Source organism: Chiloscyllium plagiosum, unplaced genomic scaffold (assembly GCF_037043375.1).
Source record: "Chiloscyllium plagiosum isolate Xiang-an unplaced genomic scaffold, Cpla_swu_hap1 HiC_scaffold_46, whole genome shotgun sequence".
Taxonomy (NCBI): domain Eukaryota; kingdom Metazoa; phylum Chordata; class Chondrichthyes; order Orectolobiformes; family Hemiscylliidae; genus Chiloscyllium; species Chiloscyllium plagiosum.
The window spans coordinates 43,548,994-43,693,172 of NW_028270184.1; positions in this window are offsets into that span (position 1 = coordinate 43,548,994).

The window sequence follows — 144,179 nt, forward strand, 5'->3', positions numbered from 1 at the left end:
GGAAGAGACACACTCACACAGCGAGGGAGGAACACACACACACAGCGAGGGAGGAACACACACACACAGCGAGGAAGGAGCACACACACACAGCGAGGGAGGGACACACACACACAGCGAGGGAGGGACACGCACACACAGCGAGGGATGGACACACACACAGAGCGAGGAAGGGACACACACACAGAGCGAGGGAGGGACACACACACACAGCGAGGGAAGGACACGCACACACAGCGAGGGAGGGACACACACACACAGCGAGGGAGGGACACACACACACAGCGAGGGAGGGACACACACACACACAGCGAGGGAGGGACACACACACACACAGCGAGGGAGGGACACACACACACAGCGAGGGAAGGACACGCACACACAGCGAGGGAGGAACACACGCACACAGCGAGGGAGGGACACACACACACACAGCAAGGGAGGAACACACACACACAACGAGGGAGGGACACGCACACACAGCGAGGGAGGGTCACGCGCACACACAGCGAGGGAAGGACACACGCACACACAGCGAGGGAGGGACACACGCACACACAGCGATGGAGGGACACATTCACACACAGCGAGGGAGGAACACGCTCACACAGCGAGGGAGGGACACACACACACAGCGAGGGAGGGACACGCACACACAGCGAGGGAGGGACACACACACACAGCGAGGGAGGGACAAGCACACACAGCGTGGGAGGGACACGCACACACAGCGAGGGAGGGACAAGCACACACACAGCAAGGGAGGGACACACACAGCGAGGGAGAGACACACACACACAGCGAGGGAGGGACACACACACACACACACACAGCGAGGGAGGGACACGTTCACACACAGCGAGGGAGGGAGGGAGGCGCACACACAGAGCGAGGGAGGGACATGCGCACACACAGCGGGGGAGGGACACGCACACACACAGCGAGGGAGGGACACACACACAGCGAGGGAGGGACACGAACACACACAGCGAGGGAGGGACACATTCACACACAGCGAGGGAGGGAGGGAGGCGTACACACCGATCGAGGGAGGGACATGCGCACACACAGCGAGTTAGGGACACACACACACAGCGAGGGACGGACACACACACACAGCGAGGGAGGGACACACACACACACAGCGAGGGAGGAACACACACACACAGCAAGGGAGGAACACACACACACAGCGAGGGAGGAACACACACAGCGAGGGAGGAACACACACACACATCGAGGGAGGGACACACACACACAGCGAGGGAGGGACACACACACACACAGCGAGGGAAGGACACGCACACACAGCGAGGGAGAGACACACACACACAGCAAGGGAGGAACACACACACACAGCGATGGAGGAACACACACACACAGCGAGGGAGGGACACACACACAGCAACGGAGGAACACACACACACAGCGAGGGAGGAACACACACACACAGCTAGGAAGAGACACACTCACACAGCGAGGGAGGAACAGACACACACAGCGAGGGAGGAACACACACACACAGCGAGGGAGGAACACACACACACAGCGAGGGAGGGACACACACACACAGCGAGGGAGGGACACGCACACACAGCGAGGGATGGACACACACACAGAGCGAGGAAGGGACACACACACACAGCGAGGGAGGGACACAAACACACAGCGAGGGAAGGACTCGCACACACAGCGAGGGAGGGACACACACACACAGCGAGGGAGGGACACACACACACAGCGAGGGAGGGACACATTCACACACAGCGAGGGAGGGACACACACATACACAGCGAGGGAGGGACACACACACACACAGCGAGGGAGGGACACACACACACAGCGAGGGAAGGACACGCACACACAGCGAGGGAGGAACACACGCACACAGCGAGGGAGGGACACACACACACACAGCAAGGGAGGAACACACACACACAGCGAGGGAGGGACACACACACACAGCGAAGGAGGAACAAACACACACAGCGATGGAGGAACACACACACACAGCGAGGGAGGGACACACACACACAGCGATGGAGGAACACACATACACAGCGAGGGAGGGACACACACACACAGCGAGGGAGGGACACACACACACACACACAGCGAGGGAGGGACACACACACACAGCGATGGAGGAACACACACCCACACAGCGTGGGAGGGACACACACACACAGCTAGGGAGGGACACACACACACACAGCAAGGGAGGGTCACGCACGCACACAGCAAGGGCTGAACATGCTCACACAGCGAGGGAGCGACACGCTCACACACAGTGAGGGGGATACACACACATTGCAAGAGTGAGAGACATGCACTCACACAACGAGGGAGGGACACACACAGCCACAACGATGGAGGGACACATACACACAGCGAGGGAGGAACACACACACACAGCGAGGGAGGGACACACACACACAGCGAGGGAGGGACACACACACACAGCGAGGGAGGGACACATTCACACACAGCGAGGGAGGGAGGCACACACACAGAGCGAGGGAGGGACACAATCACACACAGCGAGGGAGGGAGGCACACACACAGAGCGAGGGAGGGACATGCACACACACAGCGAGGGAGGGACACGCACACACAGCGAGGGAGGGACACGCACACACAGCGAGGGACGGACAGGCGCACACACAGCGAGGGAGGGACACACGCACACACAGCGAGGGAGGGTCACACACACACAGCGAGGGAGGGACACATTCACACAAAGCGAGGGAGGGACACGCACACACAACGAGGGAGAGACACGCACACACAGCGAGGGAGGGACACGCACACACAGCGAGGGAGGGACACACACACACACACAGCGAGGGAGGGACACATTCACACACAGCGAGGGAGGGAGGGAGGCGCACACACAGAGCGAGGGAGGGACATGCGCACACACAGCGGGGGAGGGACACGCACACACACAGCGAGGGAGGGACACACACACAGCGAGGGAGGGACACGAACACACACAGCGAGGGAGGGACACATTCACACACAGCGAGGGAGGGAGGGAGGCATACACACGGATCGAGGGAGGGACATGCGCACACACAGCGAGGGAGGGACACACACACACACAGCGAGGGACGGACACACACACACAGCGAGGGAGGGACACACACACACACAGCGAGGGAGGAACACACACACACAGCAAGGGAGGAACACACACACACAGCGAGGGAGGAACACACACAGCTAGGGAGGAACACACACACACAGCGAGGGAGGGACACACACACACAGCGAGGGAGGGACACACACACACACAGCGAGGGAAGGACACGCACACACAGCGAGGGAGAGACACGCACACACAGCAAGGGAGGAACACACACACACAGCGATGGAGGAACACACACACACAGCGAGGGAGGGACACACACACACAGCGAGGGACGGACACACACACACAGCTAGGAAGAGACACACTCACACAGCGAGGGAGGAACACACACACACAGCGAGGGAGGAAGACACACACACAGCGAGGGAGGGACACACGCACACAGCGAGGGAGGGACACGCACACACAGCGAGGGATGGACACACACACAGAGCGAGGAAGGGACACACACACAGAGCGAGGGAGGGACACACACACACAGCGAGGGAAGGACACGCACACACAGCGAGGGAGGGACACACACACACAGCGAGGGAGGGACACACACACACAGCGAGGGAGGGACATACACACACAGCGAGGGAGGGACACACACACACACAGCGAGGGAGGGACACACACACACACAGCGAGGGAGGGACACACACACACAGCGAGGGAGGGACACACACACACAGCGAGGGAGGGACATACACACACAGCGAGGGAGGGACACACACACACACAGCGAGGGAGGGACACACACACACACAGCGAGGGAGGGACACACACACACAGCGAGGGAAGGACACGCACACACAGCGAGGGAGGAACACACGCACACAGCGAGGGAGGGACACACACACAAACAGCGATGGAGGAACACACACCCACACAGCGTGGGAGGGACACACACACGCAGCTAGGGAGGGACACACACACACACACAGCAAGGGAGGGTCACGCACGCACACAGCAAGGGCTGAACATGCTCACACAGCGAGGGAGGGACACGCTCACACACAGTGAGGGGGATACACACACATTGCAAGAGTGAGAGACATGTACTCACACAACGAGGGAGGGACACACACAGCCACAACGATGGAGGGACACACACACACAGCGAGGGCGGGACACATTCACACACAGCGAGGGAGGGAGGCACACACACAGAGCGAGGGAGGGACACAATCACACACAGCGAGGGAGGGAGGCACACACACAGAGCGAGGGAGGGACATGCGCACACACAGCGAGGGAGGGACACGCACACACAGCGAGGGAGGGACACGCACACACAGCGAGGGAGGGACACGCGCACACACAGCGAGGGAGGGACACACGCACACACAGCGAGGGAGGGTCACACACACACAGCGAGGGAGGGACACATTCACACACAGCGAGGGAAGGACACGCACACACAACGAGGGAGAGACACGCACACACAGCGAGGGAGGGACACGCACACACAGCGAGGGAGGGACACGCACACACAGCGATGGAGGGACACACACACACACAGCGAGGGAGGGACACATTCACACACAGCGAGGGAGGGACACGCACACACAGCGTGGGAGGGACAAGCACACACAGCTAGCGAGGGACACGCACACACCGCGAGAGAGGGACACGCACAGCGAGGGAGGGACACACACACAGAGCGAGGGAGGGAAACACACACACACAGCGAGGGAGGGACACACACACACACACAGACTGCGAGGGAGGGACACGCACACACACAGCGTGGGAGGGAGGGAGGCGCACACACACAGCGAGGGAGGGACAAGCACTCACACAGCGAGGGAGGGACACGCACAGCGAGGGAGGGACACACACAGCGAGGGAGGGACAAGCACACACACAGCGAGGGAGGGACACAAACAGCGAGGGAGGGACACACACAGAGCGAGGGAGGGACACACACACAGAGCGAAGGAGGGACACACACACACACACACACACAGCGAGGGAGGGACACATTCACACACAGCGAGAGAGGGAGGGAGGCACACAAACAGAGCGAGGGGGGAGACATTCACACACAGCGAGGGAGGGAGGGAGGCACACACACAGAGCGAGGGAGGGACACACACACACAGCAAGGGAGGGAGGCACACACACACAGCGAGGGAGGGACACATTCAGACACAGCGAGGGAGGGAGGCACACACACAGAGCGAGGGAGGGACATGCGCAAACACAGCGAGGGAGGGACACACACACACACAGCGAGGGAGGGAGGCAGACACACAGAGCGAGGGAGGGACACATTCACACACAGCGAGGGAGGGAGGGAGGCACACACACAGAGCGAGGGAGGAACATGCGCACACACAGCGAGGGAGGGACACGCACACACACAGCGAGGGAGGGACATATTCACACACAGCGAGGGAGGGGCACATTCACCCACAGCGAGGGAGGGAGGCACACACACAGAGCGAGGGAGGTACACGCGCACACACAGCGAGGGTGGGACAAGCACACACAGCGAGGGAGGGACATGCATACACACAGCGAGGGAGGGACACGCGCGCACACAGTGAGGGAGGGACACACACACACACAATGAGGGAGGGACGCGCGCACACACAGCGAGGGAGGGACACGCACACACACAGCGAGGGAGAGACACGCGCACACACAGCGAGGCAGGGACACGCGCACACACAGCGAGGGAGGGACACGCGCACACACAGCGAGGGAGAGACTCGCGCACACACAGCGAGGGAGGGAATCGCGCGCACACAGCGAGGGAGGGACACGCGCACACACAGCGACGGAGGGACACGCGCACACACAGTGAGGGAGGGACACGCGCACACACAGCGACGGAGGGACACACGCACACACAGTGAGGGAGGGACACGCACACACACAGCGAGGGAGGGACACGCGCACACGCAGCGAGGGAGAGACACGCGCACACACAGCGAGGGAGGGACACGCGCACACACAGCGAAGGAGAGACACGTGCACACACAGCGAGGGAGGGACACGCGCGCACTCAGCGAGGGAGGGACACGCGCACACACAGCGACGGAGGGACACGCGCACACACAGCGAGGGAGGGACACGCGCAAACACAGCGACGGAGGGACACGCGCACACACAGCGAGGGAGGGACACGCACACACACAGCGAGGGAGGGACACGCGCACACACAGCGAAGGAGAGACACGCACACACACAGCGAGGGAGGAACACGCGCACACACAGCGAGGGAGGAACACGCGCACACATAGCTAGGGAGGGACACGCGCACAAACAGCGAGGGAGGAACACACACACACACAACGAGGGAGGAACACACACACACACAGCGAGGGAGGGACACGCGCACACACAGCGAGGGAGGGACATGCACACACACAACGAGGGAGGGACACGCACACACACAGCGAGGGAGGGACACGCGCACACACAGCGAGGGAGAGACACGCACACACACAGCGAGGGACGAACACGCGCACACACAGCGAGGGAGGAACACGCGCACACATAGCGAGGGAGGGACACGCGCACACACAGCGAGGGAGGAACACACACACACACAACGAGGGAGGGACACGCGCACACACAGCGAGGGAGGAACACACACACACACAACGAGGGAGGAACACACACACATACAGCGAGGGAGGGACATGCGCACACACAGCGAGGGAGGGACACGCGCACACACAGCGAGGGAGGGACATGCGCACACACAGCGATGGAGGCACACGCGCACACACAGCGATGGAGGGACACGCGCACACAGCGAAGGTTGGACATGCACACACAGCGAGGGAGGGACACGCACACACCGCAAGGGAGGGACACGCACAGCGAGGGAGGGACACACACACACAGCGAGGGAGGGACACACACACACACACACACACACACACACACACTGCGAGGGAGGGACACGCACACACACAGCGAGGGAGGGAGGGAGGCGCACACACACAGTGAGGGAGGGACAAGCACACACACAGCGAGGGAGGGACACGCACAGCGAGGGAGGGACACACACATACAGAGCGCGGGAGGGACACACACAGCGAGGTAGGGACAAGCACACACACAGCGAGGGAGGGACACGCACACTCTTAGCGAGGGAGGGACATGCGCACACACAGCGAGGGAGGGACACGCGCACACACAGCGAGGGTGGGACACACGCACACACAGCGACGGAGGCACACGCGCACACACAGCGAGGGAGGTACACGCGCACACACAGCGAGGGAGGGACACGCGCACACACAGCGAGGGAGGGACACGCGCACACACAGCGAGGGAGGGACACGCGCACACACAGCGAGGGAGGGACACACCCACACACAGCGAGGGAGGGACACGCACACACACACACACACAGCGAGGGAGGGACACACACACACACAGCGAGGGAGGGACACACACACACAGCGAGCGCGGGACACATTCACACACAGCGAGGGAGGGAGGCACACACACAGAGCGAGGGAGGGACACAATCACACACAGCGAGGGAGGGAGGCACACACACAGAGCGAGGGAGGGACATGCGCACACACAGCGAGGGAGGGACACGCACACACAGCGAGCGAGGGACACGCACACACAGCGAGGGAGGGACACGAGCACACACTGTAAGGGAGGGACACACGCACACAAAGCGAGGGAGGGTCACACACACACAGCGAGGGAGGGACACATTCACACACGGCGAGGGAGGGACACGCACACACAACGACGGAGGGACACGCACACACAGCGAGGGAGGGACACGCACACACAGCGAGGGAGGGGGACACACACACACACACAGCGAGGGAGGGACACATTCACACACTGCGAGGGAGGGACACGCACACACAGCGAGGGATGGACATGCACACACAGCGAGCGAGGGACACGCACACACCGCGAGGGAGGGACACGCACAGCGAGGGAGGGACACACACACAGAGCGAGGGACGGACACACACACACACACACACACACACACACACACACACTGCGAGGGAGGGACACGCACACACACAGCGAGGGAGGGAGGGAGGCGCGCACACACAGTGAGGGAGGGACAAGCACACACACAGCGAGGGAGGGACACGCACAGCGAGGGAGGGACACACACACACTGAGCGCGGGAGGGACACACACAGCGAGGGAGGGACATGCATACACACAGCGAGGGAGGGACACGCACGCACACAGTGAGGGAGGGACACACACACACACAATGAGGGAGGGACGCGCGCACACACAGCGAGGGAGGGACACGCACACACACAGCGAGGGAGAGACACGCGCACACACAGCGAGGGAGGGACACGCGCACACACAGCGAGGGAGGGACACGCGCACACACAGCGAGGGAGAGACTCGCGCACACACAGCGAGGGAGGGACACGCGCGCACACAGCGAGGGAGGGACACGCGCACACACAGCGACGGAGGGACACGCGCACACACAGCGAGGGAGGGACACGCGCACACACAGCGACGGAGGGACACGCGCACACACAGTGAGGGAGGGACACGCACACACACAGCGAGGGAGGGACACGCGCACACACAGCGAGGGAGAGACACGCGCACACACAGCGAGGGAGGGACACGCGCACACACAGCGAAGGAGAGACACGTGCACACACAGCGAGGGAGGGACACGCGCGCACTCAGCGAGGGAGGGACACGCGCACACACAGCGACGGAGGGACACGCGCACACACAGAGAGGGAGGGACACGCGCAAACACAGCGACGGAGGGACACGCGCACACACAGCGAGGGAGGGACACGCACACACACAGCGAGGGAGGGACACGCGCACACACAGCGAGGGAGAGACACGCACACACACAGTGAGGGAGGAACACGCGCACACACAGCGAGGGAGGAACACGCGCACACATAGCGAGGGAGGGACACGCGCACACACAGCGAGGGAGGAACACACACACACACAACGAGGGAGGAACACACACACACACAGCGAGGGAGGGACACGCGCACACACAGCGAGGGAGGGACATGCACACACTTAGCGAGGGAAGGACATGCGCACACACAGCAAGGGAGGGACACGCGCACACACAGCGACGGAGGCACACGCGCACACACAGCGAAGGAGGGACACGCGCACACAGCGAAGGTTGGACATGCACACACAGCGAGGGAGGGACACGCACACACCGCGAGGGAGGGACACGCACAGCGAGGGAGGGACACACACACAGAGCGAGGGAGGGACACACACACACACACACACACACACACACTGCGAGGGAGGGACACGCACACACACAGCGAGGGAGGAGGGAGGCGCACACACACAGTGAGGGAGGGACAAGCACACACACAGCGAGGGAGGGACACGCACAGCGAGGGAGGGACACACACATACAGAGCGCGGGAGGGACACACACAGCGAGGGAGGGACAAGCACACACACAGCGAGGGAGGGACACGCACACACTTAGCGAGGGAGGGACATGCGCACACACAGCGAGGGAGGGACACGCGCACACACAGCGAGGGAGGGACACGCGCACACACAGCGAGGGAGGGACACGCGCACACACAGAGAGGGAGGGACACACCCACACACAGCGAGGGAGGGACACGCACACACACACACACAGCGTGGGAGGGACACACACAGCGAGGGAGGGACACACACACACAGCGAGGGCGGGACACATTCACACACAGCGAGGGAGGGAGGCACACACACAGAGCGAGGGAGGGACACAATCACACACAGCGAGGGAGGGAGGCACACACACAGTGCGAGGGAGGGACATGCGCACACACAGCGAGGGAGGGACACGCACACACAGCGAGCGAGGGACACGCACACACAGCGAGGGAGGGACACGAGCACACACAGGGAGGGAGGGACACACGCACACACAGCGAGGGAGGGTCACACACACACAGCGAGGGAGGGACACATTTACACACGGCGAGGGAGGGACACGCACACACAACGACGGAGGGACACGCACACACAGCGAGGGAGGGACACGCACACACAGAGAGGGAGGGACACACACACGCACACACACAGCGAGGGAGGGACACATTCACACACTGCGAGGGAGGGACACGCACACACAGCGAGGGATGGACATGCACACACAGCGAGCGAGGGACACGCACACACCGCGAGGGAGGGACACGCACAGCGAGGGAGGGACACACACACACAGAGCGAGGGAGGGACACACACACACACACACACACACACACTGCGAGGGAGGGACACGCACACACACAGCGAGGGAGGGACACGCGCACACACAGCGACGGAGGCACACGCGCACACACAGCGAGGGAGGGACACGCGCACACAGCGAGAGATGGACATGCACACACAGCGAGGGAGGCGCACACACACAGTGAGGGAGGGACAAGCACACACACAGCGAGGGAGGGACACGCACAGCGAGGGAGGGACACACACACACTGAGCGCGGGAGGGACACACACAGCGAGGGAGGGACAAGCACACACACAGCGAGAGAGGGACACACACAGCGAGGGAGGGACACACACACAGAGCGAGGGAGGGACACCACACAGAGCGAAGGAGGGACACACACACACACACACACACACAGCGAGGGAGGGACAAGCACACACACAGCGAGGGAGGGACACAAACAGCGAGGGAGGGACACACACACAGAGCGAGGGAGGGACACACACACAGAGCGAAGGAGGGACACACACACACACACAGCGAGGGAGGAACACGCGCACACATAGCGAGGGAGGGACACGCGCACACACAGCGAGGGATGGACACACACACACACAACGAGGGATGAACACACACACACACACACAGCGAGGGAGGGACACGCGCACACACAGCGTGGGAGGGACATGCACACACTTAGCGAGGGAGGGACATGCGCACACACAGCGAGGTAGGGACAGGCGCACACACAGCGAGGGAGGGACACGCGCACACACAGCGACGGAGGCACACGCGTAAACACAGCGAGGGAGGGACACGCGCAAACAGCGAGGGATGGACATGCACACACAGCGAGGGAGGGACACGCACACACCGCGAGGGAGGGACACGCACAGCGAGGGAGGGACACACACACAGAGCGAGGGAGGGACACACACACACACACACACACACACACACACACACACACACTGCGAGGGAGGGACACGCACACACACAGCGAGGGAGGTAGGGAGGCGCACACACACAGTGTGGGAGGGACAAGCACACACACAGCGAGGGAGGGACACGCACAGCGAGGGAGGGTCACACACACACTGAGCGCGGGAGGGACACACACAGCGTGGGAGGGACGAGCACACACACAGCGAGGGAGGGACACACACAGCGAGGGAGGGACACACACACAGAGCGAGGGAGGGACACACACACAGAGCGAAGGAGGGACACACACACACACACACAGCGAGGGAGGGACACGCACACACACAGCGAGGGAGGGAGGGAGACGCACACACACAGCGAGGGAGGGACACATTCACACACAGCGAGCGAGGGAGGGAGGCACACACAGAGCGAGGGAGGGACACATTCACACACGGCGAGGGAGGGAGCGAGGCACACACACAGAGAGCGAGGGAGGGACATGCGCACACACAGCGATGGAGGGACACATTCACACACAGCGAGGGAGGGACACATTCAGACACAGCGAGGGAGGGAGGCACACACACAGAGCGAGGGAGGGACACAATCACACACAGCGAGGGAGGGAGCGAGGCACAAACACAGAGCGAGGGAGGGACATGCGCACACACAGCGATGGAGGGACACATTCACACACAGCGAGGGAGGGATACATTCACACACCGCGAGGGAGGGACACGCACAGCGAGGGAGGGACACACACACAGAGCGAGGGAGGGACACACACACACACACACACACACACACTGCGAGGGAGGGACACGCACACACACAGCGAGGGAGGGAGGGAGGCGCACACACACAGTGAGGGAGGGACAAGCACACACACAGTGAGGGAGGGACACGCACAGCGAGGAAGGGACACAGACACACAGAGCGCGGGAGGGACACACACAGCGAGGGAGGGACAAGCACACACACAGCGAGGGAGGGACACACACAGCGAGGGAGGGACACACACACAGAGCGAGGGAGGGACACACACACAGAGCGAAGGAGGGACACACACACACACACACACACAGCGAGGGAGGGACAAGCACACACACAGCGAGGGAGGGACACAAACAGCGAGGGAGGGACACACACACAGAGCGAGGGAGGGACACACACATAGAGCGAAGGAGGGACACACACACACACACACAGCGAGGGAGGGACAAGCACACACACAGCGAGGGAGGGACACAAACAGCGAGGGAGGGAGGCACACACAGAGCGAGGGAGGGACACATTCACACACGGCGAGGGAGGGAGCGAGGCACACACACAGAGCGAGGGAGGGACATGCGCACACACAGCGAGTGAGGGACACATTCACACACAGCGAGGGAGGGACACATTCAGACACAGCGAGGGAGGGAGGCACACACACAGAGCGAGGGAGGGACACAATCACACACAGCGAGGGAGGGAGCGAGGCACAAACACAGAGCGAGGGAGGGACAAGCGCACACACAGCGAGGGAGGGACACATTCACACACAGCGAGGGAGGGACACATTCACACACAGCGAGGGAGGGAGGGAGGCACACACACAGAGCGAGGGAGGGACATGCGCATACACACCGAGGGAGGGACACGCACACACAGCGAGGGAGGGACACGCACACACAACGAGGGAGGGACACGCACACACAGCGAGGGAGGGTCACGCGCACACTCAGCGAGGGAGGGACACACGAACACACAGCGAGGGAGGGACACACGCACACACAGCGAGGGAGGGACACATTCACACACAGCGAGGGAGGGACACGCTCACACAGCGAGGGAGGGACTCGCACACACACAGCGACGGAGGCACACGCGCACACACAGCGAGGGAGGGACACGCGCACACAGCGAGAGATGGACATGCACACACAGCGAGGGAGGGACACGCACACACCGCGAGGGAGGGACACGCACAGCGAGGGAGGGACGCACACACAGAGCGAGGGAGGGACACACACACACACACACACACACACACACACTGCGAGGGAGGGACACGCACACACACAGCGGGGGAGGGAGGGAGGCGCACACACACTGTGAGGGAGGGACAAACACACACACAGCGAGGGAGGGACACGCACAGCGAGGGAGGGATACACACACAGAGCGAGGGAGGGACACACACACAGAGCGAAGGAGGGACACACACACACACACACAGCGAGGGAGGAACACGCGCACACATAGCGAGTGAGGGACATGCGCACACACAGCGAGGGAGGGACACACACACACACAACGAGGGAGGAACACACACACACACACAGCGAGGGAGGGACACGCGCACCCACAGCGTGGGAGGGACATGCACACACTTAGCGAGGGAGGGTCTTGCGCACACACAGCGAGGTAGGGACAGGCGCACACACAGCGAGGGAGGGACACGCGCACACACAGCGACGGAGGCACACGCGCACACACAGCGAGGGAGGGACACGCGCACACAGCGAGGGATGGACATGCACACACAGCGAGGGAGGGACACGCACACACCGCGAGGGAGGGACACGCACAGCGAGGGAGGGACACACACACAGAGCGAGGGAGGGACACACACACACACACACACTGCGAGGGAGGGACACGCACACACACAGCGAGGGAGGTAGGGAGGCGCACACACACAGTGAGGGAGGGACAAGCACACACACAGCGAGGGAGGGACACGCACAGCGAGGGAGGGACACACACACACTGAGCGCGGGAGGGACACACACAGCGAGGGAGGGACAAGCACACACACAGCGAGGGAGGGACACACACAGCGAGGGAGGGACACACACACAGAGCGAGGGAGGGACACACACACAGAGCGAAGGAGGGACACACACACACACACACAGCGAGGGAGGGACACGCACACACACAGCGAGGGAGGGAGGGAGACGCACACACACAGCGAGGGAGGGACACATTCACACACAGCGAGAGAGGGAGGGAGGCACACACAGAGCGAGGGAGGGACACATTCACACACGGCGAGGGAGGAAATGAGGCACACACACAGAGCGAGGGAGGGACATGCGCACACACAGCGATGGAGGGACACATTCACACACAGCGAGGGAGGGACACATTCAGACACAGCGAGGGAGGGAGGCACACACACAGAGCGAGGGAGGGACACAATCACACACAGCGAGGGAGGGAGCGAGGCACAAACACAGAGCGAGGGACGGACATGCGCACACACAGCGAGGGAGGGACACATTCACACACAGCGAGGGAGGGACACATTCACACACCGCGAGGGAGAGACACGCACAGCGAGGGAGGGACACACACACAGAGCGAGGGAGGGACACACACACACACACACACTCTGCGAGGGAGGGACACGCACACACACAGCGAGGGAGGGAGGGAGGCGCACACACACAGTGAGGGAGGGACAAGCACACAAACAGCGAGGGAGGGACACGCACAGCGAGGAAGGGACACAGACACACAGAGCGCGGGAGGGACACACACAGCGAGGGAGGGACAAGCACACACACAGCGAGGGAGGGACACACACAGCGAGGGAGGGACACACACATAGAGCGAAGGAGGGACACACACACACACACAGCGAGGGAGGAACACGCGCACACATAGCGAGGGAGGGACACGCGCACACACAGCGAGGGAGGGACACACACACACACAACGAGTGAGGAACACACACGCACACAGCGAGGGAGGGACACGCGCACACACAGCGAGGGAGGGACACAAACAGCGAGGGAGGGACACACACATAGAGCGAAGGAGGGACACACACACACACACAGCGAGGGAGGAACACGCGCACACATAGCGAGGGAGAGACACGCGCACACACAGCGAGGGAGGGACACACACACACACAACGAGTGAGGAACACACACACGCACACAGCGAGGGAGGGACACGCGCACACACAGCGAGGGAGGGACACGCGCACACACAGCGACGGAGGCACACGCGCACACACAGCGAGGGAGGGACACGCGCACACACAGCGAGGGAGGGACACGCACACACAGCGAGAGATGGACATGCACACACAGCGAGGGAGGGACACGCACACACCGTGAGGGAGGGACACGCACAGCGAGGGAGGGACACACACACAGAGCGAGGGAGGGGGACACACACACACACACACACACACACACACACACTGCGAGGGAGGGACACGCACACACACAGCGGGGGAGGGAGGGAGGCGCACACACACTGTGAGGGAGGGACAAACACACACACAGCGAGGGAGGGACACGCACAGCGAGGGAGGGACACACACACACTGAGCGCGGGAGGGACACACACAGCGAGGGAGGGACAAGCACACACACAGCGAGGGAGGGACACACACAGCGAGGGAGGGATACACACACAGAGCGAGGGAGGGACACACACACAGAGCGAAGGAGGGACACACACACACACACAGCGAGGGAGGGACACGCACACACACAGCGAGGGAGGGAGGGAGACGCACACACACAGCGAGGGAGGGACACATTCACACACAGCAAGAGAGGGAGGGAGGCACACACAGAGTGAGGGAGGGACACATTCACACACGGCGAGGGAGGGAGCGAGGCACACACACAGAGCGAGGGAGGGACATGCGCACACACAGCGAGGGAGGGACACATTCACACACAGCGAGGGAGGGACACATTCAGACACAGCGAGGGAGGGAGGCACACACACAGAGCGAGGGAGGGACACAATCACACACAGCGAGGGAGGGAGCGAGGCACAAACACAGAGCGAGGGAGGGACAAGCGCACACACAGCGAGGGAGGGACACATTCACACACAGCGAGGGAGGGACACATTCACACACAGCGAGGGAGGGAGGGAGGCACACACACAGAGCGAGGGAGGGACATGCGCATACACACCGTGGGAGGGACAAGCACACACAGCGAGGGAGGGACACGCACACACAACGTGGGAGGGACACGCACACACAGCGAGGGAGGGTCACGCGCACACTCAGCGAGGTAGGGACACACGCACACACAGCGAGGGAGGGACACACGCACACACAGCGAGGGAGGGACACATTCACACACAGCGAGGGAGGGACACGCTCACACAGCGAGGGAGGGACTCGCACACACAGCGAGGGAGGGACACGCACACACAGCGAGGGAGGGACACACACACACACACAGCGAGGGAGGGACACGCGCACACACAGCGAGGGAGGGACACGCGCACACACAGCGACGGAGGCACACGCGCACACACAGCGAGGGAGGGACACGCGCACACAGCGAGAGATGGACATGCACACACAGCGAGGGAGGGACACGCGCACAGAGCGAGGGAGGGACACACACACACACACACACACTGCGAGGGAGGGACACGCACTCACACAGCGAGGGAGGGACACACGCACACACAGCGAGGGAGGGACACATTCACACACAGCGAGGGAGGGACACGCTCACACAGCGAGGGAGGGACTCGCACACACAGCGAGGGAGGGACACGCACACACAGCGAGGGAGGGACACACACACACACAGCGAGGGAGGGACACATTCACACACAGCGAGGGAGGGACATGCGCACACAAAGCGGGGGAGGGACACGCACACACACAGCGAGGGAGGGACACACACACAGCGAGGGAGGGACACGAACACACACAGCGAGGGAGGGACACATTCACACACAGCGAGGGAGGTAGGGAGGCGCACACACCGAGCGAGGGAGGGACATGCGCACACACAGCGAGGGAGGGACACACACACACACAGCGAGGGACGGGCACACACACACAGCGAGGGAGGGACACACACACACACAGCGAGGGAGGAACACACACACACAGCAAGGGAGGAACACACACACACAGCGAGGGAGGAACACACACACACAGCAAGGGAGGAACACACACACACAGCGAGGGAGGGACACACACACACAGCGAGGGAGGGACACACACACACAGCGAGGGAGGGACACGCACACACAGCGAGGGAGAGACACACACACACAGCAAGGGAGGAACACACACACACAGCGATGGAGGAACACACACACACAGCGAGGGAGGGACACACACACACAGCGAGGGAGGGACACAAACTCACACAGCGAGGGAGGAACACACACACACAGCGAGGGAGGAACACACATACACAGCGAGGGAGGAACACACACACACAGCGAGGGAGGAACACACAGACACAGCGAGGGAGGAACACACACACACAGCGAGGGAGGAACACACACACACAGCGAGGGAGGGACATATTCACACACAGCGAGGGAGGGACATATTCACACACAGCGAGGGAGGGACATATTCACACACAGCGAGGGAGGGGCACATTCACACACAGCGAGGGAGGGAGGGAGGCGCACACACACTGTGAGGGAGGGACAAACACACACACAGCGAGGGAGGGACACGCACAGCGAGGGAGGGACACACACACACTGAGCGCGGGAGGGACACACACAGCGAGGGAGGGACAAGCACACACACAGCGAGGGAGGGACACACACAGCGAGGGAGGGATACACACACAGAGCGAGCGAGGGACACACACACAGAGCGAAGGAGGGACACACACACACACACACAGCGAGGGAGGGACACGCACACACACAGCGAGGGAGGGAGGGAGACGCACACACACAGCGAGGGAGGGACACATTCACACACAGCGAGAGAGGGAGGGAGGCACACACAGAGTGAGGGAGGGACACATTCACACACGGCGAGGGAGGGAGCGAGGCACACACACAGAGCGAGGGAGGGACATGCGCACACACAGCGAGGGAGGGACACATTCACACACAGCGAGGGAGGGACACATTCAGACACAGCGAGGGAGGGAGGCACACACACAGAGCGAGGGAGGGACACAATCACACACAGCGAGGGAGGGAGCGAGGCACAAACACAGAGCGAGGGAGGGACAAGCGCACACACAGCGAGGGAGGGACACATTCACACACAGCGAGGGAGGGACACATTCACACACAGCGAGGGAGGGAGGGAGGCACACACACAGAGCGAGGGAGGGACATGCGCATACACACCGAGGGAGGGACAAGCACACACAGCGAGGGAGGGACACGCACACACAACGAGGGAGGGACACGCACACTCAGCGAGGGAGGGTCACGCGCACACTCAGCGAGGTAGGGACACACGCACACACAGCGAGGGAGGGACACACGCACACACAGCGAGGGAGGGACACATTCACACACAGCGAGGGAGGGACACGCTCACACAGCGAGGGAGGGACTCGCACACACAGCGAGGGAGGGACACGCACACACAGCGAGGGAGGGACACGCGCACACAGCGAGAGATGGACATGCACACACAGCGAGGGAGGGACACGCACACACCGCGAGGGAGGGACACGCACAGCGAGGGAGGGACACACACACAGAGCGAGGGAGGGACACACACACACACACACACACACTGCGAGGGAGGGACACGCACTCACACAGCGAGGGAGGGACACACGCACACACAGCGAGGGAGGGACACATTCACACACAGCGAGGGAGGGACACGCTCACACAGCGAGGGAGGGACTCGCACACACAGCGAGGGAGGGACACGCACACACAGCGAGGGAGGGACACACACACACACAGCGAGGGAGGGACACATTCACACACAGCGAGGGAGGGACATGCGCACACAAAGCGGGGGAGGGACAAGCACACACACAGCGAGGGAGGGACACACACACAGCGAGGGAGGGACACGAACACACACAGCGAGGGAGGGACACATTCACACACAGCGAGGGAGGTAGGGAGGCGCACACACCGAGCGATGGAGGGACATGGGCACACACAGCGAGGGAGGGACACACACACACACAGCGAGGGACGGGCACACACACACAGCGAGGGAGGGACACACACACACACACAGCGAGGGAGGAACACACACACACAGCAAGGGAGGAACACACACACACAGCGAGGGAGGAACACACACACAGCAAGGGAGGAACACACACACACAGCGAGGGAGGGACACACACACACAGCGAGGGAGGGACACACACACACAGCGAGGGAGGGACACGCACACACAGCGAGGGAGAGACACACACACACAGCAAGGGAGGAACACACACACACAGCGATGGAGGAACACACACACACAGCGAGGGAGGGACACACACACACAGCGAGGGAGGGACACAAACTCACACAGCGAGGGAGGAACACACACACACAGCGAGGGAGGAACACACATACACAGCGAGGGAGGAACACACACACACAGCGAGGGAGGAACACACAGACACAGCGAGGGAGGAACACACACACACAGCGAGGGAGGAACACACACACACAGCGAGGGAGGGACATATTCACACACAGCGAGGGAGGGACATATTCACACACAGCGAGGGAGGGACATATTCACACACAGCGAGGGAGGGGCACATTCACACACAGCGAGGGAGGGAGGCACACACACAGAGCGAGGGAGGGACAGGCGCACACACAGCGAGGGAGTGATAAGCACACACAGCGAGGGAGGGACACGCATACACACAGTGAGGGAGGGACATGCGCACACAGCGAGGGAGGGACACGCGCGCACACAGCGAGGGAGGGACACACACACACACAGCGAGGGATGGACGCGCGCACACACAGCGAGGGACGGACACGCACACACACAGCGAGGGAGAGACACACGCACACACAGCGACGGAGGGACACGCGCACACACAGCGAGGGAGGGACACGCGCACCCACAGCGAGGGAGGGACACGCACACACACAGCGAGGGAGAGACACGCGCACACACAGCGAGGGAGGGACACGCGCGCCCACAGCGAGGGAGGGACACGCGCACACACAGCGACGGAGGGACACGCGCATACACAGCGAGGGAGGGACACGCGCACACACAGCGACGGAGGGACACGCGCACACACAGCGAGGGAGAGACACGCGCACACACAGCGAGGGAGGGACACGCGCACAGACAGCGAGGGAGGGACACGCGCACACACAGCGAGGGAGGGACACGCGCACACACAGCGAGGGAGAGACACGAGCACACACAGCGAGGGAGGGACACGCGCACACACAGCGAGGGAGGGACACGCGCACACACAGCGAGGGAGGGACACACACACACACAACGAGGGAGGAACACACACACACACACACAGCGAGGGAGGGACACACACACAGCGAGGGAGGGACATGCACACACTTAGCGAGGGAGGGACACGCGCACACACAGCGAGAGAGGGACACGCGCACACACAGCGACGGAGGGACACGCGCACACACAGCGAGGGAGGGACACGCGCACACACAGCGAGGGAGGGACACGCGCACACACAGCGACGGAGGGACACGCGCAAACACAGCGAGGGAGGGACACGCGCACACACAGCGAGGGAGGGACATGCGCACACACAGCGACGGAGGGACACGTGCAAACACAGCGAGGGAGGGACACGCGCCCACACAGCGACGGAGGGACACGCGCACACACAGCGACGGAGGGACACGCGCACACACAGCGAGGGAGGGACACGCACACACACACACACAGCAAGGGAGGGACACGCGCGCAAACAGCGAGAGAGGGACACGCACACACACAGCGAGGGAGGGACACGCGCACACACAGCGAGGGAGGGACACACACACACACACAGCGAGGGAGGGACGCGCACACACACACACACAGCGAGGGAGGGACACACACGCACACAGCGAGGGAGGGACACACACACACAGCGAGGGCGGGACACATTCACACATAGCGAGAGAGGGAGGCACACACACAGAGAGCGGAGGGACACAATCACACACAGCGAGGCAGGGAGGCACACACACAGAGCGAGGGAGGGACATACGCACACACAGCGAGGGAGGGACACGCACACACAGCGAGCGAGGGACACGCACACACAGCGAGGGAGGGACACGAGCACACACAGTGAGGGAGGGACACACGCACACACAGCGAGGGAGGGTCACACACACACAGCGAGGGAGGGACACATTCACACACGGCGAGGGAGGGACACGCACACACAACGAGGGAGGGACACGCACACACAGCGAGGGAGGGACACGCACACACAGCGAGGGAGGGACATGCACACACAGCGAGGAAGGGACACACACACACACACACAGCGAGGGAGGGACACGCACAGCGAGGGTGGGACACACACACAGAGCGAGGGAGGGACACACACACACACACACACACACACACACTACGAGGGAGGGACATGCACACACACAGCGAGGGAGGGAGGGAGGCGCACACACACAGTGAGGGAGGGACAAGCACACACACAGCGAGGGAGGGACACGCACAGCAAGGGAGGGACACACACACACACAGAGCGCGGGAGGGACACACACAGCGAGGGAGGGACAAGCACACACACCGCGAGGGAGGAACACACACACACAGCGAGGGAGGAACACACACACACAGCGAGGGAGTAATACACACACACAGCGAGGGAGGAACACACACACACAGCGAGGGAGGAACACACACACACAGTGAGGGAGGAACACACACACACAGCGAGGGAGGGACACACACACACAGCCAGGGAGGGACACGCACACACAGCGAGGGAGGGACATATTCACACACAGCGAGGGAGGGACATAATCACACACAGCGAGGGCGGGGCACATTCACACACAGCGAGGGAGGGAGGCACACACACAGAGCGAGGGAGGGACACGCGCACACACAGCGAGGGAGGGACAAGCACACACAGCGAGGGAGGGACACGCATACACACAGCGAGGCAGGGACATGCGCACACAGCGAGGGAGGGACACGCACGCACACAGCGAGGGAGGGACACGCGCACACACAGCAACGGAGGGACACGCGCACACACAGCGAGGGAGGGACACGCGCACACACAGCGACGGAGGGACACGCGCACACAGAGCGACGGAGGTACACGCGCAAACACAGCGAGGGAGGGACACGCGCACACACAGCGACGGAGGGACACGCGCACACACAGCGAGGGAGGGACACGCATACACACAGCGAGGGAGGGACACGCACAAACACACACACAGCGAGGGAGGGACACGAGCACACACAGCGAGGGAGGGACACGCGCACACACAGCGAGTGAGGGACACACACACACACAGCGAGGGAGGGACACACACACATAGCGAGGGCGGGACACATTCACACACAGCGAGGGAGGGAGGCACACACACAGAGCGAGGGAGGGACACAATCACACACAGCGAGGGAGGGAGGCACACACACAGAGCGAGGGAGGGACATGCGCACACACAGCGAGGGAGGGACACGCACACACAGCGAGCGAGGGACACGCACACACAGCGAGGGAGGGACACGAGCACACACAGTGAGGGAGGGACACACGCACATACAGCGAGGGAGGGTCACACACACACAGCGAGGGAGGGACACATTCACACACGGCGAGGGAGAGACACGCACACACAACGAGGGAGGTACACGCACACACAGCGAGGGAGGGACACGCACACACAGCGAGGGAGGGACACACACACACACACACACAGCGAGGGAGGGACACATTCACACACTGCGAGGGAGGGACACGCACACACAGCGAGGGAGGGACAAGCACACACAGCGAGGGAGGGACACGCACACACCGCGAGGGAGGGACACGCACAGCGAGGGAGGGACACACACACAGAGCGAGGGAGGGACACACACACACACACACTGCGAGGGAGGGACACACACAGCGAGGGAGGGAGGGAGGCGCACACACACAGTGAGGGAGGGACAAGCACACACACAGCGAGGGAGGGACAAGCACATCAAGGGAGGGACACACACACACAGGGCGCGGGAGGGACACACACAGCGAGGGAGGGACAAGCACACACACAGCGAGGGAGGGACACACACAGCGAGGGAGGGACACACACAGCGAGGGAGGGACACACACACACAGAGCGAGGGAGGGACACACACACAGACAAAGGAGGGACTCACACACACACACACAGCGAGGGAGGGACACGCACACACAAAGCGAGAGAGGGAGGGAGGCACACACACAGAGCGAGGGAGGGACACATTCACACACGGCGAGGCAGGGAGCGAGGCACACACACAGAGCGAGGGAGGGACATGCGCACACACAGCGAGGGAGGGACACATTCACACACAGCGAGGGAGGGACACATTCACAAACAGCGAGGGAGGGAGGCGCACAAACAGAGGGAGGGAGGGACACAATCACACACAGCGAGGGAGGGAGCGAGGCACACACACAGAGCGAGGGAGGGACATGCGCACACACAGCGAGGGAGGGACACATTCACACACAGCGAGGGAGGGACACATTCACACACAGCGAAGGAGGGAGGGAGGCACACACACAGAGCGAGGGAGGGACACATTCACACACGGCGAGGGAGGGAGCGAGGCACACACACAGAGCGAGGGAGGGACATGCGCACACACAGCGAGGGAGGGACACATTCACACACAGCGAGGGAGGGACACATTCACAAACAGCGAGGGAGGGAGGCGCACAAACAGAGCGAGGGAGGGACACAATCACACACAGCGAGGGAGGGAGCGAGGCACACACACAGAGCGAGGGAGGGACATGCGCACACACAGCGCGGGAGGGACACATTCACACACAGCGAGGGAGGGACACATTCACACACAGCGAAGGAGGGAGGGAGGCACACACACAGAGCGAGGGAGGGACATGCGCACACACACCGAGGGAGGGACACGCACACACAGCGAGGGAGGGACACGCACACACAACGAGGCAGGGACACGCACACACAGCGAGGGAGGGTCACGCGCACACACAGCGAGGGAGGGACACACGCACACACAGCGAGGGAGGGACACACGCACACACAGCGAGGGAGGGACACATTCACAAACAGCGAGGGAGGGACACGCTCACACAGCGAGGGAGGGACACACACACACAGCGAGGGAGGGACACGCACACACAGCGAGGGAGGGACACACACACACAGCGAGGGAGGGACACATTCACACACAGCGAGGGAGGGACACGCACACACAGCGAGGGAGGGACAAGCACACACAGCGAGGGAGGGACACGCACACACAGCGAGGGAGGGACAAGCACACACAGCGTGGGAGGGACACGCACACACAGCGAGGGAGGGACAAGCACACACACAGCAAGGGAGGGACACACACAGCGAGGGAGAGACACACACACACAGCGAGGGAGGGACACACACACACACACACAGCGAGGGAGGGACACGCACACACACAGCGAGGGAGGGAGGGAGGCGCACACACAGAGCGAGGGAGGGACATGCGCACACACAGCGGGGGAGGGACACGCACACACACAGCGAGGGAGGGACACACACACACACAGCGAGGGACGGACACACACACACAGCGAGGGAGGGACACACACACACACAGCGAGGGAGGAAAACACACACACAGCAAGGGAGGAACACACACACAGCGAGGGAGGAACACACACACACAGCGAGGGAGGAACACACACACACAGCGAGGGAGGAACACACACACACAGCGAGGGAGGGACACACACACACAGCGAGGGAGGGACACATTCACACACAGCGAGGGAGGGAGGGAGGCGTACACACCGACCGAGGGAGGGACATGCGCACACACAGCGAGGGAGGGACACACACACACACAGCGAGGGACGGGCACACACACACAGCGAGGGAGGGACACACACACACACAGCGAGGGAGGAACACACACACACAGCAAGGGAGGAACACACACACACAGCGAGGGAGGAACACACACACACAGAGAGGGAGGAACACACACACACAGCGAGGGAGGGACACACACACACAGCGAGGGAGGGACACACACACACAGCGAGGGAAGTACACGCACACACAGCGAGGGAGAGACACACACACACAGCAAGGGAGGAACACACACACACAGCGATGGAGGAACACACACACACAGCGAGGGAGGGACACACACACACAGCGAGGGAGGGACACACACACACAGCGACGGAGGAACACACACATACAGCGAGGGAGGAACACACACACACAGCTTGGGAGAGACACACTTACACAGCGAGGGAGGAACACACACACACAGCGAGGGAGGAACACACACACACAGCGAGGGAGGAACACACACACACACAGCGAGGGAGGGACACACACACACAGCGAGGGAGGGACACGCACACACAGCGAGGGATGGACACACACACAGAGCGAGGAAGGGATACACACACACAGCGAGGGAGGTACACACACACAGCGAGAGAAGGACACGCACACACAGCGAGGGAGGGACACACACACACACAGCGAGGGAGGGACACACACACACAGCGAGGGAGGGACACACACACACAGCGAGGGAGGGACACACACACACAGCGAGGGAGGGACAAACACACACACAGCGAGGGAGGGACGCACACACACAGCGAGGGAAGGACACGCACACACAGCGAGGGAGGAACACACGCACACAGCGAGGGAGGGACACACACACGCACAGCGAGGGAGGAACACACACACACAGCGAGGGAGGGACACACACACACAGCGAGGGAGGAACAAACACACACAGCGATGGAGGAACACACACACACAGCGAGGGAGGGACACACACATACACAGCGAGGGAGGGACACACACACACAGCGAGGGAGGGACACACACACACACACACACACACACACAGCGAGGGAGGGACACACACACACAGCGATGGAGGAACACACACCCACACAGCGTGGGAGGGACTCACACACACACAGCAAGGGAGGGTCAGGCACGCACACAGCAAGGGCTGAACATGCTCACACAGCGAGGGAGGGACACGCTCACACACAGTGAGGGGGATACACACACATTGCAAGAGTGAGAGACATGCACTCACACAACGAGGGAGGGACACACACAGCCACAACGATGGAGGGACACGCACACACAACGAGGGAGGGACACGCACACAGCGAGGGAGGGACACGCACACACACTGCGTGGGAGGGACACACAAACACAGCGAGGGAGGGACACACACACACACAGTGCGAGGGAGGGACACACACACATAGAGCGAGGGAGGGACACACACACACACAGCGAGGGAGGAACACACACACACACACAGCGAGGGAGGAACACACACACACACACAGCGAGGGAGGGACACACACACACACACACAGAGCGAGGGAGGGACACACACACACACAGAGCGAGGGAGGGACACACACACACACACACAGCGAGGGAGGGACACACACACACACACAGCGAGGGAGGGACACACACACACACACACAGAGCGAGGGAGGGACACACACACACACAGAGCGAGGGAGGGACACACACACACACACACAGCGAGGGAGGGACACACACACAGCGAGGGAGGGACACGCACACACACTGCGAGGGAGGGACACACAAACACAGCGAGGGAGGGACACACACACACACAGTGCGAGGGAGGGACACACACACACAGAGCGAGGGAGGGACACACACACACACAGCGAGGGAGGAACACACACACACACACAGCGAGGGAGGAACACACACACACACACAGCGATGGAGGGACACACACACACACACACAGAGCGAGGGAGGGACACACACACACACAGAGCGAGGGAGGGACACACACACACACACACAGCGAGGGAGGGACACACACACACACACAGAGCGAGGGAGGGACACACGCACACACACACACACAGCGAGGGAGGAACACACACTCACAGCGAGGGAGGGACACACACACACACAGCAAGGAAGGGTCACGCACGCACACAGCAAGGGCTGAACATGCTCACACAGCGAGGGAGGGACACGCTCACACACAGTGAGGGGGACACGCACACATTGCAAGAGTGAGAGACATGCTCTCACACAACGAGGGAGGGACACACACAGCGAGGGAGGGAGGGAGGCGCACACACACAGTGAGGGAGGGACAAGCACACACACAGCGAGGGAGGGACAAGCACATCAAGGGAGGGACACACACACACAGGGCGCGGGAGGGACACACACAGCGAGGGAGGGACAAGCACACACACAGCGAGGGCAGACACACACAGCGAGGGAGGGACACACACACACAGAGCGAGGGAGGGACACACACACAGACAAAGGAGGGACTCACACACACACACACAGCGAGGGAGGGACACGCACACACAAAGCGAGAGAGGGAGGGAGGCACACACACAGAGCGAGGGAGGGACACATTCACACACGGCGAGGGAGGGAGCGAGGCACACACACAGAGCGAGGGAGGGACATGCGCACACACAGCGAGGGACGGACACATTCACACACAGCGAGGGAGGGACACATTCACAAACAGCGAGGGAGGGAGGCGCACAAACAGAGCGAGGGAGGGACACAATCACACACAGCGAGGGAGGGAGCGAGGCACACACACAGAGCGAGGGAGGGACATGCGCACACACAGCGAGGGAGGGACACATTCACACACAGCGAGGGAGGGACACATTCACACACAGCGAAGGAGGGAGGGAGGCACACACACAGAGCGAGGGAGGGACATGCGCACACACACCGAGGGAGGGACACGCACACACAGCGAGGGAGGGACACGCACACACAACGAGGGAGGGACACGCACACACAGCGAGGGAGGGTCACGCGCACACACAGCGAGGGAGGGACACACGCACACACAGCGAGGGAGGGACACACGCACACACAGCGAGGGAGGGACACATTCACACACAGCGAGGGAGGGACACGCTCACACAGCGAGGGAGGGACACACACACACAGCGAGGGAGGGACACGCACACACAGCGAGGGAGGGACACACACACACAGCGAGGGAGGGACACATTCACACACAGCGAGGGAGGGACACGCACACACAGCGAGGGAGGGACAAGCACACACAGCGAGGGAGGGACACGCACACACAGCGAGGGAGGGACAAGCACACACAGCGTGGGAGGGACACGCACACACAGCGAGGGAGGGACAAGCACACACACAGCAAGGGAGGGACACACACAGCGAGGGAGAGACACACACACACAGCGAGAGGGGGACACACACACACACACACAGCGAGGGAGGGACACGCACACACACAGCGAGGGAGGGAGGGAGGCGCACACACAGAGCGAGGGAGGGACATGCGCACACACAGCGGGGGAGGGACACGCACACACACAGCGAGGGAGGGACACACACACACACAGCGAGGGACGGACACACACACACAGCGAGGGAGGGACACACACACACACAGCGAGGGAGGAAAACACACACACAGCAAGGGAGGAACACACACACACACACAGCGAGGGAGGGACACACACACACACACAGAGCGAGGGAGGGACACACACACACACAGAGCGAGGGAGGGACACACACACACACACACAGCGAGGGAGGGACACACACACACACACAGAGCGAGGGAGGGACACACGCACACACACACACACAGCGAGGGAGGAACACACACTCACAGCGAGGGAGGGACACACACACACACAGCAAGGAAGGGTCACGCACGCACACAGCAAGGGCTGAACATGCTCACACAGCGAGGGAGGGACACGCTCACACACAGTGAGGGGGACACGCACACATTGCAAGAGTGAGAGACATGCTCTCACACAACGAGGGAGGGACACACACAGCGAGGGAGGGAGGGAGGCGCACACACACAGTGAGGGAGGGACAAGCACACACACAGCGAGGGAGGGACAAGCACATCAAGGGAGGGACACACACACACAGGGCGCGGGAGGGACACACACAGCGAGGGAGGGACAAGCACACACACAGCGAGGGACAGACACACACAGCGAGGGAGGGACACACACACACAGAGCGAGGGAGGGACACACACACAGACAAAGGAGGGACTCACACACACACACACAGCGAGGGAGGGACACGCACACACAAAGCGAGAGAGGGAGGGAGGCACACACACAGAGCGAGGGAGGGACACATTCACACACGGCGAGGGAGGGAGCGAGGCACACACACAGAGCGAGGGAGGGACATGCGCACACACAGCGAGGGACGGACACATTCACACACAGCGAGGGAGGGACACATTCACAAACAGCGAGGGAGGGAGGCGCACAAACAGAGCGAGGGAGGGACACAATCACACACAGCGAGGGAGGGAGCTAGGCACACACACAGAGCGAGGGAGGGACATGCGCACACACAGCGAGGGAGGGACACATTCACACACAGCGAGGGAGGGACACATTCACACACAGCGAAGGAGGGAGGGAGGCACACACAAAGAGCGAGGGAGGGACACATTCACACACGGCGAGGGAGGGAGCGAGGCACACACACAGAGCGAGGGAGGGACATGCGCACACACAGCGAGGGACGGACACATTCACACACAGCGAGGGAGGGACACATTCACAAACAGCGAGGGAGGGAGGCGCACAAACAGAGCGAGGGAGGGACACAATCACACACAGCGAGGGAGGGAGCGAGGCACACACACAGAGGGAGGGAGGGACATGCGCACACACAGCGAGGGAGGGACACATTCACACACAGCGAGGGAGGGACACATTCACACACAGCGAAGGAGGGAGGGAGGCACACACACAGAGCGAGGGAGGGACATGCGCACACACACCGAGGGAGGGACACGCACACACAGCGAGGGAGGGACACGCACACACAACGAGGGAGGGACACGCACACACAGCGAGGGAGGGTCACGCGCACACACAGCGAGGGAGGGACACACGCACACACAGCGAGGGAGGGACACACGCACACACAGCGAGGGAGGGACACATTCACACACAGCGAGGGAGGGACACGCTCACACAGCGAGGGAGGGACACACACACACAGCGAGGGAGGGACACGCACACACAGCGAGGGAGGGACACACACACACAGCGAGGGAGGGACACATTCACACACAGCGAGGGAGGGACACGCACACACAGCGAGGGAGGGACAAGCACACACAGCGAGGGAGGGACACGCACACACAGCGAGGGAGGGACAAGCACACACAGCGTGGGAGGGACACGCACACACAGCGAGGGAGGGACAAGCACACACACAGCAAGGGAGGGACACACACAGCGAGGGAGAGACACACACACACAGCGAGAGGGGGACACACACACACACACACAGCGAGGGAGGGACACGCACACACACAGCGAGGGAGGGAGGCGCACACACAGAGCGAGGGAGGGACATGCGCACACACAGCGGGGGAGGGACACGCACACACACAGCGAGGGAGGGACACACACACACACAGCGAGGGACGGACACACACACACAGCGAGGGAGGGACACACACACACACAGCGAGGGAGGAAAACACACACACAGCAAGGGAGGAACACACACACACAGCGAGGGAGGAACACACACACACAGCGAGGGAGGAACACACACACACAGCGAGGGAGGAACACACACACACAGCGAGGGAGGGACACACACACACAGCGAGGGAGGGACACATTCACACACAGCGAGGGAGGGAGGGAGGCGTACACACCGACCGAGGGAGGGACATGCGCACACACAGCGAGGGAGGGACACACACACACACAGCGAGGGACGGGCACACACACACAGCGAGGGAGGGACACACACACACACAGCGAGGGAGGAACACACACACACTGCAAGGGAGGAACACACACACAGAGAGGGAGGAACACACACACACAGAGAGGGAGGAACACACACACACAGCGAGGGAGTGACACACACACACAGCGAGGGAGGGACACACACACACAGCGATGGAGGGACACACACACACAGCGAGGGAGGGACACACACACACAGCGACGGAGGAACACACACACACAGCGAGGGAGGAACACACACACACAGCTAGGGAGAGACACACTTACACAGCGAGGGAGGAACACACACACACAGCGAGGGAGGAACACACACACACAGCGAGGGAGGAACACACACACAGACAGCGAGGGAGGGACACACACACACAGCGAGGGAGGGACACGCACACACAGCGAGGGATGGACACACACACAGAGCGAGGAAGGGACACACACACACAGCGAGGGAGGTACACACACACAGCGAGAGAAGGACACGCACACACAGCGAGGGAGGGACACACACACACACAGCGAGGGAGGGACACACACACACAGCGAGGGAGGGACACACACACACAGCGAGGGAGGGACACACACACACAGCGAGGGAGGGACAAACACACACACAGCGAGGGAGGGACGCACACACACAGCGAGGGAAGGACACGCACACACAGCGAGGGAGGAACACACGCACACAGCGAGGGAGGGACACACACACGCACAGCGAGGGAGGAACACACACACACAGCGAGGGAGGGACACACACACACAGCGAGGGAGGAACAAACACACACAGCGATGGAGGAACACACACACACAGCGAGGGAGGGACACACACATACACAGCGAGGGAGGGACACACACACACAGCGAGGGAGGGACACACACACACACACACACACACACACAGCCAGGGAGGGACACACACACACAGCGATGGAGGAACACACACCCACACAGCGTGGGAGGGACACACACACACACAGCAAGGGAGGGTCAGGCACGCACACAGCAAGGGCTGAACATGCTCACACAGCGAGGGAGGGACACGCTCACACACAGTGAGGGGGATACACACACATTGCAAGAGTGAGAGACATGCACTCACACAACGAGGGAGGGACACACACAGCCACAACGATGGAGGGACACGCACACACAACGAGGGAGGGACACGCACACAGCGAGGGAGGGACACGCACACACACTGCGAGGGAGGGACACACAAACACAGCGAGGGAGGGACACACACACACACAGTGCGAGGGAGGGACACACACACACAGAGCGAGGGAGGGACACACACACACACACAGCGAGGGAGGAACACACACACACACACAGCGAGGGAGGGACACACACACACACACACAGAGCGAGGGAGGGACACACACACACACAGAGCGAGGGAGGGACACACACACACACACACAGCGAGGGAGGGACACACACACACACACAGAGCGAGGGAGGGACACACGCACACACACACACACAGCGAGGGAGGAACACACACTCACAGCGAGGGAGGGACACACACACACAGCAAGGAAGGGTCACGCACGCACACAGCAAGGGCTGAACATGCTCACACAGCGAGGGAGGGACACGCTCACACACAGTGAGGGGGACACGCACACATTGCAAGAGTGAGAGACATGCTCTCGCACAACGAGGGAGGGACACACACAGCCACAACGATGGAGGGACACGCACACACACACACACAGCAAGGGAGGGACACACACACACACACAGCAAGGGAGGGACACACACACACACACAACGAGGGAGGGACACACACACACACAGCGAGGGAGAGACACGCACACACACACAGCGAGGGAGGGACACGCACACACACACACAGAACCGAGGGATGGACACACACACAGCGCGGGAGAGACACACACACACACACACAGCGAGGGAGGGGCATACACACACACAGCAAGGGAGGGACACACACACACACAGCGAGGGAGGGACACACACACACAGCGAGTGAGGGACACACACACACACGCACACACAGCGAGGGAGGGACACACACACACACGCAATGCGAGGGAGGGACACACACACACACAGAGCGAGGGAGGGACACACACACACACACACACACAGCGAGGGAGGGACACACACACACACACACAGCGAGGGAGGGACACACACACACAGAGCGAGGGAGGGACACACACACACACACAGCGAGGGTGGGACACACACACAGAGCGAGGGAGGGACACACACACACTCACAGAGCGAGGGAGGGACACACACACACACAGAGCGAGGAGGGACACACACACACACACAGCGAGGGAGGGACACACACAAAGAGCGAGGGAGGGACACACACACACAGCGAGGGAGGAACACACACCCACAGCGAGGGAGGGACACACACACATACAGCAATGGAGGGTCACGCATGCACACAGCAAGGGCTGAACACGCACACACAACAAGGGTGGGAAAAGCACACAGCGAGGGAGGGACACCCACACACACAGCGAGGGAGGGACACGCACACACAGCGAGGGAGGGACACACAGACTCACAGCGAGGGAGGGACACGCACACACTCACTGCGAGGGAGAGACACACACACACACATAGCGAGGGAGGGACACACGCACACACAGACAGAGCGAGGGAGGGACACACACACACACAGAGCGAGGGAGGAACACACACACACACACAGCGAGGGAGGGACACACACACACACACACACAGAGAGCGAGGGAGGGGGACACACACACATAGAGCGAGGGAGGGACACACACACACACACAGCGAGGGAGGGACACGCACACACACACACACACACACATAGCGAGGGAGGGACACACGCACACACAGACAGAGCGAGGGAGGGACACACACACACACAGAGCGAGGGAGGGACACACACACACACAGAGCGAGGGAGGGACACACACACACACAGATCGAGGGAGGGACACACGCACACACACAGAGCGAGGGAGGGACACACACACACAGAGCGAGGGAGGGACACGCACACACACACACACACAGCGAGGGAGGGACACACACACACACACACACACAGCAAGGGAGGGACACACACACACACACAGCAAGGGAGGGACACACACACACACACACAGCGAGGGAGGGACACACACACGCACAGCGAGGGAGGGACACGCACACACAGCGAGGGAGGGACACACACACACAGCGAGGGAGGGACACACACGCACACACACAGCGAGGGAGGGACACGCACACACAGCGAGGGAGCGACACGCACACACACACACACACACGCACACAGACACACACACAGCGAGGGAGGGACACGCACACACACAGCGCGGGAGGGACACGCACGCACACACACAGTGAGGGAGGGATACCCACACACAGCGAGGGAGGGACACGCACACACTCACAGCGAGGGAGGGACACACACACACACACACACACAGCGAGGGAGGGACACACACACACACACACACACACAGCGAGGGAGGGACACACACACACAGAGCGAGGGAGGGACACACACACACACACAGCGAGGGTGGGACACACACACAGAGCGAGGGAGGGACACACACACACTCCAGAGCGAGGGAGGGACACACACACACAGAGAGCGAGGAGGGACACACACACACACACAGCGAGGGAGGGACACACACAAAGAGCGAGGGAGGGACACACACACACAGCGAGGGAGGAACACACACCCACAGCGAGGGAGGGACACACACACATACAGCAATGGAGGGTCACGCATGCACACAGCAAGGGCTGAACACGCACACACAACAAGGGTGGGACACGCACACAGCGAGGGAGGGACACGCACACACACAGCGAGGGAGGGACACGCACACACAGCGAGGGAGGGACACACAGACTCACAGCGAGGGAGGGACACGCACACACTCACTGCGAGGGAGAGACACACACACACACATAGCGAGGGAGGGACACACGCACACACAGACAGAGCGAGGGAGGGACACACACACACAGAGCGAGGGAGGGACACACACACACACACAGCGAGGGAGGGACACACACACACACACACAGAGCGAGGGAGGGGGACACACACACATAGAGCGAGGGAGGGACACACACACACACACAGCGAGGGAGGGACACGCACACACACACACACACATAGCGAGGGAGGGACACACGCACACACAGACAGAGCGAGGGAGGGACACACACACACACAGAGCGAGGGAGGGACACACACACACACAGAGCGAGGGAGGGACACACACACACACAGATCGAGGGAGGGACACACGCACACACACAGAGCGAGGGAGGGACACACACACACACAGAGCGAGGGAGGGACACGCACACACACACACACACAGCGAGGGAGGGACACACACACACACACACACACAGCAAGGGAGGGACACACACACACACACAGCAAGGGAGGGACACACACACACACACACAGCGAGGGAGGGACACACACACGCACAGCGATGGAGGGACACGCACACACAGCGAGGGAGGGACACACACACACAGCGAGGGAGGGACACACACGCACACACACAGCGAGGGAGGGACACGCACACACAGCGAGGGAGCGACACGCACACACACACACACACGCACACAGACACACACACAGCGAGGGAGGGACACGCACACACACAGCGCGGGAGGGACACGCACGCACACACACAGTGAGGGAGGGATACCCACACACAGCGAGGGAGGGACACGCACACACTCACAGCGAGGGAGGGACACGCACACACTCACAGCGAGGGAGGGACACGCACACACTCACAACGAGGGAGGGACACGCACGCACACAGCGAGGGAGGGACACGCACGCACACACACACACAGCGAGGGAGGAACACGCACACACACAGTGAGGGGGACACGCACACACAGCGAGGGACGGACACGCACACACACACACAGTGAGGGACGGATACCCACACACAGCGAGGGAGGGACACGCACACACTCACAGCGAGGGAGGGACACGCACACAAACACAGCGAGGGAGGGACACGCACACACTCACAACGAGGGAGGGACACACACACACACAGCGAGGGAGAGACACACACACACACACACACATAGCGAGGGAGAGACACACACACACACACATAGCGAGGGAGGGACACACACACAGAGCGAGGGAGGGACACACACACACACACTCAGTGCGAGGGAGGGACACACACACACACACAGACGGAGGGAGCGACACACACACACACACAGCGAGGGAGGGACACGCACACACACACACACACACACACAGCGAGGGAGGGACACACACACAGCGCGGGAGGGACACACACACACAGCGAGGGAGTGACACACATACACACAGCGAGGGAGGGACACACACACACAGCGAGGGAGGGACACACACACACACACACAGCGAGGGAGGGGCACACACTCACACGCAGTGCGAGGGAGGGACACACACACACAGAGAGCGAGGGAGGGACACACACACACACAGAGCGAGGGAGGGACACACAATCACACAGAGCGAGGGAGGGACACACACACACACACAGAGCGAGGGAGGGACACACACACACAGAGCGAGGGAGGGACACACACACACACACACACACAGCGAGGGAGGGACACACACACACACAGCAAGGGAGGGACACACACACACACACACAGCAAGGGAGGGACACACACACACAGAGCGAGGGAGGGACACACACACACAGCGAGGGAGGGACACACACACACACACACACAGCGAGGGAGGGACACGCACACACAGCGAGGGAGCGACACGCACACACACACACGCACACGCACACAGACACACACACAGCGAGGGAGGGACACGCACACACACAGCGCGGGAGGGACACGCACGCACACAGCGCGGGAGGGACACGCACGCACACAGCGAGGGAGGGACACGCAGACACAGCGAGGGAGGGACACGCACACACCGCGAGGGTGGGACATGCACACACACACACACACACACACACACAGCGAGGGAGGGACACGCACACACACAGTGAGGGGGACACGCGCACACAGGAGGGAGGGACACGCACACACACAGTGCGGGAGGGACACGCACGCACACAGCGAGGGAGGGACACGTACGCACACAGCGAGGGAGGGACACGCACGCACACACACACAGCGAGGGAGGGACATGCACACACACACACACACACACACACACAGCGAGGGAGGGACACGCACACACACAGTGAGGGAGGGACACGCACACACAGCGAGGGAGGGACACGCACACACACACACACAGCGAGGGAGGGACACACACACACAGCGAGGGAGGGACACGCACACACACAGTGAGGGAGGGACACGCACACACAGCGAGGGAGGGACACGCACACACACACACACAGCGAGGGAGGGACACACACACACACGCAGTGCGTGGGAGGGACACACACACACAGAGAGCGAGGGAGGGACACACACACACAGAGAGCGAGGGAGGGACACACAATCACACAGAGCGAGGGAGGGACACACACACACAGAGCGAGGGAGGGACACACACACACAGAGCGAGGGAAAGACACACACACACACACACAGCGAGGGAGGGACACACACACACACACAGCAAGGGAGGGACACACACACACACACACACAGCGAGGGAGGGACACACACACACACGCAGTGCGAGGGAGGGACACAAACACACACAGAGCGAGGGAGGGACACACACACACACAGAGCGAGGGAGGGACACACAATCACACAGAGCGAGGGAGGGACACACACACACACACAGAGCGAGGGAGGGACACACACACACAGAGCGAGGGAGGGACACACACACACACACACACAGCGAAGGAGGGACACACACACACACACAGCAAGGGAGGGACACACACACGCACACACACAGTAAGGGAGGGACACACACACACACACACAGCGAGGGAGGGACACACACACGCACAGCGAGGGAGGGACAAGCACACACAGCGAGGGAGGGACACACACACACAGCGAGGGAGGGACACACACACACACACACACAGCGAGGGAGGGACACGCACACACAGCGAGGGAGCGACACGCACACACACACACACACACACACGCACACAGACACACACACAGCGAGGGAGGGACACGCACACACACAGCGAGGGAGGGACACGCACGCACACAGCGAGGGAGGGACACACACACACAGCAAGAGCGACGCGCACACAGTGAGAGGGGAACATGCATACACACATATTCACACGCGAGGGAGGGACACACAGACACACTGTAAGTGAGTAATACGCATACACGCACATACAGAGCGAGGGGAGGACACACTCACACACTGCAAGAGGGGCACACACACTCACAGCAAGAGGGGCACACACACTCACACACACAGCGAGGGTGGGACACGCACACACACAGCGAGGTTGAGACACACAGACACAGCGAGGGTGGGACATGTGCTCAGAAAGCGAGAGGGGACACACACACACCCACACACACACACACAGCGAGGGGACACACACAGTGAGGGAGGGAGACACGCAGACATACGCACACACAAACACACAGTGAGGAGAGTTACACACACAGCGAGGGAAGGGGACACACACAGATACACACACACAAACACAGAACAATTGAGGGACACGTGCACACACTGTGATGTGTCTCCTCGGACGTGTAATTGTCCAGCTCTCACTCCAGTCTGCTCGCTCACAGGGACACCTTCTCTGTGACTCCCAGGTACAACTAGGCCTCGATCCTCAGTGCTGATTTATATTCTCCCAGGTGTGAGTCAGCCTCAAGCTCCTGCTCCAAGTTGCTCCCTCACACGGTCACTCCCTCTGTGACTCGGTGCTGATTTCGAGCCTCCTGCTCTGCTTTTTATCCAAATCCAGGTCCCAGTCGGCCTTTAACCTCGCTGCTGATGTATATTCTCCCGCTTTGTGCTGCACTCGCTCAGGGTCTCTCCCCTTGTGACTCCCAGGTAATGGTCGGCATCAAGCCTCAGCTGAGATTTATAACATCCCATTCCGCACTGCTCTCTTACAGGATCGCCGTTGTGCCTGGAAGACAATGGGAAAGAGGAGGGTTTGACAGAGCAGAGGGTGTTACAGTGATTGAGGGAGCTGTAGGGGAGGAAACAGGTAATCTGGAGAGCTAGGCAGACCTGCAGTAACTAAAGAACGTTCCTGGAAGATGCAGCGAGAGTTGCAGACACTGAAGAAGACAAAGGAAAGAGAGAGACGGTGGCTTGTTCATGACGGAGCTATGTAGAATCTAAAGGGCTTCAAAGTTTGTGAGAAGAATTGTAGCACGGGTGCTCGTTTTTGTGATTCTGTTCGCCGAGCTGGGAATTTTTGTTGCAGATGTTTTGTCCCCTGTCGAGGTGACATCCTCAGGGAGCCTCCTGTGAAGCGCTTCTATGATGTTTCCTCCGGCATTTTTAGTGGTTTGAATCTGCCGCTTCCGGTTGTCAGTTCCAGCTGTCCGCTGCAGTGGCCGGTATATTGGGTCCAGGTCGATGTGCTTATTGATTGAATCTGTGGATGAGTGCCAAGCCTCTAGGAATTCCCTGGCTGTTCTCTGTTTGGCTTGTCCTATAATAGTAGTGTTGTCCCAGTCGAATTCATGTTGCTTGTCATCTGCTTGTGTGGCTACTAAGGATAGCTGGTCGTGTCGTTTCGTGGCTAGGTGGTGTTCATAGATGCGGATCGTGAGCTGTCTTCCTGTTTGTCCTATATAGTGTTTTGTGCAGTCCTTGCATGGGATTTTGTACACTACATTGGTTTTGCTCATGCTGGGTATCGGGTCCTTCGTCCTGGTGAGTTGTTGTCTGAGAGTGGCTGTTGGTTTGTGTGCTGTTATAAGTCCTAGTGGTCGCAGTAGTCTGGCTGTCAGTTCCGAAATGTTCTTGATGTATGGGAGTGTGGCTAGTCCTTTGGGCTGTGGCATGTCTTCATTCTGTTGTCTTTCCCTGAGGCATCTGTGGATGAAATTATGTGGAGGTTGACCCCACCCCACAGTTCACCAAAAGGATCAACAACACACTGAGAAACCTACAAAACAAAAACGGACAGATAACCAGGTCTGACCTACAGAGAATGAAACCTGAAAGCAACAACACCCCCAGATTCTATGGACTACCTAAAGTGCACAAATCCGACATCCCACTCAGACCCATAGTATCACTACCAGGGACACCATCACACAAACTGGCTAAAGAACTACAGCAGAAACTGAAACACCTGATCAGCGGATCCAGACACTCTATACAGTCAACACAGGAATTCTTGGACATCATCAGAAATACACACATAGACAAGGAAGAAACTATGGTCTTATTCGATGTAACAGCACTGTTCACCTCTATCGACAAAACCCGAACCAGAGAAACAATAGCCAACCTGCTGGACATACAGAACAGAAAACAGGATGGTGAATCTATCAACAAAGACGGTATACTCAAACTACTGGACTTGTGCCTCACAACACACTTCACATTCAACAACCAAATATATGAACATTTCAACAGCACACCCATGGGCTCACCCATCTCTGGACTCAGAGCAGAATCAGTAATACAAAGATTAGAACAAACAGTCTTACCGCAAATTCAACCCAAACTCTGGGTCAGATATGTGGTTGACACCTTTGTAATCATGAAACACACAGAAATAGAGAACACACACCGGGTCATCAACGCCACACTCACAGGAATCCGATTCACGAGAGAGGAAGAAAAGGGCAACCAACTCCCATTCCTAGACGTGATGGTACAGAGAACACCAAACGGAGAATTCACCACAAAGGTATACAGGAAAGCCACACACACAGACCAAGTCCTAAACTACGAAAGCAACCACCCAACACACACAAAAGAAGTTGCATCAAGACACTGTTCAAAAGGGCCACAACACACTGCAGTACACCAGAACTGCAAAAAGAGGAAGAGGAACACCTATACAATGTATTCGTCAAAAATGGATACCCCCGCAATTTCATTCGGGATTGTCTGTATGGGTCTGCGAGACGACTGTCCTCTGATATTGATGAGGGCAGTGCAGATGATGTGGTTTATATGGAGTTCATTAAGGTCTTTAACAAGGTCCCACACGGAAGGCTGGTCCAAAAGGGAAGAGCCCATGGGATCCAAGGCAAGTTGGCAAATTGGGTCCTCAATTGATGGAGGGTTGTTTTTGTGATAGAAAGCCATTGTCCAGCGTGTGTACCACAGTGATCTGTGCTGGAACCATTGCTGGCTGTTACGTACATTAATAACTTGGATATCAAAGCAGAAGGAATCATTAGTTGGTTTGCAGATAACATGAAAGGTGAGGGTGTTGTCCACAGTGAGGGGGATGGACTCAGGCTGCAGTCTGCTATCGATCAGATGATAAACTGAGCAGAGTAATGGCAGACAGAGTTTACTTCTGATCCCTGTGAGGTAGTGCACTGTGGCATGTCTAATACACGAATGATATACATCATGAATGGTAGGACCTCCTGGAATACTGAGGAACACAGGGACCTTGGTGGGCAAGTCCCTGGATGTCTGGAGGTGTCAGCACAGATAGACAGGGTGGGGAATACACCTGAACTGGGAGCAGGAGGGGGACCCACATTCTAGTTGGGAACGTTGCTGGAGCTGCTCGAGAGGATTCAAACTCATCTGGCAGGGCTGTGTGACCCCAAAGAGTCTTAAGGCCAGAAAGAAAGTTGAGGCTGGTACAAATGTTCAAGAGAGCAATATAAGTAGACAAGGCAGGCAGGAAAATAGCAGACAATGAGGGAAAACTGGTGGATTACCCTGCAGTTATTTCAATGCAAAGAGCCAGACAGATAAAGCAGATGAACCCAGAGCATGGATGGGAACATGGGATTGGGATACCATAGGTATTACAGAAACACAGCTGAGGGAGCAACAGGACCAGCAGCTCAATGTTCCGGAGACAGATGCTACAGGAAGGATAGAACAGGAGGCAAAACAGGAGGAGAGCTGGTGGCTTTTTTGGGGGGGAAACATCCCAGCAGTACCTAGAGGGAGTATTCATGTAGGATCGCCCGGTTAAGCGATATTAGTGGAACCGAGAAATAAAAATTGGCCATTAGTTTTCTACGGTCGGACTACAGCGATAGGCAATGGGAGATGAAGGAGCAAATACGTCAGGAGATTTCAGATGACTCTTAGAATAATAGGGTTGTAATGATAGGGGATCTTAACCGTTCCAAACCTGGACTGGGATTGCTACTAAGCTAAGCATTTGGATGGAAGGAATTTGTTAAGTTCCGAAAACTCCCAGTCATTATGTAAGTGGCCCAACTGGAGAATGGGGCTAAACCTGACCTCCCCTTGGGAAACAAGGTAAGGAACGGGACTGAGATGTTAGTGGGGGTGCACTTGGGAAAGTTACCACAATTGTATTAGTTTGAAAATAGCGATGGAAAAGGACGGCCTGGTCCACAAGTTAAAGTTATTTAATGGAGCAAGATAGTATTAGACATGAATTTTTAAAGTAGATCTGGGGAGACTATTTGCAGATAAAGGGAAGTCTGGCAAGTAGGAATATTTTAAAACAAAGATAAAAGGAGCGTTCAGCGCCAGCGTGTTCCTGTTGGTGTGCAGCTCAATGCTGACTGAATTAGGAAACACTGGCTGAGTTTCGAGGCTGTGGTCAAGGAAAAAGGGGTCACATGTCAGATTTAACTGGCTGACTCAAGGGAATCCCTTCAGGAGCATCAGGACTGTAGAAATATACTTAGGATGGAAATCAGGAATGTAAAAAGTGGACACGAGATAGCTTTGGAAGATAAAGTTAAGGAGAATCCAAAGAGACTCTACAAGTGTATTAAGAGCAAACGAAGAGCTCGGGACAAACCCGGTATCCTTAATGATCAATGAAGTCAACGATGTGTGAAACTACAAGATCCGAAACAAATATTTCACTTTGGAACTTACTGTGGATAAAGACTGGGGCGCTCAGGGGACTAAACAGTGTTTGGCCTGACTACTATTGGAATACTGTGTGCAATTCTGGACTCAATGCCATCAGAAGGATGTCGTGGAACATGAAAGGGTTCAGAAGAAATGACCAAAGATGTTGCCAGGGTTGGAGGGTTTGCGCTTCAGGGAAAAGCCTGAATAGGCTGGGGCTGTTTTCACTTGAACCTGGGAAGCTGAGGAGTTAACCGATAAAAGGTGTTTAAAATCATGATGGTCATCGACAGGGTCAATAGACAAGGTCATTTCCCCAGGCGAGGGAAACTTTTCAAAGGGGTCGAAAGGACAACTGGCTCCCGCAGAGTGGATGGAATAAGCTGCCAGAGCAAATAGTGGAGGCTGATAGAAATACATCTAAAAGGCATGTGGATGGGTGTATGAATAGCAAGGGTTCAGAGGGATATTGGCAAAATTGTGGCAAATGTGACGAGAAACGCCATGCAGGAGTTGTTCCGAAGGGCCTGCTTCCGTGCTGTACATCTCTATGACTCAATGTCTTGAAATGAGTCCACACTATAGAAAAGGAGGTGCTGGAGGTTTTAAAACACAAAGGTAGATAAATCCCCAGGATCTGATCAAATGTATCTCAGGACATTGTGGGAAGCTGGTGAAGAAATTGTAGGGCTCCTAGCAGAGATATTTGTACCATAGAGTGCTATGTGTGATAGGCTGTTAGACTGGAGGGTGGCATTGTGGACAGTGAAGAAGGTTTTCTGAGATTACAAAGGGATCCTGATGAAATGTGTGAATGGCTGAGAAACTGTAGATGGAGTTCAATCTGAATAAATGCGAGATAATGCATTTGGTACAACAAACACGGGCAGGACTTATACAATTAATGGCAAGACCTTCGGTAGTGTTGTAGAACAGAGGGACCTCAGGGTTCAGCTACATAATTCTTTGAAGTTTGCAACATGGAGAGACAGGATAGTTTAAAAAAAGGTGCTTGCCTCACTTGCTTTCATTGCTCAGTCCTATGGATATAGGAGTTGGGAAGTCATATTGAGATTGTACAGGCCATTGGTGAGTCCTCTTCTGGAATACTGTGTCCAGTTCTAGTCGCCCAGTTATAGGAAGGATATTATTAAGCTGGAAAGGGTTCAGAGGAGATTTACTGGGATGTGGCTGGGTACGAAAGGCTTCAGTATAAAGAAAGGCTGAATAGGTTGGTATTTTTCACTGAAACCTGAATGTTGACAGATGACCTCATAGAAGTTTATAAAATCATGAGGAGAATAGATAGAGTTAATGGGAGTTGTCTTTTCCCATGGACAGGGGAGTTTCAGGACAGGGCACTACATTTTTAAGTTTAGAGGAGTGACATTTAAAAAAAAAGACACGAGAGGCACATTGTTCCACAGAGGGTGGGTTGTGTGTGGAATGAACTTCCCAAGGAAGGGGTGAACATGGGGACAATTACAATGTTTAAAAGACATTTGGATTAGTACAGGAATAGGAAAGGTTTGAAGGGATATGATCCAGGAACAGGCAGGTGGGATGAGATCCGTTTTAGAGTATGGTTAGCGTTAACCGAGCAGTGCGGTCTGACTCGCTGACTATGATCATAACGTTGTGTCATTAATTAAGAAAGGCTGCAAGAGAAAGCCAGGGAACTACAGACTGATGAGCGAGACATCAGGATGGGCCAGTTGTTGGAGGTCATTCTGAGAGGTAAGCCTTACATGCATTTGGAAAGATAAGGCCTGATTACGGACAGCCAGTATGGCTTTGTGCGTGGGAAAACATGTCCCACAAACTTGACTGGAGTTTGCTCAAGATGTGACCAAAAAGATAGATGAAGGCAGAGCAACAGACGTTGTTTCTGGCTTCTGCAAACCCTTGTTCAGGATGTAGCATGATACATTGGTTAGTAAGGGTAGATCACAAGTGATCAGGGAGAGCTAGCCAACTGGATACTAAATGGGATAACAGTGGGAGACAGAGGGCGGTGGGAGAGGGTTGTTGTTCAGACTGGGGCCTCTGACCAGCAGTGTGCTGTAAGGATTGGGGCTGGGACCACTGTTGTGCACCATTTACATAAACAATCTGAGTGAAAAGATAGCACTCCCTGTTAGTATGTTTGTGGATACCAAGATGAGTGGAAGAGTGGGCAGGGAATATAGTTATCTAAGGGGATGTTAATCAACTGGGCCAGTGGGCCAAGGAATGAAAGATGGAGTTTAATTCAGGAGTTGGATCTAGTTCAGACAAACCAGGGAGGACTAACACAGGTAATGGTTGTGCCCTGGACAGTGTTGTAGAAAAGGGAGAGACCAAGGGGTGCAGTTACATTGTTCCTTGGACTGGCATCACAGGGTGACAGGGTGTTGAAAGCGGCAATTGGCACACTTGTCTTCATTGGTCAGAGCATTCAGTACATGAGTTGGAGATATTGGTAACATTGTCGTCTATATTTCTCCTGGGCAGAGGAGGCCATGGGGTGACGTTATAAAGGTTTATGAAACCATGCAGGGCCGAAGTAAGGTGAATTGCCAAGAGTAGGTGAGTCCATAGCCGGAGGCATAAACGTGAGGTGAGAGAGCAAGGATTTAAAGAGGGAGCTGAGGGGCAACATTTTCCACAGAGGATGGTGCATAGACGGAATGGACTGCCAGAGGAAATGGTAAAAACAAGTACAACATGAAAAAGACACTTGGGCAGGTACATGGAGAGGAAAAGATTTGAAGGGATATGGGCCAAACATCGGCAACGCAACTCATTCCATTTTGGGAACCTTGGCCGAAGAGTCATGCCGCACAGAAACAGACCCTATGTCTCCAGTTATTGGAGGAGGAGACTACTGAGACAAGGCATGTTGTAGAGACTGAAGCAAGGTACAGTGATAAGGATGGTCATCTGGACTGGAGGTTTCAAATATGTGAAATAATTGGTGAGAGGGGAGGAAATGGCAGAGATAGGAACTGTTATAGGAGTTAGAATGATTGAAGACACTGGTCCTCAATACAAGCCATAGATACAGTGTTGGAGAGGGAATAGGGAACAGAAAGATCATAGGCAGCATTACCACCCTCTCGTGGGCGGCCTGCTTTCCCCTCAGTTGTTCTGATGCTCCCTAAGAAAGCACAGGCCTGGACTGATAACTGGGAACTCCCGATGCTGTCTCATTACAACAAAACTTGCAGCAGGCGTGGTGATTGAGCCTGGGGTGTATCTGTACTGTGCTCCCCCTCCAGCACTTTCTCTATGTCATGTCTTGTTAGCTGATGTTTGGATCACCCTTATTACTTTCTGCTCTGTGCACTGGAATGATCTTACCTGGCAGCAGGATTTATTGAAGACTCCCGACCTCCCTGACTTTGTCTCTCTGGCTAACCAACCATCGTCCCAACCAGCAGTTGGCAAGTCTATTGAGTCAGGAACTCCATGAGTACCTGCAGAAGACACAGAAATAGGCAGAATGGGAAATTAGACTAATGCTTTGAGGGTTACACATATAGAATGGCACTGAGCCCACAGAGATCTGGAAAATCCCAGTGTACATTCCTGACCTGTGCTGCCTAATCTCTCTGGAGTGGAGAATTCTGTTGGCTCATGATCTGGAGTAGCTTCAAAAGTGAGAGACGCTGACAGAGGCAGCAATTAGACCCACACAGTGAGGGATACCACATGGAGAGGTACTGAGTCACATCACCAGAGTGCCGGGTCAAACAATTGTGCAGGAAGAAAGAGTTTTGATTCATGTTGCACTGGGATACACAAACTGTGAGCAGGGGAAGTGATGGCCTCGTGGCATTATTGTGTGACAATTTATCCAGAAACTCAGCAAGTGTTCTCTGGACACAGGTCCAAATTCCACCATTGCTAATGATTGAATGTGAAGTAAATGCTACAAAAACGATGTAATTAAAACCTGTAAGTGAATATTAAACAATTGCTGATGTTAAGAAAAAATCCATCGTGTGCATTCCTGTCTTTAGTGAAGTAATCTAAGATGGGACTGGGATATCACAGGTATTACAGAACAACAGCTAAGGGAGAGACAGGACAGGCAGCTCAATGCTCCAGGGGACAGATGCTGCAGGAAGGACAGAAGGGGAGCTGAGAGAGGAGGAGAGTTGCTGGTTCTGACTGGGTGAACCATCCCAGCAGGACTGAGAGAGGATATTCCTGCGGGACCGCCCAGTGACGCTGTGTTCGTGGGATTAATCAGTAACAATGGGTCTTCCCTTTCCTCTGATTGTTCTACAGACCCCGAGAGCCCCGCCCTCCTGCACCTTGACCTTCTCAAGATAGCGGCCCTGAGCGCTTCCTCTTCCCTCAAACAAATGGCGGCCGTGACCCTGGGCCGTTTCCCCGATCAGAGACCGCCACATTCTTACAGGGGCCTGGAGGGTCTTTTCCGAGTTATTTTTAACCTCTATCCGGGACTTGTGAATTCTCTCCGCTCCTTTCTCCCAGCGAGGCTCCCACACACCGGCTCTGAGTGCCGCTCTCTGAATACGATCGCAGCCGCTGCCGGAGAAAGCACCTCCATGTCTCTCTCTCTCTCTCTCTGTGTCCTGACCAATGTGACACTGCGCATGCTCTGCATAGAAACAAAACTGCGCGTGCGTCTGAGGTGATCAGAGCGTTTATAGAGAATATTTATATCAGCACAGACTGATGGGTAAAATATTAGTCATTAACAATTGCTTTGTCGAGTTATAGTCATAGAGATGTCTAACATGCAAATTGTCCGGTCGAAATCAACCATACCGGCCACGTAGGTAAATTAGCAATCGTTTTGGGAGTTTGAAAAGAAGTTTCTTACTCGAGTAGTGTAAATCGATTGGAAATATGTACGTTATCAGATTTACATTTCAACTACAGTATATTTTAAAAATCTCACATTGATTTATGAGAGACGTTTAATGCTCCACTATGTAATGAGAATGATCAATCCTGCAAAATAGTTTGCTCTCTGACCAATCTTGAAGCGTTCACTCCCGAGAATGCTTTGGCCCCTCTCCTCATTCACTCTGGTTAGAGGACCGGCCGCGACTCGGTCCTCCTGTTCCGCCCCTTCCTCCCAATTGCAGAGTTGATTCAGGCGTGACTTAACAGGCAAGGGACAAAGGAAATTCGAGTCGATGTTTTGTGACGCTGTGAAAATATCCCGAATCTTGGACCGAGAGGCCTGGGTTCAATTCACAGCTTGTGCAGATATGTGTAATAACAACTTTTAGCAGGTTCATTAGGAAAACCAAAGGAAGTCAGGAACAGAGTGAAAACAAAAGAAAATGCATGCAATGTGGTGGGGCTCTCAATGCTCAGATGATTTGACTCTTTACCAAACGTTTCAGGGTCCCAGTACAGACTGTTGCACTTCTTTTATTGCACAGCCAGATACTACGATTGTGGGGCAAAGTGGTGGGATATAGAGGTGCTTTTCTGGAAGGCGCTCGGTTTTTGTGGTGAAAACAGTTGAGAAGGAGTCGGGTTTTGTATGGAGCTACCTGTCCCCCCCTGTTGCAGCCTCTTGTTATTGCCCTGACTCTACCTCGTACATGGAGAAAGTGAGGACTACAGATGTTGGAGATCAGAGCTGAAAAATGTGTTGCTGGAAAAGCGCAGCAGGTCAGGCAGCATTCTCTACCTCGTACATGTTTGGTAGAGATCAGTGATACTTCGTAAGCCCACAATACAAGATCCATCACTGTTTCAGACAGTCAAAATCTCTTGTAGCACAATAGTCAGAGAACAATACAGCGCAAAACAGTCCCTTCGATCCTTGATGTTACGCCAACCTGTGAACTATTCTTAGCTTGTCCCCCTACACTATCCTGAAATCACCCATGTGCTTCTCTAGAGGATTGTTTAAATCTCACTAATGTGGCTGAGATAACTACATTAGTAGGTAGTGGATTCCATGCCCTAACCACTCTGAGTAAAGAACCTGCCTCTGACATTTGTCTTAAATCTATCACCCCTCAATTTGTAGATATGCCGCCTCATACACACTAATGTCATCATCCTAGGAAAAAGACTTTCACTGTCTACCCTATCTAAGCCTCTGATCATCTTGTATGTCTCTATCAAATCCTCTCTTAGCCTTCTTCTTGCCAATGAGAACACGTTCAAGTCTCTCAACCTTTCCTCATAAGACCTTCCCTCCAGACCACACAACATCCTAGTAAAAATCTTCTGCGCCTTTTCCCATGCTTCCACATCCTTCCAGAAATATGGGCACCAGAACTTCACACAATATTCCAAATATGGCCGCACCAGTGGTTTGTATATTGCAGCATGACATTGCGGCTCCAGAACTCAATCCATCTACGAATGAAACCTAACACACTGTATGCCGCCTTAACAGGACTGTACACCTGGATGGCAACTTTCAGGCATCCATGTACATGGCCTCCAACATCCTTCTGCACATCTACACTGCCAATAATCTTTCCATTGACCCAGTACTCTGCCTTCCTGTTATTCTTCACAAAGTGCATCACCTTACATTTAGCTGCATTGAACTCCATTTGCCACCATTCAGCCCAATTCTGCAGTTTATCCAAGTCCCCCTGCAACCTGTAACATTCTTCCACACTCTCCACTACTCCACGGACTTTCGTGTCGTCTGCAAATTTACGAATCCATCCACTTATGCCTGCGTCTAAGACTTTTATAAAAATGACAAACAGCAGTGATCCCAAAACAGGTCCTTGTGGCACACCACTAATAACTGCACTGGAGGCTGATTATTTTCCATCATCCACCACTCGCTGCCTTCTTTCAGAAAGCCAGTTTCTAATCCAAACTGCTAAATCACACTCAATTCCATGTTGCTGCATTTTCTCTAACAGCCATGTGGAACCTTATCAAAGGCTTTACTGAAGTCCATGTATACCACGTCAACTGCCCTACCCTCATCTATATGCTTGGTCACCATCTCAAAAAACTCAATGAGGTTTGTGAGACACGACCTGCCCTTGACGAAACCATATTGACGATCTGAAATCATATTGTTGTTTGGCAGATGATTACAAATAGTGTCTCTTATAATCCTTTCCAAAACCTTTCCTACAACAGAAGTAAGGGTCACTGGTATATAATTACCTGGGTCATCTCTACTGCCCTTCTTGATCAAGGGCATAACATTTACAATCATCCAGTCATCTGGTACTTAACTTGTAGGCAATGACAACTCAATATCAAAGCCGAAGTCTTTGCTATCTTCTCCCTAGCTTCCCAGACAATCTACAGATAAATCCCATCCAGGCAAGGGGACTTGTCTACTTTCAATCCTTCTAGAATTGATAACATCTGTTCGTAACTAACCTCGATCCTTTCTAGTCTAACATCTTCTACCTCATTATTATCTACAATATTCTAATTTTCCTGAGTGAAAACCAATGAGAAATGTTCGTTTCGCACCTCTCCGATTTCCACAGTGTCCACACTCAACTTCCCACTTCTGTCTTTGATTGGCCCTCTTCCTACCCTATCCTTTATTCCTCACGTACCGAAAGAAAGCTTCAGGGTTCTCCTTTATTCTATTCGCTAAAGACTGCTCGTGTCCTCTCTTTGCTCTTCTTAACTCTCTTTAAATCCTTCCTAGCTGATCTGTAAGTCTCCATCGCCTCATCTGTACCATTTGTCTCATCAACACATAAGCCTCCGACTTCTTCTTAACAAGAGATGCAATTTCTGTGATAAACCACGGTTCCCTGACCTTATCACTTCCTCCCTGCCTGACAGGGACATACCTATCAAGGACATGCAATATCTGTTCCTTAAACCAGCTCCACATTTCCATTGTCTGCATCCACTGCATTTCGCTACCCCATCCTATGCATCCTAATTCTTGCTGAATCGCATTATAATTGCCACTGCCCCATCGATAAGTCTTCACCTGTGACATGTACTTCACCCTTTTCATTAATAAACTAAACATAACTGAATTATGATCACTCTCTCCAAAGTGCTCACCTACAACTAAATCAAACACCTAGTCCGGTTCATGACCAAGCACCAGATCCAATGTGGCCTCTCTTGTCGGCCCTTCAACATACTGTGTCAGGAAACCCTCCTGTACACATTGGACAAAAACTGATCCATCCCACGTACTAGAGTTATAGCATTTCCAGTCAATGTTGGGGAAGTTAAAGTCCCCCATAATGACCACCATGTTACTTTCATTCCTACCCACAGTAATTTTGCTAATCCTCTCTTCCCCCTCCCTGGAACTCTGTGGTGGCCTATAAAAAATCCAAGCAGTGTGACCTCCCCTCTCCTGTTTCTAACCTCAGCCCACACTACTTCAGTAGACAAGTCCTCATCAAATGTTCTCTCAGCCACCGTTATACTATCCTTAACTAACATGACATGCATGGGCCCATTGCGGTGCTTCAAACTCCATGAGGCAGCCATACTGTCTATGACAGACAGACTCAGTCTGGAACCTCCTCTATCCTTAAGACCTTATGCACTGCCTACACTCCTCCATTTCCCCTTTGCATGTTCCCTTTTCAACCCAACCCACTTGCATCACTTCTCAATTGGAGCTGTCAAGGGCAGAAGGTTGTGGAAAACGCTAGCTAACCTTCTCTATCCTCTTTTAAGATGTATTTTAAAATCATTCTCCTTAATCAATGTTTTGATCATCCATGAAGCACCTTAGGAGATTTGCCATTGTGAAAGATTCCATACAAAGCAAGTAGTTGTTGTTATTGCTGTACATTAGGAGAAACAGGAATGATGCATTCAAAATTCTAACAAGAAAGTCACTGATAGGCACAGTGTGTAGGCCACCAAGTAATAACATCACATTGGGTGGGCAATAAACAAAGAAATAACTAATGCCTGTAAAAATGGCATGTCTATTAGCATGGGTGTTTTAATCTACATGGAGATTGGGCGAACCAGCTCAGTCAGGGTAGCCTTGAGTTTATTAAGTGTATCCATGATAGTTTTCTTGAACAGTATGAAATGTAACCGACAAAGAGCAAGCTATCCAAGATCTGGCTCCTGTGCAATGAGACAGGAATAATTAGTGACCTCAGACTTAGGGATCCTCTTGGAAGAAGTGATCACTGTATGGTTGAAGTTAGAATACATATGGAGAGTGTGAAGATAAAAGCTAATACCTTGGTCCTGTGCTTGAACACGGGGAACTAAAATAGAATGAGGGAGCACCTGGGTAAAGTAGACTGGAAACAAAGATTTTATGGTGGGACAGTTGATGAGCAGTGAAAGATTTTCAAAGACATTTTAGGAAGTGCTCAGCAAAGGCATATTCCAGTGAAAAGGAAGGACTGTAAGAAGAGGCGGTGGACAAAAGAGAGGGAATTCTACACCAGTTAGTTTATTCTCTGTAGTTGGAAAGATGCTTGGGTCTATTATCAAGGAAGAAATAGCAGGGAATCTCGATAGAAATTGTCCCATTGGGCAGACAGAGCATGGATTCATGAAGGGCAGGTCATGCTTGACAAATCGTTTGGAATTCTATGAAGACATTTCGAGCAAGGTGGACAACAGGGACCCAGTGGATGCAGTGTACCTGGATTCCAAAAGGCCTTCACCAAGGTGCCACGCAAGTGGCTGTTGCATTATATAAGGGTGCATGGGATAGAGTATTAGCATGGATAGAAGGTTGGTTGACTAACATGAAGCAAAGAGTGGGGATAAATAAGCCTTATTCTGGCTGGCAATCAGGAACTAGTAGTGTGCCTCTAGGATCAGTGTTGGGACTGCAATTATTTAGAATTGATACAGATGATTTGGAGTTGGGGACCACATGTAGGGTGTCAAAGTTTGCATATGAGACTAAGATGAGTAGCAGGACAAAGTGTGCGGAGGACTGGGAAACTTTGCAGAGGAACATAGATACATTGAGTGAGTGGGAAATGGTTTGGCAAGTGGCATATTATGTTCATAAATGTAAAGTCATACTCTTTGGTTGGAGTAACATTAATAAAAAGATTATTACTTGACTTTTTAAAAAAGTTACATTATTTGCTATGCCGAGGCACCTGAACATCCTTCTGCAGGAGGGTTGGTCACCAGGTATCAATTCAGAAGGCAAATGGAATTTTGTCCTTCATTGCTGAAGGGATTGTGTTGAAAAGCAGAGGTTAATGTTCTAGCTATAGTGGGTGCTGGTGAGGCCACACCTGGAGTACTGCATGCAGTTTTTATCTCCTTACATGCTCAGGGATGTACTGGCACTAGAGGGTGTGCAGAGGAGGTTAACTATGTTGATTCTGGAGGTGAGGGGTTTGGCTTAACAGAGACTGGGTAGATTGGGATTATATTCATTGGAATTCAGAAGAATGGAAAGATATAAAATAATGAATGGAATGGATAAAATAGAAGTAGAGAGGATGTTTCCATTGGCAGGTGAAGCCAGGACAAGAGGGCATCACCACAAGGTTAGAGGCAGCAAATTTAGGAGTGAATTGAGAAGGAACGTCTTGACATCGATGGAGTGCATTGCCCAGGGAAGTAGTTGATGCTAGTTCAATGAACATTTTTAAAGCTGTTAGTTTTTTTTTAAAAAGCAATAATTAATGAAGGAATACGGTGAGAACGTGGGTAAATGGTTCTGCATCTACAAAATGATCAGCCATGATCTTATTGAATGGTAGAGCAGGCTCGAAGGGCAGGACGGCCTTCTCCTGTTCCAAGATCTTTTGTTCTTATGTTGTGCATTCCTCCCTCACTCGTGACTTGTAGGTACTGGTGTTGGATTAGGATGGACAAAATTAAAATTCACAGAACACCAGGTTATAGTCCAACAGGTTTACTTGGAAGCACTACTTTGCTGGTCCTTCATCAGGTGGTTGTGTAATTTGTTACTTTGTCCCTCACGCTTGTAACTGAGAAACAGCAACAAAAGCCACGAAGCAGTGCGCATGCTCCAGCCAACAGTTGGTATTGTGGACAATCTCAGAATACAATGGGATATTGATCAGATGGGCCAATGGGCTGAGGAGTGGCAGATAGGATTTAATTTCGATAGATTAGGTTAAGATATCTGGTTGGCATAGGTTGGACCGAAGAAGTCTGTTTCTGTGCTAGACATCTTTGACTGTGGGATCATAAAAGTGAACTTTGCTCTGGTTCACCTCTGGGTTCTCTGATGTCCACCTGTTCATTATCTGGCTTCCTCAGTCTCTCATGGGTGTATTTTTGCTCTGTATAGTATTTTACCATTACTTTCACAGCTGTTTTGTAAATGAATTGAAAAATGTAGAGCTGGAAAAACACAGCAGGCCAGGCAGCATCCGTGGACCAGGAGAATCAACGTTTCGGACATAAGCCCTTCTTCAGGAATGTAAATGAATTGTCCACTGCTGCCTGGCTCCTGACGATATGCTCTTCCATTATCAGGTTATTTTTTCCACAATATCTTTGACAGTCAAGAATTCTTTTTTCCAATAAGCGAGTGCATTTTCCTTCAATGTCTGACCGTCAAAGTCTGCACCATTTTCATTCCCTGTAATTCATATAGCACTCCCTCAAACATCAACTGCAATATGACTTCTCCTTCCACAGAAACCTGTGATCAATGCCACATCCTTGTTGCCTGTGGAGAGGGTGATGTTTGACTTCATTGTACGGCTGCAGTTTGTGTGGTGAAGGTGCTCCTACAACGTGGTTGGCTAAGAGACATTACAGATTATTCACTCAGCGATATCGAAGAGTAGAAGATATCTGTACAAATCATCATGGTTTTAATTTCACAAAAATATTATTGAGAACTTTTGACATAAGGCTACAGATGGAGAATATTGTGTCCAGTGACCAAAACCACTGCCAAATAAGCAGTTTTTCAAGAATGCCTTAAAGGAAGAAAGTAGATCTTAGAGGGTTAGAGTGGGGATTCCAGACCATGTTCCCTTGGAGTCTATAGAAACAGTCACACAGGTGAACTCAAAAATAAACACATCATTGAGAGTCTGAACTAAAATGAGTTATTGTGATATGAAAGGGTGTGTGGTGCAGGGAGATAGGAATGAGTACAGCCAGGAATTAATTCAAAGGTGCGAAAGTAAATTGTTGTTGCTTATAAATGGGAGTCTTTTGATTGATCAGCAAGTTTTGGTACAAGTGAGCACTTCAGCAGTAGAGTTTTCAATAGTCTTGAGATTATCGGGAGGGCGAAAGTGGGATGCTGGCCAGGAGTGGGTTTAGATTATGAAATCTAGAGTAAAAAAAAGGAATGACTGAGTTTCAGCAAATGAGCTGAGACTGTGGTAAGGTCAGATGATATCACTGAAGTCGAAATAGTGGTCTTGGAGGGGGTCTGGCCTGTCATCCTCACCTCGTTTAGCTGTTTGTCAGTTTGTGATCAAGTCTGTAACAAGCTCAGGAGCTGAGTGGCCCTGGCAGAACCCAAACTGGGCATCGCTGAGCAGGTTATTGCTGAGCAGGTGCTTGACAGCACTGTTGGTGACACCTCCCATCTCTTCACTGCTGAGCGAGTGTGGACTGATGGAGGGGAATTGGCTGGGTTGGATCTGCTCTGTGTTTTTGTGATGGAACATCCCTGAGCAATGTTCCACAAAGTCAGTAGGTGCCAGTGCTGGAGCAGTAATTGCCTTGGTGGGCAGCAGGTTCTGGAGCACAGCCAACAGTATTATTGCCAGAATATTGGCAGGGCCCATACCTTTACACTGCTTATCGATTTCTTGATCTGATTTGAAATGAGTTTTCAACCAAATCGATTCATATCTGTGATGTCAGGGACCAGTGGAGAAGGCTCATCCACTTGGCACTGCTAGCTGAAAATCGCTGCTAATGCTGTCCTCTTATCTGTTGCATGAATGTGTGAGACCTCTCCATCGGTAAGGGTGGGGATATCCATGATACTTCCTCCAGTGAGTTGTTTAATTGTCCATCACTATTCTTGACTCGGTGTGGCAGAACTCAGATCTAATCTATTGGTTATGGGATCACTTAGTTCTATTTGGTGTTGCTTGTGCTGTTCGGCATGCAGGTTTGGTAGCACTTCATTTTTAGGTATGCCTGGTACTGCTCCTGGCATGCCCTCCTGCATTCACCATTGAACCATGGTTGATTCCCCGGCTTGATGTTAATGGTTGAGTGGGGGTATCAGGCCATGAGTTTCAGATTGGGTTGGAGTACAGTTCTGCTGCTGTTGTTGGCCCACAGTGAGGCGGAAGTTGCAGGGTCAAGAGGGCTGATTGTGTGGTTGTTTCTGCTAGTGCATTGGTAGATGTAATGTGGTCCATCCAGTTTCATTCCTTTGTTGAGACTGTGCAGTGATTATTACAGTGCGTGATTTGATGGGCCACTGTCTGGTTTCTTTCCCTCAAGGACATTGTCAACGGCAGAAAAACATCTCCAGTGGTTCCATGGCAAACAGTAGATTCTTCATTCCAGTTATTTTTTTCTTGACTTCAGAGCCACCCTCAACCAATTTGGGATTCAAAACTGAACTTCAGTTATATATTTTAATATTCTTGATAAATGATAAATACGACAGGTTTGATCACTTATTTTCAGAATCACTGTCACAGGTTTTGTTTATTGTTTTGGAAATAAATAAATGTCCATTATCCTGTCTCCTCCATCCTCCCTTCCAACAACAAGAGTGAGGAGCACCTGGAGTTTCTCTGTCAATAGCATTGAGACAATCCGATCAGCTGCCTCTGCTTCTTCGCTCCTTCTCCACTAGCCCACCGAGCCAAACTGCCTCACAAGGGTGCTCCTCACTTTAGTCCTAAACTTGCATTTCCTAGAGTCTCTTGTCAAGCCTTATTAGAGGTCATCTTGAACATTTACCCTAGTGTAACTAAATCATGGACATTCCAAATCTCTGTCTCATCCCCCTGCTTGTCACCGCCCCCCCCCTTGCAATTCACAGATATTGTTCCATGATCTGTCTGTCTGTCTTTTCTCGTTATGTCCTTCTCTCCCATTTTGCTAAAACCTAATATTTGACCTCACTATCATTGGAAAGTCCTGCTCCATCTCCACTCTCCCTTTCCTTTCTGAATTCATAGTATTTGGTGTCCCTCCAGGATCTATCCTTGGTCCGTCCTGTTTCTCACCTACATACTGCCAGGAGGTAACATCGCCCAAAAGCACTGTGTTAGGTTTCACATGTACACTGACAATGTCCAGCTCTCCCTCCCCATCATCCGTCTCCATTACTCCACTATTACTCAGTTATCAAACTGCTTACCACGCTTTGAATAGCTGCAATTCACTCCAATGAAACACTGTAATTATTAAACCCATTGCCTTCAGTTGATACTCCAAATTCATTTCCCTTACTGCTGTGTCCCTCCCTCTCACTGGGAAGTGTCTGAGGCAGAACTGCATTCTTCACAATATTGCTTTCATATCTGACCCCAAGGTGACCTTCTGATCAGACATCTACACAATCACAAACAACAGGAATTCCAATCGCTAAAACGTTGCTTGTCTCCTTCTTACCCCAGCTCCATTGCTACTGAAACCCTAACCTCTGTCGGTGTTGTTTTTAACTTGACAAATCTGAAACAGAACCCTTGATTCCGCGACTGACCCAGAATCTGGTTCAAGACTCACCCGTAATGTGACACATCCTCTCCATATTTACACCGTCAAACCTCGCTAGAATCCTTTATGTTTCAAAGAGATCACCTCTCATTCTTCCAAAGTCCAGTGAGTAGATTCCCAACTTATTCAGCCTTTGCTTACAGGATAAACCCTTCAAAACAGGGATCATCCCAATGGATCTTCTTTGAAATGCCTCCAAAAAACTGCTCTATTTCATTAACTAAAGCGACCAAATCTGTTCACGTTACTCCAGATGTGGTCTCACTCGCCATTTGTTTAGTTATCCTAAGGTATATACTCCAAACTCTTATATGGCAAACTCTTTGAAATAAGGGACAGCATTATATTTCCCTTCCTGATTCAATGTTGTAACTGTGCTAGCTTTCTGTGTTTCCTGCTCATTTTCCCCCAGTCTCTTTGTGGTGCAACTTTCTACAGTTTATCCCAAGTTATACTCTATTTGCCAACTTGTTGTCCACGTTTCCTGTGAATGTCTCTCTGTAAGCTGTTTATAATCCTTTTGGAACTTTCCTGTTATGCCTTTTCTAGGAGATTTCCCCCCTCATTATTCGAAACATGGACTGTGAGCACTGGGCAGTGGGAAGCATGCGCAGTTGCTATCTTTCAGGGATACTCTGTTTCATGACTGGGAGGAACTTGCTGCCCATTGATCAGAATGGAGACATCTTGCCCATCAAGCTGCATGAGCCTTTCACACCCCATATCTTATTGACGAGGCACAGTGGCAGAACGGAAGGAATGAAAAGGAAGCAAATCCTGCTCTCCATATCTCACTGACTCTTGGGACATTCTGTCCCATGTTCAGTCACATGAAGTCCCAAGGTGGAAACTCAAAGAAACCCACATAGATTTGCCCTGCTAACCTCCACCAGGGGTAATGCGTACAGTCATCCTGGGCCAGGAGGAGGAGATTGTATGAGTTTCAAACTTGAACTGACAGTGACGGATTTTATAAACTTGTATTACAGGCAGATATTCAGATGATAATCTCAGTCATTGTAATGCCAAACTCTGACAGAATTACTCCATTCATCAGGACCTGGATATTCATATTGTGTGAGAGTATTGTGTTCCAGATCAATACCATTTGCTGAATAAAAGTTCTCCTTTGAATCAAACCATCCTCTCAATAGATCTTCCCAAATCTTCAACATGTGTCCTGTAATCCTTGTATAATGAGCTGATGGGTGTAAGGTTTATTATTATAACGTGTAACCTTTGTAAACCGCTTTGTCACAGCTCCCCAAATTTCCTTTGCTACAAGGAGAACAATCTCAGTTTTTCCAAACCGCCGATTCCCCAATGTCGGTTTGCTCTCTATAAGGTACACATCAGGATTATGTTGGAACATTCTCCACTTGCCTGCATCAGTGCACACCGCCCGCCCGCCCCCCCCCCGCCCCCTCAGCAATATTAAAGAAAGTGAACATCCTCAGCATAAAGCACTGTACCTGAGTGGTTTCCCATCCACCACCTTCAGCATTTCCTCTCCCCACCCCGATGTACAGTGGCATCACTGTGTAAAAGATGAAGTCAGCATTGTCCTACCCGACCATAGGACTGCTCTCTCATTAGAGAGAGATGTCTGGTAGTGGTTAACCTGAATATTACTACAGCGCAGGCAAGGGGAGAGGTTGAAAAGGAGAGTCCATTAATTGTGGATGGTTATTCTAAATGTGTATTAGCAACACACATGTCACGTGAACGATTAATGTTAAAAAAGCCCCACAAATTCTGCAACTAAAATCCCCCTTTCCTTGAACCAACCTGGTAAATCTCCAGTGCCCCCCTCTCAGGGACCCTGCCATCCTTCACAATGAGTGGGCGACCTGTGGTTCGCACAGACCCAGCTGCTCTGAACCCTGTGGGTGATAGCATAGAGCAACAGTTGCACTAAACCTCACTATCTGGAAGAGAATGAGAGACAGAAATCACGATGGCGTTTAAAATCTATTTAGGAACACACTTGCAAGCTCAAGGCTGACAGGTCTATGGGCTCTGTGCTGGAAAATGGGATTAAAATAGTTAGCTGGGAGATTTCTTTACAGCATAAACCCAATGGACCACAAAACCGTTTTCTGTCATGTAGACCACAGACGCGTAATATAGGAATATGACAAGCCACAATAGAAACTGAGGTCAGAGAAGGTGATGTTAGAATAGATGATACGTGATTGATTAATGTTTTTTGGAGGAAAATGTGACAGAGGTTAAGCGGGACATTGTGGAGCTCTGGGTGCAGGAATCAGAAATAAAAATGGGTTATCCTGAAGGCTGGAATTAAAGAAAGGCACATCATAGAGATTTGTGAGGGTGGACAAGATTAAAGATAGGGTGTTGAGACTGGAGGAGATTAGAGATTGGAGGATGTTGCAGAGATTGAGATGTTTTTGATGCAGAGATAGTGATAGTTCTGAGGCTAGAGAGGAATTATAGAGATAAGGATGAGTTGTTAGTTTTCCCAACACTACCTCTTTACTGATAAATGATTGTTTCTCTGTCCTCATCTGCCATTGCCTCCATAGGCTTGCGACAATGAGAGTACACAGACAGTATGTTCCTGTTAAGGCCAAGACTGGGAGGCGTCGAGAATGCTGCATGACCTGCGAAATTGAGGCTCTGGTCAAGAAAATGAAGGAAGGATATGGCAGGTACAGACCACTGTTTGTGTGAATCCCTAGAGGACTATAAGGGCAGTAGGAATATACTCGCGGGAAACCAGGAGGCAAAAAATGGGACATGAGATAGTTTTGGGAAATAGGTTTAAGGAGAATCCAAAGAGATTCTACAAATACACTAAAGACAAAAGAATAACTAGGCAGAGAATAGCGACCCTCAAAGATCAACAAGACTGTCTATGGAACAGCAGGAGGTGGGAGAGATTCTGTAAGTATTTCATGTCAGTTTTTACTGAAAGGGGATATGGAAGTTAGAGAAGTTGGAGAAATAAACAGTGATAACTTGGCAAGTGTACATATTCCAGAGGAGGAGGTACTGGATGTCTTAAAACGCATAAAGGCTGATAAATCCCTGGAATCTGATCAGGTATATCCCAGAACTTTGTGGGTAATTAGGGAAGTATTTGCTGGGTCCCTCGCTGCTATATTTGTATCATCGATCGCCACAGGTGAAGTGCTGGAAGACTGGTGCCATTATTTGAGAAAAGTGGTAAGGAAAAGCCAGGGAACTATAGACCGGTGAGCCTGAAGTCAGTGGCAGTGAAGTTGTTGGAAGGGATTCTCAGGGACAGGATTTACATGTCATTAGAAAAGCAAGAAATGATTAGGGAGAGTCAGCATGGCTTTGTGCATTGAAATCATTAACTTGGACTTGAGAAAGACACAAGGTTTCACATAACACACTGGTTAGCAGGTTCAACACCATAGAATTCTGGCGGAACTCGCTGTTTGGATACGGAATTGGCTGGAAGGTCAAAGAGTCATAGATGGACAGCACAGAAACAGAGACCCGTCGGTCCAACCAGTACATGCTGATCAGATATCCGAATGCAATCTAGTCTCACCTGTCAGCACCCGGCCCATATCCTTCCCATTCAAATACACATGAAGATACCTTTTAAATGCTGCAATCGTAATGGCCTCCACCACTTCATCTGGCTGCTCATTCCATGCACGTACCACCCTCTGTGTGAAAACGTTGCCTCTCAAGTCTCTTTAAAGTCTTTCCCGTCATACCACAAACCTATGCCCTCTAGTGCTGGGATCCTCCACGCCAGGGAAAATACTTTGTCTATTTATCCTATCCATGCACCTCGTGTTTTTATATACATAGATAAGATCACCTCTCAGCCTCCGACGCTGCAGGGAAAACAGCCCCAGTCTATTCAACCTCTATTCAACCCCCAGCTTGGCTCAAATCCTCCAACGCTGGCAACGTTCTTGTAAATCTTTTCTGAATTGTTTCATGTTTCACAACATCCTTCCAATAGAAGGGAGACCAGATTTATACGCAACGTTCCAAAAGTGGCCTAACCAAAGTCCTGTACAGCCGCAACATGATCTCATAACTCCTGTACTCAAAACTTCGTCCGATAAAGGAAAGCATACCAAATGCCGCCTTCACTATCCTATCCACCTGCACTCCAAGGTCTCTTTGTTCAGTAACACTCCTCAGGACCTTACCATTATGTGTATAAATCCTGCTAAGATTTGCTTTCCCAAATTGCCACTCCTCAGCCCATTCACCCATTTGATCAAGATCCCATTGTACTCTGAGGTAATCTTTTTCACTGTCCACTACACCTCCAGTTTTGGTGTCATCTCACTAACTATACCTCCTATGTTCACATCCAAGTCATTGATATAAATGACGAAAGGTAGTGGATCCAGCACTGATCCTAGTAACACTCCACTAGTCACAGGCCTCCAGTCTGAAAAGCAACCCTCCATCACCACCCTCTGTCTTCTGCCTTTGAGCCAGTTCTGTATCCAAATGGTTAGTTCTCCCTGTATGCCATGAGCTCGAACCTTGCTGAGCAGTCAGTGTCATAGTGGAAGATGCTTTTTGGACTGGAAGCCTGTGATGAGCAATATGCTGTCAGGCTGGATCCACTGCTTTTTGCCATTTATGTAAATGATTTCTATGTGAATATAGGAGCTATGGTTAGTAGGTTTACAATAGACACCAAAATTGGAGGTGCAATGGACAGCAAAGTTACCTGAGAGTACAATGAGACACCGATCAAATGGGCTGAGGAGTGGCAGATGAAGTTTAATTTCAAAACATGTGAGGTTCTGCATTTTGGAAACGCAAATCAGGGTGGGACTTATACACTTAATGGGAATGTCCTGGGGAGTGTTGCTGAACAAAGACACCTTGGAGTGCAGTTTCATAGTTCCTTGAAAGTGGAATCATAGATTGGTGTGGTAGTGAAGAAAGTGCTTGCCTTTATTGGTCTGTGCATTGAGTACAGGAGTTGTGATGTCATTTTGGGGCTGTACAGGACATTCATTCAGCCACTTCTGGAATTCTGCTTTCAGTCCTGGTCTCCCCGCTATTGGAATGATATTGTGAAACTTGAAAGGATTCAGAAAAGATGCAAAGATGTTGCCAGGGTTGAGGGTTTGAGCTATAGGGAGAGGCTGAATAGACTGAGGCTGTTTTCACTGGAGAATCGGATGCTGAGAGGTGACCATAGAGGTTGATAAAATCGTTAGGGGCATGGATAAGGTAAACAGCCAGGGTCTTATTCCTGTTTAGGTGAGTCCAAAACTAGAAAGCACAGGCGTGAGGGAAAAGATTGAAAAGGGATATTAGGGGCAAAATTTCAAGCTGAACGTGGTACGTGTATGGAATGAGTTGCCAGAGAAAGTGTGGAGGCTGGTACAGTTACAACATTTAAAAGGCATCTCATTGGATATGTGATTGGGAAAGGTTTAGAAGGCTATGAGCCATGTGCTGGCATATGGGACGAGATTAATTTAGGATATCTGGTCGGCATGGACAAGTTGGACTGAAGGGTCTGTTTCTGTGCTGTACATCTCTATGGCACTAATAAAGTAAAATTAAGATAGGTTTCTCTTTTATGGAGAGTTAGCAGAAGGTCAGACAATTCTCCTTGGAGCTGAGAAGGTTAAGCAGTCATTTTGATCAGGAGTTGATTTGTTTCCAGGGTATTTCATTTATAGAGAGACAGAGTGAGAAATCTTTAACGTCACAATTTGTAGTTACTATTTTCAGGTAACTGGCAAATAATGCAAAGAAAAATGTGAAGATTATTTTACTCATTAAGTTCTGAGCATCTGAAACAGTTTGAAAGACAGCTGGATGCAGATTCAATAGTTATTGTCAAAACAAATTTGAAATTTAAGGAAGGATTTGGAGGGCTATGTCCAAATGGGAGGTGAGTTGGGACTGACTGGCACCATCTCCAGAGGGAGAGAGTACAGCCCAATGGGCAGAATAGCCCCCAGCCCCTGTGCTCTGTGATACTGCCTCATTCACTGTGAATAATGAAGCTCATCCCAGGGCAGAGCCATAGAGACGTACAGCATGAAAATAAACCCTTTGGTTAAACTGGTCTATGCTGACCAGATATCCCAACCTAATCGAGATCCATTTGCCAACACTTGGCACATATCACTCTGCACCCTTCCTATTCATATACCCATCCAGATGCCAAATGGCATAATTGTACCAACATCCTCCACTTCCTGACAGAAGATTCCATACACGCACCAACCTCAGTGGGGAAAAAAAAATGCCCATCAGATCCATTTTAAATTCTTCCCCTCCCATCTTAAACCTATGCCCTCTCATTCTGGACTCCCCCACCCCAGGGAAACGACCTTGTCTATTTATCCTATCCATGCCCCTCCTGATTTTATAAACCTCTATGAGGTCACCCCTCAGCCTCTGATGCACCTGGGAGGATCCCACCACTCAGGTCACAATGGGGCCTGGCTGATTGACACAGCTTCAGACCGATAGGGGAGTTGGCGTGATCCTCCAGCCAATGGGAGTGAATGAGGGGGTGGGTCCAGCAGGCCAACACATGACCATCAGCTTTGCAGGCGCAGTGTCACTGTGAGGGGGGACTCAGTGAGTGTGAAGGAAGTGGGAGAGACAGCAGAGACTGGGAGAGAGATGGAGTTAGTGTGGACTGGGAGGGTTGATAAACACTGTTTCAGTCTGCTAGACCTGAATTAGATACTACGGGTAAATTGAAAGAATTGTGGATGCTGTAAATCATACACAACAACCGGAAGTACTGGAAAAGCTCAGCAGATCTGGCAGCATCTGTGAAGTGAAATCGGTTCGCATTTTGGATTCGGTGACCCATCCTCAGGAACTGATGCTACTGAGAAAAGAATGTCGGTTTTTATGCAGAAGGTAGGGTTTAGGAGTAAATGATAGGGGGTATAGAGTCCAAAGAGAGAGATAGGAGCAGTTGGACAAAGGAATGGATAACGATTTGGCTGGGGGGGGTGGGGGGGGGGAGGTGAATAGCTGTTTATGGGGATTGTTCGTGGTTATCCATAGGTAGTGTGTAATAGCAGGGTATGAAATAACAAGGCCTGGTATGTGGGGTAGGGGGCAAAGAAACTAGAACGTGGGAGAGTTCAGGACCTAAAATTATTGAATTCGATGTTGAAGCCAGAGGATTGCAGGGTCCCCAACTGGGAGATGAGGTGTTGTTCTTCCAGCTTGTGTTAAAGTGTGGCGCTGGAAAAACACAGCAGGTCAGACAGCATCCAAGGAGCAGGAGAATTGGCGTATTGGGCATGTAAGCACTTCATCAGAAATGCGGGAGGTGGGGGAAAAGGGCTGAGAGATAAATAGGGAGGGGTGTTTGGGGTTGGGGAAGAGAGCTAGGGAGACAATAGGTGGTTGTAGATGGAGCGTAGTGGTGAGAGGCTGGAATGGACAATTGGGAAGGAAGATGGACAGGTGGGATAGTTCAGGAGGCCAGTGCCGAGTTGGAGGGTTGAATCTGTGATAAGGTTGGGAAGAGGAGATGAGGAAACCTTGATGCAGTGTGGTTGAAAGGTTCCAAGGTAGAAGATGAGGTGTTCTTCCTCCAGGCGTCGGGTGGCTTGGATTTGGGGGTGGAGGACACCCAGGACTTGCATGTCCTTGGCAGCGTGGCGGCGGAGGGGATGTAGCTGAAGTGGTCGGCCACAGGGTGATGGGGTTGGTTGGTGCATGTGTCCCAGAAATATTCCCTGAAATATTCCACAAGTTGGCGTCCTCACTCCTCAGTGTAGAGGAGACCACATTGAGAGCAAAGGACACAATAGTTGAGGTGTTTTGGGTGGGCAAGGAATTCTCTGCTGGATGTGGGAGGATCCTTTGTTGCCTTGGACGGAGGTGAGGGGAAGGTGTGGGCACAGGTTTTACACCTCTTGCAGTGGCAAGCGAAGGTGCTGGGAGTGGAGGATGGGTTGGTGGGGAGCGTGGACCTAATGAGCAAGTCACAGAGGGAATAGACTCTGTGGAATGCTCAAAGGGGAGGGGAGGGAAACATATCTCTGACGGTGGGGTCTGATTGTAGGTGGTGGAAATGGCAGAGGACGAGGTGTTATATCTGGGTAGAAGGTGAGGAGTGGGGGGATGCCATCCTTGTTGGCGTTGGAAGGGTTGGGTTCAAGGGCAGTAGTGTGGGAAGGGGAGGAGATACACTGGAGGGCATTGTTGACCACATGGTAGGGGAAATTGCAGTCCTTGAAATAGGAGACCATTTGGCATGTTCTGGAGTGTTCTGCCAGCTTGTATCAAGCTTCACTGGAACACTGCAGTAAGCATGAGACAGAGATGTTGGACAGGGAACAGTCTTGTGTGTTAAAGTGACGGTCAACTTGAAGGTCCGGGATTTTTTTGCAGCCACAATGTAACTCATCAGTCACCATTTCCACCACTGCCACTGAGATGCGACCAGGTTCCTGTCTTCTCCACTAACAGCTTTCCACCCTCCCACCAGATCGTTATTCACTCCTTTGTCTTTCCAAATGTTCCTGTCTCTCTTTGCACTCTGTCCCCACCTATTATTTACTCTTTAACCCTTATCTCCTGTAGTCCAAAGATGTGCAGGTTCGGTGAATTGGCCCAGCTAAATTTCCCGTAGTGTTCAGGGATGTGCATTAGTCCGGGGAAATGGAGAGTAATAGGGTGGGGAATGGGTCTGGGTGGGATGAACTTCGGAGGGTGGGTGTGGAATTGTTGGGCCGAAGAGCCCGTTTCCACGCTGTAGGGATTCTACTTTTCCCAGCTGTCATTGCTTCCGAGGAAGGGTCACGGAACCCGTCATGACCCTTGGTGTTTGCAGGAGGCGGAAAGGGGAGAGTGGCAGCAGATTCCGGATGAGATGTATCAGTGTAGACAGGGAGGATTTAGTCTTACTCTGTGCAGGTCGTAAATCTGAATTAGAAAATCTTGGTCCCACGTTTGCAGCAAAGGGAAAAACAGCTGTGGGCCTCAGGCAGTGAGAGGTCCTGGGTTATGGCCGCCATCTTTATTTGGGGCAAGGTACAGCAAGGCGCATGCACATGTCCGCTTTTGGGGAGGGCGGGGCAATTTGAAGATGAGCGTTCACACATCAAACACATACCAAGAGAAGTGTTCGCCTTCACTATTCACCTTGCACTGATTGTGAGCTTTGTTTTGTGAATTCATTTTATAGGATATTAATTGAGAATAATTGAGACTGGGATCTCAAAAATAAGTTTCTACAGTCAGCGGAGTCATCAGGATCTGAATATCATTGGCATTTAACTGTGGAACGAAAAAGGTTTGTCTGTTCAGTCTGGGAAAATATCACCAATAGTTTTGTCAAGCAAAAATCAGAAAGATGTTCAAGTTCATGTTCGAATCAGCCTTTGGGTTTGTGTTCATTTCTTGGCCTTGCAGCTGTGGAAGGAGGTATTGGCCTGAGAGAGAGCACAGATTTATCCAAATGCCAGATTTAGTCCCAATCACCCACTTCATGATGTTAACCTGTAAACTCCCTACTTCCAATTCCCTGCAAGCTTCTCATTGAAATTCCTTGTGGACTCAAATTCCAGCACCATTTCAGGTGAAATGTTCCAGATTCTGTTCATCCAGAAACTGCTGAAGTCCATTTTGACTCTGGGGTTGCAAAGGGCTGAACTGAAAGGTGAGATGCTGTTCCTGAGCTCCCATTGAGATGCATTGGAACAGTACAGGAGGTTGAGGGCAATGTAGATGTGAGCAAACAATGAAAATGACAAGGCTGTACTGAGAGTGCTGCTTGGCTCAATGAGAGTGTTTTGGAGTTGCGTGTAAACAGAGGGAGGTGAGACCGGGAGAAGGTGAAGCTGAAACTCAGGTTTAGTTCAGGCCATTCAGTAATTCACGTGGTCCCAATGGGAACAGCCAATTTGTCAGTGATACCTGCGGAGTATTTAAGGTTTTAAAGTATGACATATCTCCTGAAGTAAAGATTTTTTTTATTATAATGTACATGTTTGAAGTGAAGGAAGGTTGCTCACTCATTTAAATTTTCTTAATGGGAGTAACGAGATGAATGCAGAGAGATGTTGTGATAGGAGCCCTCAGACCCGTCGTGTGGTCCTCTTGTACAATGTGGGAAATAAGGGACGCTTCCAGTGTGCCTGACGGCTATGTGTGCTGCAAGTGTGTCCATCTGCAGTTACTGGGATACTGCTTTTCAGACCTGGAGCTGTGAGTGGACTCACTGTGGAGCATCTGAGAATGTTATGGACAGCACGTTTAGTGAGTTAGTCATACTTCAGGTGAGGGCTACACAGGCAGAAAGGGAATGGGTGACCATCAGATCAAGGAAAAGGCTCAGGAAGGGAGTGCAGGAGTCCCCAGTGGTCATCCCCTTCTCATACAGATACTGTATCCCGCTTGGGATTCTGTAAGGGCGGGAATGGGTGGGGTAGCTTCTCGGGAAATCAGCACCAGCTGCACAAAGTGGGAGGAAAGAGAGGAAACACGGCTATAGTGACAGGGGAGTCAATGCTCAGGGTTAGGCCGGGCATTGCTGTGACCACAGACGTGAATCCAGGATGGTATGTTACCTCCATAAAGCTAGGATCCGCGATATCATGGAGCGGCTGCAGGACTTTCAGGAGCTGGAGGTTAAACAGCCCGTGGTGGTGGAACACACAGATACCAACGACATCGCTAAACAGAGGGATGAGGGCCTGAAAGCTAGATATAGGGAGAGCAGAAATGCATTAGAATGTAGCTCCTGAAATGTAATAATGTCAGACTTACTCCCAGTGCCATGTACGAGTGAGAGCAGGAATAAAAGGGTAGATCAGCTGGATGTGTGGTTGGTGAATAGGTGTACCAGAGAAGGGTTTAGATTCTTCAGGCACTGGGACTGTTTCGGATTTGGTGGGACCTATACCAGCCTGACTAGTTATCCTTGGACAGAGATGAGACAAATCTGATGGGGGCTTTTGCAGTTCCATTGGTGAGGTTTTAACTCGTCTAGCAGGGGGTTGGGAACTAAAGTGTCGGCTTAGATGGGTACGATTCAGGTCAGGGAATGGGAGGTAGTATATAAGTGATGTAGTCAGCAGCTCAGAATGCCAAAGAAAAGGAGGATTAAACGAGGATTGAGTCCCTCTTCAGCCATCAGTCCTGCCATCTCAGAAATGTGAGTCAACAAAATATGGAGCTGTGTACATATCTATGACTCTATGTGCTTCAGCAAAATGGTGGAAATCTGCAATAAGAACATAAATTGCTGGACATCCTCAGCAAATCTGTCAGCATCTGAAATGGTGACAGATGCTGGAAACATTGCAGCCTTGCAGAAGTGTCAATATGATCACACCAAACACTACAATATTGGTTACACGCTGAGTGCCAGAACGTGGGACTAGAATAAATAGGCGCTTGATGACCAGCATGAATACGATGGAGCTGGAAAGTTGATGTTTCGGGTCAGGACTATTCATCGGGACTGACAAACTGTCCTGACCCAAAACATCAACTTTCCTGCCCCTCTGATGCTGCCTGACCTGCTGCATTTCCCCAGATCAACATTGTATAAACTCTGACTTCCAGCATCTGCAGCCCTTAACAATCTCCACATCCCAGGACTCAGGCTGGTGACCCTCCTTTACTCTCTCTCAATAACCAGGATAGCTCTCATTGGGAAAGGGGAACAAAGGTACACGCAGTACTCCAGGTGTGTTCTCAGAAAGGGATCCCTGCTCCGGTACTCGAATCCTGTCACTAGGAAGGTCACACATCATTTACATTCTCCACTGCTTCCCACAAGAGGGAATCTTAGAGAAACACGGAATAAAATGGGGTCATAATCTCTGGTATAAAACTGTTGAACTCAATGCCTCCATCTTCTCCATACGGTCATCAAGCGCGCGTACCTGGTGTAATCATCTGAACACGTCTTCAAAGCTGCAATGTTTCCTGCATCTGTCACCATTTCAGATGCTACCAGACCTGCTGAGGATCTCCAGCACTTTCTGTTTTCTCTGTTGTGGAGTACTGAAAGGGGGGATTTGCAGTTGAGAAATTCAAATTGAACTTCCTGTTACTGGATCCGTGCCAATCTGAATATCATTGGCCTTTTCATCTGGATGGAAAGGTGTGCATTCTGTCCGTGGACGAATATTTCAAATGTCAGTGTGGCTGGAAAAAGTACTGAGACAGCAAAGTCCGTCTTAGTGTGATGACTGTAGAGAGAGATTTTATTGGTTTTTGAAAGTCTAAAAAATCATGGCACATTTCCCAGGAACAGTTAAGCCACAGATTGGTTTTGTATGAGGGCAATTTACCATGAAACCAGAAAGACAAAAGGATTCCTGCATCATGGAAAAAGCTGTGAAAATGGGATTGTTGTAACGGAGTGCATTATCGATCATGGATTGTAATCCATTGGCGTTGTCACGTCGATTCCAGCACCGTGGGGAAACACGGGAAATGTGATGAGTGCAGTGTATGTTTCAGTTATTAAACTGGAAAAGTGCAGAAGAAATTTACAAGGATGATGCCAGGTCTCAAGGGTCTGAGTTACAGGGAGAGGTTGGACAAGCGAGGACTTTTTTGTTTAGAGCAGAGGAAACCGAGGGGGAATATATTAAAGAAGTGTATAAGATCATGAGAGGCCTGGGTAAGGTGAATGCACTCAGTCTTTTTCCCAGGGAACTAAGGACTGGAGGGTATCAGTTTAAGGTTAGAGGAGAAAGAATAAAAGGGAAGCTGAGGGGCAACTGTTCTACACAGAGTGTGGTATGTGTACAGACTGAGCTGCCAGTGGAAGTGGTTGAGGCAGGTCTGTTAACAACATGTAAAAGACATTTGGACAAATACATGGATAGGAATGTTTCAGAAGCAGATGAGCCAAGTGCATGGAAATGGAGTTAGCGTGGATGGACATTCTGGTCGGCATGGGCCAGTTTGGGCCAAAGGGCCTGTCTCTGCTGTAGGATTCTATGACTAAGTGCATTTGCTATTTCTCCCCCTAACTCTGTTGGTATCTTGGGATGTATTCCATCAGGGCAAGGAGACTTGTCTACCTTTAGTTCCATTAGCTTGCCCAGCTCTAACTCTTTCATGATAATGGTCTTTCGAAGGTCCTCACCTTCCTCAGTCTCCTTATCAATTAGTGGCATGGTCTTCGTATCCTCCACTGTGAAGACTGACTGCTGTGTCCTCATATTCCTGAACCCTGCTGGGTAGTAATAACTAGGCACGGAACTCTGAGAGGTCTTCATTGAGTCTTTATTGATGAGACATTGTAGTTACCTGGATATTTTACGTGCAAAATGCCTTCAGGCAGCATCAGGTAACTCCCCGCCTGTCCGGTGTACGGCTCCCATTCTTCTACCTTTGTGGTTTGTGACTTTGAATAGAGACTATCTCTCAGGATTATCTCCATGGCAACAGCAGTTTAAAAAGTCTAGTTCAGTTCAGCACTTCGTGGTTAAACCACACACCCCTCCCCCCACGCCCCTTTGGCTCCCTCAAGTATCTGGCAGGCGCTTCAGTTTCAGTGGGGCTGTCTATCGGGATTCTGATGTGGAGGAGCCGGGGTTGGGGTGGGATGGACAAAGTTAAAAACCACACAACACCAGGTTATAGTCCAACAGGTTTATTTGGAAATACAAGTTTTTGGAGTGTGCTGTGATTTTTAACTTGATCAGGATTATCCCGATGGTAACAGTTAAATGCTTCAACAATTATAGAAGCCATATGTTCCCCACACAATAGGTTCCCCTCCAGCAGTGTAAACTGCTATTCTGGCCACGGAGATAGCTACTCATTACATTTTATCCCGAATCCCATCAAGCTTTCTGTTGATCTTTGAAGTTTTTCTGATCTCCCATTTTCTCCTTGGTCTTTACCAATTTTTGTGCCTTCTATTTTAATTTGATAGACTCCCTTATTTCCTTAGCCACCCAAGGCAGATTACTCCTTTTCCGACAGTCCTTCCTTTTCACTGATATATGTTTTTACTGAGCACTTTGAAAAATTGCTTTGATATTCCTCCACTGTCTGTCAACTGTCCCACCGTAAAGTCTTTGCTTCCAGTCTACATTAGCCAACTCCTGCCTCATCCTATTGTAGTCTCCTTTGTTTAAGCACAGGATCTTGGGATTGGATTTAATCTTCCCGCTTTCCATTTGTGTTCTAAATTCATCCAGACTTATCAGAAGTCTTTTATCAGATTACGAGGTGAGGCGATGTTACCTGGGTGTTTTGGTTTTCATTGTCAGAGACCTTGGCTTTGTAATAAAGTACAGGATAGATATTCCCAACAGAATATTCTGGACGCTGTGAATGTCCTACACAGTCGAACACCATAAATCACTGTCTCCCCTCTGTTTAAAATTGCAAAATCATTATCTCCTCCTCGCTTCTTCACTATCTAAGTTTGGAACGCTAATCCATCTGAGTATCCTGCATTTTCTGAAGGTGGTGAGTTTTGGGTTCAGCTTTCCAGTTATTACCGTAAGAAGATAAGCACTGGGCACAGGAGAGGTAATGCAGCCCTTCGAACCAGTTCCACCATTTAATACGATGATGACTGAGCTCACCTCGCTCTCAGCTGGATTTTCCCGCCTGCGCTCTCTCACCCTTCAACTCATTGCAAATGAAACATCTGTATCTTTTCATTAAGTTTGCTCATTGCCCTGGCATCCACTGCATTTTGAATAGGGAATTACACAGATTCAGAACACATTGAGATAGGTGCATTCTTCTTCATGAGAATAGAAAAGAGTCCCTTTCGTGCAGAAACAGGGTGTTCATCCATAGAGTCCACACCAACCCTATAGTGAGCATCCCATTCAGACCCATCCATTCCCTGTAACCCTGCATTTCCTGTTGTTAATTGTCTAACTGGCACATGCGTGGACCCTGTGGGCAATTTAGCATGGCCAATCCATCAAACCTGCACATCTTTGGACTTTGGAAAGAAACCGGAGCACCCAGAGGAAACCCACGCAGACAGAGGGAGGATGCGTAAACTCCACACAGTCGCTTAAGGCTGGAATCAAACCCGGCTCTCTGACGCTGTGAGGCAGCAGTGCTAGCCACTGAGCCATCTCTCTTAAAATTTGCTGCCCCTTATTAACCTCCCCACCCCGCAATTGGCTGAATGTATATTCCTTACGTCAGAACTCGGGTTGTCTAAGCAGATGTTTCAGTAAAACCCAGTGACAGCCCACATGTCCTGTGTGTCTGAATGGGGATCCAACACCCTCCAGCCCACAATTTTCATTCACTTTCCAGAGGCTTCATGGGGACAACAACTCCCACAATCCCTGAGGCAGGGACCACACGTGTGGGGAAACCCGGCACTGTACATGTACAGAATGTGGGCGTGTTTTGGAGCATTTGTTTTGGGTAACTGGCGGAAAGCATTTCACACTGATTGGATGGAGAAGGGACGCATCTACTTATAGTATTGATCGGTTGGGGGGGGTGTGGTCAATGTGCCATCACACCCACGTGGAACTAAGTTCCATCCCCAACTTGTTGTAATGCTGGGAATCGACCTATGGGAAACGAGGAAGGATCTGACACCCCCCAGACTGAAGGTTCCTCTTCTGTCCAGGATCTGCCACCTTCCTTTCTGTTCCTTTTTGTTTCATTCTGCTGTTACATTATTGACTTGCAGCAACTGAAGGGAAAGGAAGTGAACCCAGAAAGTGTGCAGAGTCGAACCAGGGACGGGAAGTGGTGGCATGGATCTGTTTATCAGTTACTCCATGAGAATGTGGAGGGTGTACATTAGGGGTAGCAGAGGCAGAACAGTGGGAGAGAGTAAGTGGGCTGGAGGGTTACAGCTTTGGGGGAAGAAAGGGGAAAAATAATCCAGAGAAATTAGAATTGTCTGTTCTGAATTTCTAATCTGTACATATTCCTTTATACAGGGTGCTAGATGGTGAAGATTTGCAGACTGAAATCTAAAAATTATGTGCAGATCGTGATTAAGTTACCCAGCGTTTGAAGAACCAAAGACTGAGACTCACTCGGCCAAAATCCTGAACACGCTCCCTCCCAGCATTGTCGGTCTATCTGCACCAAATGGACTGTGAATGGTTCAAGACAGCAGCTCACTACCATCTTCTCAAGGGTAACTAGAGATGGGGTATAAATGCTGGCTGAGCCAGTGATGCCCATATCCTGGAAATGGGTTCTCTCTCTCGTTGCTGAACCTCGGTTGATGTTCCTGCAGAATGAAGAGGGATGCTGAGTGCATCCTCCAGGAGGCAGCACCATCACATTACCCCTGCCTACACCCACACAGTAACACAGCAACGTCACTGAAACAGAAGGTGGTGAAGCCAAAGGAGCACTTCGATGAATTTACCTCGAAGAACTATATCTAAGGGGATTGGGACACAGCAGGAACAGGAGACTGAGCTGGATGGTCAGCTGGTTCCCATTGGTTGGTGGAGCAGGATTGAAAAGCGGAATAGCTGCTTCCTGCTATCTCCCAGGTATGTCTCTCGCCGTGGAGCCCGAGTAGGAAGAAGTAGGCAGGGCAGGGATTCTCCAGGAGATTGCACCTACACATCAGTTTTCAGTGAGGGAAAGTTTGATGGATTTTATTTAATATTTATCTTTTACATTTAAAAAAAATGCAAACCTTGTGTTCACGTTTAAAAGTAAAAGAATTGAAACGATCTGAATATAACAGTTTTTAAAATTTCAAATGCCCTGTAAAACAAAATCCTGTCTATTCCCGGATACCATCACTTCCCAGTTGCTCAAACTCCAGGGAAATATTCCCTCCCTGTCTGAACCTTTGGTTTGATTTAACTGCTTTTCAGTTCTGTGAGCTGTGAAGCGTTCTTTTCCCCCCATTTCTCCTCCCCAGAAATGTTATCTCACACAGCTGTGCAACCTTCCCACCATCAACATCATCATTACGCCATTTTGCTTTTTGTTACCAGCAGTAAGCCACCCATGTAACCAATTGAATATTTCCAAACAAGACCCCTTACAGGCAAAGCAAACCATTACAAGTGACAAAGTGAGAAGGGACTAAATCAAGGTAGAGTTGTAGGGAGAGGGCAGCGACAGAGATAAAGCACGTATTCCCTGCGGTGCCCACCTCTATCTAAAGGCATTGAGAGCATTGATACACACCACATGCTTCTTCTCTAGGGACACCCTGCTGTGTAGCGTTTATCCTCAATCATAGAATAAAATCCCGCCAGTGTGGAAGGAGAGCATTGGCCCATCAAATCCCACTGACCATCTGAAGAACATCCCACCCACTGCATTCCATCCCTGTAACGTTGCATTTCGCATGGCTGATCCACCTAGTCTGCACATTCCTGGACACCATGGGCAATGTAGCACGACTGATCCACATAACCTGCACATCTTTTGATTGTGGGAGGAAACCAGAGGACCTACACAATCGTGGGGAGAATGTGGAAACTCCACACAGGCCGTGGACCAAGGCTGGCCTCCGACCTTGTACCTGGTGCTTTGAAGCAGAGTTGCTTCAATCCCAATATATTAATCAGAACAGATGATCCCTGCTCATTGTCACATTGCTGTTTGTGTAGCCGTGTGCTCAGAGAGACATCCTGAGGTTCAGAAAGTGGCAATATAAATTCAGTCAACTCCAGCCCAGTTAATGTGGTTAACACCAACAACAACATCAATATTCCAACAGTGTCATCATGTACAAGGTCCAGTCCTGACTCTGATTAACAGTAACTGCAGAATCAGAGTCCTGCAGTGATGTGTGAACTCTACCCCACACGGAGCAGAGGGATGACCACTTCCCTGTGTGCACTCACTGTTCTCTCAGTCATGTTGAAGATGCAGCAAATCCCTTATCACACTGAGGTAAACAACTCCTACCCAGTGTGAACCCTCTGGTGTATCAGCAGGAGGGATGAATCACTGAAACCCTTTTCACACGCTGAGCATCTGAATGGCCTTTCCCCAGAGTGGGGTCTCAGCAGATCAGAAGACTGGGTGAATCCTTTCCCACACATGGAGCAGGTGAATGGCCTCTCCCCGGTGGGAACGCACTGATGTCTCTGCAGGAGAGAGATTTGAATGAATCCTTTCTAACACATGGAGCAGGTGAAGGGTCTATATCCTCTGTGCCCTCTCTGGTGCCTCAGCAGATTGCAAGAGTGAGTAAATCCCTTCCCATACATGGGGCAGGTGACCAGCCTCTTCCCAGTGTGACTGTGTCAGTGAGTGTCCCACTGGGAGGGGTAAGTGAATTCCTTCCCACAGTCCTCACGTTTACACAACCTCATCCTGGTCCCGTCATAATGGTGTCTTCCCAGATCACATGACCAGTTAAATCCTCAACCACATGCACAATAGGAATGGTTTCTCTGGGCTGGGAATGCTGCTTTCCCCTTCCATATTATGTATAATGTTCGGGACATGTGGAATTGGCTCCGTTAAATGTGATGTTAAAGCTGAGTTTCCCATCTGTGAACTCTCTCTGTAAAACAAATTTATCTCCGTCATTACTACAGCTCCCAACACCAACTCTCCCTTTAGTTGTCCTGAAATTCTAAATTTGGACTAATGCAATAATGTGGCTTTCTCTCACTTGTTTCTGAAAGTAAATTAGGATGATTTTGAATAACTGGACTTTACGAGCCAAACTCGTTCCTACTCTATCATATACGACTTTTAACCCATGGGAAATGTGTTACCAGCTTCGATGACCGTTATAATGCTCTGACCACTTCTATGGAGTCGGTATAAGTTGATTCTAACAATTATCAATAGATTGTATCTAAACAGGATGCCCACGCAACAGTAGGCGCTCTGACACTCAAAGCCCGTAAGTTAAGTTCTTTTTCTTAAAGCCCCACATGTGTCTGGCAATCTGGCAATACAATTGAAGATAGTTTATACAGTAACCTTACAGTCTTAGTTGCCAATTCAAATCCATGAGGCAGTCAGTAACATTCCCCAGTGAATTGAATTCTATTAGCAGATTTGTCCTGTCAGGAGAGATTGAGGAGCATGAAGCTGTCTTCTCTGGAGGACTGAAATATGAAACACTTGAAATGAACAAAATTCTTCAAGAGCTCAAAAGGATAGATATAGGACGATGTGCACCCTGGCTGATATGTCTTGAATGAAATAAGCACTAACTGCGGTGTCTTTACCCTTCAGCTGCATAAATGTTCAAGATTTATTTGCTGCTCTAGTTCCACTCTCTTATTGAATCCCATTTGTAACTGCTGTAATGTTGGTTGCCGTGCAAATTGGTAACATTTGATTCAATCTATCCTGAAACCTCTCTGTATCTGTGTCTCGCTTTTGTTCACCAAGACCCTCATTCAATTTGACCTTTTTACAAACCCTGCCCTGATATTTCCCTAGAGGACCCAGAACTAAATGTCCACAGAATTGTTACTGCACAAAAGGAGGCTGATTGGCTCATCAGCTCTCCAAAGGATTACCTCATCGAATGCTATTCTACCTTTACTCCATAAACCTTCCCATTCGTCCTCTTCCAATAACTGTTCTGTTCAATTCTATTCTCTTCATTATACCTGGCTCACATTGTACTCTTTGGCAGTGCATTCCTGACCATAAACTTCCTCTGCATGAAAACACTTTGTATCATGTTACATGTGCTTCTTTTGTCAATCCCTTGACATCGGTGCCTCCTCATTATTGATTCTTTCATTAAAGAGAGCAGTTTCTCCTCTGTGTTCCTATAAGATTTGTGACTGAACCTTTATTTTCCTGTTCCTGGTGAGTGATGCCAGCAGCAGAAAAAGTTCCTGACCTGTGCGGGTTTCGATTGGAGTATTTGTATTTAAAAATTCATTCTCACCCTCACGTACAGTGTGAAATTGATGTAAAACAGAAGGAAAGGATTGAGTGAGAACTCACAGAAACACAAAGGCAGCGTGTGTACCGAAGCTGAATGAACCTGGCATGAGGAAAACGTGACGACAATCACAACTAGTTATAATCACAGAATCCCGTAGTTGCAGAAACAGGCTATTCGGTCCACCAGCCTGCAATGAACTGCTCTCACACCCTATCCCCTTAACCCCACATTTACCATGGCTAACCCAACCGGCTAAACCTGCACACTACAGGCCATGTTAGCACAGCCAATAGAGCAAACCTGCACAATCTGTGGCAGGGTCACAGATTACATCCAAATGCTCGGAATTGTGGATGATGTCTCACGAATATTTGACTCTGATACAAATGCTCTGTTTTTAAAAATAGAATCTAGGGCAAACTGCAACCAGACAGATTTCCAATTATCTCTGGAGGAAGAGAATTCAAAACTCGGGCCATTGACCCAGGGAACACAGTGATAGTTACAGAGGTCTGGGAACCATCAGAAATGTAACAGGTTGTGAGCAAGGTGGAGGTGAGACAAGAACAAAAAGACAGTCTGTCACACAGGGGAAGGCAGGAGAGATTAAACAGTAGAAATGGTAGTCCCTCAAGGCCACAGGGAATAGAGTTCGGGCTGGGATTGAAACTAGGAAACAAGGTGTGCAGCTGTCAAAGAAATACATTGAAAAACAGATAATAAGAACATAGAGGGCAGCGTTCACAGTCTGAAATTGTTGCTGTCAATGGTGAGTACAGAATTCTGTAAAGCCTGGATAGTTCTATTATAGCCAACACATACAGGATCGGCCAAGTGGCCGCGATCTGTGCTGCAACTTTCTGATAAATTTATTCCGACATTTGGATATCAAGTCTGATGAAGCTCATAAATTCTCAAATTCTACTTGAGTTTAATATGCCGGAGTAATGTCAAATAAATCACATTGATCTCATTCTGCAGACTTTAGTCCGCAGCCCTGCATGTTCCAGCATCTCAGTTACATCCATAACCTTTTGTCCCAATGTGATCCTGGTTACTGCCTCTGCCACCCCATCAGTGAGTTCCTGCTCCTCACCATCTCCGAGTGAAATTAAGTCACAGACTTCTGAGAAATAGTTTCAATCTAAAACCTTCCGTTTCTGACCTCTCTGTTACTGAATAGCTCCTCCCTATCCAATCGATCTGGATTCCTCAGCATTTTATCACTTCAATTAAATCTCAGCTCATCCTACTCGGAAATCATCCCCAGCCTATCCAACGTTTCCTCAGAGCAGAAATTTCCAATTGGAGAAACATTCTTATCAATCTCCTCTGTACCCTCTCTGGTGTGATCACATCAACCCTGGAATGTGGGGATCAGAAATGTGTGCAGTACTTTAACTGTGGTCAAACGAGTGTTCCTGACATTTCCCGTGTCACCTCCGTGTTCTTGTGGTTGTCGCTCAGACAAGAAGTGTCCTGGATTTCCCACATGGAACTGGATGTACACTCCACGAGGCTGGGATTCTGTACCATGTGTTTATTTGTTAACTAATCCTAAATTAACTTCAGATTAAAACAAGATTATCAGCTACCCACCAATCAACTTCTTCCATTATACTCAAGTCACCCTACTTTTTAAAAATATCTTTAAAACTATTACTATCTAAACACAACAGGCTTTAATTTGCTGATCAAGTATTCAGATGTCTCCACTGTTAAATCACTTGAAGATTATCTTTACCTTCAGCTACATTTGGTGAATTGAACACTGATTGTAAATATATGAATATCAAAAGTACTTGAGTTTTATGATAATTAATCCAGTCTGACATTCTTGTTGGTTAATATCTTGAAAAGAATAGTCCTCAGAACTCCAGCTGTGCTCTGACTTCATTGACAACAGTCCATGGCTGGACTGCAGATCTTCGATCTGTTCTGTTGTTTCCCGGATTGCTTCACTCTGTCTATCACTTGCTGCTTCTGCTGTTAGGCACACAAGTAGTCCTCTTTGGTAACTTCATCTGGTTGACACCTCATTTTTAGGTATTCATGCTGCTTTTACTGTAAGTTTTGTTGGAGTACAATTTTACTGCTGTTGGTGGAAGGAAAGAGCTAAACTCTTACACTTTCGGCCCCATACACAAGAAGCTACATGCAGTATCATGAACACTGAAAGGCTAAGACATGAAATATGAGCAACTCTGCACATTGATGCAGGATCACAATTGCAGCAAGGGGAGTTTAAGATCCAACCCGACATAGGAGTATGGAAAGAGGCAGCTGATCAGATTGTCTCATTCAGAGTCACAAAGAGACTCGGTGAGATTATTGTACTGTTGGGGGTGAGGATGGAGGAGGTTGGGGAGATGGAGAGCCCTTCAAAAGAAACTAATCTGCCTGAGAGTTATGGGATTGACTTGATTGCCATGCATTTAACAGAAAGCTAATTGAAACTGTTTTTATCCCCAAATGATAACAAGACATTAGAAACAAACCCCAGAATACATGGTTCAGAGATGGATGTCAATAGCCCATCGACATCCAACTCTTGCAATGAATAAAGGAAAATAAAAGTCTCCACCCAGTGTGAATCTGCATGTTCAATGATGTTGTGAACATTTCCAAAACTAAGTTCACTATATGCAAAACTTTATGAACTGCCAAAACCATTGTTCATTACTTGGTGTGAACAAGAGAAAAAAAATCCTTCAACTTGTGGTTATGAGTAAATTGACTGGTGTCTCAGCAGGATGGATGCCTGAGTGAATCCCTTCCCACCGCCCACCCCACACACACACACACACACACACACACACACACACACACATACACACACACACACACACACACACACACACACACACACACACACACACACACACACACACACACACACACACACACACACACACACACACAGCAGGTGAACAGCTTCTCCCCAGTCTGACTGGTTTGGCCAGTTTCCAGGTGGGATGGGTAAAGAATTCCCTTCTGGCATTCCCCACATTTCCAGAGTCGGTCCCTAGTGTGGCTGCACTGGTGTTTTGCCATTTCAGTGCTGGCAGACTGTTATTCACAAACTGTTACACCCCCCTCCCCTCCCCCACACCCGAACCCAGTATAAAACTATAAACATTATCTCTTGCTGTGGAAGGACAGACTGTATTAGTCTGTGTAGGAACATTGAGCAGATTTACCTAAATGACAATGTAATCGGTGACCAGAGCACGTTAAGCAAGTCCAGATAAAATGCATTATCGCACAGAAAGAAGCCCATCAAATCCAAACTGGCTCTCTGTAGCAGAATCCCATATTCTCACTCCCTATACGTCCCCCAAACTCTGCATGTTTACTTCCCTCAGATCTGATATAATTGTTTTTATCAATTATTCATCTTCTCCTCTGCCTGCACCACCAGAAAAGGCAGTATGTTCTGCATATTTCCAGCCAATACAGACAGCAGAAACAATGGCTCATCTCCCACTGTCTCAAAGTCGGGGTGGCGTTTTTGCCGGTTTGATGGTGAGGTTGGGGAGGCGCAGTGGTAGTTTGGCGCACTGATCTTTACACCGCTGAGGCTAAACTCCAGCTCACAGACACCTCCTCCTACTGCCCCCCTGACCATGACCCCACCATCTCCCACCAACAAACCATCATCTCCCAGATCATCCATAATCTCATCACCTCAGGAGATCTCCCATCCACCGCCTCCAACCTCATAGTCCCACAACCTCGCACCGCCCGTTTCTACCTCCTGCCCAATATCCACAAATGTGACTGCCCCGGCCGACCCATTGTCTCAGCCTGCTCCTGCCCCACTGAACTCATCTCTGCATACCTCGACACGGTCCTGTCCCCCTTAGTCCAAGAACTCCCCACCTACATTTGGGACACCACCCAAGCCCTCCACCTCCTCCATGATTTTCGCTTCTCCGGCCCCCAACGCCTTATCTTCACCATGGACATCCAGTTGCTATACACCTCCATCCCCCATCACGAAGGCCTTCAAGCCCTCCACTTCTTCCTTTCCCGCTGACCCAACCAGCACACTTGCACTGATACCCTCCTTCGACTGACTGAACTGGTCCTCACTCTTAACAACTTCTCCTTCCAATCCTCCCACTTCCTCCAAACCAAAGGAGTAGCCATGGGCACCCGCATGGGCCCCAGCTATACCTGCCTCTTCATCAGAAATGTGGAACAGTCCATCTTCCGCAGCTACACTGCACCACCCCACCACCTTTTCCTCTGCTACATCGATGATTGTATTGGTGCTACCTCCTGCTCCCACGAGGAGGTTGAACAGTTCATCCACTTTACTGACACCTTCCACACCGACCTCAAATTCACCTGGACCATCTCAGACTCCTCCCTCCCCTTCCTAGACCTCTCCAAATCTATCTTGGGCAACTGACTCAACACGGACATTTACTATAAACCGACCGACTCCCACAGCTACCTAAATTACTCCACCTCCCACTCTGTCCCCTGTAAAAACGCCATCACATATTTCCAATTCCTTCATCTCTGCCACATCTGCTCCCAGGAGGACTAATTCGAATACCGAACAACTCAAATTGCCTCCTTCTTCAAAGACCACAATTTCCTCTCCGACGTGGTCGACGATGCTCTCCACCGCATCTCCTCCACTTCCCGCTCCTCCGCCCTTGAACCCCACCCCTCCAATCGTCACCAGGACAGAACCCCTCTGGTCCTCACCTTACCCACTGTGGTGTAAAATTCCAAGCAGTGGAATGTGGTGAAACGGTTAAAAAATTATGTCCCAATACATGTGTGAATCTAACCGGAATGGAGGTGTTGCTTAGTCCCGTGTGAATCTTATTACACACCTCCCCGTGTGAATCTTCTTATCTGTATGTAACCAGAATGGAATGTGTTTTTTAGCCTTGCTCTGCTGTTCACATGAATGTTTATATCTGGAAAAGAGTATATCAGCTGGAGAAGTCTCCAGTTCGGTGAGTCTGCTCCGGGGTTACGTTTAACCGCCGAGCGTGGGTTGTTGGCAACCGCTCTACGAGAACTGACGGCTCCCAGTTTTGGTAACATGTAGAGTGAGTATAAGCCAGACCCGTTCTGGCGACGCTGCGGGGAATAAAATGCCCATATTCTAGCAGACTCGCCTCTTGGTCGTTTGTTCTGTGTCAGACTACTCTCCTACGAACCTGACCTTGAGAATTTTTTAAAACATTTGGCGTAGTCGAGCAGGGTCAATCGCAATTGAGGAGAGATTTTGATACAGAACAATGTTTTGGAAAAAGACTAAGAAACCAGAAGAACAAACTGTGGAGGTCCCGACCGTCCCGGGATGGCATGGATGTGGGCATGTACGTGGCAGTTTGTTTGAGAGAGGATCCCAGTCCTGCCGAAGAACCCCTTGCCTGGGGTACAGCGGAGGATGTGGGCATGTAAGCGGAGTTAACAGAATTGAATGGGATTGAACTGAACTGAACTGAGTGGAACTGAAGTGAATCAAATTGAATGGAACAAAATGGAACTGAGCTAAATTGAATTGAAATGGACGGAACTGAATTGAACACAATTAAATTGAACTGAACAGACCTGAACTGAGCTGAATTGAACTACACTGAATTGACTGAACTGAAATTAACTGAAACGAATTGAACTGAATTAAGCATAATGTAACACATGTATTGGGCCAAGCAGTGGAATGTGGTGTAAAGTTCCAAGCAGTTGAATGTGGTGAAACGGTTAAAAAATTATGTCCCAATACATGTGTGAATCTAACCAGAATGGAGGTGTTGCTTAGTCCCGTGTGAATCTTATTACACACCTCCCCGTGTGAATCTTCTTATCTGTATGTAACCAGAATGGAATGTGTTTTTTAGCCTTGCTCTGCTGTTCACATGAATGTTTATATCTGGAAAAGAGTATATCAGCTGGAGAAGTCTCCGGTTCGGTGAGTCTGCTCCGGGGTTACGTTTAACCGCCGAGCGTGGGTTGTTGGCAACCGCTCTACGAGAACTGACGGCTCCCAGTTTTGGTAACATGTAGAGTGAGTATAAGCCAGACCCGTTCTGGCGACGCTGCGGGGAATAAAATGCCCATATTCTAGCAGACTCGCCTCTTGGTCGTTTGTTCTGTGTCAGACTACTCTCCTACGAACCTGACCTTGAGAATTTTTTAAAACACCCACCAACCTCCGGATACATCGTATCATTCTTCGTCATTTCTGCCACTTCCAGACAGACCCCACCACCAGGGATATATTTCCCTCTCCACTTCTATCAGCATTCAGGAGAGACCACTTCCTCCGCGACTCCCTCGTCAGATCCACACCACCCACCAACCCAACCTCCACTCCCGGCACCTTCCCCTGCAACCACAAGAAGTGCAAAACTTGCGCCCACACCTCCCCCCTCACCTCCCTCCAAGGTCCCAATGGATCATTCCATATCTGTCGCAAATTCACCTTCGCCTCCAACATTTACTGTATCCGATGCACCCGATGTGGTCTCCTCTACATTGGGGAGACAGGCCGCCTACTTGCGGAACATTTCAGGGAACACCTCTGGGACACCCACACCAACCAACCCAACCGCCCCATGGTGGAACACTTTAACTCCCCCTTCCACTCCGCCAATGACATGCAGGTCCTTGCCCTCCCCCATCATCACACCCTGGCCACACGACGCCTGGAGGAAGAGCATCGCATCTTCCGCCTAGGCATCCTCCAACCATGAGGGATGAATGTAGATTTCTCCAGCTTCCTCATTTCCCCTCCCCCCCACCTTATCTCAGTCCCAACCCTCGGATTCAGCTCTGCCTTCTTGACCTGCAATCTTCTTCCCGACCTCTCTGCCCCACCCCCTCTCCGGCCTATCACCGTCACCCTCACCTCCTTCCACCTATCGCATTCCCAGCACGCCTCCCTCAAATTCCCTCCCCGCTACCTCTTCTCTCAACCCGCTTGGCGCACTAGTATCATTCCTGAAGAAGGGCTTATGCCCAAAACGTCGACTCTCCAGCTCCTCGGATGCTGCCTGGCCTGCTGTGTGTTTCCAGCACCACATCTTTCAACTCCCGCTGTCTCAAAACCTTACATCTGATCTTAATTCTTATGCCATCACCCATCGAATACAGATATTTTTGTCTGCTATCTGTAGGTCTGTTGTAATCTTATACAGCTCTATCAAAAATATATTCTACATCTTCACTTCAAAGAAAATAGCAATTTCTTCAAATCAATCCAGTGACAGCATTTTCTTCATCAGTGAACCACTCCAGTAAGCCTGTACTCCACACTCTGAAGATCACTCATGTCCTTCATTGTTGATGTCTATTTTGTTCCACAAATCCAGACGACGCAAGTTTTCTGCACAACAGCAGTAGCTTTATTATTGGACAGCCGGCGAGAGTTTCGAAGCATCTCTAAAGTAGCTGAGTGTATACTTGCAGAGGCTGTTCTTCCTGAATCTCTGCCTTACCCACAGAGACAGTATATTTAATAGGAATTAGACAAAGGCAAATCAGTCACATGGGCGATTGTCAACAGATAGTTTAAAGTAGGTAATTATGACCTTACAAAGCTTGATGAATGGCGATGTCATGTGATAACGTGTGATGGATTACAGAAACTGATTATCGTATTGTTCATGTTTATGTGTTGATGGGAAGAGATTAAGGCAGAAGGGTTCTTCTTTCAGTTAATGGGGGATTCACTTACCTATGCTCATATGGAGGGAATGTAAGATAATGGGACCAGGAGGCAGTTTAACAGGCTTGTACCCAGGACTCTCAGTCTTGTCTGGCAAGGGCAAATTCGTCTGTCTGGGGATACGGTGGAATCCACATGTCCTGAAAGAGAAGCAAATTATGGAACTGGCCCCTCTGTGGTATTTTAACTTCCTCATTCTGATCAGGAATCTGTTGACCAGAATTGCATGCAATGAATCACTGTGACCTAACTAGAGCTTTGTCAAGGGTTAGCATCTTTTCCGTGTACAAAGTTAAAAATCACACAACACCAGGTTATAGTCCAACAGGTTTAATTGGAAGCATACTCGCTTTCGGAGCGACGCTCCTTCATCAGGTGATAGTGGAGGGCTCCTGATGAAGGACCGTCACTCTGAAAGCTTGTTTGCTTCCAATTAAACCTGTTGGACTATAACCTGGTGCGATTTTTAAATTTGTACACCCCAGTCCAACACAGGCATTTCCAAATCACAACTTTTCCGTGAGTTTGTTATAATTCCCTCTATTAATGAAGTCGAGCATCCCATATGTTTTCCTCAAAAAAACGTATGTTCTCTCTCCGTTAATGATTTGTTCCCCATTCCTGCTGTCATGCTTTCTGTATCTGTGCCATTCAAATTATATATTCCCTTTCTACATTGCTTCGTGGGCGGCACGGTGGCACAGTGGTTAGCACTGCTGCCCCTCAGCGCCAGAGACCCGGGTTCAATTCCCGCCTCAGGCGACTGACTGTGTGGAGTTTGCACGTTCTCCCCGTGTCTGCGTGGGTTTCCTCCGGGTGCTCCGGTTTCCTCCCACAGTCCAAAGATGTGCAGGGTCAGGTGAATTGGCCATACTAAATTGCCCATAGTGTTAGGTAAGGGGTAAATGTAGGGGTATGGGTGGGTTTCGCTTCGGCGGGTCGGTGTGGACTTGTTGGGCCGAAGGGCCTGTTTCCACACTGTAATCTAATCTAATCTAATCTAATCTAAACTGTAATCTAATCTAATCTAAAAAATGCATCAACTTGCAAGAAACATATTCCATTCAAAATATTATCTCTCGTTCCACACATTCTACCCCCTGGAAAACAAAACAGCACAGCACAGGAATAATCGGCCCACTACGTCTGTACGGATCATGATGCTATTCCAAACTAATTCAATCTCCCTGTATATGATCCATATTCCTGACAACCCATGCCTGCTTATGTGTCTGTTCAAATGCCTCTTGAACGTTGTGATTGTTTCTGCTTTTACCAACTCCCAGGAGAGTACATTCTAGTCACTCACCACCTTCTGCTCAAGAAACTTGTCTGACACAGCTTCCTTTAAACTTGCAAAGATGTTGTTGGAAATGCTCAGCAGGTCATGCAGCATCTGTGAAGAAAACGCAGTTAATGTCTCGGTTCTGGTCACCCTTCAACAGAAACATTAACTCTGATTTCTCTTCACAGGTGCTGATAGAACTGCTGAGTTTTTTCCAGAAACTTCTGTTTTTCTTTCTGGTTTACAACATCTGCTGTTTTTCGGTTTTCATTTCCTTTGAACTCCCCCCTCTCCCCTTAAATCTATGGCCTCGAGAATTTATCATTTCCACCATGGAAAAAGATTCAGATTATTCAATCTGTCTGTGTCTCTTGGATTATTCCGCAGCCACTGACTTTCGAAAGACAGCAATTCAAGATTTTCCAACCTCTCCCAATCCAGGCAACATCCTGGTAAACCCGTTTCCACCCTCTCCAAAGCCTCTACATCCTCCTTATAACGTGGTGATCCAAACAGCACAAAATACTCCATAGGTGGCCTAATGACAGTTTTATATTCACTCCCCTGACAGAAGAAAGCTTTATTCCTGATGAAGGGCTTTTGCCCGAAACGTCGATTTTACTGCTCCTCAGATGCTGCCTGAACTGCTGTGCTCTTCCAGCACCACTAGTCCAGGAGAAGGCAAGCCTGCCATCCACCTCCTTCACCACTTTCAGGGAGCCGTGAACTTCCACCTGAAGATCCCTCTGTATATCAATGCTGCTCAGGACCCTTCCGTTTAGTGTATACATTCCTCGTACAATGAGCCTCCCAAAATGTATCACCTCACACTTACCTGAATTAAAATCTATATGCAATTTCTCCACATAATCTTCCAACTGACCTCTTCCTTGCTGTATCCTTTGACAACATTCTTCATGATTCACAACTTCGTGAGTTTGTACAATCTACAAACTTGATAATTAAATCGTTTACATTTTCAAACTAATCATTTTTATATTACAAACAACAGATGTCCCAGTTCTGATCCTTGTGGAACAGCACTAGCCACAGACCTCCAGCCGGCAACATACCCCTGCACAACTGTTGTTGAGAGAAATATCAAAGAGGAGCCTTCAGTTCTGTGCTGTGCAGCACGACCGACGTTAATTCAGAGCTCCTTACTAATGCATGATGGGAGAGTTCCCTCTCTGGCTCCCCCAGCCAAGTCCAGCATTTTGCTGCATTTCCTTCATACGTTCCGGTAATATATCCCCCCTGACACAATCTCCTGAGGTTGAGATGTCAGCTTGGAGGTTTCTCTGCTCCCTTTTCCAGTTTCTGATTCACTACCGTTCTGCAACTTCTCCTCTCAGCTCATGCAGTTGCTTGGCCAGTTCTTTCACAAATTGTTTAACCCTATCTTTCCCATTGTACATCTCGTGCCCTCCCACTGCCACACCCTCTGGCAGCTGCTTAGTCCATACAGTCACTAATTCAAAGGTGAACAGCCCCGTTCCCTTTGCTGGGCTTGCCCTCAGTTTCATTGGGATGATGGGAAATACTCTAACCCATCCCTGCCTGTCTCTGTCAGGGCCTTAGTCAGACTAGCTGTCAGTGTCTGCTTCATTCCTTCTGCTGTACCTGAGCTCTGGGGGTGGTGTGGGAGATGGGATTTCTGTTCAGTATCAAACAGGGCACATATGTGTTTAACTACGTGTCCTTTGGTCAGAATCTGCAGGGGAATGCTTCCACCCACTGCATAAACCTATTTATTAAGACCCAGCAGGATTTCCTTCCCTGGGCTTGGGATGGAGGTGTATGTAAAATCCACCTGTAATTATTCCCATGTGCTTCTGGGTCTCAGCTGCTCGATCCACTTTATCCTGATTGCTTTCTCTGGCTCACATAGTGTACAGACTACACACCTTCGACAAAACCTCTCCCTGTTCCAGGCCACCCCGGTAGTGGGTCATCTGATATTGCATGGCATCCTGCCCAATATGGTTCAGCCCATGATATGTTTTTAATAATGTTTGTCTTATACAGTGTCGTGGCACTGCTGGATCATCCAGACTCTGCCTTGTCCTATTATTGCCCCACACTTTTCCTGTTCCTGTTTCTCCAGTTGTGTGATTGTTTCTAAGAATGTCTTTAAACTTTCCTTTCTCGCTTCTGTAGCTACTGTCACTGCCACTTCCCCAAATGTCTGCACTGTTTCAGTCAGTATTTTACCTGCCTTACCCACATGCTCACTGCCCTGTTGGTGTGGAGTTTCTACTTTTGTAAACTCTTATCTTCATCATTGTTGCTTCACTGGGAAATTTAGCTGTTTCCACTAACTCTCTGACCTGTTCCTCATGCTCTATGTGGCCCCCAGAGGGTGATGTACCCTCACAGAGCCCAGGCCAACACATGGTCATGAACGATGTCAAAGACATGCTGTGTACATGCTTCCTCCCTGTCTCCTGGCTAATGCCAGTGCTTCTTTCAGGGCTTTAGATGGCTCTGACAATTCTGGATATTACTTACAAAATTCCCACAGTAGTTGAACAATCCTAAGGTCTGCCTTACGCCCTTCACGGTGTGTGGGTGGACAGTTTTAATATCATAGTTTTTGGTTCAGCTGGGACTGTCTCCTCACGCTTCATGATTTGATCTCCCCAGTATGATATCCCTACCTTCCCAGTTGCACTCTCTGTGAGTTAATTTTAAGCCCGGCCTGGATGACCTGACCCAATACTCTGTTTAATATCCAGATATGTCCTATATCACCGACTGAGATGATAAGGTGTTGGTAAGATCAATTTGACTAACTCCATCAGCTATATACCAGTGAGAAATACTGGAATATTGTGGGATTCCTGAGGTAACTGCATCAAGGTGTACTGTTTAGTCAGACAGCTATCCGGCTTCTGTCAATTAATAAGGGATACTGTCAGTCTGACGATTCTCTGCTTCTCTCCATCTGTCACTGTCACGATTACTGCCTCCTCAGCCCCAGCTTTGATGGGATCCTGTTTGTATGGGGAGTGAGAGGGCCCTCGATCTTTACAAGATCTACAGATAATAACCCACATTCCTGTTTGGGTTACCCACACCGCTGAGTGGGTCCTAGCTGTAACTTCCAAGATTCCCTGACTGTCACACTCTCCCTGCAATTCAGCTACTTTGGTGATGTCGCCAATTATTTTCTTCCTGTCCCATTACTGGCTGGAGCGTCCCGATGTTATAGTCCAGGTCTCTACATCAATAGTTGCTCATAATTGTTCTAAAATGCCAACTCCCAGAATGGTCCTTTCCTCAGTTTCACACTCCCATATCTGAATGCATTTTGATCCTGATCTACATCGGCACTGGTTCCTCCAGCTTCATCCAGCTTCCTCAGTTCCCACTCCGACTGCTCTCATTTTAGTAGTTGAGAGGGTGAGGGGTAAATCCATATCGGTAACTGATATAGATGCTCCTGTGTTAACATCATGTGTTGCTGGAGCCCTAACAGCATGTCAATAAATATTCATGGGCTATGCATGTGCACACGTGAACACAGGCCACACACAATGTGAGCACCTATCTCCCTCTCTCTGCCTATGTTCCTTGTCTATATGCACTTTTCTGCTTCCCTTGCAACATTGCGAGTCTGGTTCCCCTCCCTGTACTGCAGCTATTCCCTTGTGTTTCTGAGTTTGCCTCAGCTCTCATGGCCCAATTCAGAATTTGTTTAGAATTATCTCCCACTGGGAGTCCCATGTTTGTAATTACAGTTACATGGGGTCCCATGTCATCTTTTAAATAAATCAAACAAATTTCATCACAGGCTGGGGTTTGGTGATCCCCCGTGGTCCTTATACACCTCAATCTTCCTCTCTGTACGATCCTTCATATTACCCTTGGGGCCCTGAGTCACTAAGGTTAATTTAGCCCATTCAGCCTGTCCCCTTCCCAGTGTGTCCCTGTAATATCTGTAAATGCCTGGAGGCACTGATCGGCTGTGCACTGGGGGGAACCAGCTCACACCCTCACCCTCTCATTGCAGCGACAGATTCTGCTGTACACGTCAGGGCATCTTGGACTGAAAGGTTTTTGCCTGACATCCTTATTAGTGAGATTGGGTATTTCAATTAATTCATCCATATTCTCCCAAAAAGACCCATTATAACAATTTCTCTATCAGGCTGGGTGTTCATTCACCAGCATCTGTCATTCAGCCGGGTAAACGGTTCGGGTTTGGTTTCTGTCAGTTCCCTTTGTTGCCCCCTCCTGTCTGTCCAAGTTTGAGTTTTGATGTCAGGCGGTGCCATAGACACGGCCTTCTGGACTTTACAGGGTGGTGGGTCATCCCACCCAATGCCGGCCCTCTCTCTATCCATACAGGCATAGAGACATAGAGATGTCAGCATGGAAACAGATCCTTGGGTCCAACTCATCTATGCCGACCAGATATCCCAACCCAATCGAGTCCAACCAAACCTTTCCTATTCATATACTCATCCAAATACATTTTAAATGTTGCAATTGTACTAGCCTCCACCACTTCCTCTGGCAGCTCATTCCATCCACATACCATCCTCTGCATGAAAACGTTGCCCCTTAGGTCTCTTTTATATCTTTTCCCTCTCACACTAAACCTATGCCCTCTAGTTCTGGACTCCCCAACCCCAGGGAAAAGACTTTGCCCAGTTATCCTATCCATGCGCCTCATAATTTTGTAAACCTCCATAAGGTAAACCCTCAGCCTCCGACACTCCAGGGAACACAGACCCAGCCTGTTCAGCCTCTCCCGAAAGCTCAAATCCTCCAACCCTGGCAACATCCTTGTAAATCTTTTCTGAACCCTTTCAAGTTTCACAACATCTTTCCGATAGGAAGGCAACCAGAATTGCGTGCAGTATTCCAACAGTGGCCTAACCAATGTACTGTACAGCTGCAACATGACCTCCCAACTCCTGTACTCGGTACTCTGACCAAGAAAGGAAAGCATACCAAAAGTCTTCTTCAGTACACTATCTACCTGCGACTCCACTTTCAATGAGCTATGAACCTGCACTCCAAGGTCTCTTTGTTCAGCAACACACCCTAGAACCTTATCATTAAGTGAATAGGTCCTGCTCAGAATTGCTTTCCCAAAATGCAGCACCTCGCATTTATTTGAATTAAACTCCATCACCACTTCTCAGCCCATTGGCCCATCTGGTCCATATCCTGCTGTAATCTGAGGTAACCCTCTTCGCTCTCCACTGCACCTCCAATGTTGTTGTTATCTGCAAACTTACTAATTGTACCTCTTATGCCCCCACTGGTCCTCACCTACCACCCCACCAATCTCCATGTACAGCGCATCATCCGCCGTCACTTCCGCCACCTCCAAACAGACCCCAGCACCAAGGATATATTTCCCTCCCCTCCCCTATCAGCTTTCCGTAGAGACCACTCCCTCCGCGACTCCCTTGTCAGATCCACACCCCCCACCGACCCAACCACCACTCCCGGCACCTTCCCTTGCAACCGCAGGAGGTGCAACACTTGCGCCCACACCTCCCCCCTCACTTCTCTCCAAGGCCCCAAGGGAAACTTCCATATCCGCCACAGATTCACCTGCACCTCCACCCACATCATCTACTGCATCCGCTGCAGCCGGTGTGGCCTCCTCTATATTGGGGAGACAGGCCGCCTACTTGCGGAGCGATTCAGGGAGCACCTCTGGGCCACCCGGACGAACCAACCCAACCAACCTGTGGCACAGCATTTCAACTCCCCCTCCCACTCCACCGAGGATATGCAGGTCATTGGACTCATCCACCGCCAAACCACAACAACCCGACGGTCGGAGGAGGAGCGTCTTATCTTCCGACTGGGAACCCTCCAACCGCAGGGGATGAACTTGGACTTCACCAGTTTCTTCATCCCCCCTCCCCCCACCTTGTCTCAGCCGGATCCTTCCAGCCCGGCACCGCCTTCCTGACCTGCAGTCTTCTTCTTGACCTCTCCGCCTCCACCCTACTCCGACCTATCACCCTCACCTTGACCTCTTTCCACCTATCACATTTCCAACTCCCCTCCTCCAAGTCCCTCCTCCCTACCTTTTATCTTCTCCTGCTGAACACTCTCTGCTCATTTCTGAAGAAGGGCCTGTGCCCGAAACGTCGAATCTCCTGTTCCCTGGATGCTGCCTGACCTGCTGTGCTGTTCCAGCAATAAAGTTTCAACTTTGATCTCCAGCATCTGCAGACCTCACTTTCTCCACAAATCATTTATGTAAATTACAAAAAGTAGAGGACTCAGCACCGATTCCTGTGGCACTCCACTGGTCAGAGGCCTCCAGTCTGAAAATCAACCCTTCCCGCCACCCTCTGTCTTCTATCTTTGAACCAGTTCTTATCCAAATGGTTAGTTCTCCCTGTATTTCATGAGATCTAACCTTACTAATTAGTCTCCCATGGGCAACCTTATCGAATGCCTTACTGAAGTCCAAAGAGATCACATCTATTGCTCTGCTCTCATCAATCCTCTTTGTTACTTCTTCAAAAACTCAATCAAGTTTATGAGGCATGATTTTCCATGCGCAAAGCCATGTTGACTATCCCTAATCAGTCCTTGCCTGTGCTGGCTGTATTAGAACTACCCAGGCTTTACAGCATTCTGAGAGCAATAATTTCAGACTCTGAATTCGGCCTTTTATGTTATAATCTGTTTTTTCATTGACAGCTGCAAACCTTGTTTCCTTATTTGTTTCCCAGCCCTAACTCCATTCCCCATGGCATTGAGGCACTACCATTTCTGCTATTTAATCTCTCCTGCCTTCCCCCGTGTGACAGATTTTCATTTTGTCTTTGTCTCACCCTCACCTTACTCACAACCTGTTACAATTCTGATGGTTCCCAGGCCTCTGTAACCTTCACTGCGCCCCCTGGGACAATGGCACGAGTTTTGAGTTCTCTTCCTCCAGAGATAATCGGAAATCTTTCTGGCTGCAGTTTCCCCCAGATTTTATTTTCAAGTATTTGTGAGAATTCATCAACAATTCCAAGCATTTGGATGTAATCTGTGACTCTCCCACAGATGTGCAGGTTTGCTCTATTGGCTGTGCTAACATGGTCTGTAGTGTGCAGGTTAGGTGGGTTGGGTTAGCCATGGTAAATGTGGGGTTATGGGGATAGAGTGGGAGAGCAGGTCATTGCACACTCGATGAGCTGAGTAGCCTCTTTCTGCACCTCAGGGATTCGAACGAGTTGTGATTGTCATCACATTTTCCTGATGCCCGGTTCATTCAGCTCAGGTACACATGCTGCCTTTGTGTTTCTGTGGGCGCTCACTCACTCCTTTTCTTCTGTTTACATCAATTTCTCACTGTAGGTGAGGCTGAGAATGAATTTGTAAATACAAATATTCCAACCAAAACCACCCACAGGTCAGGACCTGTTTCTGCTGCTGCCGTCACTCACAAGGAACAGGAAAATAAAAGTTCAGTCACGAAACTTACAGGAGCATAGAGATTATAACCACCAGGAAATGCTGAACAGCTCAAAACGCTTTTCTCAAGAAAAGAGGAGTCTGAGAGACAGAATCAGATGGACAGGTCAGTGTCTGAGTGTTTTCCCAAATCCCTGATTGAATCTTCCTCCCCCACAATCTCAGGTGCCTCACCACTCACTGGGTCATTGAGAAACTCTGCCGTTACAATGAGAACTGTCTTTGCTGTCGCCTCTCCTCGTGCTTCCGCCTAATCCCCACTTCACTCCATTAAATCCCAGCTGTCTCTAGCCCACCCACATGGGCATGTTAAAGAGCATGACAGGAGAATGGATTAAACCGAGAGTTCAAAGTCAAAATGAAAGAGGAAGAAGGAAATAAACCGGGTTTGTGGATCCCAGGGGATCCAGACTCCAGGCTGGGTCCTTTGTGGGCATTCCCGCAGTAATACGAGACAACATTCCATGATGATAGTTAATCCCGGATGGCAGGAGAGGGACCACTGAACATTAGCAGGTTTAGCTCAAACACAGGAGTTTTGTTCAGTCAGTAAGTATGTTAGACATGGAAGTGAAGTGAGCAGTGAGGGGAAATGTTGCCGAAAGCTGCAGATGGGCAAATTTCATTGGAACAGGAGGAGGCTATTCAACCCTGCAACCCTGCTCTGCCATTCAATAGATCATGGCTGATTTCTGGCCTAACTTGCAATTTTCAAAACTCTCCAAACTCATCAATAAACTCCTCTGCAACAGACAAGATCAACATTGAAAAACTAACGATCTGCAAATGCTGGTAAATCAGACACAAAAACAGAAATCGTTGGAAAAATTCAGCAGATTTGGTAGCATCTGTGGAGAGTGAACCTTTGGGGTCAGGTGACCAGCTGAAGCTGACCATTCTGCCTTTTCTGTAACACTCTCTGGAACAGGTTGTCTGTGAGAGGGGGATGAGATTGTCAATAGCAACTGAGAAAACAGGAGGGCATGCTCAATTAGAATAAAACCCATTTTGGAAAAAAGTGAGGTCTGCAGATGATCTTCAGGAATGAAGAAGGGCTCATGCCCGAAACGTCGATTCTCCTGCTCCTTGGATGCTGCCTGACCTGCTGCGCTTTTCCGGCAACACATTTTCAGCGCTAAAACCCATTTTGGTCTTGCACTTTTAATTCAACTGCAAATATTATTCATTATCATTTCAAAAATAGGATAATAGACCATAAATCAACTCTTAACGTCACTGGGTCTAGGAAACTGTTACTTCTGACCTGGTCCAGCCGGCATGTGAATCCAGACCCTGAATAATGGGGGTTGCCTCTGAACCATCTTCTGGGCAGTTAGAATGGATGACAAATGCTGCCCCAGGAAGTGATGACACGATCCCATGAACAAACAAAATAAATCCAATCGCTGTGGTTACTTCTGAACTCGCCGGTGTTTCATCAAGCTGGGTATCTGAGTGAATTGCTTCCCACACTGAGAGCAGGTGAATGGTCTCTCCCTGTTGTGTATTCACTGGAGTACAGTGAGGCTGAATAATGTCCTGAACCCAATCCCAGATTGAGAGCACCTGAATGGTCTCGCACTGCTCTCCTGTGAACGGGAGAGATGTAGACACTATCCCAGGGTATGGTGGGTAAAGATATCTCCGAAAGGGATCAAGTGAGAGTAGATCAGGACAAACTGTTCACATGCATGAAAGAATCAGTAATGAGGAGGCACCGATGTAAAGGAATTGACAAAAGAAGCAGATGGGACATGAGACAAAATGTTTTCATGCAGAGAAGGTTTATGGTCAGGAATGCACTGCCAAAGAGTGTGGTGGAGTCAGATACAATGAAGAGGATAGAATTGAACAGTCATTGGAAGAGGATGAATGGGAAGGTTTATGGGGTAAAGGCAGAAGAATAGCATTCAGTGAGGTGATCCTTTGGAGAACTGATGAGCCAATCAGCCTCCTTTTGCACGGTAATATTTCTGTGAACAATTAATTCTGAGCCCTCTAAGGAAATATCAGGGCAGAGTTTGTAAAGAGGTCAGATTGAATGAGGGTCTTGGTGAACAAAAGTGAGACACAGATACAGAAAGGTTTTGGGATGGATTGAATCAAATGTTATCAATTTGCATGGCCACCAACATTACAGCAGTTACAAATGGGATTCAATAAGAGAGTGGAATTAGAGCAGCAAATAAATCTTAAACATTTATGCAGCTGAAGGAGATGCTGGGTAAAGATACCACAGTTAGCGCTTATTTCATTCCAGACACACCAGCCAGGGAGCACATCCTTGCTATATTTATCCCATTGAGCTCTTGAAGAATTTTGTTCATTTCAAGTGTTTCATTTTAGATACTCCAGAGAAGACAGTTTCATGCTCTGCAATCTCTCCTGCCAGGGCAATGCTGCTGTTAGAATTCAATTCACTGCGGCATTTTACTGGCTGCTTCATGGACTGGAACTGACAATTGAGACTGTAAGGTCACTGTATAAAATATCTTCAATTGTATTGCCAGATTGCCGGACACATGAGGGGCTTTAAGAAAAAAAAAACTTAACTTGCGGGCATTGAGTGTCTATTGTGGGGGCATCCTGTTTCGATAAAATCTATTGATAATTGTTAGAATTGACTTGCACTGGCTCTGGCGAAGTGGTCAGAGCATTATGACTGTCATCGGAGCTGGCAACAAACTTCCCATGGATTAGAACTCGTACATGATAGAATAGGTGTGGGTCCTTCTTGTAAAGTTATTCAAAATGGTCCTAATTTACTTTCAGAAACAAGTGAGAGAAAGGCACATTACTGAGGTCATTGCATTAGTCCAAAATTAGAAATTCAGGAGAACTGAAGGGAGAGCTGGTGTTGGGAGTTGTCGTAATGATATGGAGAACCTTTTTTGTTTTATGGAAAGTTCCACATGGGAAACTCAGCTTTAACATCACATCAACTTCAGGGTCGTCCAATTCCGCAGGTCCTGATCCTTATTGATAATATGGAAAGGGAAAGCAGCGTGCCTAGCCCAGAGAAATAATTCCTGTGCTCTGCATGCAGTTGAATATTTAACCGGTCATGTGATTTGCGAAGACACCAATGGGACGGGACCAGGGCTAGGGTATGTAAACGTGGGGACTGTCGGAAGGAATTCGCTTACCCCTCCCAGCAGGACACACACCGACACAGTCACACTGGGGAAAGACCATTCACCTGCCCCACGTATGGGAAGGGACTTACTCAATCTTACAATCTGCTGAGGCACCAGAGAGGGCACAGAGGATATAGACCCTTCACCTGCTCCATGTGTGAGAAATATTTCATTCAAATCTCTCACCTGCAGAGGCATCAGTGTATTCACACTGGGGAGAGGACATTCACCTGCTCAGTGTACGGGAAAGGATACACTAGGTCCTCTGAAATGCTGAAACACCGAGCTCACTCTGGGGTAAGGCCATTCACTTTCTCACAGTGTGGGGAGACATTCACTCAAATGCACTACCTGCAGTGACCCCAGAGAGCTCACTCTGGGGAAAGGCCATTCACTTGCTCCCAGTGTGTGGGGAGAGATTCACTCAAATGCATCACCCCCCGAGACCCCACTGAGCCCACACAGGAGAGAGGCCATTCACATGATCAGTGTGTGAGAGGGGATTCAGTGATTCATCCCACCTCCTGAGCCCCCAGCGAGCCCACACAGGGGAGAGGCCATTCAGATAGTCAGTGTGGGAGAGAGGATTCAGTTATTCATCCTGTCCCCTGAGAACCCAGCGCGTTCACACTGGGTAGGATCGTCTCTGCGTGACAAGGGATTTGCTGAGTCTTCAACACGACTGACAGCCCATTAGGTGCACACATGGAAGTGGTCATCCACCTGCTCCGTGTGGGGTAGAGTTCACACATCACTGCAGGACTCTGATTCTGATGTTACTGTTCATCAGAGTCAGGACTGGACGTTGCACATTATGACACTGTTGGAGTATTGATGTTGTGGTTGTTAATCACATTAACTGGGCTGGAGTTGACTGAATTTATATTGCAACTTTCTGAACTTTGGGATGTCTCTTTGGGCAGTAAGTCTCCACAAACAGCAATGTGACAATGAGCAGGAGCCATCTATTTTGATTTAAATTGTGATTGTAGCACTGCTGCTTCACAGCATCAGGTAAAAGGTTGGAGTCCAGCCTTGGCCAACGGCCTGTGTGGAGTTCCCACATTCTCCCCATGATACTGTGGGTCCCCTCTCAGGTGCTCTGGTTTCCTCCCACAGGCTAAAGATGTGCAGGTTAGGTGGATCAGTCGTGCTAAATTGCCCACAGTGTCGAGGATTGGGTAGAGTAGTGGATCAGCCATGGGAAATGCAGTGTTTCTCTGGATTGCTCTGGGTGGGATGCTCTTCGAATGTTTGGTGGGATTTGATGGGCCAATGCTCTCCTTCCACACTGTAGGGATTCTATTCTATGATTGAGGATAAAGACTACACAGCAGGGTGTCCTTGGAGAAGGAACAGATGGTGCATATCAATGCTCTTGATGCCTGTAGACAGAGGGGGGCACCCCTTTATCTCCAGCGCTACCCCGTCACCCCCAACTCTACTTTTATTTCGTCCTTTCCCACTCTGCCACTTGTAATGGTTTGCTTTGCCCATAATGGGCTTTGTTTATAAATATTAAATTGGTTTGTCAGGTGGTTTACTGCTATAATGGCGTAATGATGATTTTGATGGTGGGACGGTTGCTATGATAACATTTCTGGGTCGGAGAAATGGGGAAAAAAGAAAACTCCACAGCTCACAGAAAGAGAACTGAAAAGCAGTTAAATCAAATCAAAGGTTCCGACAGGGGGGGAATATCTCCCTGGAATTTGAGTAACTGGAAAGTGATGGTGTCCGGGAGTCGTCGGGATTTTGTTTTATACTGCGTTTGAAATTTTAAAACTGTTATATTCAGATTGTTTTGTTTCATTTCTTTTCGTTTCATTTATCGTGGAATAAACTCTTATATGTTTTAAAACCAAATTTACAAACATTGCATTAAAGACAAATGTTAAACAAAGTCCATCAAACCATCCCTCACTGAAAACTGATGTGGAAGTGCAATCTCCTGGAGAGTCCCAGCCCTGCCCACTTCTTCCTACTCGGGCTCTATAGTTATATACAGACCTGGGAGATAGGGGCAGGAGGGGGTCTTTCGGCTTTTCAATCCTGCGCCACCATTCAATGGGAAACAGCTGACCATCCAGCTCAGTCTCCTGTTCCTGCTGTGTTCCAATTCCCTTTGATGCCTAAACTTTTAAGAACTATATCTAAGTCCTCCTTTAGCTTCATTGCCTTTTGTTCCAGTGCCATTGCTGAAATACTGTGTGCGTATAGGCAAGGGTAATGTGATGGTTCTGCCTCCTGAAGCATGCACTCAGCATCCCTCAGCATCCTGCAGTAACAATCAGGTTTCAGTAAATAGAGATAAAAACCATTTCCAGGATATGGGCATCACTGGCTCAACCAGCATTTATTCCCCATCTCTAGTTACCCTTGAGAATATGGTAGTGAGCTGCTGTCTCGAACCATTTGCAGTTCATTTGGCGCAGATAGACCGACAATGCTCTGAGGGAGAGTGTTGCAGGATTTTGGCTGATTGACTCTCAGTCTTTGGTTCGTCAAATGCTGGTTAACTTAATCACGATCTGCACATGATTTTGATATTTCAGTCTGTGAATCTTCACCATCTAGCACCCTGTATAAAGGAATATGTACAGGTTAGAAATTCAGAACAGACAATTCTCGTTTCTCTGGAACATCTTTTTCCTTGTCTTTCCCTAAAGCTTAACCCTGCAGCCCATTTACTCTCTCCCTCCATTCTGACTCTGCTACCCCTAATGTACATCCTCCCCATTCTCATGGAGTTGCTAAGAAACAGATCCATGCCACCACTTCCCGTCTCTGGTTAGACTCTGCACCGTTTCTGGGTTCACTTCCTTTCCTTTCAGTTGCTGCAAGTCAATAATGTAAGAGCAGAATGAAACAAAAGGAAACAGAAAGCGAGGTGGCAGACCCTGGACAGAAAAGAAACCTTCAGTCTGGGAGAATGGGTTAGATCCTTCTTGGTTTCCCATTGGTCGATTCCCAGCATTATGACGCATTGGGGATGGAACTTGGTCCCACGTGGGTGTGGTGACACCTTAACCCCCCGGCAGATCAATCCTAAAAGTGGATGTGTTCCTCCTCCAGTCAATCACAGTGTGAAGTTCTTTCCGCTAGGTACCCCAAAGCACACGCTCCAAAATCCGCCCACATTCTGTACATGTACAGTGCCGGGTTTCCCCACACACGTGTGGTCCCTGCCTCAGGGATTGTGGGAGTTGTAGTCCTCAGGAAGCTACTTGAGCCCTGTCTCTGGAAAGTGAATGAAAATTGTGGGCTGGAGGGTGTTGTCTATCAAATCTACATTCAGACACACAGGACATGTGGGCTGTCATTGGGTTTCACTGAGACATTCGTTTCCACGACCTGATTTCTGACGTGAGGAATATAGATTCAGCAAATTGGGTGATAGAGAGGTTAATAAAGAGGAGCAGATTTTCAGCAGAGGTAGCTGAGTGGTTAGCATTGCTGCCTCACAGCGTCAGTGACTTGGGTTTGATTCCAGCCATAGGCGACTGTGTGGAGTTTACACATTCCCCCCCCCCCCCCCCCCCCCCCATGTCTGAACAAGTTTCCAGCCGTGCTCCAGTTTCCTCCTACAGTCCAAATATGTGAAGATTAGGTGGATTGCCCATGCTAAATTTTCCAGTTTCCATGCATGTGCTGGTTAGGAAATTAGCCACGGGAAATGCAGGGTTACAGGGAATGGGTGGGTCTGAATGGGATGCTCATCATAGGATTGGTGTGGACTCTCCACTATCGGGACTCTATTCCATTCTCATGAAGGAGAATGTACTTATCTCAATGTGTTGTGAATTTGTGGAATTCCCTATTCAAAATGAGGTGGATGCCAGGACAATGAGCAAATTTAATGAAGCGATATAGATTTTAAATTTGCAATGAGTTGAAGGGTGAGAGAAAGCAGGCGGGAAAATCCAGCTGAGACCGAGGTGAGCTCAGTCATCACCGTATTAAATGGTGGAGCTGGTTCGAAGAGCTGCATTGCCTCTCCAGTGCCCAGTGCTTATCTTCATACGGTAATAACTGGAAAGCTGAATCCAAAACTCACCACCTTCGCCAAAGGAGATTTTCGGGAAAAGCAGGATAGTCAGGTGGATTAGCGTTCCAAACTTAGAAGATGAGGAAGCATGTAGGAGATAATGATTTTGCAATTTTAAACTGAGGGGAGACAGAGATCTATGGTGTTCGATTGTGTAGGACATTCACAGCGTCCAGAATACGTCGTTGTGAATATCTATCCTGTACTTTATTACAAAGCCAAGGTCTTTGACAATGAAAACCAAAACACCCAGGTAACATCGTCTCACCTCGTAATCTGATAAAAGACTTGTGGTAAGTATTGTCAAATTTAGAATACAGTTGGAAAGCTGGAAGATTAAATCCAATCCAGATCCTGTGCTTAAACAAAGTAGACTACAATAGGATGAGGCAAAAGTTGGCTAATGTAGACTGGAAGTAAAGACTTTATGGTGGGACAGTTAACCGACAGTGGAGGAATATCAAAGAATTTTTCAAACTGCTCAGCAAAAGTATATATCAGTGAAAAGGAAGGACTGTAGGAAAAGGAGTAATCTGCCATGGGTGGCTAAGGAAATAAGGGAGTCTATCAAATTGAAATAGAAAGCATACAAATTGGCAAAGACCATGGAGAAAATGGGAGATTAGAAAAACCTTAAAGATCAACCGAAAGCCAGATGGGATTGGGAGAGAACAGTGATGAGTAGCTGTCCTCAGGGCCAGAATAGCAGTTTACACTGTTAGAGGGGAACCGATTGTGTGGGGAACATATGGCCTCTGTAATTGTTGAAGCACTTAATTGTTACCATAGAGATAATCCTGATCAAGTTAAAACTCACAGCACACTCCAAAAGCTTGTACTTCGAAATAAACCTGTTGGACTATAACCTGGTGATGTGTGGTTTTTAACTTTGTCCACCCCGCTCCAACACTGGCTTTTCCACATCAGAATCTTGACAGACAGCCCCACTGAAACTGAAGTGCCTGTCAGATACCTGACTGAGCCACAGGGCCGTGGGGGAGGGGTATGTGGTTTAACCACAAAGTGTTGAGCTGAACTCTACTTTTTAACTGCCGTTGCCATGGAGATAATACTTAGAGACAGCGTCCATTCAAAACCAAACCCACAAAGGTATAAGTATGGGAGCGGCACATCGGACAGGAGGGGAGTTACCTGATGCTACCTGGAGGTGTTCTGCATGTACACTATCCAGGTAACTGCCGTGTCTCATCAATACTCAAAGAAGACCTCTCAGAGTTCTGTACCTAGTTATTGCTATCCAGCAGGGTGCAGGAATATGAGTACACAGCAGTCAGACTTCACAGTGGAGAACACGAAGAACATGCCAGTAATTGATAAGGAGACTGAGGAAGGTGAGGACCAAGAAACAATCATTATCACGAAAGCGTTAGAGTTGGACAAGCAAATGGAGCTCAAGGTAGACAAGTCTCTTTTCCCTGATGGAATACATCCCAGGGTGCTACCAGAGATAGCGGGAGAAATAGTAAATATACTTGGAGTCAGAGTCCTACAGCAGAGACAGGCCCTTTGGCCCAAACTGGCCCATGCCGACAGAATGTCCATCCACGCGAACCCCATTTCCCTGCACTTGGCCCATCTGCTTCTGACCCTTTGCTACCCATGTATTTGTCCAAATGTCTTTTACATGTTGTTAATGTACCCACCTCAACCACTTCCACTGGCACCTCATTCCATATATACATACCACCCTCTGTGTTGGACTGTTGACCCTCAGGTTCCCTTTCATAATTTCTCCTCCGACCTTAAACTGATGTCCTCCACTCCTTGATTCCCTGGGAAAGAGACGGAGTGCATTCAGCATACCCAAGCCTCTCATGGTCTTATATACTTCCAGAAAAGATCACCCTCTGTTTCCACTGCTCTAAACAAAAAGAAATCCTCGCTTGTCCAACCTCTCCCTATAATTCAGACCCCTGAGTCCTGGCAAAAATTCTTGGAAATTTCTTATGCACTTTTTCCAGTTTAATAACTGATAACTACACTGCACTCATCACATTTCCAGTGTTTCCCCATGGCACTGGAACCGACGTGACAACGCGAATGGATTACAAGCCATGATCGATAATTAACTCCTTTACAACAATCCTGTTTTCATAGCATTTTCCATGCTGCAGGTATCCTTGTGTCTTTCCGGTTGGCATGGTTAATTAAAAAATTGTCCTCATACAAAACAAATCTGTAGCTTAATAGTTCCTGGAAAATGTGCCATGTTTTTTTCACACTTTTAACAACAAATGAAATCTCTCTCCACAGTCACCATGCTAACATGGACTTGGCTTTGTCTCAGTAATGTTTCCAGAAAAACTGACATTTGAAATATTCGCCTATGGACAGAATACACTCCTTTCCTTCCACATGAAAAGGCCAAATTATATTCAGATCGGCACGGATCAAGTAACTATTAAAACGGAACATGAAGTTCAATTTGAATTTCTCATCCACAAATCCGCCCTTTCAGAACCCCACAACAGAGAAAACAGGTCACCACTGTTAACACAGGATGGAAATTCATAAGACAGTGAGAGTATTAAATTGTAGTTTCTTTGTTCCCCCAAAGCTTTAAATCTCAGTCTCACAATTGCTCTCTTCTGTAAACTGAAATCCAAACCAATCTCCTCACCCCTTTTTCCTCCACACCCAGTTCTCACACACACTCTCTCTCCTCTTTGAAATCAGCTTCCTAGCTCCTGCCTGCAGACTAAGAACCAAAAAAAGGTTTCCTCCCACAATCCAAATATGCGTAGCTCAGGTGAATCGGCCATGCTAAATTGTCCAAAACGTTAGGTGCATTAGTCAGAGGGAAATGGGTCTGGGTGGGTTACTCTTCCGACAGTCGGTGTGGACTGGTTGGGCCGAAGGGCCTGTTTCCACACTGTAGGAAATCGAATCTAATCAAATCAATGAGTCTGACTCGGAGCCTCCTGGATGTTGGTGAATCCTTCCCCCACCTCCCAGGGCTTCCTTCCTGGTCAGAACCAAACTGATTTTTTTTCCCCCAATCTGGAAAATTTTATTTATTTCCCCCACACGCACCCTCTGATGAGAACCGTCCTGCACACACTGGCCAAGTCATATCTGAGTGAACTAAGGTGAACCAAATTAGAACTTTAATTGCAGGCCCATCTGTGTTCCTTTCCATAACATTCCTGAATCTTCACACGAGTTCTGATAACTTTCTGCAAAATGCTCCCCCCACTGATAGCCGACCACTTGTCACGATATCAGGGCAGGGGCCATTTCCCTGGGTCCTGTTCACAGAGGGAGGAAACTGCGAATGACAGATTAATCCCACACACCCACAGCCTCCCTGGCACTGACCCATACTGCACGTACGCCAACAATTGACCAGCACTGCGCCCGTGCACTGGTCTCCCCTCCTACACCACATGCTCCAGATCACACACGAAGCTGGGTGATTGACAGCAGCAGCTGCCCAATAGGGTGGAGGGGGCAGGGCTGGGGATTGTAAACATTGAATGAATGTGGAGGACCCTGGAGGGTGGACAGGTCCGTGAGGGACAGGAGCAGTGCAGCAGCAGATGGGATCCTGGACAAACTGAGCAATGGGAGAGTCTGACAGGAGAGAAACTACAGGAAGGTTCTGTTGAGGCTCAGGCGGGGACAGCTGGGAGACGGTATGGCCTGGTGGCTTGGGCACGTTTTCCAATCAGCCTTTTCAAAGATGCTGTTACCCAACTCTGAGCCCGATCCTCCTGGTTCAGAGATAAGGACACTACCACCATTTCCTGGTGGGCCAGTGGAAAGAAGGGAAGATTTTCTCAATCTCTCTCACATGGAAACTCCATGCGCTCCTCCCACTTACTGTCTACGGTGGGGATGAAAGCGGGGTTAGGGATATAGGGACTGCCTTTCAAATGGAACTTACCTGTGTGGGTGATATGAGCAAGACTCAACACAGTCAGGAACATAAAGCTGGTGTACTTGAACTTTATCCAGAATATTAACACCCATAACTGGGTGACACAGACCCCAGCGTACAGAGTTAAGTCCTGGATATTAATAATGGCTTTGTGTATGAGAAATCACGTCTCATGAACTTGAGTCAATTTTTTTGAAGTAACAAAGAGGATTGATGAGGGCAAAGCAGTGGAAATGATCTACATGGACTTCAGTAAGGCGTTCGACAAGGTTCCCCATGGGAGACTGGTTAGCAAGGTTGATCTCATGGAATACAGACAGAACTAGCCATTTGGATACAAAACTGGCTCAAAGGTAGAAGTCAGAGCAGTGCAGCAGCAGGTGGTGGTGGAAGGTTGCTTTTCAGATTGGAGACCTGTGACCAGTGGGGTGTCACAAAGTATCAGTGCTGGATCCACTAATTTTCATAATTTATATAAATGATTTGGATGTGAATATAAGAAGTAATGTTAGTAAGATGACACCAAAATTGGAGGTGCAGTGGACAGTGAAGAGGATTATCTCAGATTACAACAGGATCTTGATCAGATAGTTGAATGTGCTGAGGACAGGCAGATGGAGTTTAATTTAGATAAATCTGAGGTGCTGCATTTTGGGAAAGCAAATATTAGCAGGATGTATACACTTAATGGTAAGGTCCTCGGGTGTGCTGCTGAACAAAGAGACCTTGGCGTGCAGGTTCATAGCTCCTTGAAAGCAGAATCACAGGTAGATAGGATCGTGAAGAAGGTGTTTAGTATGCTTTCCTTTATTGGTCAGAGCACTGAGTATAGGAGTTGGGAGATCATATTGCGGCTGTACAGGACATTGGTTAGGTCACGCTTGGAATATTGCGTGCAATTCTGGTCTCCTTCCTATCAAAACAATATTGTGAAAGTTGAAAGTGGCCAGAATAGTATTACAAGCATTTTGCCAGGGTTGGAGGATTTGAGCTACAGGGAGAGGATAAATACACTCCCCCCCCCCCCCCCCCCCGCCACCCCATAGAATCCCAAGCAGTGCACAATATCTGTTTGAGAAGGGGAATGATGACTGGGGAGTCCTGCACTTCCTTCCTGAGCCTTTTACTTGATCTGATGGTCCCCCATTCCCTTTCTGCCTGTGTAGGAGCCGTGGTTTGATAAGGAATTGGAATCCCTTGTTAAATGGAAGAGGGCGGCCTATGTAAAGATGAGGCGTGAAGGTTCAAGTGGGGCGATTGAGAGTTATAAGGTCGCCAGGAAGGACCTGAAGAGAGAGCAAAGAGCAGCAAGGTGGGGGCATGAAAGGTCCTTAGTTGGTAGGATTAGGGAAAACCCTAAGGCTTTCTATAGGTATGTCAGGAATAAAAGAATGACTAGGGTAGGAATAGGTCCAGTCAAGGATAATAGTGGGAAGTTGCGTGTGGAGGCTGAAGAGATTGGGGAGATACTGAATGAATACTTTTCGTCAGTATTCAATCAGGAACAGGACATTGTTGTCAATGTGAGTACTGAGTCACAATTAAGTAGAATGGATAGTTTTGAGGTATGTAGAGAAGAGGTGTTGGAAATTCTGGAAAGGGTGAAAATAGATACGTCCCCTGGGCCTGATGGCATTTATCCTAGGATTCTCTGGGAAGCAAGGGTGGAGATTGCAGAGCCATTGGCCTTGATTTTTATGTCCTCGTTGTCTACAGGAGTAGTGCCAGAAGATTGGAGGCTAGCAAATGTGGTTCCCTTGTTCAAGAAGGGGAGTAGGGATAACCCTATTAACTATAGGCCGGTGAGTCTCACTTCTGTTGTGGGCGAAATCTTAGAGAGAATTGTAAGGGATAGGATTTATGAACATCTGGATAGGAATAATGTGATCAAGGATAGTCAGCATGGTTTTGTGAAGGGCAGGTCGTGGCTCACAAACCTTATTGAATTCTTTGAGAAGGTGACTAAGGAGGTGGACGAGGGGAAAGCAGTAGATGTGGTGTATATGGATTTTAGTAAGGCGTTTGATAAGGTTCCCCATGGTAGACTACTGCAAAAAATACGGAGGTATGGCATTGAGGGTGAGTTGGAGGTTTGGATTAGGAGTTGGCTGGCTGGAAGAAGACAGAGGGTAGTAGTTGATGGCAAAGGTTCATCTTGGAGTGCCGTCTCTAGCGGTGTTCCGCAAGGATCTGTTTTGGGACCATTGCTGTTTGTCATTTTTATAAATGACCTGGAGGAGGGGTTAGAAGGTTGGGTGAGTAAGTTTGCGGATGATACGAAAGTCGGAGGAGTTGTAGACAGTGACGAAGGATGTGGCAGGTTACAGCGGGATATAGATAAGCTGCAGAACTGGGCAGAAAGGTGGCAAATGGAGTTCAATGCAGCTAAGTGTGAGGTGATTCACTTTGGTAAGAGTAATAAAAAGATGGGGTACTGGGCTAACGGTCGGATACTTGGTAGTGTGGATGAGCAGAGGGATCTTGGTGTCCATGTACACAAATCTTTGAAAGTTGTCACCCAGGTAAACAGTGCGGTGAAGAAGGCATATGGCGTACCGGCTTTTATTGGTAGAGGAATTGAATTCCGGAGTACTGAGGTCATGTTGCAGTTGTATAAGACTCTGGTGCGGCCACATCTGGAGTCTTGTGTGCAGTTTTGGTCGCCATACTATAGGAAGGATGTGGAGGCACTGGAACGGGTGCAGAGGAGGTTTACCAGGATGTTGCCTGGTATGGTAGAAAGATCGTATGAGGAAAGTCTGAGGCACTTGGGGTTGTTTTCATTGGAGAAAAGAAGGTTTAGGGGTGACTTGATAGAGGTGTATAAGATGATTAGGGGTTTATATAGGATCGACAGTGAGAATATTTTTCCACGTATGGAGTCAGCTATTACAAGGGGGCATAGGTTTGAATTAAGCGGGGGTAGGTATAGGACAGATGTTAGGGGTAGGTTCTTTACTCAGCGAGTGGCGAGTTCATGGAATGCCCTGCCAGTAGCAGTGGTGGACTCTCCCTCATTATGGGCATTTATGCGGGCATTGGATAGGCATATGGAGGATAGTGGGCTAGTGTAGGTTAGGTGGGCTTGGATCGGCGCAACATCGAGGGCCGAAGGGCCTGTACTGCGCTGTGTTCTTCTATGTTCTATGTTCTATGTAACCCTCACCTGCAGTGTGACGAACTCACTGAACGTGCTGTCCATAACATGCTCAGTATTGCTCAACAGTGAGTTCACTCTAATCTCCTGCTCTGAAAAGCAGTTTTCCAGTAGCTGCAGATGGGCAGTCTTCCTGCACACATAGCCGTCACGGACACAGGAAGTGTCCCTTATTTCCCACATTGTGCAAGAGGAGCACACCACAGGTCTGAGGTCTCCGATCACAATGTCTCTCTCGTTTCAGTTAGTTACTCCCATTAGGAGAATTTAAATGAGCTAGCAACCTTCCTTCTCTTCAAACATTTCCATTATAATCAAAAGCCACGATCGTTACTTAAGCTGACATTTTATTCTGTAAAAACTCTTTTTAAAAAAAACTCAGCAGGTATCGATTACAACTTGGCTGTTCCCATTGAGATCATGTGAATTTATGAATGGCCTGCACTAAAACTGAAGCTGTGGTTCACATTCTCCCGGTCTCACCTCGCTCTGTTTACAATCAACTCCAAAACACGCTCATTGAGCCAAGCATCACCCACAGTGCAGCCCTATCATTTTCATTGTCTGCTCTTACCTACACTGCCCCAGCCTCCTGTACTGTTCCAATGCATCTCAATGGGAGCTCAGGAACAGCATCTCATCTCTCAATTCAGCCCTTTGTTAATTCAGAGTCAACAAGGACTTCAGCAGTTTCTGAATGAACAGTTGTCAGAACCTGGAACATCCTACCCGAAATGGTGCTGGAATTTGGGTCCATAAGGAATTTTAATGAGAAGTTTGCAGGAATTGAAAATAAGGAGTTTACAGATTAACATCATGAAGTGGGTGATTGGGTCTAAATCTGACAGTTCCTATAAAGAGACGAGGTGTAATTTGGATAAATCTGTGCTCCCTCTCAGGCCAATACCTCCTTCCACATCAGCAGGGCCCAGAATTGAACACAAACCCCAAGGGTGATCCAACCACAAATTTGAATATCTTTCTGTCTTTTGCTTGAAACAAAAACAGATACTTTCCCACAGAGAGAACAGACACACCTTTCTCCTTCCACAGTTAAATGTCAATGGTATTCAGATCCTGATGACCCTGCTGACGATAGAAAATTGCTTTTGAGATCCCTGTCTCAATTATTCTCAATTAATATACTATAAAATGAATTGACAAAACAAAACTCACAGTCAGTGCAGGCTGAACAGTAAAGACAAATATTTCTCTTGGTATAGGTTTGATGTGTAAATGCTCCTCTTTCAATCACCCCGCCCCCACCCAGGATGAGGACATGTCCATGTGCCCCACTGTACCTTGCCCCCAATAAAGATGGCGGCCATAACCCAGCACCTATCACCGCCTGAGGGCCACAGCCATTTTCCCATTTGCTGTAAACGTGGGACCAAGAGTTTCTAATTCAGGCCTAACTACCTGTAGAGAGTGTAATTAAACCCTCCCAGTCTAAACTGGATCCAACTCCCCTTTCCCGTTTCCTCCTCCTGCACACACCCAGGGTCATTCCGGGTCCACTGACCCTTCCTCAGAACCGATGGCAGCTGGGAAAATTAGAATCCCTACAGTGTGGTAACAGGCCATCCGGCCCAACAAGTCCACACCCACCCTCTAGAGAGTTTCTCAACCAAACTCATTCCCCGACCCTATTACTCTACATTTCCCCTGAATAATGCACCTAACCTCTAAATCCCTTAACACTACGGGAAATTTAGCTGGGCCATTTAACCCAACCTGCATATCTTTGGACTGCAGGAGATAGTAGTAGAAAGAGTAGACAATAGGTGAGGACAGAGCCCAAAAGAAATGGTAACATTTGTAAAGACAAGGGAGTGGATAACAATCTGGCTGGGAGGGTGCATAGCTGTTAATGGTGGGGACAGGAACCTGTGTCTGGCAGCATCTCAGTGGAGGTGCTGGAAATGGCAGCTGATGATCTACGTTCTGCTGCAAAACAGACCCTCAGCTTCCAGTTGCCTGTCACTTTAGCACACGAGTCTGTTCCCTGGCCAACATCTCTGTCTCATGCATACTGCAGTGTTCCAGTGAAGCTTGATGCAAGCTGACAGAACATTCCAGAACACACCAAAACGCTCCGTATTTCAAGGACTGCAATTTCCCCTCCCATGTGGTCAATAACACTCTCCAGTGGATCTCTATCAGTTCCCACACCTCTGCCATTGAACCACGCCTCTCCAACTGCAACAAGGATAGAAACCCCCAGTCCTCACCTTCCACCCAGATACAACGCATCATCCTCCGCCATTTCCACCACCTACAATCAGATCCCACCAGGGGTATATTTCCCTCTCCATTCCTTTCAGCATTCCAGAGACCATTTCCTGTGAATTCCTAGTCAGATCCATGCTCTCCACCAACCCACCCTCCACTCCCAGCACCTTCACTTGCCACTGCAAGAGGTGTAAAACCTGTGCCCACACCTCCTCCCTCACCTCCAAAGGACACTTCCACATCCAGCATAGATTTTCCTGCACATCCATACACCTCACCTATTATGGCCTTTGCTTTCGATGTGGTCTCCTCTCCACTGGGGAGTCAGGACACCAACTTGCAGAATTTTTCAGGGAACATTTCTGGGACACATACACCAACCAACCCCACCATCCTGTGGCCGACCACTTCAACGACCCCACCCACTGCCTGCATTCCTGATGAAAGGAATATGCCCAAAACGTCGATTCTCTTGCTCCTGAGATGCTGCCAGACCTGTTGTGCTTTTCCAGCGCCACATGTTAATGCAAGTTGGAAAAACAATACCTCATCTTCGACTTGGGGACCCTGCACACCTCTATCCCCAGTATCAAATTCAATAATTTTAGGTCCTGAACGCTCCAATGTCCTAGCGCCCTAGCCTCTTAACCCACATACCAGGCCTTGTTATTACAGCCTACCATTACACATTACCTATGGTTAGCCACTAACAGTCCCCATAAACAGCTATTCACCCTCCCCCAGCCAGATCATTATCCACTCCTTTGTCCAACTGCTCCCATCTCTTTCGACTCTATCAGCACCTATCATTTACTACTTAACGCCTACTTTCTGCATATAAACCGACATTTCTTTTCAGTAATATCAGTTCTGAGGAAGGGTCAGCGGATCCAAAACATTAACTCTGATTTCTCTTCACAGATGCTGCCAGACCTGCTGAGCTTTTCCAGTACCTTTTGGTTGTTGTGAGAGATTTAAAGCATCCGCAGTTCTTTTGGTTCTAATTTACCAGGAATTTCTAATTCAGGTCTAGCAGCCTAAAACTGTGCGTTTATAAACCCTCCCAGTCAAAATAGCTCCATTTCTTCCACAGTCTTTGCAGTCTCTCCAACTCCCTTCACACTCACGAGGTCTCCCCTCACCGTGACACTGCGCCTGCACAGCTCATGGCCACGTGTTGGCCTGCTGGACCCACCCCAATTCAATCCCATTGGCTGGAGGATCACGCCAATTCTGCTATTGGTCTGAAGCTGCTGTCAATCACCCGGGCCCCACTGTGACATGAGTGGGCTCCTCCCAAGAGCATCTGTTGCTGAGGGGTGACCTCAGAGCTTTATAAAATCCTGAGGAGTATGGATGGGAAAAAAAGGCAAGGTCTTTTCCCTGGGGTGGGGGAGTCTAGAACGAGAGGGTGTAGGTTTAAGGTGAGAGGGGAAAGATTTAAATGGGACCCAAGAGGCAACTTTTTTCACACTGACATTGGTGCGTGCATGGAATCTTCTGTTCAGGGAAGTGGTGGAGGCTGGTACAATTACACCATTTGGCATCTGGATGGGTATGTGAATAGGAAGGTTGTAGAGGGATATGTGCCAAGTGTTGGCAAATGAGACTGGATTAGGTTGGGATATCTGGTCGGCATGGACCAGTTCGACCAAAGGGTCTAATTCCATGCTGTAGGTCTCTATGACTCTGGCCTGGGATGAGCTTCATCATTCACAGTGAATGGGGCAGTAACACAGAGCACAGGGGTTTGGGGCTATTCAGCCCAATGGGGCTGTACTCTGTCCCTCTAGAGATGGTGTCAGTCTATCCCAACTCACCTCCCATTTGTCTGTAGCCCTCTAAATGCTTCCTTAAAAAGTTAAATTCCAAATTTGTTTTGACAATAACTACTGAATCTGCATCCAGCTGTCGGTCAAACTGTTCCAGATGCTCAGAACTTAATGAGTAAAATAATCTTCACATTTTTAACCGGCATTATTTGCCAGTTACCTGAAGGTAGTTACTAAAATTGTGACGTTAATAATTTCTCCCTCTGTCGCTCTTTAACTTAAATATCCTGGAAACAAATCTGCTCCTGGTCGAAATCACTGCCTAACCTTCTCAGCTCCAAGGAGAATTATCTGACCTTCTGCTAACTCTCCATAAAAGAGAAACCCATCTTAATTTTACTAGTGCCATAAAGATGTACAGCAGAGAAACTGACCCTTCGATCCAACTTGTCCATGCTGATCAGATATCCTAAATTAATCTCACCCCATATGCCAGCTCTTGGCCTATATCCTTCTAAACTTTTGCTAATCACATACAACATCACAAAGGCATAATTGGGTAATTGTACCAACCTCCACACTTCCTCTGGCAGCTCATTCCATAAACGTACCATGTTCAGCTGGAAACATTGCCCCTTATTTCCCTTTTAATTCTTTTCCCTCACACCTGAAGCCTGTGCCCCCAAGCTTTAGACTCTCATATCCTCGGAATAAGAACCTGGGATTTCACCCTATCCATGCCCCTCACAATTGTATCCAATGCTTCAGGGAAAACAGCCCCAGCCTATTTCAGCCTTTACCTATATAGCTCAAACCCTCAACTCTGGAACATCTTTGCGGATCTTTTCCAAACCCCATCAAGTTTCACAATATCATTCCGATAGCGGGGAGACCAGGACTGAAAACAGAATTCCAGAAGTGGCTGAATCAATGTGCTGTGCAGCCGCAAAATGACGTCCCAACTCCACCACTCAATGCACTGACCAGTAAAGGCAAGTACACCAAACACCTTCTTCACTACCCTGCCTATGATTACACTTTCAAGGAACTATGAACCTGCACTCCAAGGTCTCTTTGTTCAGCAACACTCCCCAGGACCTTCCCATTAAGTGTATATTTCCTGCTTTCATTTGCTTTTCCAAAATGGAGCACCTCACATTTATCTGAAATAAACTCGATCTGACAATCCTCAGCCCATTTGATTGAAGTCCCATTGTACTCTGAGGTAACCTTCTTCGCTGTCCAGTGCGCCTCCAATTTTGATGTCTACTGTAAACCCACTAACTATACCTCATACATTCACATATAAATCATTGATATAAATGATGACAAGCAGTGGACCCAGCACCGATCCTTACACCATATTGCTCATCACAGGCCTCCAGTCCGAAAAGCACTACCCTCCATCTCCAACCTTCCAGCCATTTTGTATCCAAATAGCTGGTTCTCTCTGCATCTCATGGTGTCTAACTTGCTAACCAGTCTGTTATGTGGAACCTTTTTGAATGTCTTTCTGAAGTCCAAGTTAGTGATTTATGTACAAAGCCAAGCTGACTATCCCTAATCACTTCTTGCCTTTCCAATAACATATAAACCCGTCCTTTAGAATTCTTTCCAACACCTTGTCTGCCACTAACTTCAGGCTCACCAGAGTATTGTTCCCTGGCCTTTCCTCATCACTTTCTCAAATAATGGTGCCTGTCTTGCAGCACCACACCTGTGGCTATCAGTGATAGAAATATCTCAGCGAGCGGCCCAGCCACCACTTCCCTAACTTCCCACAAAGATTTGGGATACACCTGATCAGGTCCCACAGATTTACTCAGCTTTATGTATATGACATCCAGTACAACCTCCTCTGTAATATGGACAGTTGTCAAGTTATCACTATTTATTTCTCCAAAGTCTCTAGCTTCCATATCCTCTTTCAGTAAAAGCTGACATTAAATCCTCAGATAGTATCTCTCCCACCTTCTGTGGTTCCACAGACAGCCTTGTTGATCTTTGAGGGTCCGTATTCTCTGCCTGGTCCTTAGTGTTTTGTAGAATCTCTTTGGATTGTCCTTAAACCGCTTTCCCCCCAAAGCTATCTCATGTATCCTTTTTGCCCTCCTGTTTTTCCTCAAGTGTACTCCTACTGCCCCTACATTCCAAGGGATTCACTCAAACCCAGCTGTCTGTACCTGCCATATCCCTCCTTCATCTTTTTGACCAGACCCTCAATTTCTCCAGACACACAGCATTCTCTATACTTACCAGACTTGGCAATAACAGGAACATACTGTCTATGTACTCTTGTTGTCTCATATTCACAGGCCTATGGAGGCAATGGCAGATGAGGACATGGGAACAGTCATTCTCAGTAAAGAGGTAGTGTTGGGAAAAATAACAGCCCAAAAGAACATGGGTCTCCTGGCCGTGATGGAATGCATCCCAGGGGACTAAAAGAGATGGTGAATCGTCGTTTGTCCTTCCTTGCTAGAGGGATGGTTATGCTGCAGCTGTACAGGGTGCTGGTGCGGCCACACCTGGAGTACTGTGAGCAGGTTTGATCTCCTTACTTCAGCAAGGATGTACTGATCCTGGAGGGGGTGCAGAGGAGAGTCACAAGTTTGAGTCGGGAGTTGAGAAGGTTGGTGTATGTGGAGAGACTGAATAGACTGGGACTATACTAATTGGAATTTAGAAGAATGGAAGGTTGTATTGGAAAAACTAAAATTAAGAAGGGAATAGGTAAGATAGAAGCAGGGAGCTTATTTCCATGGGGTGTCGGGGCGGGTCAGCCTAGAGAGCATAGCGTCAAAATCAGAGGGTATCTGATTTAGGACAGAGTTGAAGAGAAACTTCTTCAGCTAAAGGGTTATGAATCTGTGGAATTCCCTGCTGAGTGCAGCAGTTGACGTTATCAACTTGAATGCCTTTAAGGCAAAATGTAGATTTGCAAACATGAAAGGAATTAAGGGTTATGGTGAGAGAGCAGGGAAATTGAGCTGAGGCCATGAAAAGCTCAGCCCTGACCTTATTGAATGGCAGTGCAGGCTTGAGGGGCCTGATGGCGTACTCCTGCTCCTTTTCGTTCTGTTCTTATGTTCCCACTTTCCAGCCGTCCCTTTACCTGGGGGTTGCAAAAAATATTGGAAGTTCTCGCCTTGTACATTCAAAATTCACCTTTGTCCAACTTTGAACACCAACTTTTAGATCTGGTCTATTATTTTCTGCAACTATTTTAAAACTAGTAGAATTATCGTCAGAGAATCCCAAGTGTGGAAGCATGCCATTCGGCCCATCACATTCACACGGACCCTCAGAGCCTCCTATCTTACCCCTGTAACGCTGCACTTCCCATGGCCAATTCCCCTAGCCTGCACATCCCTGAACAACTGTAGGCAATTTCACATGGCCAATTCACCCAACCTGCACATCTCTGAACAATATGGCCAATTCAACCTGGATTATCCACCCAACCTGCACATCTTTGGACTGTGGGAGGAAACCAGAGAACCCGGACGAAACCCACACAGACAACCTCAATAATGTGATCATCCTGTTCCTATTTCCCAGTTCACCGGGTGAACCCCCATGAATATCCTCCCAAATATAACAATAATGTTATCCCTAATCAAAAACACCATTCCACCTTCTCTCTTAACCCCCTTTCTATCCTTCCTCTTACATCTATTCCCTGGAACATTAAGCTACCTGTCCTGTCCAAACTAAAGCACGTTTCTGTAATACCCACTATATCCCAGTCCCATGCTCAAAACCATATCTTAAACTCATCTGCTTTCCCTGTCAAACCTCTTACATTGAAATAAATGCAGTGCAGTGCTATCAAAAGGACAGTCTGATGGGCAGAGGGGGTGGTATGGCCCTGTTGGTGAGGGATGACGTTCAGCCCCTTGCGAAGGGGGAGACACAGAGCCAGGAGATGTAGAGTCACACTGGAGGGTGGCTAATGTTGTCCCAATTTTCAAGAAAGGTGGGAGAGAGAAAACAAGTAATTATAGACCGGTTAGCCTGAGGTCAATGGTGAGAAAGATGCTGGAGTCAATTATGAAAGATGAAATTATGGCTCATTTGGATAGCAGTAATAGGATTCGTCAGAGTCAGCATGAATTTACAAAGGGGAATATACTGACTTGGATTGAAAATTGGCTGGCTGACAGGAAGCAAAGAGTAGTGATAAACGCTTCCTTTCGGAATGGCAGGCAGTGACTAGTGGGGTACCACAAGGTTCGGTGCTGGGACCACAATGTTTACAATATACATTAATAATATAGATGAACATATTAAAAGTAATATTAGCAAATTTGCTGATGACACAAGGCTGGGTGGCAGGGTGAAATGTGAGGAGGATGTTATGAGAATACAGGTTAACTTGGACACGCTAGGTGAGTGGACGGATGCAGAGCAGATGCAGGTTAATGTGGATAAATGTGTGATTATCCACTTTGGAAGCAAGAACAGGAAGGCAGATTACTATCTAAAAGGAGTCAAGTTTGGGAAAGGGGAAGTACAACGAGATCTCGGTATTCTTGTACATCAGTGAATGAAAGCAAGCATGCAGGTACAGCAGGTAGTGAAGAAAGCTCACTGCATGCTGGCCCTCATAACAAGAGGAATTGAGTATAGGAGCAAACAGGTCCTTCTGCAGCTGTACAGAGCCCTGCTAAGACCGCACCTGGAGTATTGTGTGCAGTTTTGGTCTCCACATTTGAGGAAGAGCATTGTGGCTATTGAGGGAGCGTTGGGTAGGTTCACGAGGACAATTCCTGGAATGGCGGAATGATCATATGTTGAAAGATTGGAGCGATTGAGCTTGTATACACTTGTGTTTCGAAGAATGAGAGGGGATCTGATTGAGACCTACAAGATTATTAAAGGGTTGAACACTCTGGAGGCAGGAAGCATGTTTCCACGGATGGGTGAGTCCAGAACCAGAGGACACAGTTTTAAAATCAGGGAGAGGCCATTTAGAACAGAGTTGAGGAGAAACGTCTTCACCCATAGAGTGGTGGGTTTATGGAATGCTCTGTCCCAAAAGGTAGTGGAGGCCAAATCTCTGAATACTTTCAAGAAAGAGATAATAGAGCTGTTAAAGATAATGCAATCAAGTTACGGAGATAAGACAGGAACAGAATACTGATTGTGGACGATCAGCCATGATCATAATGAATGGTGGTGCTGACTCAAAGGGCAGAATGGCCTATTCCTGCACCTAATGTCTTTTGTACCTTGTCAGTCCTACCTCATTCTGTGCCTTGCCCTTGCCTGCCTTGCCTGTCTAACTTCTAAACTGTACCAGCCTTAGACATACCTCCTTTCTCACCATATCTTTAGGTTTACCCCACGACCTCGCTGGTTTACTGCCTCCCGTCTAACACTAGCAAATCTCCCTGCTTGGATATTAGACACCTTCCAATTCAGGTGTATTCCATCCTTCTTATGCACGTCAATTCTACCCCAGCAGACATTCCAATGATCCAAAAATGTGAATCCTTCTCCCCTGTATCAGATCCTTGGCCACGCATTCATCTCCTCTCCCCTGCTATTCCTACTCTCACTAGCATGTAGCACTGGGAGTAATCCAGATATTACTACCCACAAGGACCTGCTTATTATCATCCAGGCTAATTTGCTATATTCTCTCATCAGGACTTCATCCTTTTCTCTTATGTCATTGGTACCAATGTACAGCGACCTCCCACTGATCATTCTCCCCTTTCAGAATATTCTGTACCCTCAGAGCCATCCTTCACCCAGCCAGTAGGGAGGCACCACCCCATTCTGATATCTCACTGTTAGCTGCAGAAACTGCAGTCTGTGCTGCAGACGAGAGAGACCATCGATCGCGTGGAACATGATCTACCTCACATTACTCTAGAATCATTACACTAGTAACTTGGCTGTCAGTGCGATATTCCCCTGAGAGTATGATCCCTGACGCTTTCCAAAACAGTATACTTGTTTGAGATGGAAATAACCACAGGAGACTCCTGCACTACTTGCCCTCTCCTCCTCCCTTTCCGAGAGGAAACCCATCTACCTGACTTGATCTGCAGTTTTCCTAACTTTCTGAAACTGCCACCTATCACACCCCCCGGCTCCTGTAAATTCTTCATTACCTTTAATCATCGCTCCATCTGATCCATGAAATCCTACAGGTTTTGCATCCTCACTTCCTACAAACAATCAAGATCACTGAAACTTTCCTTAATCTCCTAAATCTAACAGGAAGAGCACATCACTGTACGAATGGCCATCTCTGCACCTTAACAGTCCACAGACCCAGAAAAAGGCACACAGTCTTACAGCTTTACAAAACACTACTCTAGAATAAATTAGGACCAATATTTAAATCTTATAAATCTTAATCAAAGCATCATAAGATGGGTATTTAAAGAAATAATCCATTACCCGACTGAATGTTGTAGCTTTACTAAAATAAAACAGACTAAGATTTACCTTTGGAGAGACCGAAACCCACTGAGCTGAGAGTCACAGATGAACAGCACTAAACAGAACCTTCGGTCAAATTTGTCCATGCTGACCAGATATCCGAACCTAATCTTATCCCTCTTGCCAGCACCTGGTCCATATCCTCTAAATCTTTCCTATTCATGTCAAGTATCCAAATGCCTTTAAAATGCTATAACTGTCAGCCTCCACCACTTCTTCTGGCAGCTTATTCCATACACGCACCACTCTCTGCATGAAAAAGTTGCTCCTTTGTTCCCTTTTATATCTTTCCCCTCTCACCCTCAACCTATGCTCTCTATTTCTGGACTCCTACTCAGTGAAAAGACCTTGCCTGTTTACCCTATCCATGCTAGTAATGATTTTATAAACCTCTATGGAGGTCACCCCTTAGTCTCTGAAGCTCCAGGGAAAGAAAGACCCAGCCTTTTTGCTCTCTTCCTGCAGTTCAAACCCTCCAAACCTGGCAATATCCTTGTAAATCTTTTTTGAACCCTTTCATGTTTCACAACATCCTTCCGACTGACGGAGAACAGAACTGCACACAATATTACAAAAGAGGCCTAACCAATGTCCTGTACAAGACCTTCCAACTTCTATTCTCAATGCTCTGATCAATAAAGGAATGTATTCCAAACACTTTCTTCAATATCCTATCGACCTGCAACTCTACGTTCAAGGAAATATGAACCTGCGCTGCAAGATATCTTTGTTCATCAACACTATCTAGGAATTTGCCACTAAGTGTATCAGTCCTGCTAAGGTTTGCTTTTCCAAAATGCAGCACGTCACATTTATCTGAATTAAACTCCATCTGCCACTTCTCACCCATCTGAACAACATCATGTTGTAATCTCAGGTAACCCTCTTCGCTGTCCACTATACATCCAATTTTGGTGTCACCTGCAAACTTACTAACTATACCTCCTATGCTCATATCGAAATCATATATATAAATGAGGAAAAGTAGTGGACCCAGCACTGATCCTTGCGGCACTCCACTGGTCATATGCCTCCAATCTGAAAAACAACCCTCTACAACCACCCTGCCTTCTACATTTGAGCCAGTTCTGTATCCAAACGGCTACTTCTCCCTGTATTCCATGAGATCTAACCTTGCTAACAAGTCTTCCATGGGGAACCTTGTCGAGCGCCTGACTGAATTCCATAGCTCATGTCCACCTCTCTGCCCTCATCAATCCTCTTTGATACATCTTCAAATAACTCAATCAAGTTTGTAAGACATGATTTCCCACGCACATAGTCATGCTGACGACCACTAATCAGTTCTTGCTTTTCAGAATACACGCACATCTTGTTCCTCAGGATTCCCTTCAACAACTTGCCCAGCATCAATGTCAGGCTCACCGGTCGATAGTTCCCTGGCTTGTCCTTACCACCTATCTTAAATAGCGGTTCCACATTAACCAACCTCTAGTCTTTCGGCATCTCACCTATGATAATCGATGATACAAATATCTCAGCAAGAGGCCCAGCAATCACATTCCCAGCTTCCCAGAGTTCTAGGGTACACCTGATCAGGTTCTGGGAATTAACCAAGCTTTACTGGTTACAAGACATCCAGCACATCCTCCTCTGTAAGATGGACATATTCAACATGTAGACATCTATTTCCCCACATTCTATATTGCCCATGTCCTTCTCCACAGTACACACTGATGCAAAATATTCAGTTAGTATCTCTCCCATCTCCTGCGGCTCCACACGTAGGCTACCTTACTGATCTTTGACGAGCCCTATTCTCTCTCGAGTTATCCTTTTGTTCTTAATGTATTTATAAACACCCTTGGGATGATTCATAACCCTATTGGCCAAAGTCTTCTCATGTCCCCTTTTTGCCCTCCTGATTTTTCTCTCTACTGTCTTTAATGCTCAGGGTTTATTGAGAGTTTTGGATTGAATAAATTCAAAATATTACATCTTGATAAAACAAACGAGGGCAGACTTACACTAATTAAAAACAGGGCCTCGAGTAGTGATATGGAACAAAGAGGCCGAGGGGTTCGGGTCTTTCAGGTCTGTCACATGTAGACAGGGTGGTTAAGAAGGTGCTTAGCACACTTGCCTTCATTGCACAGACCTTTGAGTACACGAATTGGGACGTTATTTTGGATGTTGCGGAGGCCTTTTCTGGAATTCTGTGTCCAGTTCTGGTCATGCTGATATCGGGAGGACATTATGTAGTTGAAGCGGATTCAGAAGAGATTTACCAGGATGTTGATGGGAATGGATAGTTTGAATTATAAGCAGAGGCTGGATAGGCTGCGACTTCTTTCACTGGTGCGCAGGAGGCTGAGGAGTGACCTTATTAGATGTTTCTCAAATCATGGAGGGGTGGTATCAGTAATGTGAACAGCAGGTGTCCTTTCCAGGAAGGGACGCGATTCAAGACTGGGTAGATACCTTTTAAGGCGACGGCAGAATGGCTTTAAAAAGGCGTTCGAGATTTTTGTTTTATTTTTGTTCAGACAATGGTTTATGTGTGGAATGAAGTATCAGAGGAAGTGGTAGTTGTGAATCAAATTACAATTTTAGGGTGGCACAGTGGCTCACTGATTAGCACTGCTGCCAGGGCCCCAAGTTCGATTCCAGTTTTGGACCACTGTCTCTGTAGGACTTGCACATTCTTCCAATTTTTTCATGGGTTTCTTCCAGGTGCTCCAGTTTCCTCCCTAATGAGAGAGCAGCCCTATGGTCTGTTGGACAATGCTGCCTTTACCTTTTACACAGTGATGCCACTGTGTCTCTGGGGTGGGGAGAGGGAATGCTGAAGGTGGTGGATGGGACATCACTCAGGTACAGTGCTTTGTCCTGGAGGATGTTCACTTTCTTTAATAGTGTTGGGGGTGCACTGATGCAGGCAAGTGGAGAATGTTCCAACACAATCCTGATGTGTACCTTATAGAGAGCAAACAGACATTGGGGAATCAGGGGTTTGGGGAAACTGAGGTTTTCTCCTTGTAGCAAAGGCAATTGAGAGGAGCTGTGACAGAGGGATTGAGAAAAGTTACACGTTATAATAATAAACCTTACACCCATCAGCTCATTATACAAGGATTACAGGACACACATTAAAGGTTTGGGAAGATTCAAAGGCGAACTTTTATGCAGCAAATGAGATTCAGATGGAATACAATACTCACACACAATGCAAATATCCAGGTCCTGATGAATTGACTAATTCAATCAGAGTTAGATGTTACAATGACTGAGATTACCATCTGAATGTCCACCTGTAGTATCCTGTAATACATGTTTATAAAATCCATCACTGTCAGTTCAGGTTAGAAACTCGCACCATCCCCTCCTCCTGGTCCAGGATGACTGGACACATTACCCCTTGTGGAGGTCAGCAGTCAGTTCAGAGGGAAATCTATATGGGTTTCTAGGAGTTTCTACCGTGGAACGTCATGTGACTGAACAGGGCAGATCTTTGACACATGGGACAGAATATTCCAAGAGTCAGTGAGATGTGGAGAGCAGGATTTGCTTCTTTTTTTTCTTTCCGTGCTGCCGCTGTGCCTCATCAATAAGACATGGGGAGTGAAAGGCTCATGCAGCTCGATGGGCAAATTGCCTCCATTCTGACCAATTGGCAGCAAGCTCCTCCCATAGAGTATCTCTAAAAATAGAGCAACTCTGCCTGCTTCACACTGCCCAGTGCTCTCAGTAAATGTTTAGAAGAATTGGGGGGGGGGGGGGTTTCTATAAAAAGGCATAATTGTAAAGTTCTAAGAAGATTGTGAAGAGAGAGATGCACAGGAGAAGAGGCAACAAGTTGCTAGATGGAGTATAATTTGGGAAGATGTGAAGTTGGTCAGTTTGAAGGGGATAATAAGAGAACAGAGTGCTATTTACATGGTGGAAACTGTAGAAAGCTGCAGCACAAAGGGGCCGGGGGAGGGGTGGTCATTGTGCAGGAAACACTGAAAGCTAGCAGATTCTGGGACAGTCACGAAATCAAGGGTTCTATTTCAGACTCACCAAGTTTAAGGCAACAACGACACGGGTATGGGGTTTCAGTAGCAATGGAGCTGGGGTGAGGTGGAGACAAGCAACATTATAGAGGTTAGAATTCCTGGTGTTTGTGATTGTGTAGATGTCTGATCAGAAGGTCACCTTGAGGTCAGATATGACAACAATATTGTGAAGAGTGTAGTTCCACCTCAGACTGCACCCAGTGAGAGGGAGGGACACAGCAGTAAGGGAAAGGAATTTGTAATAGCAACTGAAGGTAATGGGTTTAACCAAAACAATGTTTCATTGGAGAAAATTGCAGTTAATTGAATAGTGGGAATGTGATAAGCAGTTTGGTAGCTGAGTAACAGTGGAGCAATGGAGAGGGATGATAGGGATGGAGAGCTGGGCATTGTCAGTGTACATGTGAAACCTCACACTGTGCTTTTGGACAATGTCACCTCCTGGCACTGTGTCAGTGAGATACAGGAGAGAGCAAGGATAGATCCTTGAGGGACACCAAATACAAGGAATTCAGAAAGGAAAGGGAGAGTGGAGATGGAGCAGGATTTACAAATGATGGTGAGGTCAAATGTTAGCTTTTTTGCAGAATGGATGAGAAGGAAATAACCAGAAAAGACAGACAGACAGAACAAGGAACAATACGTGTGAATTGGCGAGGGGGAGTGATGAGGAGGAAACAGAGTTGGAATGTCTGTAGTTTAGCGAGACTAGTAAAAGATCAAGATGAGCTCTGATAAGGCTTGACAAGAGGCTGGAGAAAGGTGTAAATTTGGGACAAAAACCAGGAACACCATGTGAGGCAGTTTGCCTCGGTGGGCTGGTGGGAGGGAGGGAAGCAGCAGAGGCAGCTGATCGGATTGTCTCAGTCTTAGTGACAGAGAAACTCAATGCGCTCCTTGCTTTTGTTGTTGGAGGTAAGGATGAAGGAGACAGGATGATGGACGGGGTTTTACAAAGAAACAAAACCAAGGTTAGTGATATTTAAAATGAGTGAACAAACCTAACGTATTTAACTTTTATCCAGAATATTAAAATGTACAACTGAAGTCCTTGTTTGAATCCCAGGTCGGCAGATGGTGGAATCTGAATTCAAGAAAAAATAACCAGAATTAGGAATCTCCTGATCTCCATGGAACCATTGTCAATGGCGAAAAAAATCCTGCCAACCTGACAGTCACCCAACAAGCTACTCACTGTATTAATCACTGCAAAGTCTGAACAAAGGAATGAAACTGAATGGACCACTTGGCATCTAACAAGGCATTAGGGAAATACAACCACAGAATCAGCCCTCTCGACTCTGCAACATCCTGCTCACTAACATCTGTTTTGTTTTGTGCCAAAACATGGCGAGCTGTCTCACAGACTAGTCAAGGAACAGCCTGACATAGTCATACTCAGAGAAATCCCTGACAGATAATGGCCAGATACCACCATCACCATCCCTAGATATTGAGAGTGTGATGATGGAAAAGCACAACAGGTCAGGCAGCATCAGAGGAGCAGGAGAATCGACGTTTCGCGCCTAAGCCCTACATCAGCCTGATCTGCTGTGCTTTTCCAGCACAACACTCTCGAGCAGCATCTCTGATCTCCAGCATCTGCAGTCTTCACTTTCTCCTGAAATCTCTGGGTATGTCCTGTCCCACCAGCAGGACACACCAGGTAGAGGTGATGGCACAGTAGTGTACACACAGAAACCATTTGCCCTGGGAGTACTCAGCATTGTCTTTGGACACCAGGAAGTCTCATGGCTCCTGCTGATTACCACGTACATTGCTCCCACGGCTGATGAATCAGTGCTCCTCCATGTTGAATAAAACTTGGAGGAAGCACTGAGGCAATAAAATGGTGATAAGCCTACTCTGGGTACAGGATTCCAACGTCATCTACCAAGAGTAGCTCAGCAGCAGGATTACTGACTGAGCTGGTCGGGTCCTCAAGGACATAGCTGCTCAACTGGGTTTGCAGCAGGCGGTAACGGAACCAGCAAGAGGGAAAAACATACTAGATCTTATCAGTATGAATCTACCAGCTACAAATGCATCTGTCCATTACAGTATCGGTAAGAGCGACCATCCCACAGTCTTTTTGGAGACAAAGCCTCACCTTAAAGTTGAGAAAAACCTCCATTATGCTGAGTGGTACTATCACCGTGCTAAATGGGACAGATGTAGGAACTCAAACTGGATATCTCTAAGGCACTGTAGGATAACAACAGCAGCAAAACTGTACTCCAGCACAATCTGTAATCTATTGGGTTTGTAAATCCCGCACTCACCCATCACAATGGACAGGAAAGGACAGCATGCCATGAGCAGCACCCGGCATACCTAAAAATGAAGTGCCAACCTGGAGAAGCGACTAAGCAGGACTATCTGCATATCAAACAGCATCAGCAGCAAGCAACAGAGCTAAGTGACCCCACAATCAATGGATCAGATCAGAGCTCTGCAGTTCTGCCACACCCAGTTGTGAATGGTAATGGACAATTATACAACTCATTGCAGGAAGCACCACAGATATCCCCACCCTTACTGATGGAGGGGTTTCACACATCCATGCAAAAGATAAGATGACAGCATTTGCAGCAATTTTCAGCCAGACGCAAAGTGAGATGATCCATCTCAGTATTCTCCAGTGGTTCCTAACTTCACAGATGTGAGCTTTAAGCCAGTTCAATTTAGTTCGAACAATATCGAGAAATGGTGACGTAGTGTAAAGGCTATGGGTCCTGCTAACATTCTGGCAATAGTACTGATGGCTTGTGCTCCAGAACTTGCCACCCACCAAGCCACGTACCGCTCCAGCTCTGGCATCGACCGACAATGTGGAACATTGCCCAGGGATGTTCAACACAACAACACAGGGCAAATCCAACTCAGACAATTTCCCTCTGTCAGTCCACACTCGATCAGCAGTAAAGTGATGGAAGTAGTCATCAACAGGGCTATCAATCAGCAGCTGCTCAGCAACAGCCAGCTGAGCGACACTCACTTTAGGCTTCACCAGGGCCACTCAGCTCCCGATTGTGTTACCGCCCTGATTCACAACCTGACAACCAGCTGAATCCCAGAGGTGAGGTGAGAGTGACAGCCCAGTCGCACTCCAATACCACTATTTCTCGCTGATTCCACCCTAATCTCAGTTCATATACTGAAACTCTCATCCATTGTGCGTTATCTCCAGACTTAATTATCCAAACACACTCCTGGCTAGCCTCCCAAAATCCACCTCCCTTTAGTCTCAAGAAAAATTGGAAGTTCTATCGCCCACATGCTCATTTCTCCCCAGACATGTTGATCCGTCAAAAGGCTCCTATTCATAGGCAACAACAATTTAAAATTCTCATTCTTGATTTAATTCCTGGCTGTGATCATCCCTAGCTCCCTGCACCACATATCCTTTGAGATCCATTTTCTTCGAGACTCCCAACAATTTGTTAATTCCTTACTCCAATTGTGTGGCTGATTCTACAGTTGCAAAAGCAACATGGTCTGGAATTTGCAGACAAAACCTCACAGGTCTGCTTTCCACCGTTAAGACATCCCTCAAAACCTGCTTTTTGACAATGCTTTTGGTCACCTGACCTAATATCTCCATCTCTGGCCTTATATCTAAAGTTCTCAATAGTATTTTTGTGGAATTATAAGCATGATAATAAAACTACAAACTGATCTTGATTTGGACATTATCTTCAAATCATCACTGTTGCTGTAATGAATAATCTTTAATGTCTGTTACCCAACCACATTGTGGGAGCACCTTCACCACACAAACTGCAGTTGTACAAGAAAGTCAAACATCACCCTCTCCCCAGGCAACAGGGCTTTGGCATTAATCACTGGTATCTGTGGAAGGAGAAACACAGTTGATGTTTGAGGGAGTGCAAAATGGATTACAGGGAATGAAAATGGTGCAGAATTTGATAGTCAGAAATGGAAGGAAAATACACTTGCTTATTGGGGGAAAAAAAGAGTTTTTGACTGTCAAAAATTTTCAAGAAAAATGTAATCTGATAATAGAGCAGCACATGGTCAGGGGCTGGGCCGCAGTGAAAAAACTCATTTACAAAGGGTCTATAAAAGTCATAATACAGTAGTAAACAGACCAAAAATACACCCATTGTTCGAGACTGAGGAAGCTGGATATTGACAAAGTGGTCATGAGGGAGCCTCGAGGTGATTCAGAGCAGCGATGATCACAATGACTCTATACTAGAGAAAGACTGCACATGCGCCTGGCTGCACCTTGTCCCCTACAAAGATGGCGGCCGCGCAGGTTTCCAGTGAATCGTTGTCCTGAATAAAGATGGCGGCGCTCACTCAGGCCTGCAGCCGCACTGAGGCAATTCCTCATTTACTGCAAACACGGGACTGGGACGTTCAAATCTGTTTTTCGACGTGCACAATTTGTTTGTAAAACCTCTCCGCTCATAGCAACACAGTTTTTCTCCCGTTTCCCTGTTTATTTCTTTCCTTATCATATCCTTTCTCTCCATAACTTCCCGAGCATTCATTACAGCGACTCTGCGCCGCGCGCGGGGGTGATCACATGGTTTAGTTTAAAACCGCCCTTCATTCACGTTGATTGGTTGGAGGACCAACATTCTGCTAGGTCATCCAGATCCGCCCACCGTCCTTTCATTGGTCCGTTCCTGACATCAATCTAGCCAATCAACCCGCGGGCCATTTTGTTGGCTAGAGCATGTGCAGTGCGTCCTGCTTTCGCTGTTATGTTGAGTAATGTGATGGGAGAGTTTACTGAGGGTTAGAATTCCCTTTGTGTGAGCTCTGCAGTAGATTTCCTTTATTCATGGAGGAAATTGCCTTCCTACTCATGACTGTTTAGCTGTGATTGATGAATCAATGCCATCTGAATCAGTACTTAAACACCCCATTTTCACAACATCTGAGATCTTTAGCACATTGTATCACGCTCTTCTTTGGAAACAAAAAAAAAACATGAAATAGAGCCTCAAGGAATCGGAGCAGGAGTAGGGCATTCATCGCCTTCAGCTTGTTCCCCCATTCCATCAGATCATGGCTGGGCCAACCCAGACCTCAACACCTCTTTTGTGCTTGATCCGCATAGCCCTCATCTGCTCAATATTTCAAAAATCTATCTGCCCTCTTTTAAAATAATTTAAGATAGTAGGGAATCTGTGATTCTATGTGGAAACGGGCCCTTCAGCCCAACAAGCCAGAGCAACCCTCCGAAGAGTAACTGAACCATTCCCCTCCCACATTTAACTTTCACAATTGTTTGGGCGAGAAAATTCTAGCCATTCACTGAGAGAAAAGATTCTTTACTTTTTCTAAAATGAATATTCCCTTATGTAATGTCACCTGGTTTGAGACTTCACTGGTGCTAGAAGATCTAGTCAACATCTACCCTGTCAAGCTCCTCAGAATCTTGTTTCCATTCGATCACCCCTGCTTATCTATTCTTGATAGGTCAAACGTTTTGTCCTCGAAGCAGCTAAATGAATCTTTTTTGAATAGTCTCCGATGTTGGTTTATCCTTTATTAAATATGGGAGCTAACATTCTATACAGCACTGCAAGTGAGGACTCAGCAACAGCCAGTGTGGTTAATCAATCCTCCATCCACGCTAATACATTATGCCGTTACCATGAGCTCCTTAGTTGTGCAATTAACTTTTATGTCGCACCTTATCATTTGCATTTTAACAATCCAAATACAGAACATCATTGGATTAGCCCTTTATCAGCCCTGCTTGTTATCTCCTCAATGAACTGTCGCAAATTTGTCAAATATGGTTTCTCTTTCACAAAACCCAGTCTACCATGTTTAATGATAAGCTTTTTTAAATGTCCTGCAATTTCTTACTTTAATATTCGACTCTGTAGATTCTTTCAGTAGATTTGCTAAGTATGATTCCCCTCTCTTAAATCCATGCGGACTCTGTCCAATCCTGTCACTGTTCAGTAAGAAATTTGACTGTGCTCCAGTATAGTTAGTAAATGTATCTGTATTTATTTTTATTTTTTTATTATTATAAATGCTGGACCCATGCAATATCAATGAATTAGTGACTCTGAATTTGGGTTATAATGTTTTTTTCTGTTAACTCCTTTTTGTACTGTGTTATGCAGACAGCACCAAGTGATCACTCTTAATTGTAAGTAACTTTGAAAATAATATATTTTAAAAATGACATCCCAAAATGCTGCCTCATTATTGTGCAAGGAGGATTTTGCATTCAATAGTTTGCAGATAAAATTGAACAGATTTTTGCTGCAATTTGGCCAGACTGTAGGTTACACCAAAGTGGCAACTCTGCTCTCAAATTCTTACTTGACACTGCCCAAGGCGATACTGATGGGACTTCACTTTGCCATTCTTGTTCACCAGCTTTATTTCCAGGTTTAATTCTATAATCATCCTAGAGCTTGTTATTTTAGACAACTTCTCTTTTAGGTACATATGTAAATATCATACTAAAATATTGCACTGAATGGTACCAAATCTGAAATTAGTCTCTAATCCGATACTAACATGCTCTGAACTTCTACATATGTATTGGCATAAGTCTATGCCAGTTATTCTTCTGAAGCCTGTGATTCCTGATGAAGGGCTTATGCCCGAAACATTAACTCTCCTACTTCTCGCATGTTGCCTGACTTGCTGTGCTTTTCCAGCATGACACTTTTCGACTCTGATGTCCAGCTTCTTTGGTCGTCACTTTCTCCTTTGAGAAGATTAAACCAAGAATAATTTTTGTTGATCAAAGTGCAATAGGAACAAATTCATGAAATTCAGATATCTCACATTTACCTTAACTATGTGAAGGCTAAGAAATTACTAAATTATTGTCAGTAATTGAAACCGTGCTGACAAACTTGTGCAGTATCAGTACCTCACCTTTAGAGTGTTTCCAGATATCGTGCAGCTGCAGTATTTTGTTTTTCACTCAGCTATATGTTGTTCTCACTTGTTTCTTTGTGAAAGATTACAAAATTAACTTAGATGAATGAACTTATGATTTCTTTAACCAATGTTGGGAGAAAAAAAAGTCAGTATTTTAAGTGCTGATAACGTAAAATAAACTGATAATCAGTCGAAAGGGTTTAAGTTAGATATGCAACAAACGCTGGCAAATAGGACTAGATTAATTTTGGATATCTGGTCAACATGGGCAAGTTGGACTGAAGGGTCTGATTTTCTGTTGTACAACTGTGACTTTATTCTCTCAATTATTCAAGAAGTTGAATGAGGAAAAGGAGAATTTCTGCAGAGAATGCACTTGAAATGATGATTGAGGTATATCAAACTCACATTATTTCATGACCTTTTCCTCTGGGTTCTTCAATGAACAAACCTGTTTTGTTATCTGAATAACTATGTATCATGTGATTTGTTTCACACAAAATATTTCGTTCGGATCGGGTGAACTATTAAGAAATATTCATGTTTAAAATTTAGGCAGCGTGATTGTTAAGCAAGGAAAGGTTGGTGTTTTACTCCCATTGAATCATTGCTGTATAAAAGGTAACAAGCTTTTTATCTGTTCTGGGCACTGAATATATGGAAGTCAATTCTGAAGGAAAAAATCCTCGTCGGTAATGTTCCCACATATGGGGAGTAATTGCTTCTGGTCACTCTTCAGGTTATAGAGGCTCGGAAAGAAACGAGTTGGCCTAAATTAGCAACATCATTTGGATGGACTATGCTCATTGGTGATACTTTCAGGATCTGTAGAAGAAACACGTGTTTCAGAGTGTATGCAATAAACCTGAACATTGTTATTTTTTCACAGAGCTTGGGACCTGACTGGAGCAGCAATGAAGCTCGTATTGTTTTTTAAATTTCCGAGCTTGCCAAATTATTGTTGGTAAATGCAGGTGACTTTATCAAAGCACATTTCACATGCCCCAGCTAGGAATTTATTCCCAATTCTGTCAGTCCATCCATTTCTCTGGATCACAGGTATTTTAATTGTGAGCAATCCATATAACTATAGTGGTTTCGTCCTCTTGAATTCTTAATTTCAAATTACTCAGTGATTTTTTTGTCCCCCCTGAATTTGCCAAGCACTGGGCAGTTCTGGAATATTCCAAATATTTACAATAGATGCATTCACACTATTCAAGGCAACCTGGCAGATTTGAATACCATTCAGGTAGTCAACAACAATACATAAGTAACTTTATGAATTGCTTACTGTACACCAACAACGCAAGCCAAGTACTATTGAAACCACAGATTGTCTCCCAATGATTCCAAAATCTAAACAGTGCATTCCAGATATGCTAACAATCACCATCTGGGAGCAGTCTCCCAAAGTGCTCCCAGAATTTAGAAAGCGCACACACTGCCCTCCAAAGCTAAATCAGCTGTCACAGGCTTCACTCTAATTTCATACAATGACATTTATTGTCCAGTTCTTTAATGTGACTAATGATTTTACAAACAATGTGTAGAAGTGAGTGCAAAGTGTAATGTTTGCTTGACCTTTGGCTCTATGTATCAGGCCGAACTGAACCTTTAGCAAGATGTGGGATCTTTCCCACAAACTTTGTTTAAAAAAGCAAAGATTATGCTCAGATTTAAATGTTCAATCAGGTTTAATAAAATTCCTTCAAAAGAATTGAGTTTGACTTCAGCTCGTTTGAACAGACATGCTCTTGGCCTTCATTTTTGTGACATGTGATCATTCTTTGGTAAGTGTGGCTGTGTGCAACACTGCAGGATGTTGTGCTGAAGTGCCTCATTGGGTGGATGAGCTTTATTACTGGTGTAACTCGGCTAATTTTGAGATGGAATGTTACTCAGAGTTAAATCTTGTTTTTAAACTGAGGCGTGCTTGTGTAACTCAAGTGTGGAAACTATGCTCATGTTTGCAATAAACCTTTGACTTTTGGAGATTAGTATTTTTCCGATCTGTTTTGTAAATAAAGTTCACTATAGAAAGCACAGTGCTGGAGAACCGCAGGTCCAGCAGCATCTCTGAGGGGAATAAAACATTATAAGTTCAAAGTCTCATGACATTTTGTCCGTTCAGACAAAGAGTCAGTGAACTTGAAATGTATCATTTTTTCTCTTCACCGATGCCCTCGGAACTGCTGAGTTTCTCCAGCACTTTGTTTCTGGGATTCAGATCGCCAGCACCTACAGTTTATTGTTTTGCTATCGATCCTATGATTTGACTTGGGGAGCGAGAGGCAGCAACTGTGATCAACGAGGATAAAACTCCCCAACCACGGAAAATAAACTGGTTCTTTATACTTTGCAAAACACGACTGTAAATAAGAAATGCAATTAAGCTAAGTGCAAGATGGTATACTACCTGCCTTGTCTCAAACCTGCTACTCATCCTTGAGGACTAATCTGTCAGAATTGTGTTTGCTCCCTTCCTTTGAGATCACAGTCCACAAATGTCCCAGTTCCAATTCCTGGGCCGGGCCCAGTTACCACATTGCAGTGGGGTGGGGAGCTTTGTGTCAGCCTGAGGTTTTTGTTAATGACAACATTGCAGGTTGAAGTTGACGGTTTTGACTAATAGTGTGTCATCACACTTGGAGGAAATCCTTCCGAATGTATTGATTAACTGGACTGAGCCTGTTTACATGCAGCCCTGTTAGTCGTGCTGTAATATTCTCAGTTAATACAACACCAGGTTATAGTCCAACAGGTTTAATTGGAAGCACACTAGCTTTCGGAGCGCCGTTCCTTCATCAGGTGATTGTGTGTGCAGGGCATAATTCTAAGACACAGAATTTATAGCAAAACTTTACAGTGTGATGTAACTGAAGTTATCCATTGAAAAATACCTTGATTGTCTGTTGAATCATTCATCTGTTCGAATACCATGATAGTTTCACTTCTTTCATGTGTAAATCACAAAACCTTTTTTTAAAAGTTGCATTCCTGACAGTGGCCCACCAAAACACTCAGTGTATTAATCACTGCACAGTCTCAAACAGGGAATGAAACTGGATGGACCACATTACATCTAGCAATACACCAGAAAATACAACCACACAATCAGCCCTCTTGACCCTGCAACTTCCGCCTCACTGTGGGCCAACAACAGCAGCAGAACTGTACTCCAGCCCAATATGAAATCTCATGGCCTGGTGTATCCCCCACTCAACCATTCACATCAAGCCAGGGGAATCAATCCTAATTCAATGGAGACTTCTGCAGGGCATGCCAGGGGCAATACCAGACATACCTAAAAATGTGGTGCCAACCTGGTGAAGCTACAGTGCAAGCAACACCAAATAGAACTATGTGATCCAACAACCAATGGATCAGATCTAAGCTCTGCAGTTCTGCCACACCAAGTCACGAATGGTGATGGACAATTAAACAACTCACTGCATCACAGATATCCCCACCCTTACTGATGGAGGGGTCTCACACATCCATGCAACAGATAAGACAACAGCATTTGCAGCAATCTTCAGCCAGTAGTGCCAAGTGGATGAGCCTTCGCCATTGGTCCCTGACATCACAGATGTGATTCGATAGGGTTGAAAACTCATTTCAAATCAGATCAAGAAATGGACAAGTAGTGTAAAGTCTATGGGCCCTGCCAGTATTGTGGAAATAATACCGATGGCTGTGCTCCAGAACTTGCTGCCCAAGGCAAGTACTGCTCCAGCACTGGCATCTACCGACATTGGGAAATGTTTCCCTGTGTTGTTCAACACAAAAACGCAGGACACATCCAACTTCCCTCCATCAGTCCACACTCGCTCAGCAGTGAAGTGATAGAAGTTGTCATCAACAGTGCTGTCAAGCACATGATCACAATAACCTGCTCAGTGACGCCCAGTTTGGGTTCTGCAAGGGTCAATCAGCTTCTGAGCTTGTTATAGACTTGATTCACAAACTGACAAACAGCTGAATTCCAGAGGTGAGGTGAGGGTGATAGCCTAGTCCCACTCCAAGACCACGATTTCGACTTCAGCGATATCACCTGACCTCACCACAGTCTCAGCTCATTTACTGAAATTCCCTTTCATTCCTTTTGTTAACTCTAGATTTCATTATCTAAACCCACTCCTGGCCAGCATCCCACAATCACCCTCCCTATAATATCCAGAATATTGAAAACTCTACCGCCCAAGTGCTCACTTGTACCAGAACTTGCTGATCCATCAAAAGACTCCCATTTATAAGCAACAACAATTTACTTTCACACCCTTGACTTAATTCCTGGTTGTAAGCATTCCTATCTCCCTGCACCACACACCCTTTCATATCTCAATAACTCATTTTAGTTTAGACTCCCAATGATGTGTTTATTTTTGAGTTCAGCTGTGTGATTATTTCTATAGAATCCAAGGCAACACGGTCTGGAATTCCCACCCTCTAAGATCTGCTTTCTTCCTTTCAGGCATTCCTGAAAAATTGCTTATTTGGCAATGGTTTTGGTCAACGGACATAATATTCTCCAGCTGTGGCCTTATGTCAAAAGTTCTCAATATTTAAATTAAAAACATGTTGATTTGTACAGATATCTTCTACTTTTCACTATCGCTGAGTGAATAATCTGTAATGTCTCTTACCCAACATGTTGTGGGAGCGCCTTCACCATTCAAACTGAAGCTGTACAAGGAAGTCAAATATCACCCTCTCCACAGGCAAGACGGCTTTGGCAATGATCACTGGTGTCTATGGAAGGAGAAATACACATGATGTTTCAGGGAGTGCAATATGAATTATAGGGAATGAAAACGACGCAGAATTTGACTGTCAGAAATGGAAGAAAAATCCACTCACTATTGGAAAAAAGAATTCTTGACTGTCAAAGATATTGTGGAAAAAATAACCTGATAATGGAGCAGCATACGGTCAGGATTCGGGCAGCAGTGGACAATCCATTTACAGAAAGGTCTGTGAACGTAGTAGTAAAATATTAAACATGGCAAAAATACACATGTGAGACTGAGGAAACTAGATAACGAACAAGTGGACATCAAGGAGCCCAGAGGTGAATCAGAGCAGTGTTCACTTTTATGATCCCACAGTCAGAGATGTCTAGCACAAAAACAGTCCAACCTTCAGTCCAACCCATCTATGCAAACCAGATATTCTAACCTCAACTATTCCCATTTGCCAGCACTTGACCGACATCCCTCTGAACCCTTCCTATTCAATTGCCTTTTAACTGTTACAATTTTGGTTGCCCTTTCGGCTCCTTTTGAATTTTCCCCTCTCACCCTAAACCTATATCCTCTAGTTCTGGGCTCCACCACCCCAGGTTAAACACCTTGTCTATTTACGCTATCCATGCCCCTCACGATTTTATAAACCTCTTCAACATCACACCGCAGCCTATGACACTCCAGGGAAAATAGCCCCAGCCTATTATGCCTCTCCCTGCAACTCAAATCCTCCAACCCTGGCAACATCCTTAAAAAATCAATTCTCAAACCTTCCATGTTTCAGTGCCTCTTTCTGATAAGAGGGAGACCAGAATTGCATACTCTATTCCAAAAGTGGCCTAAACAATGTCCTGTCCAGCTCCTTTACTCAATGCTCTGACCAACGAAGGGAAGAATCCCAAACAATTTCTTCACTATCCTATCTACTTTCAAGGAACTATGAACATGCACTCCAAGGTCTCTTTTTTCAGCAAGACTCTCCAAGACCTTACAATTCAGTGAGTCCTGCTCTGATTTGCTTTTCTAAAATGCAGCACCTCACATTTATCTAAATTAAACCCTATCTGCCACTCCGCAGCCCATTGGCCCATCGAATCAATATCCCATTGTACTCTGTGACAAGCTATATCACTGTCCATAATACAGTGGTGTCTTCTGCAAACTTACAAATCGTACCGGCTCTGTTCACATCCAAATCATTTAAATGGATGAAGAAAAAAAATCAAAAAAAAAAAAATCGTCCATTCCTCTGGGTTTGAATGTGCTCTGTGTAAATCCTGCCCTGTGACTCTCTACCAGGGAGGGCTGCACATCACACCTCTGAACTTTGCCCCCTACAACGCTGGCGGCCGCGAACGTGTCCAGTGATTCTTTGCCCCGAATAAAGATGGCGGCGGTCACACGATGAGGTTATTTTCCAGTTTACTGCAAAAATGGGACTGTAAGTTTCAAATTTGTATTTTTCGATGTGCATTAAATGTTTGTAAAACCTCTCAGCCCATACCAACACCATTTCCGTCCCACTTCCTGCTGTTTATTTCTTTCCTTACCAACAGCTCTCCATCCACACATCCCGCACATCCGCGCCCACCATGAGGATGATCACGTGGTATAGTCTAGTCCCGTCCCTCATACACTCTGATTGGTCAGAGGACCAAATGCCTCGCCAGGTCCTCCTGCTCTGTCCCTGCCTTTCCATTGGTCTTCCGCTGACATCAATCACCCGGGGCCCATTGTTGCCTGGAGCATGCGCACTGCTTCACGGCTATTGTTGCTGTTTATCAGTTACAAGAGTGAGACACAAAGTTAAAAATCACACAACCACCTGATGAAGAAGCTGCAAAGCGAGTGCTTCCAAATAAACCTGCTGGACTATAACCTGGTGTTCTTTGAATTTTAATTTTGTCCATCCTAATCCAACACCAGCACCTGAAAGTCAAGAGTGCGGGAGGAATGCAAAACATAACAACAAAAGAACTAGGAACAGGAGAAGGCCATCCTGCCCTTTGAGCTTGCTCTGCCATTCAATAAGATCATGGCTGATCATTTCGTGGACGCACAACCATTTACCAACGTTCTCACCATATCCCTTAATTAATTAGTTATTTCTTTTAAAAAAAGTTACCTTAGCTTTAAAAATGTTTGTTGAACTAGCATCAACTACTTCCCTGGGCAATGAATTCCATAGAGGTCAAGAAGTCCCTTCTCAATTCAGTCCTAAATTTGCTGCCTCTAATCTTGAGGTGATGCTCTCTTGTCCTGGCTTCATCTGCCAGTGGAAACATTCTCTCTACTTCTATTTTATCCATTCCATTCATTATTTTATATGTTTCCCATTCTTCTGAATTCCAATCAATATAATCCCAATCTACTCATTCTCTGTTAAGCCAACCCCCTGAACTCCGGAATCAACCTAGTTAACCTCCTCTGCACCCCCTCTAGTGCCAGTACATCCTTGAGCAAGTAAGGAGACAGAAACTGCATGCAGTACTCCAGGTGTAGCCTCACCAGCACTCAATACAGCTGGAACATAAACTCTGCTTTTAAACACAATCCCTTCAGCAATGAAGGCCAAAATTCCATTTGCCTTCTGAATTGATTGTTGTACCTGGTAACCAGCCTTCATGCAGAAGGATACTCAGATGCCCCTGCTTAACAAATGATGTAACTTTTTAAAATTCAAGTAATAATCTCTTTTTTTAATGTTACTCCAACCAAACAGTATGACTTTATATTTATGAACATTCTATTCCAAATGCCAAACCATTGCCCACTCACTCAATGTATTTATGTTCCTGTACAAAGTTTCACAGTCCTCCGCACTCTTTGTTCTGCTACTCATCTTAGTCTCATATGCAAACTTTAATACCCTACATGTGGTCGCCAACTCCAAATCATCTGTATGAATTCTAAATAATCACAGTCCTAACACTGATCCCTGAGGCACACTATTAGTCATTAATAGCCAGCCAGAATAGTACTCATTTATCCCCATGCTTTGGTTGAATAACAGGAAGCAATCTTCTATCCATGCTAATACTCTACTCCTAATACCATGCACCTTTATATTATGCAACAGCCTCTTGCACAGGTCCTTGTTGAAGGCCTTTTGGAAATCCAGGTACACCGCATCCACTGGGTCCCCGTTGTCCACCTTGATCGAAATGTCTTCATACAATTCCAAAAGATTTGTGAAGCATGACCTGCCCTACATGAACCCATGCTGTGTCTGTACAATGGGGCAATTTCTATCGAGATTCCCTGCTATTTCTTCCTTGATAATAGATCCAAGCATCTTTCCCACTACAGAGAATAAGCTAACTTGTGTATAATTCCCCACATTTTCTCCACCTCCTTTTTAAAAAAGTGGCATCACTTTTGCTGCTTTCCAATCTGCTGGGACTGCCACAGATTCCAGTGAATTTTGGAAAATTACTGCCAGTGCATTTGCTATTTCTCCTGGCATCTCCTTTAGTAACCTGGGATGCATTCCATCAGGGTCAGAAGACATTTCTGTCATTAGCTCAATTAACTCCAACAGTCCAACACTAGCTGTTCCGTAATAATGATCGTTTCCAAATCCTCACCTATCTTTGTCTCTTTGCTAATTATTGGCAAGATATTAGTGTCCTCCACTGTGATATCCCATAATTAAATGTTCCTTCTCCTTTTCCAAAGGACCAACATTTACTTTAGCCACTCTTTTCTCATTCAATATAAAAATTTGCTAGCTGTCTTTATAGTCTGTGCTAGTTTATTTTTCTCATGTTCTATCTAACTTTTCTTTATAGCTCTTCTGTGGCTTTCTGTTGACCTTTAAAGTTTTCCCAGTTTTAGTTTCAGGTTGTTTTTGGCCACTTTGCATGCCTTCTCTTTCAATTTGATCGCTTTCCGTAGATACCCATCACAGAGCATGCCTTTTCTTACAATCCTTCCTTTTCACTGGAATATACCATTGCGGAGCACTTTGTAAAGTGCTTTTGAAAATCCTCCACTGCTCATCAACTGTCCCTCCATAAAATCTTTGTTTCCAGTCTACGTTATCCAGGTTCTCCCTCATTCTATTGTAGTTCCCTGTGTTGAAGCACAGGACCCAGGTATTAGATTTTATCTTTACGCTCTCCATATGTATTCTAAATTCAACCATACAGTGATCACTTCTTTCATGAGGATCCCTAACTCTGGGGTCATTAATTATTCCTGTCTCATTGCACAGGGCCAGATGCTGGATAGATTGCTCCCTTGTCAGTTCCATTTCAACTGTTCAAGCAAACTATCATGGATACACTTAAGAAACTCAAGGCTACCCTGACTGAGCTGGTTCGATCAATCTACATGTAGATTACAATCAGTTATGGTAATAGCCGTACCATTTTTACAGGCAATAGTTACTTCTTTGTTTATTGCCCATCCCAATGTGATGTTATTATTTGGTGGCCTGCACACTACACCTGTCAGTGACTTTCTTCTTAGAATTTTGAATGCATCATTCCTGTTTCTCCTAATGTACAGCACTAACAACAACTACTTGCTTTGTATGGAATCTTTCACAATGGCAAATCTCCTCTGGTGCTTCATAGATGATCAAAACGTTGATTAAAGAGAATGATTTTAAAATACATCTTAAAGGAGGATAGAGAAGGTTAGGGAGGGTATTCCACAGACTTCTGCCCTTGACAGCACCATTCGTGGAGTGCTGCAGGTGGGGTGGGTTGGAAAGGGAATATGCAAAGGGGAAATGGAGGAGCACAGGCAGTTCATAAGGTCTTAAGGACAGAGGAGGTTTCAGACTGAGTCTGTCTGTCAGAGAGTATGGCTGCCTCATGGAGTTTGAAGCACTGCAATGGGTCCATGCATGTCACGTTAGTCGAGGAGAGTATAACGGTCGCTGAGAGAACTTTTGATGAGGACTAGTTTCCTGAGGTAGTTTGGGCTGAGGTTAGAAACAGGAGAGGAGAGATCACACTGCTTGGAGTTTTTTTTTTAATAGGCCTTTGCAGACTTCCAAGGAGGTGGAAGAGAGGATTAGCAAATTTATTCTGGATAGGAGTGAAAGTAACAGGGTGGTCAATATGGGGGACTTTTACTTCCCCAAAATTGACTGGAAATGCTATAACTCTAATACGTTGGATGAATCGGTTTTTATCCAATGTGTCCAGGAGGGTTTCCTGACACAGTATGTCAAAGGGCCGACAAGAGGGGAGGCCACATTGGATCTGGTCCTTGGTAATGAACCAGACTAGGTGTTTGATTTAGTTGTAGGTGAGCACTTTGGAGAGAGTGAACATAATTCAGTTAAGTTTAGTTTAGCGATGGAAAGGAATAAGTAGATGCCACAGGTCAAGAGTTATTGATGGGGCAAGGGCAATTATAATGCTACTAGGCAAGAATTAGATGCACAGAATGGGGTAGCAAAATGCAGGGGATGCAGAGAATAGAAATGTGGAGCTGGTTTAAGGAACAGATATTGTATGTCCTTGATAGGTATGTCCCTGTCAGGCAGGAGGAAGTGATAAGGTAAGGGAACCGTGGTTTACTGCGGAAACTGCATCTCTTGTTAGGAAGAGGAAAGTGGCTTAGGTGTTGATAAGGCAAGATGGTTCAGATGAGGCAATGGAGAATTACAGATCAGCTGAGAAGAATTTAAAGAGAGAGTTAAAAAGAGCAAAGAGGGGACATGAGCAGTCTTTAACAAATACAATAAAGGAGAACCCTAAAGCTTTCTATAGGTATGTGAGGAATAAAAAGATGATTACGATAGGAATAGGACCAATCACAGACAGAATGGGAAGATGAGTGTTGACCCTGTGGAGATCGGAGAGATGCTAAATGAACATTTCTCATCGGTTTTCACTCAAGAAAAGGAGAATATTGTAGAGGAGGAGAATGAGGTATGAGATATTAGACTAGATATGATCAAGGTTAGTTATGAACAGATGTTATCAATGCTGAAACGAGTGAAAATAGACAAGTCCCCTGGGCTGGATGAGATTTATCCGAGGATTCTCTGGGAAGCTAGGGAGAAGGTAGCATAGCCTTTGGCTTGGATATTTGTGTTGTCATTGTCTGCAGATGTGGTACCAGAGTACTGGAAGATTGCAAATGTTGTGCCCTTGTTCAAGAAGGGCAGTAGAGATGACCCAGGTAATTATAGACCAGTGAGCCTTACATCTGTTGTAGGAAAGGTTTAGGAAAGGATTATGAGAGATAAGATTGTTAATCATCTGGCAAACATCAATTTGATTTCAGATAGTCAACTTGGTTTTGTCAAGGGCAGGTCATGTCTCACAAACTTCATTGAATTTTTTTGAGAAGGTCACCAAGCTTGTAGATGAGGGTAGGGCATTTGACGTGGTACACATGGACAAAAGTAAAGCTTTTGACAAGGTTCCACATGGTAGGCTGTAGGAGAAAATGCAGAGGCATGGCATTGAGGGTAATTTAGCAGTTTGAATTAGAAACTTGCTTTCTGAAAGAAGGCAGCGAGTGGTAGTTGATGGGAAATATTCAGCCAGGAGTCCAGTTCCTAGTCATGTGCCACCAGGATCTGTTTGGGACCACTGCAGGTAAAGGTGAATGGATTAGGAAATTTGCAGACGACACTAAAGTCAGTGTAGTCATGGACAGTGTGGAAGAATGTTACAGGTTGCAAGGGGACTTGGATAAACTGCAGAATTGGGCTGAGAGGTGGCATATAGAGTTCAATACAACTAAATCTGAGGTGATGCACTTTGAGAAGAATAACAGGAAGGCTGAATACTGGATCAATGGAAAGATTCTTGGTATTGTGGTGTGCAGAGGGATCTTTGAGTCCATGTACACAGATCCCTGAAAGTTGCCACCCAGGTTGATAGTGCTATTAAGAAGGCAAACGGTTTGTTAGGTTTCATTCGTGGATGGATTGAGTTCCGAAGTTGAAATACTATACTGTAACTATACAAAACTCTGGTGCAGCCACACTTGGAATATTGTGTTCAGTTCTGGTGCCCATATTTCTGGAAGGATCTGGAAACATTGGAAAAGGTGCAGAGGAGATTTACCAGAACGTTGCCTGGTCTGGAGAGAAGGTCTTGTGAGGAAAGGCTGAGAGACTTGAAACTCTTCTCATTGGCAAGAATAAGGCTAGAGGGGATTTGATAGAGACATACAAGATGATCAGAGGATTAGAAAGGTAGACTTTGGAAGTCTTTTTCCTAGGATGATGACGTCAGCGTGGGGGAATAGGGGTGGAACCCTGCTCATGACTCCACCCCCATTCCCCCCACTCCAGTTACAGGCTCCGCCCCCACTCCCAGCTCCACACCCTCACCAGATCCCAGCTCCCAGCCCTGCCGAGTTTTCACCATCCCTCCAGACTTTCCCCTCACTGAGGACGATAGATCAGTTCTCAGCAAAGGCCTCACCTTCAATCGCCCTCTGTCCATGCACCAATGAATTTAATGCACGCTATAACGTCAAACAATTCTTCCGCCGCCTCCGAGCTTACTTTCACAATCAGGACTCCCTCCTACCTTCCGAGGACCCCTTTATACACCTCCAACACACTGCATCCACCTGGACACCCCGCGCTGGCCTATTACCTGCCCTCGACCTCTTCATTTCCAACTGCCGCCGGGACATTAACTGCCTCAACCTGTCTACCCCCCTCCCCCACTCCCACCTCTCACCCTCACAACGCGCAGCCCTCCAATCCCAACCTCACCATCAAGCCAGCAGATAAAGGGGGCGCAGTGGTAGTCTGGCGCACTGACCTCTACACCGCTGAAGCCAAACCCAATTCGAGGACACCTCTTCCTACCGCCCCCTCGACCATGACCCCACCCCCCATCACCAAACCATCATCTCCCACACCATACAGAACCTCATAACCTCAGGAGATCTCCCACCCACAGCTTCCAACCTTATAGTCCGGGAACCCTGCACTGCCCGGCTCTACCTCCTTCCCAAGATCCACAAGCCTGACCACCCTCGCTGACCCATTGTCTCAACATGCTTCTGCCCCACTGAACACATCTCTAACTATCTCAACACTGCCCTATCCTCCCTCGTCCAGGAACTCCCCACACACTTTCCAGACACCACCCACGCCCTCCACCGCCTCTAAGACTTATGTTTCTCCGGCCCCCAACACCACATCTTCACAATGGATTTCCACTCCCTCTACACCTCCATGCGCCATGACCAGGGCCTCCAAGCCCTCCGTTTTTTTTCCTCTCCCGACGTCCCCAACAGTACCCTTCCACCGACACTCTCATTCGTTTGGCCGAATTGGTCCTCACCCTTACTTTCTCCTTCGAATCCTTCCACTTCCTCCAGACCAAAGGGGTAGCCATGGGAACACGTATGGGCCCCAGTTATGCCTGTCTCTTTGTTGGCGACATAGAACAGTCGATCTTCCGTTGTTACACCGGCACCACTCCCCACCTCTTCCTCAGCTACATTGATGACTGCATTGGCGCCACCTCGTGCTCCCGCGAGGTGGTTGAGCAATTCATCGACTTCACCAACACATTCCACCCTGACCTAAAATTTACCTGGACCATCTCTGACACCTCCCTCCCCTTCCTGGGCTTCTCCATCTCCATTAATGACGACCGACTTGACACTGACATTTTTTACAAACCCACTGACTCCCACAGCTACCTGGATTACACCTCTTCCCAACCTACCTCTTGCAAAAATGCCATCCCGTATTCCCAATTCCTTCGCCTCCACCGTATCTGCTCCCAGAAGCGTCTGTTCCACCACAGAACACATCAGGTGGCCTCCTTCTTTAGAGACCGCAATTTCCCTTCCCACATGGTTAAAGATGCCCTCCAACGCATCTCGTCCACATCCTGCACCTCTGCCCTCAGACCCCACCCCTCCAACAGTAACAAGGACAGAACACCCCGGTGCTCACCCTCCACCCCACCAACCTTTGAAAATATCCAAATCTTCCGCCGACATTTCCAACAACTCCAAAAAGACCCCACCACCTGGGATATATTTCCCTCCCCACCCCTTTCTACCTTCCGCAAAGACCGTTCTCTCCGCGACTACCTGGTCAGGTCCACGCCCCCCTACAACCCACCCTCCTAACCTGGCACCTTCCCCTGCCACCGCACGAATTGCACAATCTGCGCCCACATCTCCTCCATCATGTCTATCCAAGGCCCTAAAGGAGCCTTCCACATCCAACGTTTTACCTGCACATCCACTAATTTCATTTATTATATGCGTTGCTCCCGATGCAGTCTCCTCTACATTGGGGAGACTGGACGCCTCCTCGCAGAGTGCTTGAGGGAACATCTCCGGGACACCCGCACCAATCAGCCCTACCGCCCTGCGGCCCAACATTTCAACTCTCCTTCCCACTCTACCGAGGACATGGAGGTCCTGCGCCTCCTCCACCGCTGGTCCCTCACCACTAGACGCCTGGAGGAAGAACGCCTCATCTTATGCCTCAGAACACTTCAACCCGTGGGCATCAATGTGGACTTCAACAGTTTCCTCATTTCCCTTTCCCCCACCTCACCCCAGTTCCAAACTTCCAGCTCAGCACTGTCCCCATGACTTGTCCTACCTGCCTATCTTCTTTTCCACTATCCACTCCCCCCTCCCCCTGCCCTATCACTTTAATCCCCTCCCCCACTCACCTATTGTACTCTATGCTACTTTCATCCCGCCCCCCAGCTTATCTCTCCACGCTTCAGGCTCTCTGCCTTTATTCCTGATGAAGGGCTTTTGCCCGAAACGTCGGTTTTACTGCTCCTCGGATGCTGCCTGAACTGCTCTGCTCTTCCAGCAGCATTGATCCAGAATCTGGTTTCCAGCATCTGCAGTCATTGTTTTTACCTAGGAATTGCACAAGACAGAGTCTGGATGATTCAGCAGTGCCACTACACTGTCAAAGACAAACATTATTAAAAATAATGTTCTATTGTTTTTACTCTGTTCCTGCCTTCCCTTGTATTTTCTTAATAAAATTATTATTACGCACACCTGCACAAGCTGTGAAATGAACTCAGGCCTCTCGATCCAAGATTCGGGATATTTTCACCACATCACAAGGCATCGAC